This window comes from Mustela lutreola, chromosome 4, assembly GCF_030435805.1.
Source record: "Mustela lutreola isolate mMusLut2 chromosome 4, mMusLut2.pri, whole genome shotgun sequence".
NCBI lineage: Eukaryota > Metazoa > Chordata > Mammalia > Carnivora > Mustelidae > Mustela > Mustela lutreola.
Genome location: NC_081293.1, coordinates 35170765 through 35314943, shown reverse-complemented (window position 1 = coordinate 35314943; position 144179 = coordinate 35170765). Strand labels below are relative to the sequence as shown.

Sequence of the window (144179 nt, the reverse complement as noted above, 5' to 3'; positions counted from 1 at the left end):
CCAGCTCTTGCTTTTATCAGAAGTTGTCAATCATGTGCACCCAGCAAGCGCCTCCATGAAAAGCTTATTTTTCTCCTCTCTTTTGCTGGCCACATCCATCTCAATTTTGTGGGATCTCTTCAGGACCATTTTTAACTTTCAAAGCCCCATGACTACCAAAACCATATCATTCCCATAGTTCAGGAAGGTGCTCTCCTCTCCCGCAAAACAATGCCTCTGCTCAACAAGACAGCTTGAAATTTTCAGAGGGCTTCACTCTTTCAGGCCAAAGATTCTATTTCACATTGAAATGCAAATCCAGGCCCTGTCATTGACAGGTTTGGGTGAATGAATTTCTCAATTCACTTCCACTGGAAAGGTGAGCGTGGTAGAGGTGAGACAAGGTGAGCAGAAGAGTAACCTCAAGGGAGGAGCCGGGAGAGGAAGAGGCATTGGCAAAAGGAGCAAAGAATCCAGAAAGGGAAGCTGGGACCACAGATGACAAATCTTGTCAGCAACTTGGTTTCCCCAAGGGCTGGTCTTGTATTTGACCGCTAAGCCGTAGTATCTCACTAAACAGAGCCTGAGCAGCATCCTTCTGTCCAGCTATGTAAATCAGAAATGGAACCTACTGCCCAAGATGAAAGTGTGTAGAGGAGGTGCTGGGATGTGCTGCTGAGATCGCCAATTACGCCCAGCTGCTGGGACTCTGCCCTCAACCATCAGTCCCCCTCAGGGACGTTGGCTGAAGGAAACTGCCTGACCAAGATCACCTCTCCTTCCCAAGGAAGCCTACATCTAGTGGCTGATTAACATCCTACATCTGGTGACTGATTAACATGATAAAGACCCCATCCATGACATGTCTGCAGTTTCATTCCATCTTCATAACTCCCCATTTGGTAGGTTGAGGAGGCATCTGTTAAGACTACATCACAGCTCAACTTCTCCCTGTGCCCAGTCCTATTTCCTTTCCTTCTTTTTCAAAAGAATAGATTTCAGAAGTATGCCCTAAAAAATTTGCACGCCAATCTCCATCTCGGGGTCTGCTTCCTGGAAACCCCAAACTACAATAACCAGGGTGAGAAGCTTCAATTTCCCAGATAAAGATAACCACATACTACACTGTTACATAAATGAAAAGAGTAGGATGACTTAGGCTGCGGTATATAGCAGCTTACCACACTGTTTCGGCTGAAACTGGGTAATTTGGCTCAGTGACATCAACCCAAATGGGCCCAGAGAAATCTTCTTTATTCCCTGAGGGAGGTCCTGGAAGCTTAGCTTCTCAGACATTAGACAACAACAAAAAAACAGGTTATCCATTTCATTCAATGAACATTTACTGAGTATGAACTCTTCATGGAGCACAAAATTATTGCTGCCATCTTTGTCACTGTCATCACCATAGTCATTGTCGTCTGTCCTTGTTGTTGTCACTAACTGGTTACTTCGAGTGAATCTCCTGACCTGGTATTTCAGAAACTAGAAAACACATCACTCTCTACTCATGCTCCTATTAGGGCTTCACAGACAAAGATGACACACCCTTTTATTCTCTATATTTGCTGATAGACGTATGCTTTGTTTCCAAGCTGTCCACTTGTAGTCATTTCCCCTCTTCTTGATCATCCCAATTGCTTTTCTTTGGAATTGCTTCACTTCTGCTGGGAATTTTTGAGTCTTAGTGATTCCATATATTTCCTATGGCTGAACTAGAATTTTGAACCCAGGTAAGATTATATTCTTTCGGTTTGCTTCCAGTGGTCTCTCGGAAGATATCCAGCCAGCCTCCCTGGCTGTTCACTGAGTCAGAGTGACTTGAGGGCTTTTCTGAGCATATCTGATAGTTCATGGTCCATTCCCATAAGCAAAATTTGAACCATGATATTTTCTCACACACTGCTCTACATTTGTCTTCACTGATACTCAGCTGCTCGTTTTCTTGTGAGATCTCTATAATTACTTTTGCTGGCCAACACTTCACTCCCTCCAACATGTGATATCTCCTGTAAACTTTGCAACTTGACTGCAGATGGTTTTTGCTAGTAATTTTCCTTGTCATGGGAAATAACTGCTTCTTCTCTGATCCCTCGGATTCCATTACTTAGATCTCCATTATGTGCCATATTCCTACCTTTTGTTTTTGCCTTTAATTTGTGTTATTTTTCCTTCACCAAATAATCCCACAGATTTCATGATGATTCATACAGGGACTGACAGTGCAGTGGCAATCACAGGGCTACCTTAAGATAGGCATGGATTTGGACATTTCGTGGAAGTACATGCCACTCGTTGGTTGGTTGGTCCTTGGTCTAAAGAAGCTGGAAAGACCTGGGTAATAACACGGCTAAAGCAGAGTTCATGGTCTTTCTGAGTCCAGACTTAGGCTTTGTCCACATCTTCCTTTAGTCCTGAGGTGGGTTCTGAAGGCCTTCATTGGTTCTAATCCTGCTTCTAATCCTTCCTGGTTGTGGTCTGACCAATTTCAGTGTCCTGGGTATGAACTCTTTAGCCTTCCTCAGGTTGAATTCACTCCCTAGTGATTCCAAATAGACTCAGAATAACCAGACTACAAAGGTTCTTGAGAAATTACCATCTTCGGGATGTGGGTAAGTTATCTTAGGAACAATAAGATCAATAACTTCCACTGTAGACAGGAATAACACTGCAAAAGTCATCACTGCCTTAAGATGTGATGAGCTAGCAACAGTGTTACTTCTCAAACATACTTTGGACACAATCTTGGAATCTTACTACTTATTAAAGACTGTGTGTAACATTCGGTTCTTTCATACTGATCCATGGAGAACTGGGAAAGGGGGCATTTTAGAAGGTATGAATATAAAATCTCCATTCTTCCTGACTGTGAATCATATCTCTAAATATAGACTTGCATGTATGTGCATGCACACAATTACAGCATCTTCCCCGTTGACTCAAAGGATTTTATTTCCACTTCTCATTTCTGGGATGTCACTGTTCTCTCTTATTCCCACATGCCTGAGTCACACACCTCTCTATTACCCCCTATAAGGTAACAGGGACACATTTACACAACCAAAGTACAGGGTATTTTTAGGAATAAGCTACTAAAGTTAGGACTCTTGAAACAAAACCAATCATATCATATTTCAGAATGAACCTTCTCATCCAATGACTACCTATCAGGCAGCAGGCAATTCTGCATCTTGAAGCATAGGTATTGAAAACTGGGATTCAATGCTTTGTTCTTGTAAGTCTCTAGATAATACTATAAATTCTTTCAAGCCATTGGTAACTATAAGTAGAGAGGTATATAGGTAAGTAGATAGATAAATGGACAGATAGAGATAGATAAGCTCTTGTGTTTATATGTTTGGGTGCTTTCTTGTCAATCATTTGACTTGATAATCTACCTGTGATTGAAATGGACTGAGTGTTGTTTTTTTTTAGAGAAAGAGATGGAAAAAGAACATGCACAAGTGGAAGGGAGGGGTGGAGAAGGAGGGGAAAAGGGAGATGGAGAGAGAGAATCTTAAGCAGGCTCCATGCTCAGCATGGAGTCCAACTCAGGGCTCAATCTCATGACCCTGAGATCATGACCTGAGCAGAAATAAAGAGTCAGACACTTAACTGAACTGAATTTAACTGAACCACCCAGGCACCTCCATCTATTTTTATTTTTTTGTTGATACTATTCTGTAAGACATACAATGTTCCATCACTCAGCCACAAGGTTGCGTGGTGAAAAGCTGGCAGTTCAATTACTTGGCACATAGCAATATATATGGTAGTAGTATAATAGGGAAAATTTTTAACTTAACAAGTCTACAGACAAGGAGCATTTGGATCTATGAGTAAAAAGGACGTCCTGCTGGTCTATGAGATTAACTTCACTACTGAGACTAAGTAATGAACCCTTAAAAGAACCAGGCATTACCACCCTGTTATAGATGGTAGCACTAAGTCTTCTCTACTCTAGGCAAACCCCATCCTACTCCATCCCCGTTCTGGCAAAATAATAAGAAGCACAGACTCATAAGGTTACATTGGTGAGTGGTAAGATTGAAAAACAGAACCTGGGTCTGGGAATGCTTATCTTTCTATTTAAGTACAGAGGTCATAAGTTTTTCCTTTTCTTCCCCAGGAAATAGAATTTCAAAGAAATGGCAATGAACTAGGATTGAATCTATGATTATTCACTATCAGTAATATTATAATGGGATTGTGCCATTAATATTCCATTCCACTTCATGCCATTTAGAAGTTCTCAATGATCATTTCTAATATTTTCCAGTGTCTTATCCATGAAATGATGAGTTTTGTTTTGTTTTGTTTTTACCTTTTTCTTCCTCCCTTCCTTCAACTTAAGTAATTTTTATATGATTTTCATTGCTAATTCTCTATAAGTAAAGAGAGCTACAAAGAGAAAACTTTGTTCCAACATGAACATTTTTGTTACACTCAGAGCTGTTTGTTCTTTTGGCATTTTCTGAATACAGCTGAAGAGACAGTGTGTCTATCAGCATGTGGTCTGTAACCAACTGCCAGACTACAATGTTATTCCAAGCATTTGGAGATTCAAGTGAATGGAAGAGTTTTCCCTTTTTAGTTTCCTGTATTACCTTAATTATGTAGAAGGATGAAAGGAAAGGAGAACACATTTGCCATACGCCGGTCACTTTCACACGCAGTCAGACTCTCTTTATCACCTGTGTCTGCTGTTTGGCTATTTATAGGCTCTTATTTTGAGAACTAAAAACTGATTTGTGAAAGCCAAATATTATTCAATTATTTCAAACTTCCAAAGTTATCCTAACCATTGAAACAACAATACCCCTAAACATAGTCACAAGAACCTTTTCTCTCACACACAATTTTTGAGACTCATTCTATATATGCAGTTAATTTTTAAAAAGTCACTTAAGTGTCCAGCTTTAGATGGGGGCAGGGGAGGGGCTGTGGTACATGTTTCATTGTATAGGTATGTGGTACATGTTTCATTGTATAGGGACCAGAAGTTTCATTGTATAGGGACCAGAAGGGCACTGTGTACTGAGAGCATATGCCAGGGAAAGAAATCTGTTTTTTGAGGCTCAAAATACTCAGACCAGTGGTCAAGAGATTTAGGTTCGAGGCTTGACTGTGCTGTTCTCTTGAGCAAGTAAATTCCCTGACCAAGTTTCACTTGTTTCATGGTATATTAAAGATCTACAGTGGTTTTGTGAACTTCTGTTTGTATTCATTCAAATTTGTATCGTAAACATTCATTGAATGTCATTTGGTTCATAAAGACCAATGACTATATCCTCATTGAGGAAATTACATATGATCAAAATAACAGTACTCAGTGGATTTTTTTCTTACCATTCATTGCACTTTCTCTGGAATTCTACATTAATATTACAATCACTCTTTTCTTTTTCTTAACCATTTTGATTGAGGCTTATTGATGTATTGACAGTATAAACATGGAACAGCTTTATTATACAAATAACTCTTGTCAGCTAAGCTCAATAGACTCTTTCTAATATTTCAGTCTGATCTCATAACTTTCATTGTCCATTAGATTAATGAAGTTCCCTAGTCATAACATTAATCTCTTCTCCTCCTCTAGACCTGGGGTAGAGTTGTACTTGTAGTAGGTTGGTGAGAAAAGGTCCATGAAAATGGAGGAAGAAGGAGTGGAGGTCCACAAAACGAGTAATGGTCTCGTGCCCTCTTCCTCATCCCTGGGGCTGTTCTTCAGCTGATAGAAAGAAGAAAGATATTCTCTTGCGTGACTGTGCAAGAGAAAGTAGAGGCCTCTGATTTGTTGGCTGTAAACATGATTCTCTTTCCTGAGCAACCACCAACCAGTGGTGACAAGGCAGCTGACTCTTCATTGTCTGTCACCCTGGCTAAACCAGTTCATTAACTATTGACTTGGTGGGTGTGCCCACTGGTAACAGTTTGGATACCAAAGACCTCCCCTAGGCACAAGTGAACCCTTGTAGATTCAAATGCACTTTCTCCTAGCCCCCAGAAGGTACCCCACATCCTGTGACACTCTTCTGATGCATGTTTCTCTCTCTCTCTTTTTTTTTAATTTCTTTTCAGTGTAACAGTATTCATTGTTTTTGCACCACACCCAGTGCTCCATGCAATACGTGCCCTCCATAATACCCACAACCAGGCTCACCTAACTTCCCACCCCCCACCCCTTCAAAACCCTCAGGTTGTTTTTCAGAGTCCATAGTCTCTCATGTTTCTCTTTGACCCAAGCTGTGCCATCTCTAGCAAGCTGCACCTCCCACACTCATCTGCAGTCTTCACCCCCAGCTCTGGGGATAAGTGGATGTATATTCTGGATTCTTGGGATCTCAAGGGGAGGCCTCCCCGGAGAAACCTCTTGTCCCCTCTCAGTTTGGCTCTTTTACCACCCGCGGCAGGTCAGCAATCACTATAGCTTTCTGGACTTCCAACTGGAGAGCAAAATATGTCTCCCTTTCATTCAAAAAAGAGAAATCTCAAGACTTCTAAATAATTCTACCTTGGGCTTATCTTCTTTGCCTTTGGAAAGAAGAACTAGGTAAGTACGCCCTGCCTTTACAAACACCAGGCAGTCCTAAAAGTAAACCTTCTAATACCCTTCCTCCACTTCACAGTCCTCTTTGTTTGGAGTGTGTGTGGGGGGGGGGGGAAGGGGATGGGGGAGCTGGAGTGTCAGTTCTAGTGAAATGGAATTTCTCATCAAGCCTTACTGGGAGATGGTGATGCTTTACTGGTGGTGCTCTTACACTAGAATGAGGAGCTATGGGTCCTAAACCTACTTAGAAGAAAACAGGAATTGTTATTAAACCCACATGTTTCTTTTAACTTCTTTCTTAAATTTGTTTTAGAACTGCCTCTAATAAATGCACATATATATCTTAATTAATCTGAAAGTGTTTACTATTTAACAAAAGAATTTAACTCTCTTATACTTATTGTTATAATTAGCATGGTTGGTCTCACTTTTACTGTCTTTTTAGAATGGTTCCTTATGGGACACCTGCTTGGCTCAGTTGGTTAAGCATCTGCCTTCAGCTCAGGTCATGATCCCAGGGTCCTGGGATTGAGCCCTGCATGAGACTTCTTGCTCAGCAGGGAGCCTGCTTCTCTCTCTGCCTGCCACCCCCACCCCACTTATGCTCGCGCGCTCTCTCTCTCTGACAAATAAATACTTTAAAAAAATAAACTAAATAAGCCTCTTGCCAGCTTTATTAAAAAAAGAATGTTTCCTTAGCATTTCCTTTGTTTTCCATGTTTTTATGTTTTCTATGGTTTATTTTTGCTTCTTTTATGACCTGAAACACAGATATCATGTGCTTTATTTTTTAAATTTTTACTAGTAACTGTCACTATGCTTAATAACACAAATAGCTAAACCCATATAAAAGTTTTAACTAGTGGTTTGAGATATCAAAACAAAAAGCACCAATCAGTAGAAATACTTGGAAGAATCTAAGATAATTCTGATTTTTTACTCTTTCCTTAATAAACTTGCTGTTTTATCTAGAGAAGTATTAAATTCTTTCTTTTATTTAAATTTTTTAAATGTCACCAGGCTCAACAGGTAAGCAACAAACTGTGGTACATATATACCAGAGAATATTACTCAGTAACAAAAGGGAAGAAATTACTGATACAAAACAACTCTCTAAGGAATTGTGCTGAATGAATAAAGCTACTCCCAAGAGGTCACATACTATATGATTCCATTTATAAAACATTCTTGACAAATTTTTATTTTTTTAAAGATTTTATTTATTTATTTATTTATTTGAGGGAGAGAGAGAGATACTCAGAGAGAGCATGAGCAGCGGGGAGAGGGAGAAGCAGTCTCCCCACTGAGCCCCATACAGGGCTTGATGCAGGGTCTCGATACAGGACTGATATAGGGTCCTGGGATCAAGACCTAAACCAAAGTCAGATGATTAACCGACTGAGCTACCCAGGAGCCCCTTGAAAAAATTTTAGACATGGAGAAAGGATTCATGGTTTCCAGGAGTTAGAGATAGAACTAGCAGGGTGTGGGGGTGGGAAGGATGTTGGTGTGGTTATAATAGGAATAAACCCTTTATTATAAAGGGTTACTAGAGGTGATAGAAATGCTCAACATCTTTACTGTGGTGATAGATATACAAATCTTCACATGTGATAAAATTGTACAAAATAGACACACATACAAATTGAGCAAAATGCATACATTTACAAATGATTGCATGTAAAACAGAAGGAATCTGAATAAGATTGGTGGGTTGTACCAAAGTCAATACACTGGTTACGGTATTATACTACAATTCTGCACATTGTTACCATGGGAAAGCTGGGTAAAGGGTATATGGGATCTCTCTGTCTTACTTATTGCAACTGCATATGAATTTACAATTTTCTCAGTAAAAATGGCAGTTAAAAAGGATTCACTAGGATCTGTATAGGTCATGGTGACTTTACATAACACTTCCCTTACACTACTATGAATGAGTCACTTTCACTTTCAAATTCTAGTCGAGCTTGAGGTTATATATGTTTGAAATTGTTGTTTCAGTTCCACTAGTTCTTTTTTTTTCTTGTCCATTTTTTCAGATCTCTCTTCTTTACCCTCCACATGTGACATTCTTTTTTTTTTTAAATCATGCTCTTCTCTGAGTACTTTAAGTCCTCCTTATCCTGGAAGACTTTTGACAATGACCCTCTAGTGCCTACAACATGGATTTGATTTTCTGTAGTGCTAATTCTTTGGTATTGATTCTGATTATTTTGTATTTTTTATTTATATTTTTACTTCCTTTGGATTTTTTTTAAATCCAAGGCCTTTTGTTTATTATTCAATAGCTCCTTTTCCATTTTAATGTTTTAATGTCTCATCTTTGATCTTTGCTTTGTGTAACCCACAGTTTTCACATTTATAAGAGTATAATATAAATGATGTCTAAAATTAACTAGCTCCTTGAAGTAAATCTTTATCAAAAGTAAGCTCTTTTTCAGAAAGTAGAGGGTTAGGTTATCATTTTTCATACTAGAGAAACATTTCATTTTGTTTCGTGTTACTTTAACCTTACTCATCCCTAAAAAAGGAGAGTTTTTTTTGGAGTCCCAGCATTCACCCATAAACAATGTATGTAGTTTCTCCTTGTCTCTTTTTAGTAAACACCTAGCTACCATCAAAATCATTCCCTTTGTTCATAACCTAGAAGGCCATTTCTAGATAACTTTCTAGATTTCTGTACCTTTTACTTGGTATAATTTTACAGTCCTTAGGAAATGTCTTTTGATCTTTATGCTTGATTATCTTTCAATGAGGAGTAGAGCTTATTCCAGAATTCTTTGAAACCCTCTATGTTTCATTCCCTTCCAGAAACCATTCTTTCAGATTCAGTCCCTTGCCACTACCAAATTTACAACCTAAATGCAAGTGCTCTTGGCCATCTTACATTACCCAAAACTATAGCTCTGAATTGAGGAGAAAGGGGAATGTATATGAGTCTGGTAATCTTGGAAAGCAGCTCTGGTATAATAATCTCTCTCTCTCTCCACTCCTCCTCCCCAACTTCCCCCTCCTCCATTGCTGAATACTTTTGTCTGTGAGGTAAGAGTTGTAGCACGATGCTTCTGACTCAGAGCTTCTTTCCAAATAATATTAATTGATAAATGTATAGTGCTATTAATTTATCTGAATCACTATGTTTTCCAAAACAGTGGTGAATAACCCAGAAATTCCCACTAAGCATTTTAAACAAGGGAATAACATGACTAGATTCATATTTTTAAGACTTCTCAGACAACATTGTGGAAAAGAAATTTGAAATGAGTTAGAAGTGAAAGCAGGAAGTCAATTCAGGAGGATATTGTAAGAGTCCAAGAGAACAATGGTAACACTTGGACCAGGGAAGCATCAGAGACAGCGAGGAAGCAGAGATCCATGAGAGGTTTATGAGGTAGAATTGACCTGAATGACTCCTCTGTGGTAAGCAGGTTAGTTCAAGGTAAACAATGGTAACTGTGCTAAATGGAGAAATTGGGAGTTCTTATGTGACTTCTGATGAGTACATTAAAATATTAAACTGTTTAAGTTATTGGGGAAGGGATACTAATATAGTAGAATACCAACAATCCTTCCCGAAGGTGTTTACAGGGATTTTTTCCCCCGTTTGTTATCGATCCCGGAATATTCTGTTTATTTAATTCTGTCTCAGCCAGGTAACTTTTTAGGAAATTTCTGTGTGATACAAAGAGTCAAGAGCATTAATTGCCTTATGGGTAATCAAAACCGGAAAAATCACAGGATCTTTTGATGCTGTTGTGTGGGGTGCCATCTAGTGACCAAAATTCTACACAGCCGACAAGGGGCTCTGAAGAAGTCACAGCTAGGAATGACCCTGCTGTGAAATTCATGTGGATTGATATCCTCACATCACCAGTCCGCAAGGTCAATGCCTGCCAAATACAACCCAATTAACCAGCTGTGTGATTTTAGGCAAGTCACTTCACCTCAGTTGGTCTCAATTTCCAAACCTAAAATATGTAAAGCAAATGCTAGCTCATTTCTAAGGCACTAAAAAAGTTTAATAGTTCAAAGTCTTGTCTCTTTTTTTTTTTTTCCAAATAGGTCAAAACAAAAATCCAGGATGACACATGTGTCTTTTTGTTTTAATTTAGTCACCAAAATCACATATCGATGAGAGTCCTCCGAATGACTTCAAATTTCGAGAGCTCGTGTTCAGCCATTTCCTCTCATTTCAGGTCCTTCATTGCCTCAAGTATTTGCCCATATTGCTAACCCTAATGATTTTTCTAAGAGCCAAGTCAAATAATAAAATAATATATCACCATTTGAAACACTATAATCGGTCTTTATAAGTCACAGCCATCATCTCCAAGATTTTAATCATTCATCCTTATCTGAAAAAAATAAGCATGCAATTCTTATGTATCATATATATTAGTGAAATGGTACTCTTTTCATTTGAGTGAAAAAGATTATACATGCCTGCTACACTAATATAAACCCAGAGATGTTCAAAGGATAAGATAAAGGTGAAATAAAATGTTATTTATTGATTTCAGAAAAAAACTGTTCTCTCTAAAATATCCTGGCACTTTTAATAGAGATTTTTAAATAGGCAAAAAAAGCATCTTCTGTATTATTCAACATATTTCCCATTTCATTCCTCTTTGTAGATCCAGATTTCTATTTGGCTCCATTTCCTTCTACATCAAGGGCTACCTTTGATATTTCTTGTAGTACTGGTCTGCTGCCAGTGAATTTCTTTAGCTTTCATATGCCTGGAAAAAAAATCTTTGTGTTGCTTTCATTTTTGAAAGTTATTTTTGCTGGGTATAGAATTCTAAATCCACAGAGGTGTTTTTCTTTCAATAATTAAAAGATGTTGCTCCACTATGTTTTGTTTTTGTTTGCTTTATTTGGTGTGGGTTTTTGTTGTTGTTGCTTTTTTTTTTTTTTCTTTTTTGGTGTTTGGGGTTTTTTTTTGGTTGTTTTCTTATTCACATTGTTTCCAACAAGAAGTCTATTGTTGTTCTTATCTTTGTTCCTCTGTATTAAATTTGTGTTTTTACTCTAGTTCCTTTAAAATATTTTTCCCTTTATAACTTACTTTCATCAGTTTGATTAGACTGTGCCTTGGTGTAGTATTCATTTTTCATCCGCTTATAGTTCATTGAGACTCTTGAATCTGTAGATACATAGTTTTTGCCAGATTTAAAAGTTTTCCAAACATTATTTCTTCAAAATTTTTTACCCCCAGCTCTTTCACTCCTTTTGAAACTCCAATTATAGGCATATTAAGCCACTTGACATTGTTCTAAAACTCTCTGATATTCTTTAGTATTTTAATGGAATAATTGTCATATTGTTTTCAAGTTTATTAACTTTTTCTTCTGAAGTATCCAATCCACTATTAATCTCATTTAGTGTATTTTTCATCTTAGACATTGTATTCTTCATCTTCAGAAGTTCAGTATGGGTCTTTTTTATATCATCTCAATGTCTCCTAAAACTGTTCTTATTATCATGTTCATGGTTGAACATATGGAATATATTAATCATAGCTACTTTAACATTCTTCTCTCTTAATTCTATCATTTGTGCTATTTCTGAATCTGTTTCTAATTGATTGTTTTCCTCCTCATTGTGGTTTATCTTTTCTGCTTCTTTACATGTCTGGAATTTTTTTCTTGGATGCCAGACATGGTGAAATTTATATTTTGGCATGCTAGATTGTTTGTGTTTTCAGTATTCCTAAACTTTCCTCTAGAAAGCAGCAGAGTTCCTTAGAAACAATTTAATCCTTTTGCAGCTTGTTGTGAAGCTCTGTTAGGCAGAACCAGAGCCACTTTTTATCTCAGCAACTGATCTCAACCAGAGATGATTCTGATCCTAAGGGAAGGGCATATTGGCAATGCATGGAGACACTTTTCAGTTGTCACGACTAGAGGAGTAGATGTGTTACTGGTATCTAGCAGGTAGAGGCCAGGGATGCTGCTGAATATCCTATATGATATCATACCAGGATAGCCCTCCATACTAAACAATCATTTGGCCCAAAAATATCAATAATGTCAAGACTGAGAAACCATCATCTAGGCTTTTTGGGCTCCACTATTGAAAAAGTACCCTTCTGACTCTCTATGTGATGCCTCATATAAATGAATAAATAAAAAATAAGAAATTTCTCAATTCTGGCTGTTGGGAAAGTGAACTATTCCAAGTTCTTTGGGATGCCCAGAAATTGTTTTCCCTACTCCTTTCTGGTGGCTTGGTATTGTTTCTCCATACATACATGCTTATCAGTTTTTCAGCTGAGAGTCAGAGGACCCCTGCCTCTGATTGCTTCTCCTCTCTGGTACTTTGCCTGGTGGATTCTAGCCACTTTGGCTTCTCTAAATTCCCAGCACTGTGTCCTTGAACACAGGGACCTGCCAGCATCAGTTTGGGATTGCTTTCCCTGCACTTTGGCCTGGAAACTTTCTGTGAGTAGTAAAAGGCGGGTAATTGTAGGGCTCACTTCATTTCCCTTCTTTCAGGAATCACTGTTCTGTACTGCCTGTCATCCAATGCCTAAAAGCCACTTTCATATTTTCTGGCTGTTTTTTAGTCAAATGATTTTAAAAAACAGGTGAATTATGTAAAACAGTGGCTTTGAACTTTGAGTAGTGGTTAATATGCTAAGACACAATATGCAGTTAGATCAGGAGTCATCTCTAAACATATTTCAACTTACAAGATTTTTCCCAGCTTCTTGTCAACTGCAATTAGGTTATCATTGTTTTATCTCATTAGATGGTTGATAAAAGGCTCCTACTAGGAAGAATATGTCAGCTCTGTTATTTTGTTGTTGGTGTTTTCAGTATTTGTATTCTCTTCAATCTGTCTTATCTGTAAAAATCTATTTCACTCTTATGATAGAAAAATTCAATCATACACAAAGGCAGAGAGGGTGGGATAATGAATCTTGACCTGCCCTTCACTCAGCTTCAGCAATTATCAACTCACAGCCAACCTGTTTCATCTATATTCCCACCCACTTACAACATTCTCCTAACACTGGATTACTTGGAAATGAATCCCAGGTATCATATCATTTTTATCTAGAATTATTTCAGAGTATGTATCTAAAAAGTAAACCCTAGTTTCACTGCCATACCTAAAAACATAACAATAATTCTTTAATATCATGAATATATAATCCAGATCCAAACATTCCTGATAATTTCAAACTGCTTGCTTTTTTGTGTGTTTATTTGAATCAGCATACAAATAAAACTCACACACTGTGACTGGTTATATGTCTCTGAAGTTTCTTTTCATTTATAATCTCTTCTTCATCTTCTTTTTTTTTAAATATTTTATTTATTTATTTGACAGACAGAGATCACAAGTAGGCAGAGAGGCAGAAGCAGGCTCCCTGCGGAGCAGAGAGCCCAATGTGGGGCTCGATCCCAGGACTCTGGGATCATGACCTGAGCCAAAGGCAGGGGCTTTAACCCACTGAGCCACCCAGGCGCCCCTCTCTTCTTCATCTTCTTTACCCACTTCCTCAATTCATATGCTAAACCGTCATTTGTCCTGTAGAGTGTCAGGTGTCATTTAACAAGCTCCTCAGTTCCCTGTATTTCCCACAAATTGGTAATTATATAGAGAGATTTGATCCAATTCAGTTTCAATTTATTCAGCTAAACTACTTCATGGGTGGTGTGTGATTCTACCAAGAAGCATTTGGGGATGCTAGCTGCCCCGGATAATCACTGCATAAATCCATTAATTCATTAGGGATACAGTATTAGTCTAATTTTATCATTCTTCATTTATTAGCTGGAATATGTGTACATAAGCAATCTTCTCTTCATGGTTATATTTTAATTCTACCATGCCTTCTTCACTTAGTAAATTGAATACTTCTATAAAGTTAATATTTCTTAACTTCATTTCTTTTCACAAGGAATAGAAATTATATAGGAAAAGAATACATGCTAATCCTTTCCCTTTTTCACTAGTTTTTAAAATAATAATTGCTTCCCTATCATCCTCCAAAGGTAACCAAAGTTTTTTGTATCATTATGAACTCATGGATTTAAACATATTTGATGTATATCAATTCATTGCACTTATTATTCTTGGTAAAGCTTGATTCTCTCATATTTCACTAATGGGAGCTTATTCAGTTTAACTCTTGTGGTCTTTTGACATGACCCCAGTATTCTCCTGGCTTCCTTGCTACTTGGCTTCACAAGATATCTCAGGCTTATGTGATTTTGCTAAATAGTATCAAGTCCTCTCCATAGGAGTGGTAGGTACCATTTTGCATCTCCCCCACCCTCCTCATGCAATGTAATCGTGCTGGTTTCCCTACAATCTCACCAGTTGAGTATCGAGTCAAACTTGGATATTTGCAAATCTGATAGGTGACAAATTACATCCCTGTATAGTTTTAATTTCCATTTATTGCCATGAGTTAGACTGATCATCATTAACTCGGTTGAAAGCCATTTGCTCCGAATTCCAATCCATTTTGTAGAAAGCTTCTTAGTAATCTATAGTTTCTTTGTAAGACTATCTTAAGCCATACATCTGTCCATTTTGTAAACTCAGTTTAGTCAAAATGTAATATATAATTCCAGTCCATTTTGCAGAAAGCTTCTTAGTAATCTATAGTTTCTTTGTAAGACTATCTTAAGCCATACATCTGTCCATTTTGTAAACTCAGTTTAGTCAAAATGTAATATAATCTATCACTCAACTTAACCAGGCAATATAAATCAAAATATGTGATACATGCTAAAAGGAAACAAAAACTGAAGGCCCAAGTGATAGACTTTGAACTAGAGAGCTCCCATCTCACTCTGTCCTCCTGACACTTCATGTCCCATATGTGACACACTGGATAGATGGACCAAGTGAAGGGGCCACAATCATTCCATACATTACAGCTTAGAAACATTTATTTTTAAATTTTTACACTAAAAATATAACACAAGATACCTCAATAAAGTTAATTTTTTAACGAACATAAGAAGGTCTAGATTTTCTTTTCACCCTTCAGTAGCTCACTTTGTACCTCCTCAGTGAGTGGAAAGAACCCAGTTTGGAGAGCACTGACTGCAAGATAAAGTTTAAACCTTTTGGCTTGGCAGAACACAAAGACCATCAGAATGTGGCCCCTGCCTGCATTTCAGCCTGCCACATGCCTCCCTGGTCCCCTTGCTCTAGGTAGACCTATGTCCTTGTAGTTCCCTGCACTGCTCTCTGTTTCAGGCACACTGCTTCCTTCTCCCCGCTAACCACCAAGCTCCTACCACAGGCTGTCATATAACCTGCACAAATACACCAGAGGCTCTGCTCCTATTCCACTGTGGAGAGAAAGTTCCTCTGTGAGACCATCCTGACTTTCACAGGCTGATTTAGGTCCTATTGTCCTCTAGGCTCACCATGAACACTGTGACAGGACCATGGACATCTTTGTGAAGAATCTAGCAAGCAAGCACTACTGGGCCTCTTAAGAATCACCCTCCAACTCTTCTCCATTGGGAAGGCAGCTTCAAAGGAGACATAAAAAGAGGTGACTGAGAACGAGGTCCAGCCTGCACCTGACTTCCTCCACAACTCTCCTTGTTGCTAGTGATCTGCCCAGAGAATTGGCTGAGGGGTCAAAACCTGAGTATAGTGACTTGAAGACAGGCCAAAGGCAGAAATCCTCACTGAACACAAAGGGAGAAACCAAGTTGGAAGGAAAAACTAAGCCAAAAACTGGGCTTGATAACATGGAGAAGTCCCAGTGGAATCCAATTGAGAGTAGCTCAGGGAAACAGAACATCAATGTAATTCTGGAAGGGAACTCTTCTGTCAGCACCTGCCTTCTTGGGGACAGTAGAGAAGAGAGAGGGACTTGGTAGACAAGTTCACACCTGTCTACCAGGCAGAGTTACCATTTTCCAGTATAGCCCTACCTATCTCTTATCCTCAAGACCTGCCCAAAAGTACCTGACCCCTCCCCAGTCTCCATGCATAAAGTCCTCCCTGTCAGGGCCTCCCTGCCATTCTTCAATTCAGGCTTCTAAACCACCACGCCCCTACCCCTGATCTAAGATCTAATTGAGAGCTGGTAGGCCCCAGCACATTTGTCCACCTAAACCTGACCAGAGAGTGCTAAATAAAATCAACACGTAGATCCCCATTTGACTTCTTACATTGATTATTCAATGAATTAGAACCCAGAAGGGAGGTGGGATGAGCTCCTGGCTTCCTAGACATCACACAAGAAGTTCAGCTGGGCAAACCCAATCAACTGAGTGGACTTCACTTGAAGAAAGACTGGAAGGAAAGTGAGCGATCAGCCTGAAACTATGTTTAGGTTTCAGACATCCTGTGGAGTATTTATAAAATGCAGATTCCTGGGCCCGTCCCTTGAGATCTTGATTCTGAGAAGTCTCAGAGGACACCTGAGAATCTGAGTATTTAAGTTCCCCAGTGAATTTGGAGGCAGGTGTTTTCAGACCAGACCTAGAAACAGTGGTCTTGCTGACAACGGGGGGGGTGGGGGGGGGGGGGGGAGAGGGGGGCTAGGGCCATCTAAGCGCTGCGGAGGGGCTAGTCACTCCAAGTGTCAGCTGCTTCCAGGTCGTGAATGAGGTAGCAAGCTACCCTTGTTCGGGGTGTGGGCTCATCTCTAACCTTTTGGCCATAATTCATTCGACTTCCCTAGCCGCGTGCCTGCAGGGAGATCACCTACGGATCTGCGGACGTGAACTTTCTGCTCTGTCCACAGCCGTCTTTCCCGTTACAAATCAATACACTGGCATTTGCTTCTCTTTTCCTTTCCGCGGTGCTGCTTACTGCAGGTCCCTCCTGAAAAGCAGAGCTTCCCTCCGGGTGCGGACAGGAAACCACCGTCGGCCAGTCCGGAAGCCGAGGCGGACCGCGCGCGGGCTCCGCAGCCTCACACCGGACGCGTCCGGAAGGCGGCTCCGCACACTCCCTTCCCGCGGGGGCCGTCGGCTCCGCCCCCACCCCACCCCCACGACGGCCGCGCTCGGAGCGCGGCCCCCACGCGGCCTCGGTTCGCCACTCCCGGGCCACCCACACCGTCACTCCCCTCCCAGGGCCCCGGGGGAGCCCCCCTCCCCGCTTTCCCGAGGGCTTGCAGCTCCCGACCGCCTCTAGTCTTTGAAATCCCTCGGTTCCTGGCTCTCGGATCTTCTCTCTCCCGCTCCTCGGCTTTTGGTCTGTGCTGTCAGTCATTCCGTTCCCTCGGCTTTTTGTTCTCTGCTTTCCCCTAGGACGGAGCGGCGGACCTTCCAGTCCCCGCTGGCGGCGGAAGTTCTGGCGCAACAAAAGCCCCCTTTCTGTTGTCTTTGCGGGGTGCACGCACGCCTGACCCCAGAGCCCGGGGGAGGGGGGGGTGCGTGCCGCGCCCCAGGCCCAGGGGAAGAGGGGAAGGGAGGGGAAAACTCTGCCAGCAGGGTTCAACCAGACCCACGGCCGCGCTCAATTCATTAGCGCCGATGTCCCCCTGTGCTGGGTGCTGGGTGCTGGCAGCCAGCTGGCTTTCCCGGGCGGTACCCCCAGCGAGCTGCCCGAACCGCGCGCATTAGCATTCACAGTGCGTCACCGCTCAAGGAAAAGAACAGAAGACAAGCTCCGCTCCGCTAGATTCGCCCCATCTTCCTTCCCAGGCACTCCGGGGCCCCTCATAGCGGCCGTGACTGACAGGCTGCCCTCCAAGCTATTTACCTCAAAAGAGGAGGGCCAGCCTCACGCAGCTTCTTTCCTTTGCTAACCTGTTATTTAAGCCTCTCCTTGATTCCCTCGATCAAATCTGTCATCAAACCCTGCCAATTTCTATTGCCACCATCGTCGTTCTAATCCTCGTTCTCTCACATCCTGGCTGCGAAGACGGTCGGATTTCTGTGATGTCTTTCCACACCCCCACCCAAGCGATCTTCAGGACTTTCCTCATCTCACTTGGTGGCTCAGAGTCCTACTGGGATAGGTGGATCAGACTCCCCTTCGCAGATCCCTACCCCTCTTCCCAGCACACATTTTCCTCAGCACTCCAGCCACTACTGGTCCAGCATCCCAAGACTTCCCATTCCTGTCTGCCTGCAGTGCCCTCCCCTGTCTTTTCTTTGAAATTCTACCACTTTGGGGGGGGGGCACCTGGATGGCTCAGTCAGTTAAGCATCTTCCTTGGGCTGGGGTCATCATCCCAGGGTCCTGGGATAGAGCCCTGCATTGGGCTCCCTGCTCCTGGCAAGTCTGCTCCCCCACCCACCCCACCCCCTGTCCCCCGCCTGCCTCTCTGCCTGCTTGTGCTCTCTCTCTCTGACAAATAAATAAAATCAGAAGGAAGGAAAGAAAGAAAGGGCACATGGCACAGGCAGGGGAAGGATTCACCCAAGGCAGAACAAAAGAAAATTTTATTGAATACATCTCAAGGGAGGAGTGGGCAGGACAGCAAAGGAGGGACCCTCTTCAAGGAGGGTGTGGCGAGGGGCCACAGTTACAGGGCGGCAGAGTGAGGGAGTATGGGAAATGTATGGAATTTTTCCTTTTTGTTAATCTTAGGAACTGTGCCTGGTTGTAACTGCAGTGCTATTTTGGGCCTGTGGCTATTTTGAGGTGGGTCCTCCATGAGCCTGTTCGCATTCAGCTCTGTGGTAGTCGCTGTGGGCCCTTTAGCCTCCATCAAGTTTCCATGGCTCCAGCCTGTTGCCTAAACCTGGCCTCTGCAGGCAGGTCATTTAATGTCTCTGAACTGCAGCACCATCAGACAATAATCCTACTCCACAGGGGTTTTGTACCCTTTGTTAACCACCTCAACTTGATGAGGACTAAACAGGACATGGTTCTCCTCCAACTTCTTGCCTTCTGCCAGGTTATATTAGCTCTCCCTTCCCGGTCCTTGACCAACAGGTCTGGAAACTGTGGGTTATAAGAGCAAATCTCACTTCCAAATACTAAAAAGTCCAGTCCAATCCAAATACAAACCCCTCCCTACCAACTCAGCTTGACTCGTGGCTCAGGGACCTGCTGGCATCCACCCTTTTTATTCCTTCTTGCTCTTCCACTCCTCTCCTGCTTCTGGATCTTCCAAGGTCAGGACAGGAGGAGGCAGAAACCAAAGAAAGGTGGCAGGATCTCTACTTCGTTGGTGCTGTTTTAACCAAGGATGCTCTCTGTCAGGACAGAAAACTGAAGCTTGGTTCCTGTGTGTGGATTTCTTGGAGGCCCCCCAAGGACCTCTGCCTTGCATAGCTTGGTGATCTTTCAGGTGGACCGTCTAAGCATCTTTTCCATTATGGTAAGTGCAGTGTTATACATCATCTGCACAAGAAATTGAAGGGACTGGAGGAGAAAGAGGCTTCTCTTTCTACTTCCGGTATACTTCCATTTCCTTCTTTTTGATCCTACAGCAAAGCCGTAGGCGCTATGCAGCGATGAACATCTGGTGATGCTCCCCAGCACCCTAGCCAAGTGCCCAGACATGCAATGCCTTGGAAATTCACACCTCTAGCCTGGTGACAACCTCACTGTGGCCCTCCGGATGGAGTAACATAGCATATGTTTTACACACACATGCTTGTGCACAGAATGTGTGCACCTGTTAGCAACCACCATCTGTCTGCTGTGGGGGAATGGGTTGCTTTTATTTTATTGTTACATAGACATCAAGAATCAAGGCCAAAGAGAAGAGATAGGAATTCTCGAATTTTACAAGATAATCAACTTTCTCCTCTCTTTTAGAAAGAAAAATTTCTCCAAGTGAGACTGGTATTTATCAGGAGCTTAACTTTGCTCATGTAAGTGCACGGAAACTATTACCTGGAGCTCTTTTGTTGGTTTGGACTCTATAGAAATATGCAGAAACAGAGCAATCACTTCAAGCCTATTTGCCTGCTACCAAAGACAATGGCAGCCCACCTGGGAGGATATTGTACCTAGAAAAATATGTCTTGAATTTCTTTCTTGCATTTCTTGAAACTTGGGAGGTAGGAGGATAAATTAAAAAGAATAAGGACTGCAAGCAAATATGAGTAATTATATGTGCAAATGTGTGGTTACTTATTCATTTGGGGTGTTTCATTTTGCCCTTGCAAAGTGTATATTCTGAAACCACACAGGATGAGTAGTACATACCCTGAAACTCTACCTTAATTGCTTTGATTTTTGGTGTTCCATGAAGAAAAGCCCCAGGAAAGACAGGAGGGTGGTATGGGAGGGGGTTGCATTTGCAGTGGTAATTCTGCTGTAATACTTGTGAACCCCAACCTCTCTGCCCTCTTCTCTGTGGGTTAGAAAGGTTTGTCTCTACTGTCAAAGGCAATCTATTCTTTGGCATTTAGAAGAAACACTCAAGTAACATAATCTCAATGTGTTAAATCAATTTCAACTTCTGGGTTGTGTGAGTGTGTGTGTGTGTGTGTGTGTGTGTGTATAAATTCTTTTCCAAGTCTCTTGGATTGTGCTGATACCATTGTTATTTCTTGAGAATAGATCCTTCCTAAGTCACCCACTCATATTTTGAAATTTGCCAGGATTTGAAATAATTTGATGCATTTTCAGGGCTAAAATTATCCTTGGAGGAAAAGTTCTACACACCAAACATTCACCCAGAAAAAGGGCTCTAAAAATGTTAATTTGGGGTTGTTCATGCCAGGAATCAAGGCTGGAGAAGTGAATTCATCCCTGCCCAAGTTAGGGAGGGAAAAAAAATATCTGCGGTGCCTCTCGAAGTGCATCTCTTTCACCATCACGGCTTGGAAGCCTGTTCACCATGCTGCTGTGTGTGCTCCATCTCACTGTTGGCATTCTGATTTTTTAGCTCAACAAAATGAGGAGTGAATCCAAGATGTCCACATCTGGTGAGTAGCTGGGGTACCGGGATGGATGGACAAAGACAGAGTGAATAAATCATATTGTTGGCTGAGAAACTTTTCGGTCTTTTTAAAGCAGCTGTTGTAGTCTAGAAAATGCCGGAGTTTCTTTGAGGAAAAATCGATCACAGAAATATTCATGTATATGAAATAAGACTGACACCATGATTTCGTGAATAATTATAGCTACTCTGATTAGGATTAGACACGCTGTGGTTTAACTAATAACTTTAATCTGGCATTAACTAGCCTCTGGCTGAGTTATTTTAGGTACAGTTAACTGTTTTTCTAAGAAGCGTCTGTTACCTGGGCTGCAAAACCCATTCCTTTCACAACATCACATCTGCCAGGCATGTAAATAAAAGACCAAAATATGGAGATCTAGAAGATTCATTTGATCACAAATATGGATTTTGTCTTGTAGACTCAATAACCTGTGTTTCCTCTTTCTGGAAAAGTCCTCTCTCTCTATCTTCACCACTCTGCCCCCTACCTCACCTTCCTCCTCTCCCCATCTCCCCAGTCCCCATGCATACTTTCTTTCATTTCCCACAAGAGAAACACTGATCCTTCCTGATTCACTTTCTGTGCCCACTTCACTTCAAAGGCCAACTTAAATTAGGTGCCCTTCCTCCATACTCCTTTGGCATCACAGCACTTACTAAGCTGAATTGTAGCTGGTTTTCTCATCTTCCTCCTTGCACCTGACTGGAGGGCTTCTGGAGGGCAGTGATTGATGCTTTGCTCCCAGCATTTTATTTGGCACAGAGTAGACTCTCAGTAAATGATGGGCAAGAGATGTCACAATGCCATGCTTCACAGAGTTGGTTGAAGAGCCAATGAAGTGAGGCAAAGGAGACTGAGTTTCAAATGGCAAGGCCCTTTTTAGGTGTTAGTTTTGACACAATGGAGTACGCAAAAAAATGTTCTATTGTCCTCATATTTACGCAGAAGTTTAGAACAGCTGTTGCTTGTTACAATGAATAAAGGGAGTTAGGAAGCCAACGAATCTTTACTGATCATTTTCTCTGTGCCAGATTCTTTTCACATATTCTTATTAATCCCTCCCCCAATCATGGAGGTAGATATTAACATCTCCATTTTAGAGAAGAAGATAGTGGAGCTCAGAAAGGCCCTTGCCAACATCTCACAGCTAGTAAGCGGCAGAGCCAGGATTTGATCCAGATCTGTCTGCCTCAGAACCCATGTTTGCTCCCCTACCGGATTTTACTTTGGCAAAGTAAAGAATCTTGGGTCATAGATAATTACCTTGCTCATACCTATTCTGCCCATCCCCCATTCCACAGATCTGGGGGGGGGGGGGAGTGGGGGGTGCTCCAGGAGAAATTGCCTATGGCATGCAGCCCAGTGGTGGCTGAGTTGGGGATGGCCCAGGAACCTGCCCTAGTGCTGACCAGATACCCAGAAGCCAGGAAGGTGCTGCATTTTTTTTTTTTTTTTTTTTACATAACCAAAGGGAAAGATATTGACCCACAGAGGAAGTCAGCAAATCCACAAACCACTGGAGTCTGATAGTTAAATAAGTGTATTTTTCAAGCTGCTTTTATATCACAAATTAAGGAACATAGGACTTTTAGAAATGATGGTGAAACAAAGTCAGTATTATACATCCAAGAAGAGGAAGGTGAGAACCAACCATAGCATATATTATAAAGTAGCCTGGATTATTATTAAGAACAAAATCATTTACATATTATTTATATAAATTGTATTATATTATGTTATATATACTATTATAATCATAATAGATAAAATCATGTTAAAACAAAATCTTGACTATGATATGAAGGCCTATTTAATCAGTTTGTCCCAACCTTTCAAATATAAAACCTGCAGGAAGTTTGCAAAGTGTTTTGTGGGTACACCTGGGGAGGTAGGATTATAACATCAGGCTGAAGCACATTTGAATCTCACATGGAAGGCACAGAGCCATCACGAGAACACAGTATGTATTTTAACCATTAATAAAGGACTAGCTTCCTTTACTCAGGCTGCTCCTTCAGTCGTGAAGCAATAGACACATGTTCGTGCACACACACACACACACAGCTGGAAAATTCCTATGCATTTTTCAAGGTGCTGCTCAACTGTGATGTGTTTGGAAAGCCCTTCCAGATATGCTTAGGGAGAATTAATTATTTTCTCCTCTGCATGCTCATTGATCTTTGTACATACTTCCACTGTAGTTCCTTTTCACACTATGCTGTGGCTAGTGCCTCCACTGCTGGACCAAGATTTCAACAAGGGGAAGAACCATCTCTTAACATCTCACTATTCTCGGAGGCTATCTCGGTGCTAGACAATAGATGCTCAATAAACCTGAAGACTACCTGAAAGGAAATGTTTACTGCACCTTATACCCTCTCGATACCACTAGAGGGCAATATAATCAAGATTACCGAACACCACTGACGTAGTTCCAGATGAATAAATAGCTTCCAAAAAAAAATCTATCTTCTTTTTCAGATGTTCTTTGTATTTTTCTTTTCTTTTCCTTTTTTTTTGGGGGTGGGGCGCATGCCTGTTGATAAATTCTGTAGTTTGGTTTGAGCAAACATCCCACAAATATAAAAAGAACACTTCAAATAGAGGCTAAGTGCCAGAGCGCCAAGGCGTCTAGGGATTAAGTCCCTGGATTGGAGAGAAGAAACCAGCCACTACAAATGGGATTAGAGATGCTCCTTATTCCTCTCAGACATGAAGCAGGATCTGAAACATTGGTGCTCCATCTTTTCATGTTTTAAGAGGCTTGATCCTCCACATTCCTCCAACGGTGAAGTTAAACATCACCGCATTTAAGGACAAGCGGCGGGACGGGGGAGTTACATCTCAGGGGCGTGGGCTGCAGGGGCACAAAGCCGGCTCAACTTTCCTCTAGATAATTTCTGTGTATCTCTCCCTGAGGCGTAGCCTTTCCACAGCTGGTTTTCCTTCGGTTCACATTTCAGGTCCCTGGCAGGACAAGCATTCAAGGGACAAGTTTCTAATGAGACATCTCCTCTGTAAAATGTAATAAACCTCCGAGGAAACGCCCCTCGGGGACCATTGTCTCCATGCCAGGGGACACCTCCGTGAAACCCTTCCAGCCCTTCCAGGCACAAGGAAGCGCTGTGCCCGTTTAGCTTCCCTAGTTCTTTGTTCCCCCCAGTAGCCACTCCTTTTCCCCCCTTCTCCTGCCTTCCTTCCCCCTCATACTGTGTTTTTGCAGGTACTTGCCTCTGCTCCCCTCCTAGGTGGTTACTCCTGTGGGGTCGAGACAGGCATTCTTGAAGTCCGAAGAGTATCTATTAATACCTTTCGTATAGTTGGTGCTCCGTAAATTTTGTTTCATGAAACCAAATGGAAAGGAGTCCCTGTTCCACTAATTGTGAATCTAATACCTGCTTTTTAAATTTTTTTTATTTCTTTAAAGCCTGATTTAAAAAAAAAATTTTTTTTTTTGGTCTATTTCCACTTTTTCACACAGCTGATTGAGCAGCAGCACTTACCAGTTTTAAACTTGGATAGACTCTTGTTTGATTAAAAAGCTTTCTATCATAAACATTTAGAACTGTTGCCATGATTTAGCTATCAGTTATATAATTGCTTAGCCTAACTAGTTCCCTCATCTGTGTCTTTAGAATGGGGTGTGGACCAAAATAGGTTTTTTTAGATTTTTAAAATTTATTTTTGCGAGAGCGAGAAATCACGAGCATGAGTGGGAGTGAGGGGCTGAAGGAGAAGCAGACTCCCCTCTGAGCAGGAAGCCCAAGGCAAGACTTGATCCCAGGATCCTGGGATCATGACCTGAGTTACAACTGAGCCAAGCAGGTGCCCAGTAACAGGTTTTTTTTTTAAACAAATTAATAACTAATATCTTTTTTGTTACTGTCCCCTGCCCAACAAGCCTGTGTTTTGAATGATTTGGCCAATCGAATTGCATTTCTACATACAAACAAGTTTATTATCTAATGAATTCAAAACATAATTGGCAACCGTTGAACAACTGTGGTTGTAATACAGACTTAATATAATTCTAGCCCAAATCCTTTAGCATTTATCATTTATTTGTTCTACGTTCTGTTCTTAATATTGGGCATAATGGGGATAATGTCTGTTCCAGTGGAGCTGAAAACAGAGAAGCTTTGTGGTTATCAAGATCAATTAAATCCATTTAGCAGTATTTAATAATAAATGTATGACTTAATGTTGGGTTTTTAAAGTTGGAAACTGCTTGTAGTTTGTTTCCTATGTCTAAAGATCCTCTTTGTCTAGGAAACCAGTGCACTAGAAGCATTCTGAGGTCTCCCTACCTTACTCTGCTTGCATTTGTCTCGATCATCCCCATTTTCTATTACAATGTAAAAAGTTACCACAAATTTAGTTGCTTAAGATAATACCCATTTATGATCTTATAGTTCTGTAGGTCAGAAGTCCAGGCAGGCTTTGGGTGGGTTCTCGGCTTAGAGTCTCACAAGGCTGGGGTCCAAGTGCCGGCCAGCTGGCTCGTGTGGGGAGGTTCTGGGAAGAACCCATTCAGAAGCTCACTGAAGCTGTTAAAGTTACTTGAGCTGTGACTTCCCGGCTGACAGTCACTGAGGCCTCTCTCTCAGATCCTTAAGGCCACTTAACCTTCCTTCTTATGGCCTCCTCCATCATCAAAGCCATGATGGAGCATGAAGTCCTTCTCACTTTTTGAATCTTTCTGATTTTGCTGACAGCCGGAGAAAGCACAACACTTTTCAGGACCCATGTGATTAGATGAGATCCACCATCGCTCTATCTTAAGGTCAGCTGTGCCACATAACCCAATCACGACAGAGATCTCATCAGATCCGTGGTGGCTGGATATTAGGGCAGGATGTCTTTTAGGACCACTTCAGAAATTCTGCCTCTGATATTGACCAACAGAATTTCCGCCTCAAGCAGTCACTGGGAGAACTCTGTTGGCACACAGGAAGATTTCACCCAAGCCACAGATAAGGTTTTCAGAATCATATAAGGTTATCTTATTTAACTGAATGGAAGTCTTTTTTTTTTTTTTTTTTGAATGGAGGTCTTTTAAAAGTGCATGTTGCAGGGCACCTGGTTGGCTCAGTCAATTAAGCCCCAGACTCTTGATTTCAGCTCAGGTCATGATCTCAGGGTTCTGAGATGGAGCCTGGCATGGGGCTCTGCCCTCAGAGCAGAGTCTGAGATTCTCTCTCTGCCCGGACATCCCCCACCCCCACTCACGCACGCGCACTCTGCCTTTGTGAATAAATAGATAGATAGAAAAATAGATAAATAGATAGACAGATGGATAAATAGATAAAAAGATCAATCAATCAATTAAAAAAAAACCCACAGTGCATGTTGCAATTTTATAGAAAACATTCTAAGATTGTTTTGGTCCGTTTTTCTTCATATCATTTCCTCAGAAAAAGATTATCTTTTTAGGAAAGTAAAAGGTTAACTACAAATACAATGAGCACCTCCAAGTAGAAAGAATATTAATATTAATGAGGCATCATTTACGGAAAGCATTTTATGCCTAATCCTCTAAGATGTGGGTAAATAAACTACAATTTTCTTTTGGCTATTTTAATCTGCCACTTACTAAATTTTAGCATTTCACTATCTTATCAGCAGAGTATAGATATGATGAGCTAATATCTGAAAGAGGAAGATGACAATAAATGTGTATATCAGTTTTATGTAACATTTTTTACTTTTGTGAAGTTGAAGAGTAAAAGAGTTCTCAGTTTTACTTAAATTTTCTGTTCTGACTGTTGACTGTTTGAGGTGACAGTTCAATTTTCACTAAGTAATGATTACATAAAACCCATTTTCTCCACTTCACCACATAAGAAGTATAACAATTGTCATCATTGTGGTTGCAATGGAATCATTTCTTAGGATAGCAAAGCAGAAAATATATGACTTTAAGTTTCAAGAGCTGTTATCCTTGGCAGATGTATTAGGGACAGATGACTTAAACCTTCAAAATAAAATTCATTAGATATGATTTAGTTAAACTTTTAACACTTAACCTACATATTTTCCTTAGGAGTTTTTCAAACTGTTTATGAGGCAAACACCTCTACTCTCTGAAAATGAGATCTATCTAAACATATTGACTGGGTAATTTGTCACATACTTCAAAATCACCGGGAGTATCTTGTCTAACACAAAGATTCTGGGGCCCATCTCAAAGTTAGTTTTAATTTTAGAAGATCTTCCTGGACCACCTTTATCTGGTTTATAAAATCAGTAGTTCAGTCACCAATTAGCCAACATGATTGATCTGTTACTATACAGCAGGCACCATACTGCCATGGGTGTTTAGGACACAAAAATTACCAAACCATCTCCAGGAAGTTTAGAGTATAGTTAATGGTCTTCCAACCGCAACAGCTAGGACTTATATTGTTGCAAGTAACACACACACACACACGTACCAAACAAATTTTTTCTCAAAAGAAGCAGGAATTAATGAGTCAGACAAGTTGAGGGGCTCATCACTGTCATTGGACACATTAAATAACTGGTTCCTTTTATCCCTTTCCTTTCTGCCCTCCATAGTGTCAGAGTCATTCTGAAAAAAAAGGTGTTCCTAGCTCCCAGGGAGATTGCTTCCTCTATTACATCTTGGAAGAGAGAGGAGACTGTTCCTGCAAGTTCTCTGTGTAAGGAAGCATGCTCTCCTAAAAGTTCCCAGAAAACACCTTTTTACCTCTTGTTACCATGAGTTGGGTCATGTGCCCATTCCTGAGCCAAATACTGAGGTCAAGAGAAGGGATTGTGGCTGACTGATTCTGAGACATATGCCCACTCCTTCAGCCAGACATAGAGACATAGTCTCCTAAAATACAATGGGTAAAGATGGGAAGTACGTTTACCAAAAGGAAGAGAAACAGATATTGGGAAGACACTACAATGCCCACTGTATATCCCAGACTCTGCAGTCACCCCAGGGGTGTGCTCGCATACCAGAAGGTACATTCCTATAGACTCTAACATGAAGACCAAACCTTTCCTCATTCCCCTACCTGATGATTCTTGCAACTTGGCAGCTCTAATCTTGGAGGAAGGCTGAAAGTCTTCATTTTAATAAGTTTCAAGAGAGTCAGTCTACTGCATATAAAAGTTTGAAGATCATTGCACTATACTATAAACTTCTTGGGGATAGTTTCATAATTCTTGTATCCTAAACATAATTCTTGTATGTTGCCTGTTATATAGTAACTGATCAGTAATGTCAGTTAATTGGTCATTGAATTACTGACTTTATCAACCAGATAAGAATGGTCCAGGAAAGCCTCCTGAAATTAAAATTTTCAAGGGGTGCCTGGGTGGCTCAGTCAGTTAAGCATCCAACTCTTGATTTTGGCTCAGGTCCTGATCTCAGGGTTGTGGGCTCAAGTCCCCAAGTCAGGCTCTGCACTCAAGAGTCTGCTCATCCCTCTCCCTCTGCTCCTCCTCTTGCTTGCATTAGCTCTCACTCTCTGTCTCTATGTTTAAAATAAATAAATACAACCTTTAAAAAAATTAAATTAAAACTTTCAGTGGCACAACATCTATAGTGATGGATAACTGAGGACAGTGACGTTCAACCTGGCTTTTCTGGATTTGTAAGACAAATGTCTCATCAGCAACCATGGAAATTATATTAGGGGCCATCACTAAGAATCCAGATTTGTCCCTGGAAATGGTTTTCCAAAAGAGGTTTGTAATGAGCGTAATTATAAAAGCCTATAAGTATCATGGTAGTTGTAGAACTTCTTGACTTTCACCATGAACTTCTTTACCAATGTATTACAACTTCTATGTTGAAAGCATTTTTTCAAGTAGATGTTCTAGTGCCATTTAGCATTTTGTCACTAAGCCAAGCCCCTGCATGATGAAAAGAAGGACCAGATAAAAGAAACTATGGTCCTTGATCATCAGAATGCATTAACACAGACCCTGAAGCCAGGAACTTCTTGAAATTCTGGAACGCATCCTCTTGTTGGCAATCCTCATGTCACACAATACCTTTGCCTTGTGGCTGATGAAGTCACTCAGCTTCAGTTCCCTGTGAAGAAAAATATGGCAGGAACAGTGTTGACCTAGGAAAGTTTAATGTACCTGCTTTGTTTTTAGAGATTAACCGTGTGAGTGCTAATGCCTCTACCAAAACAGTGATACTGGGAACCTCAATTTCATATTTGTCTGCCTTTTCAAAATGAACCCTCATACCTCATGTGTTTAAATAACACAGTTTACTAAAAATCTTTCCAAAATGTCCTCTGCCACTTTCCTGATCAAAGCATGATTGTAACATAGTAACATTTGCAGAGCCTACAAAGGCAGAGTCTCTGTGAAGCATTTAACATTCATCTGTTCAATATTTGTTATTCCTGTGGGCCAAGAGGTTGCAAAAGGTTGGGGATTCTCTGTATCTGTCTCCAAAAAACTCCGGAGGCAATAGTAATTATTAGCCAAATGCTTAACGTGGATTGTCACCTCGTAAGGGTTGATTATTTTAGTACCTCTAAAAGAAATTGTTCCTTTAGGATGTTAGACAACAGAGAGGTGTTGGATAGGCCTTCAGTAGCAGTGTTTCACTATGGCCAAATCTGAGTTTACAACACCCTAAATGGTAAATAATTCAGGATTTCAAAAGAAATAAAATATAACTAGGGACGCCTGGGTGGCTCAGTGGGTTAAGTAAGCCTCTGCCTTCGGCTTAGGTCATGATCTCAGGGTCCTGGGATCAAGTCCCACATCGGGCTCTCTGTTCAGCAGGGAGCCTGCTTCCCCTCTCTCTCTGCCTGTCTCTCTGCCTACTTGTGATCTCTCTCTGTCAAATAAATAAATAAAATCTTAAAAAAAAAAAAGAAATAAAATATAACTCTATTCCTGGCATAAACATTTTTTGAACTTTTCTGTATTGTGGAGTATAAAGAGATGAATTTGCACACTTTACTAGATATGATTCTTTAATTCCCCCCTCTGTACAATGGGGTTGAGTTCTGTGAATCCAAATAAAGCAAACCTTACTTAAAATGCAGTTTGTGGCCACCTGGGTGGCTCACTCAATTAAGTGTCTGCTTTTGGCTTAGGTCATGATCCCAGCGTCCTGGGATGGAGGCCCATTTGTGGCTCCCTGCTCAGTGGGAAGCCTGCTTCTCCCTTTCCTTCTGCCACTCCCCCTGCTTGTGCTCTCTCACTCTGTCAAATAAATAAAATCTTTTTTAAATGGGGGGGGGGGGGGAAATCTGGAGGCCAAAAGGGGGAGCTCTCACACTCTACCATTTAGTCAAGCATTGACACAGACTAGGAAGAATCCTAGCTTACTACTCCTGCATGAGGGGGTAGGAAGAATTTCTCCTTGCCTAGCCAGCAAGCTCAGCCAGTAAGAAACCATCATCAGCCTGAACTGTCCATTTCCTCCAATGACCTTCAGTTCAAAGCAGTCGCTCCCAACTTCCTCCTTTTCTCTGTAAAATTTCCTCTCCTTTGGTCTCCAGACTTGCTTATGTTTTCCCACAGCTTGCATGTTCTGAATTGCAATTTCTCTGCTATTTCCAAATAAACCTATCTACTGTTTTACTTTTTTTTTCTAAGTAGGCTCCATACCCAGAATGAAACCCAACATGGGGCTTGAACTCATAACCTTGAGATCAACACCTGAGCTCAAATCAAAAGTCAGGTGATTAACCATCTAAGCCACCCAGGTGCCCCTGCTGTTTTTCTTTTAAGGTCAACAGTTCCTATTCCATAACAATATTAAAAGTAAGGTTCCTGAAGAGAATACTTGGAGAGCTCCTAGCACAAACTTGTTACCCAGTAAGTACTCATTAGATTTATTAAAGTGTATCACAATTCACGCACCTTGGTGGCTCAGACAGTTGAGTATCTGATTTCAGCTCAGGTAGTGATCTCAGAGTCCTGGGACCCAGCCCCACATTGAGCCGTGCCTCACGCTCTGAGCTAAGTGGAGAATCTGCCTCCTCTTCTTCCCCTCCCCTTTTTCATGCTCTTTCTCTCAAATAAATAAAAAAATATTTTTTTCTAAAATGCATCGCAATTCACAAAGCACTTTGTTTCTCATTTTGACTCACAATATCCATGCAAGGATAGAGAAACTAACCAAAGACAGAGTGGTTTTGCCAAAGCCACATAATTCGTTAAAAACTGGAAGAACCAGAACTAAAAGCCAATGTTCAAAACTCCTAATTTTAGCCTTTCCAGTACTTTGAGTTGAAATACATACAGAGTCACCTTTTCTAACTCTGATGGGAAATGCTTGTACAATAGCTTGTACAAAGGTTATTGTAATTTCCAAACTATTACTCTTAGAATTAAGATGACATGTTTTACTTGATTAAAATTGTGTTTTCATAACTGAAACAAAAGTTTAAACCAGTAGTAGAAATTTAATCAATTTACTAGTTTTGGCATCAACTAAGACCAAAAAAAAACCCCACAAAAAAATAACCCAAAACCCTGTGTGTGTGCCCATACATGTACACACACTGTGTGCAACAGGATTGTGCTTGGCTGCAGATGACAGAATTATCAATTAACACTAATTTAAGCAAGATAGGGATCTGTCTCACAAAACAAGAAATTCAGATTTGGCAGTCCAAGCTGATGTGTCAATTCCACAATTTCAGGAACATTGTAGATGTCTTCTGTCATTCCACCATATTGTCCTTAGTGTTTTGGCATTCATCCTCATACTTGCACCCTCATGGCTACAAGATTGTAGCACCATATCCACACATCATACACTAATTTCAGGCAGGAAAAAGGTAGCAAAAGTTTGCCTAAAACACCCAGCTTACCCCTCATTGGCCAGAATTCTCATATGGCCGTAAGAAACTATAACAGAAAAGAAATCACCTTTAACTGGGCTTAGTGCCATCTCATACTGAATCAGCAAAAGAAAGGGGAAGAATGAATAATAGTGTCTGCCATTTTGACTTATACTGATGCCTTTGGCAACCTTAGAACATATCATTCCTTTTATTCCTTTTTATTTTTTTTAAAGTTTCATTTATTCAAATAATCTCTACCCCCAATGTGGGACTCAAACTCATGACCCCAAGATTAAGAGTTGTACCCACTTCCGATTGAGCCAGCCAGGTGCCCCCATAGAGCTTCTTTTAACTGAGATTCATGAAAATTTTCAAATGGGTGCATCATGAAGGGGACGTTTTTGTTGTTTTGTAAAAACAAATATAAAATTGGGGTTAAGATTTAAGGCAACATTTATCTACCTATATTGAGGTATCTAGGCACATGCACGTGTGTGTGTGTGTGTGTGTGTGTGTGTGTGTGTGTGTTGATACATTGATATTCCTTCGGAAATATCTAAAGAAGCCATCCCAAGCCAACTTAAAAACACATACATAATTTTACTGCCAGTCATATTTCCTTCTACATCACACTGGGCTAAGACAAGATGTTTGTTTCATCCACAAGTGCAAAGTCCTGTGAAAACAGAATAAGAAAAAAAAAATAATTTAAAAAAGGAAGATATTGGGGCGCCTGGGTGGCTCAGTGGGTTAAAGCCTCTGCTTTCGGCTCTGGTCATGATCCCAGGTCCTGCTCTCTGTTCAGCAGGGAGCCTGCTTCCTCCCTCCTTCTCTTTGCCTCTATGCCTATTTGTGATCTCTGTCAAATAAATAAAATCTTAAAAAAAAAAAAAAAAAGGAAGATATCATTGAGGTTTTTAGGCTTGTTATCAGAACTCTTTTAAATCTGCCCTCATTCTTTGGGGGAAGGTTTGCTTGCATATGTTCTAAAGAAAGAAATTAAGATACAATAAAGCTCTTTAATGAAGATGACACTAAGTTTGGGTACCTCAAAAAGACTTTTAAAAAGTTGAGATGGGACTCTAGAGCCCTGCTGTGTTCTAGGACAGCACGTGTTACATTTGGCTACTCAAATAGAAATTAACTAAAAGGAACAATTCAGTTCCTCAGACACAAGAGCCACATTTCAAGTGCTCAGTGGCCACATGTGGCTAGTGGCTATTGTATAGGATAGAACAGATAGAGAACACTTTCACCACTGCAGGGAGTTCTGACAGACAGCACTGCCCTAGAAGATCCAGGCTTTGAAGAAGCAATACCAGACCAAATTATCTGAATGAGGGCAGTCCAACACTTGGAGCATTTTTGTAGTTCCTCATTGGAAATTGTCCTCAGAGCCCTGAGAAGCCATGCCAAGAAAACATCTTATTTCATTTATTCTGAGCATATCAAGTGCCTCCTTAATAGTACACCCCAGGGATTCAAGGAGAAATTAGACATGCCCTTTCCTCTCTATGCCATGACCTACTGGGAGAATAAAATACTAAGATGTAAGGTAATAGGTACATAAATGGAAGTGTGTACGTTATGCTCTTGGAGCAGAGAGAAAGAAAAATAGATTCTAATTAAGAAAATGCCTGCTTTGTAAAGAATTCAGATAGATGCTAAATGAGGGGTTTCAAAGCTTTGCCTTGAAAGATCACTGACGCATTTTTTAAACAAAGGACTGACACGAAGTTATATATTTTGAAAAAGATCATTCCTGTAGGACTTGGAGCAGGTAAAACACTGAAGGTGAGATCAAGTGGCAAGCTAAGGAAATAATTTGGGTTGGAGATCCTGAGGGCCTTGACTAGGTCAATGGCCTTGGGAATCCAGAGTGAAAGAACAGAGGTCTGATTCAGAATTCAAAGCTTGATGATCATCCACTCTATTCTTCAGTTTTGCCTCTACATAACATTGCACAAATTAAAAAAAAAAAAAAAAGTCAAACTGAGGGTATTCTGAAGAATAAGTTGCACAGATTCAAACAGCGTTTCAGTATGTTCTGTTTTTTTTTTTTAAGGTTTTATTTATTTATTTGACAGAGAGAGATCACAAGTAGGCATAGAGGCAGGCAGAGAGAGAGAGAGGAGGAAGCAGGGTCCCCGCTGAGCAGAGTGCCCAACGCAGGACTTGACCCCAGGACCCTGAGATCATGACCTGAGCCGAAGGCAGCGGCTTAACCCACTGAGCCACCCAGGTGCCCAGTATGTTCTGTTTTTATAAAAACAAATCAAGAAACAGTATGTGTGTGTGTAGAGAGATAGATCGATTTTGTAAAGAAACAGACCAAGGTCTTGACAATGATCTGAAGTTGAGTAGGACCCAGAATTTAATATTTTCTTCATTTTGCTAATTTGTATTTTCTGTCTTTTTCTGTAATGACAATGTATTGTTTATTAATAAAGAAAAGCTGTTTTTAAATAATAATTTTTAAAAGCCACAGTCATTAAACCTAAGGAAGAGTTCTAACAACGTTTTTAACAATGCCAACGTGGCTAAAATAGTTTCCTTCGCCAAATTTACTACTACTTTAGGACAACACTCAGTTGAAATGTGAAAAGGATGTTTCCTTTAAAAAAAGTTTACTATTTCACAGCCATACTTGCTATACTTAAGATATTAGTTATAAAACACTCTTAAATGACCTGCCAGAACTTACTTTGCTATTGTTCACTGGATTAGTATTATTTTATGTAATTATAATAGAATGTTATCTATAATTAGAAATTCCATTACCTTGTAATTTGCTCCTTCCCCTTGTTCCATGGAAACCACCAGCTCTCTAACCTCCCCACCCCTCAAACTCCTATTCCCCATAGGTATAATTAATGAGCTTGGTTTTCCATCTGGATTTGGGAAGGTGAAATGTTCTTCCACCTCACTCCCAGTTTTTCCCAGGCTAATGAGTTTATATTTGGATGCCATCACTGTTGCACTTTAGGCTGACACTTACATAGCTGAAAAGCAGCTTCACCACACCTTTGTGCAGGCCAGCCGGAGCTCTCAGCATATCCAGCTTCACAACCCTCTCTCCGCCACCTGAGCTCCAGAGGCATGTTTGTGGCGGTTGGGAATGTGCCTCTCAAGGCCACTAGTTCCCAGGGGCCAACACCCTGCAGTTTTCTAGCACCCCCATCTGGACTCCAACCCCCGCCCCGGAGTTCATGTGCATGAAGGAGGGATGGAGGGTGCCTGAAAAGCAATGTATTTAATAGGAAGTAAAAGAAAACATCAGTGGATTATAATTAGGGGTATGTAACTCACAGGTGAATTAATCAGTAGACTTGTTTAGAAATGGGTTATCTATACTGTGCAGTAGCAGAAATTAAAATTTTTGACTTGCCTTGTTTTGCCAATATTTAGCCATCTTGTTCTATTGAATGTGACTACATGTACAGACACACTTTTATTTAGTCTCACACATGAAAAGAGAAAGCAGAAGGCATGTAATTCAAGTAGTTTCTCATCCAAGCATTTTTATCACAAATTACTAAATCTAGTTGAAAACAGTCAGAAAAAGGATACTTCCCCCCCCACCCCCAGCCGGTACTCCCCACAGTATTTGTTCCACCAACCTAGCTTGGCAGCACAGAATATTTTGAATTACAGTTAAAATAAAGGTTTCCCTTTCTAAAACAACATTTGAGTTGTTGCCATATTAAAAGATCAGCAAGCTGACCTGCTAAAAATAGGATGTGATTGTAGATTCCTCTCTATAGGATGAATATTTCAGAGGTTTAAGAAGGAAAGTAAATCCTGAAAAAGAATTCAAGAAAAAAAGAAAGGAGAATGCTTTAAAGTAATGTCTGTATACATCATTTCCCTCCAAGGCTGTTTAGCACAGAAATACTTTTTCCTGACTGTATGGGCACTTCCTCCATACCTTTTACTAATTAGCATTTAAATAGGTGATGACAGCAACTGTATTAAAACTAGAAAGCCTGTCTATAAATGAAAGTCAGAATTTATAACTTAGAAATTAACTGAACACTAATTGTTATATTCATTACATTGGTTGCTTCAGATCTGCTTGCAACAGATTCTGGGTTTGAAAAACAGGCAACCTCATCTCAGGGTGCACTTTAACTAGTACTTAGTTGTGCTAATAATTCTGAATTATGTAAAACAGATAACCCAAACATCATCTTCGGCTTTGTTTCAGATATATTTTTGGTTCTTACATTTGGATCTGGGTATGCTCGATCTGAAAATTCACTCAACCTCAAACAAAACAAAGCCACAGCCTAAAACTTTGAACACTTGAAATGTCGAGAAGGTCCCTATTTTTAATAAGCGATACAGCGCATTCTTACTCTTTCCCTTCTCTTCTGCAGGTGTCTCCGCTGCTCCAGCAGACTGAGAAAAGGAAAAGGAGGGGGCGACAAGAAAGGAAAGGAAATTGTCTGTGTGGCTTGTCGGGGTGGGATGGGGGGGTGGTGTTAATATTATGATTAAGAGCTTTCCTCTTCAGTTTGAAAGTTCTTACCCATATTAATGATCTGACATTAAGGGATATGAGTCTGAGCAACAGCGGAGTTTGAGCCCGTCCATCTGTAACTTATAAAAGGAAAGGAACAAAGCAAGGATAGGAGGCAGGAAAGAGATGCAGGGAGAGCGCGAGCTGTAGGCGCGCGGGGACGGGAAGGGAAAGGCGGATTTGGCAGTCAAAGCGGGGGGGGGGGGGGGCGAAAGGAACAGGAATGGAAAGTGTGGCCTGGCCGTGCAGCCCTGTGGTGGAGAAGGTGGAGCCCACGACGTCTCACTTCCCCCCCACCCCCAGTTTTTTCCTTTGTAGGTGGGGGCTCCCGGCATCTGGAAAGAATTGGTCTAAGAAAGGAAAGGCTGTCGCCTGAGGATGCGCAGGCTCGAGACCGCCTCTCTTGGAGCAGGCGGGCGGGCAGGGATAGCAGGGACAATCAGTGACCCTAAGGCAGACGGTTTTGTGGGCGCTGGGGGGAAAAGGCCACCAGCCCAGTCCCACGGGTCTGAAAGCCCCAGACCAGGGCCGTCCGCGCAGGCGACGTTGCCGCGCCCACCCCGTGCCGACCAGCGCCACTCGGGCCCTCTCACTCCCGGCCCGACCCTCTGCGGGCCTCGCCTTGTCCCCTCAGTCCAGATCCTCTAGTGCAGACCCCTCCTCGCCGGGTCTGGCGACCGTCGGCAAACATGGCCGCCAGACGTCTGCCGCGGCGCCTCCTCTTCCAGACCTCGGGGGCCGAGGCTGGCAGCGGAGGGTAGCCCGACCCGCCGCCCGAGAGCGCGCGGCGGGGCGGGGGCGGCCGAGGCGAGAGGAGGGCGGGGGCCACGGGGAGCGGCGGTCGCGGGCCTGGCGCGCGCGGGGGCGACGGCAGGGCGGGGCTTTCGGGCTCGCGCGCGGGGCCGAGCGCGGGCGCGAGCGCGGGCGGGGGCGGTGCGGCGGCGGCGGTTGGAAGCGGCGGCCCAGAGCCCTCTCGCGGCCGCGGCGGCAGCAGCGCCAGCCCCAGCAGCCTCCCGGCCGCCGCCGCCGCCGCCGCCGCCGCCGCCGCCGCCACCGCCGCCGCCGCCGCCGCCGCCGCCGCCGCCGCCGCCGCCTAGCGCTCCCGCCGCCCGGCCCGACATGAGTGAAGCGGGTCGGGTGCCCTCGCCCGCCGCGCCGCCGGAGGTGGCCGCGGCAGCTCCGGACGAGAGGAAAGGGAAGGAGCCTGAGCGCGACAAGCTGCCGCCCATCGTATCGGCGGGCGCCGGAGCTGCTGCGGTAGGTGCCGGGCGGGGGCAGCGGGGCGCCCCGACGGCGGGCGTCGGGAGGGAAGGCAGGGGGCGCCCGGCGACCCCCGAGGCCGCCCGCCGAGATGCGCCGGTCCATCCTTCCCCGAGCCGCAGTGGAGTGTGTGGACAGCCGCGAACACTTCTCGAGAATCGGAAAATGTTGGGGTGGCCGCGTCCGCTGCCTGTTCTCGGTTATTGTCTGGCTTGGAGGGGGCCCACTTTCTCTAAGGAAATGACCGGCTTTTTGGAGTCCACGTTATCATCTGTTGGTCAGGGCAAGGTAGCAGGCAGGGGGGAGTGGGTTTTCCACCGAGGTGCCTGCCTGCTTTGGGGGCGCAGAGATTCCCCCCTTGTCTTCGATTTTCTTTCCCTTCCCCCCTCGGATTGAACAGACTGTGCGGCGAGTTCCCCTTAATTGTGACCTTTCCGTTGCTGTCAGGATAGTGGGAGGTAGATGCCTCAGTGATGGTTTTATTTTTCATATGGTACAGACATGTGACGTAAGGTGGGGAGGATTTTTTAACCTTTTATTTAAACTCAAGTTATCTGAGCTTGACAGGGATGATTTCCCAGCTGGATTTTCTTAAGGATTAATTGGAGAGCGCTCTAAGGCTTCAAACTACATATTGCCAGATGATGTAATGGGACAGCCCCCCTTCCCTGTTTTTACTGGTGGTTATGATTCTGGTTACTTTGGCGCGCGCGCGCGCACACACACACACACACACACACAAATTAATCTGATTTTTGAGATTTTTATTTGGTATAACATTTAAATACTTTTTGAAAGTTTGCTTGGGTACATTTAAAGGCCATGACTTGTCATGCATCTGTGCTTGACAAAATAGTAAAAGTTTAAAGAACATGATACATTTGCTTTATTCCTACTTGCAAACTCATTTCTTAAAACCTCCCTCTTAAATGACTAAGAAGTTACTAAAATAGCTCACTCTTTAAAGTGTTAGGAATAATGTTTTGATTCTGTAGGTTTTAAAAAAATATCTAGGGACTGTGATAACTGGAAATTGTTAGAACAAGCTCTGATCATTAAATCACTGCAGCAAAGTGTGGACAGTAATAAAATGACACACATACTAAAATATAGCTAGAACTGAGTGGTAAATTAAAGTTGTGTGTGGTTAGAAAACACTTTGGGAGATTCTTTAAAGGAATTTGTCACAGACCCAGTTCTTATGTTGGTAACCTAGGCTTTCAGAGTTTATCCAAGACATCCTTAACTTGCAAAAAGACAGTGTTTTAAAAGTTCTTTAAATCAGTTTAAAACAATTAATTAATATGTTTATAAGAAACAGTTATATGAATGAGTTTTGGTCCTCTACTGAGCACCCTTCCCAAAACATATTTATCTCAGTTTAACTGAAAAATTGAAGGTTTGGAATAAAAACTTGGAGAAACTGATATACTGTGGACCCAGGTCTGCAGACTGTTTCCTGAAAAACTTGGAGTTTGAAGTTTGGAAATTTAGAGTTTTTCAGATTTTAGAAAGGCAATTCAGTACATATGTCATATATAATATCTTCAGTGAGGTCCTGGCCAGTTCTTCATAATTAAGCATTTCAGTAGTTCTGCAGTCAAATGTATGTGTATTCACACTATGAGAGGTAAAGTCAGTCTTAAGTATAAATAGCTTCATATCCTTTCAGGTCAGGTTGGATTGTCAGAGTTCAGGTCAGGTACATGTTTTGTCACGATATGAGGTACAAAAACCTTTCAGTTTTAAAAGCTTACAGGATTTCAAAAGTGTGAATAAAAGATTATGGACTTTTACTACTAGTCAAACAAGAATAGAGTTCAATAAGTTTTTTAAAACCTTGAATTAAAGAAAATTGAATAAAATATGTGTTTGGTCCTCCAGAGGGCAGGAGAGCTGGGATGATGTCTGAGATCACCAGCAGGTGGGGAAAGCCTTGGTGTGGAGGGACACAGAAAAACGGTTTGTGGCCTGTTGGTTGTTTTTCAGCCTCCACTGTGGACTAGATGAAGTTTCTGGAGGCTTGCTTAGGAACCTGATTGCTGAAAAAACAATTTTTTCTTTGGGACACTTTAGTGATTCTTTTTGCCCTAGGTGAACAGTTCTATGTGCACTGAGTTTATGACTCAATTAATGTAACCCTATATTACTGGCTTTTTCTGAAAACCATTCTATTTCATTTTTACAGGAGTTTGGAAGTAATTTAGAGTGACAGCTCCCTAGAATAAATAGAAAGCCAGTTTATGATGCCCTAAGAAAGCTTGAAGGGTTGGGACTATATCCTGAAAGTGTAAAAAATATATACAGGGATGGGATTGAGGGTGCTGGAAAAAGCAGCCCTGAAGTGATTGATCCTAAGACCACCTAAGTGTGAAGGAAGGCCCTTCTAGCCACAAAGTCCCTAGCACAGTGGTGTCAAACCTGACTAACCAGAGTTTCCCTGGTAGCATGTTAAAATCCTGATTCCCAGATCTCACCTCAGAGCTCCGGTTTTCAAACTCTGAAGCAAAGTAAAATCACCTGGGAACTTTTAGAGCCATCATTGTCCAGTTTCAATTGCATACCAGTTAAATCCATTTCTGTGGATGGCTCTCAGTCTTCTTTTAAACTCTCAGATGTAGCTAAGATTGAAAATGCATGCTTTATGTACTAAATTAAGAGCTCTGTGAAATCTGTGTTTTAACTACCTTTCTTCAAGTCTACTTAGTTTATGGAGCAGCATTTGAAATGGACTGGTGAAAGGTATGGATTGAGTCAGTGGGGCACAGCAGAAATCAAGGGTGGTGGGGTAACTGAGAGAAATGTTGGTTAAAGTGGTTCTAGTTGGAGATGCTCAAGAGGCTCAAGATAAGAGACCTCAGGAAACCATCAGGGTGCATAGTTTGGCCTTGCTGTTGTGGAGAGGTGATGCAAGTCCACAGAGTTGAGGAGACTAATGGAAGCAGGACATAGATGCAAAGGGGTGGTGGTATCAACATTGAATTTACTGAGTTTGACAAATTGGAGTGGAGGAGAATATTGTAAATTAGTTGTTGATACAATACAGAAGTTAGAAAAAAATGGTAAATAGGGAAGAAGAAAATGGCCAAAGTCAGAGCAGAAATAATAGTGGCAGAGCATATGGGTGGCTCAGTTGGTTAAGTGACTCTTGGTTTCGGCTCAGGTCATGATCTCAAGATTGTGAGATCAAGCCCTGCATGGGGCTCTATGTTCAGCGTGGAGTCTACTTGAGAGTCTCTGTCTCCCTCTCTCTCCCCCAGCTCACGCAAGCACTCATGCTGTCTCTCTCTCAAATAAAATAAATAAATGAAATCTTAAAAAAAAAAATAATAGTGGCAAGTGAGGCTGAGTTTGACTGTCTACTTCAACATTTAAATTCGGTGAGCGGGAAAAGAGAGGAAGTTCTCCACCGGGTAGGATAGCAAGGAACGAAATGGCTTCTAGCAAAGAATGAAATGTCTTCAAGCAAGAGCTAGATTTAATTAAGTCAGAGAGGAGAAGGGAAATGGAGGAAACCAGTTTAGGATTTCAAAGGGAAGTTTGCCCACAATGAAGGCCAGAAGACTTGTCAAGTAGGTGGAAGGTGAGGGGAAGGTTTTGAGGGAAATTTCAAAGTTATAGAGAGGATTTGATAGGAAGTCAGTATCAAGAATAAGTTCATATACATTGTGTCAGGTGTGTATAAATGGGCTTGGTGAAGCCACTAGCTAAAATGTAACTACCAATTATGGAACATCTATTATGTTTAGCTTTGGACTAGATGCTACAGAAAACACAAAAACATGGTTTAAAAAAAAAAAAAATGCCTGCCTCAGAGGAGGCAAGGCTTACACATGGAAACATAACAAAGCAAAGCAATGTGTATAAGTCACAATGAACCATAGAAACAATTTGCGCTATAGGAGACCAGAGAAAGGAAATCAATGTGTGCAGAACTGTGAAAAACGGCCTTGAAGTAAAGGTAATTATTTAAGCCAGCTGGCCATTGAAGGATGATGGGATTTGGATGGGCAAAAGAAAGTGGGTAAGTAATCCAGTGGAGAAAACAACATGAGCAAGACTTAAGGAAAAGCATTAGGGAGTAATACAGTGAGCCCAATGGAAGCGTGCTGGGAACTTGTGGGAGGTAAGTAAGATTGCTTGGGGGCTGGAGCCAGATCACCAGGCACAAAAGTATGGACTTTCTCCCCCGCTGTGGTTAGTGGGAAGCCACTGGAGTTGCTTAAATAGAGGAACCGATGAAGTTTTAGAATATAAGTGAGGTTCAGTGGGGTGGAGTCCAGAGTCAACAACCAAGGAAGGATTCTTGAGACGTCTTTGGTACAAATGGTGGTTTATTAAAGCACAGGAACAGGACCCGTGGGGAGAAAGAGCTGCTGCTGCCCTGGAGCTGTGAGGAATGGTCCATTATATACTTGTAAGTTAGAAGGGGTCAGGGATGGCTTAAGTCTCTAAGGGATTTTGGTGGCAAGGTTTCTAGGACCCTGAGGGGCTAGCTGTTGTTGGGAAAAGGTCACTTATTATCGTCTAATAAAACTTTAATCATGAGACCCTTCACATATATATTGGTGGGCCCTATGTTTGGGGATGATTGCCAGCATGTTTCTTGGAGGGTTTAGAGATAAAGGAATTTCTATATGTTAATATAGACTTACAGGATCCTGGTTGGGATGGGGGCTGCTGTCTGACTGTGATTGCCTTTTTCTCTTAGCACAGTATTAAGGTGGAAGTAGTTGAGTCCCTAGAGGAATGTCACTCTGCCTGTTTCAAGGATTTGTCAGTGGGCTCTGGATAGTAAGGAAATTTAATAACTTTTCTTCTGCCTCTGTTTTCCACATCAGAATGACATAATGAAATCCATGGTAGTGATTAGTGGTTAGCCTGGAGGGGGATAAGGAAGAGTACAAAGAAGGAGCTTTGAAGTTGGTACCCAAGGTAAACCGGTGCATCCGCTCAGGTGGTGGCCATGTGATAGCAGGAAGGGATGGAAGAACCCACATGATGTGGAACCTTATTAGGCAACAGAATGGAAAAGAGGGAAGATTGATATAAAAAAAGGATTCTGCAGTTTCCAGATAAGTTATCTCAGAGAAAAATGTTTACATCGAAAGGCAGTCCAGCCAGTAACATTCCAAATAAACATATGTGTGTGAACTCACATAAACTCTGCCCATCTAGGTATTTGGAACAATCTCGTACATGGAGACTCTTATGCCTTTTGTCCATTGTGTCCTAAACAAGAGGTGAGACAGGAAAGAGTGAAGGCTATGGTGCCAGAGGTTTTAAGCAATTTAATAAACCATAGATATTATAAAAAATATATATGTATATGTTTTATATATATATATATATGTAATATAAGTAATAGCTAGTATTTGAGTACCTACTCTATGCTAAGCATCTTCCCTGTATTTCTTATTTAGTCAGATTGCAACCAAAACCAATCACAACAACCACTATGATGGTGAGGAAGGTAGTCTCATTTCATAGAACAGGAATCTGAAAGTCAGAGAGGTTTGCTGTTCTTGCCAAAGAGTAAAATAGCAACAAGCAGAGCTTTGTTTAAAATTGAGACATTTCTCGCTCAGAAACCCATGCACTTTCCATATACTGTATCTATGGTCTGGACAGTGTGTTTCAAAGAACCTGCACCTGTAGCAATATTTGTTCTTTTTAAAAAGAGATGTGGTCTAGTGACAAGTTCAAAATTTTGTTAATCAGAGATAGAATTGTTATGGAGGAGAAAATGTGTTCTAGGATAGCTGATAGTGTCAGTTTTAATGATGGCATGAATGAATGATTTTTCTATATAAAATAAAGCAATTTCATTAAAGAAAAACAATCTGAAAGTCTTGAGACATAAAAAGCAGGGTGATAGCTAAATAAATACATATCCAGGGTGTCTCTAATTTTGAGTGGGTTGTAAAGTCTGTTTGTCAATTTTTTTTTTAACTGCACAGCCATTATATCATTGCCTGCTTATTCTCTCATTCATAACTAATTCAGAATGTTAGGACACAAGTGCTTTGACTAAATGTAACAATTGGAGAAAAGCGGTCATTGTAAGTTGTGAGCAGGACACCTCCAAAAGTGCCCTGTAGGATAAGTGAGAAGACTAAATTGATACACATAGAGCATTTAGGAAGGAGCCTTGACAAAGTGAGCACTCAATAAATGTTGGATGATGATATTTTTATTATGTTGTTATTGTTATTTACAAACCAACTACTGCAGCTGGGGAGCTGTTTTTAAACCAGCTCACCCTTTCTAAGTCTGTTCTATGGCTTTGGTACTTTCCTTCATAACGTTTTATATCAAGCCTCCCAACCTGGACCACCCCAACTTCCTTCTCCTTTCCTTCGGTGTGCATGCACACTGGCGCATTTATGCGCGCGCACACACACATGCACACTGAATTCAAGGACATTATGCATTCTCTGAACTTTTTAGGACTGGTGTATGCCAAGGTTCATATAAAAAAATTTTTTTAAAGATTTATTTATTTATTTATTTGGCAGAGAGAGAGATCACAAGTAGGCAGAGAGGCAGGTAGAGATTGGGGGGGGGGGAGCAGGCTCCCCACCGAGCAGAGAGCCTGATGTGGGGGCTCGATCCCAGGACCCTGGGATCATGACCCAAGCCGAAGGCAGAGGCTTTAACCTACTGAGCCACCCAGGAGCCCCAAAAAAATTTTTAAGAGGAAAAGAAATCGAAGTAAAGGGGTACAGCCAGTGTTACCAGAGTGGCGGTGATTTAGGCATAGTGTTTGGAACTTAACTTGCTTATTTTTAGTGTGAGTTGAGGAAGAGAGAAAGATTAACAGAGGACAAGTGAGGAAGTGGGTGGAGCTGAGAAAGCTCTGGGAAGCTTTGGTTTCCCTACTTTTTTCTCCTGTTGTTGTTTTGTTTTGTTTTTCTGGTATGAGTTTACTCTGTGGGTGAAGGATTCCTTTTTGCATTGCAAAAATGTTAGGCTGCTAAGCCTTACATGAAGGATTAGTTGTTCCTAAGTTGATATTTGTAACTTAGTGACATTTTGGTAAGCAGACAAAAAACATGTTTTGGGGAATGATTGTAGTAGACAAATATGCCTTTGAAAAATAGAAATTATTGAAATTTTATTAATTCAACTGAATTGAAGTCTATCTGAAGTCTGAGCCTAGTTATTAAAGAAAGCTCTATTCCAAATTAACTTGTTTTTTATCCACATGTTCTTATTAAAGAAGAGTAAATTGGTTGAGGAATTGTGATTGCATTAATCATACAATTTAAATGTGGTATTTTACGGTATAACAGTAATTTATTGATGCCATTATTTTTTTCTTTTTCTATGTTGTAAGATAAGTGAATAAAATTTCCTATGCCACCTTGCCTTCCTGTTGAGTGAACACCGAATTTTCTGTTTCAGGACTAACATTTTTTTTTATGTTAAGTAGGGTTAGTTTCAGTAATTTATAAGATCAATTGCATTGTGACTTTTTTGGTGTTAGAATTTTGTTTCAGAATCCCAATCCTTATTTCCTATTCTCCTTTGAAACAGGTGGTTTATATCACTTAAAGAAAGCAATTCCACTTGGACTGGTGCTACTTTGTTTGGGAGGGAAGTTCACACCTTGCAAGTAGCTAACTTTTCACATCTTCCTAGATGTCTGTCCAGCAGAGTTAGCACTTCTGATTTTGTAACCCAGCATCCTAATAGGAACAGTGAAAAAAGCATACAAAAAAGAAAAACAAAGTATCTTTACCCAGTAACAGGGCCTAAAAATAGTCTCCTTTGTAGACTAAACTCAGTTGAAGCCTCTCAGCTGATATGGCCCTCCCTGGTAATTTAGGTCAGTTTCTATAAAAAGTTGGTATAGGAGGCTATCTTAGATGTTTTTTATTTTAACTTAAAACACATAAATGTACATTTGTTCATCTGTCTTTTGACACAGTAGCCTTTGCTTGATACCAGAGGAAGCCACTCAATCTTTGTAGTTTTCTGTGCATTATAAGTAGTTCCTTGACTCATTGATACTGAATGATACATACATTATGCATTATATTAGGAGCACTTAACCTATTGCTGAAATATTTATCTTTGGATTTGAAAAATGCATTTCAGTGAGGTATGGCCCAAAGTATAGATTGCTGTGAGATATTGATCTGTATCTATATAGACCTATATGTTTATCAGAAATTACCAAATCAAGACCCTCAGTCTTTATTCATTCAGGTAGCTTTTATTCTTTGTCTATAGAGTATTTTATACCATATTTAAATTCACTACCTTTCCAGCAAATCCCTTCTTCCAAAAATGATGTAAGGATACTCTCAATCTGAGTAATAATTCTGTTATTTTTCCTAAGATTGTATGCTGTATTGGATCTAGTTTAGGAAAATATGTTTTCATCTGTCTAGATCAGCTCTGCCAGGAGAAACATAATGTAAATAATATGTAATTTAAAATTTTCTAATAGCTACATCAAAAAGAATAAAAATAAAGAGGTAAAGTTACTTTGAATAATATATTTTATTTAGCCCAATATATCCAGAAATTTACCATTTCAGTATTTAATCAGTGTAGCCACTGGCTGAACTACTCTACCTCTTTTTCATAGTATGTCTTTGAAAATTGTGTATTTTACATTTACTAGGTATCTGTTTGGATTAGCACATTTCAAGTGCTCCATGGCCCCCTTAGCAAATGGCCATATTAGTGTAGATCTGGATGGTATTTTCTTGTCCTCCCCAAATTTCTTAAATCCATTCTTAGTTTTAATTATTATTTATTCCTATTGTAGCAGTCCTCAAAGTGTTATCTTCCACATCCTTATAAAAGTCCATGAGGTTGAAACTACTTTTAGGGTACTAAGATGTTATTTGTCTTGTCTTATTTCCACTCATTCTCCTGAGTATAGAGTATAGTTTTCTAAAGCATACATGACTTGCTAGTCCAACAAATTGAATGCAGAAGCAGAAGAATCCAGCTGTCTTCTGGGAAACCAGATGTTAAAATAGATTTGCAAAATGTAATGCCCTTCTTCTCACTAAGATTTTTGTTGTTGTTTGAGAAAATATATTTTCCATTATGGGTTTATTGTTATCTTAAAAGAAATTGATACATGCAATAATTTTTAAGAGTGTATAGGGATCCTGAGTCCAGAAAGTTTGAGAACCACTACTATATGTTGAATTTTGTTTGTTTGCTTTATTTTTGACATTATTGATGACAAGTATTCTACACGTGTGTATTTTCTAAGTAACCAAGTATTATCGAACATCTTAGAATGCCGAATCATTATTTATTGTATGGAGCATTTTCTAAAATACATTACATACCCCTCAAAAAGAAGATTCTGAACACAATTTAGCATGTCCTGTTGACTGGATCCCTGTGACACCTTTGCATTTAGAACTGACCTCACTACAGAGCTCTATGCAGAGTCAATTTCTAGTGTTTGTCTCTTCAGTAAGTAAAACTTCTGCCTGTTGGCCTAAATAGCTAGACTGTAATATTAATTTTCACTTGATATAGTTTAAAATGCAAGCATTTCCCAACCTGTTCACAAAACTAGTTAAATATGTTTAAAATATATTATGAATAATGAATTTTATAGATATAAGAATTCAATTTAAAATATTTTTATTTTAAGACCCTAAGGTAGTGAGATATTATGGCTTTAAAAGGTGTTTCATGATGGAACAGAGCCAGCATATTATTCCTTTATCAGTGATTAGTTTAGAATGTGAACAAAAATGCTTTATCTTATACAGCAACTTTTGGGGAATAGAGGATTAGCAAGGTAATTTTATCAGAATTTTGAATATGATAGAACTTGGTATTAAGTACAAAGGATATCATAGATATCCTTCTTATTAGCACCTGATGAAAAATATGATAAAGAAATCAGAAATTTAACTCAGGTGTAGTTTGTTCCTCAGGAATTTAAAAATTTAAAATAAGATCAACAATATCATATGTTACCAATAGCAGAGCAGATAACCTAAGTATTTATTTACATTTTTAAAAATTATTTGTGATTATATATAGTCAAAGAGACCATTGAGGTCCATGGTAGGTATTTGTGAAATATGATTTTTGATTAGTTATGTAATTACTACATTAAATTTTTTGCTACTTACTGAATCTATGGTAGCCTCTGCCTAGAGTTAAGTCTACTATTTATTATGCCAGCTTTAAATATTTTGAGTTTTTTTCCTCAATGGATTCCTGGTGTTTTTTTCCCTGTGTTCCCTATTTGTGCTGATCTTCAATCTGTAACAGCTGGTTGGGTATCCTGTTACTCTCTATTCTTCAACACATCCAGCCCACTGCTTGTGGGCTGGCCACATTCCAGGGCTTCATCCTTAGTGTTCTCCTTCTGTAGGACTCCTAGATTGCATTTCCAAAACTCCTCAGGAAACCAGATGTAATAATTGTGGTAGATCCAATTCTTAGAAGACTTATAAAGAAATGTTCTCTAACCTTTAATTTAGTCTGATGTCTGATGTCAATACCCAATAGCTTCTTGAGTTGATTCTCTAATTTTTAGTTTACCATGGCAAAACATGCTGCCCTATTTTTTCTTGTGAAAGTATTAGGTTTTGTGGAAGATTTCTATTGTACAAGCTAGTGTAGGGCAATGGCTATTTTGTGAGTTTCCTTTTATTGATCTGTGGTGTACTGTCAGCCTCTGAAATTGCCGATGATTTGTATCAGGTCATTTCAAGTATTAATTATCAAGAACATAGCCATCTTAAAACAAGAGACTTGGTAGACCAAGGATTTTTTTCCATGTCATTAAATTTTTTTTTTTTTTTTTAATTACAAGCAACAGAAAGCTGGGCCATGTATGCTTCCCTTAGGAAAAAGGGGGATTTATTGGAATGATACATATACATAGATCAGAACCAAAAAGCAAACTGGAACAGAGATTGGCTGCTCTCTGTGCCCCTGCTATTCTTCCACTCTTGGCTGGCACTCCTTTCCGTATTCCTTCATCTAAAATCTGGAAAGACCTCCTTCTGATTACATACTAGGAAGCATCAATGCCCTTTATGCAAGACCACCCTAATGGGTAGCCACTCAGGCTACAGATGGCTGCCCTTTTGTTGAGTTCCTATCTCTACTTCCACCCATGGCCATTCCTGCACAAAAAATAGGAACAATGCTCTAGGGACTACAGAAGCAAACACTGGATACAGCAACCATGAAACAGGCTCAGTGTATCTTCCCTCAAACCTTTACACCCTTCCAGCCACTTGCCTTTCTTCCCTTCTGTAAAGCTTCTCGACAGAGCAATCCCTGCTCATTGCCTCCATTTCCTAACTTCCCACTCATTCACTAGTCCGGTTCATACAGTTTCTGCCACCACCATTCCCCTGAATCTGTTGTCTGCAGTGTCCCCAAGATTTCACAGTTATTCATTCTAGTAGGCATACTTTTGATCTAACCATTTTCCATTGTTTAACATCATTGACCACATTTTTTTCTTGAAACTTGATCCTCCCTTCATTTTTAACACATCACCTTTTCTTGGATTTCATATCTCCTTGGCTATTGATCCTTTATCTTCTTTGTCAGCTCATATCATGCAGGCCTCAGAGATACTGCAGATTTAGTTCAGACCCCTGCAATAAAGCAAAGATTACAATAAAGCAAGTCAAATCAAATTTTTTATATCCCACTGCATATAAAATTATGCTGACACTATACAGTAGCTTATTAAGTGTATAAAAGCATAATATCTAAAAAACAATGTACATGCCTTAACTTAAAAATACTTCATTGCTAAGAAATGCTGACCACCATCAGAGCATTTAGTGAGTCATAAATTTTTGCTGGTGGAGGATCTGGCCTTGATGTTGGTAACTACTGACTGGTGAACGAGGTTGGTGGCTGATGAAGGTTGGGGTGGCTATGGCAGTTTCTTCAAATAAGACAATACAGTGTTCTTCATCAGTTGACTCTCCCTTTCACAGATGATTTCTCTGCAGCATGTGATGTTGTTTGATAGCATTTAACCCACAATGGAACTTCTTTCCAAATTGAAGTCAATTGTCTAAAACCCTGCCTCTGTTTTCTCAACTATGTTTATGTACTAATCTACATCCTCTCTTGACATTTCCACAGTCTTCACCAGGACTAGATTCCATCTCAAGACATGATCCCAGGACCCTGGGATCAAGCCCCGCATCTGGCTCTCTGCTCAGCAGGGAGCATGCTTCCTCCTCACTCTCTGCCTGCTTGTGATCTCCGTCTGTGAAATAAAAAGAAAGAAAGAAAGAAAGAAAGAAAGAAAGAAAGAAACCACTTTCTTTGCTCATCCATAAGAAGTAACGCCTCATCTGTTAAAGTTTTATCATGTGATTGCAGTTCAGGCACATCTTAGGCTCCACTTCTAATTTTAGTTCTCTTGCTATTTCTACCACATTAGCAGTTACTTCCTCCACAGTCATGAAACCTTAAAGACATCCATGAGGGTTGGAATCCACTTCTTCCAAACTCCTGTGAATATTGCTATTTTGACCTCTTTCCATGAGTCACAGATGTTCTGAATGGCATGTAGAATGGTGAATCCTTTCCAGAAGTTTTCATTTGACTCTGCCCAGATCCATGAGAAGAATTCCTATCTAGGGCAGCTACGGCCTCATGAAACATATTTTTAAAATATGACTGAGAATTCAAAATGACTCCTTGATCCATGAGCTGTGGGCATGAAGATAGCGCTCAATTCATTCTCCGTCAGAGTTCCCGAGTGACCAGGTGCATTGTCAATGAGCAGTAATATTTTGAAAGATATCTTTTTTCTGAGCAGTAGCTCTCCACATTGGGCTTAAAATACTCAGTAAACCATGTTGTAAACTGATGTGCTGTCACCCAGGCTTTATTATTCCATTTATAGAAGACAGGCAGAGTAGATCTAGCATAATTTTTAAGGGCCCTAGAATTTTCAGAATGGTCAACAAGCATTGGCCTCAACTTAAAATCACCCTAGAAAGGGAATCAGCCTATCTTTTGAAACCAGATATTTACTTCTCCTTTCTACGAAAGTTTTAGATGACTATTCCTCCAGTAGAAGGCTATTTCATCTGAAATAACACTGAAAAACCTGTTGCTTAGTGCAGCCACCTTCTTGAATTAATGTACCTAAATCTTCTGGATAACTTGCTACAGCTTCTACATTAACATTCGCTGCTTCCCTTGCACTTTTAGGTTATGGAGATGGCTTCTTTCTTTAAACCTCATGATGCAACCTCTACTGGCTTCCTACATTTCTGTAGCTTCCTCACTTCTCCCAGCCTTTATAGAATTGCAGAGAGGTAGGGTCTCGCTCTGGAGTAGGTTTTGGCTTAAGGAAATGTTGTGGCTGGTTTGATCCTCTATCCAGATCTCTAAAACTTTCTCTAATATCAGCAGTAAGGCTGTTTTGTTTTCTTATCATTTGTGTGTTCACTGGAATAGCACTTTTAATTTCCTTCAAGAACTTTTCCTTTGTATTCACAACTTGGCTCTCTGGTGCAAGAGGCCTAGTTTTCAGCTTATTTCATACATCAGTATATCTCCTTCCCTAAGCTGAATCACTTCTAATTTTTGATATAAAGTGAGAGGTGTAAGTCTTGCTTTCACTTGAATACTTAGAAGCCATTATAGGGTTTTTAGATGGCCTAATTTCAATATTGTTGTGTCTCAGGGAATAGAGACTCCCATGGAGAAGGAGTGAGATGGGAGAACAGTAGGTCGGTGAAGCAGTCAGAACACACACATTTATCAATTAAGTTTGCCATTATTTATGGGTGTGGTTCTTGGTGTCCCAAAACAATTATAGTTGTAACTTCAAAGATCATCGATTATAGATCACCATAGTAATAATGATGAAAAAGTTTGAAATATTGCATGAATTATCAAAATGTGACACAGAGACACATAGTAAGCAAATGCTTTGGAAAAGTAGTGTTGATAGACTTTTTGATCCAGGTTTTCCCAAACCTTCAATTTGTAAAAATGCAGTATCTGCAAAATGCGATAAAGAGTGATAAAAGGAGGTATGCCTCTTTTCCCCACAGATCTGTCCTTCTATTAGTTTTGCACAACAGTTACTACATAACTGTGACATAATGATAACCCTGTAAGTTAGGGGAGATCCTTTATTTTGGCATTAGAAACATGCTTTTGCCTAGTGAGTGTTGATTCCTTTTCTGGTCACTCACAGATCATATTCTTACAAAACCCAGTCTAGAATTTTCAAGTTTTTACATATTCTTAAGTCATATAACCTCTGTTTATGGTGAGATGTCAAAGTTTGCCTGTTCTCCTGAACTTGGAAATAAAACATTTTACGTTGTTTATTTTGTAGTCTATGGGAGGGTTCCGTGATTCCCATTATGCTTCACATTTAGAGCAGAAGTAGCTGTTAGATTTTGCCATTGTTTTGGCCCAGACTTCCATGAATCTTCGTTCCCTATTCCTGTTGTTGTCTTGGTTCAGACTTTGTTTCCTCTGATATAAAGGTCCTCCAAGGCCTGGTTTGACTTCTAGTTTTCCTCCCTCTAGCCTCTTCTCTACACTGCTGACAGAGTAATCTTCTAAACATCCAGATGTGATCATGTCGCTCCCTGCTTAGAAGTCCTCAGTGATTTTTCCCTTTTCCTTCCACCCAGCACATCAGCTCTGCTCCATAGCTTGAGGGCTTCGTGATATGGCTCCTGCCTCTCTTTCCAGTCTCATCTAAACTGGGCCATTCTCCATTTCTGATTTTGGTTCAACCACACTGCTTCCTAAATCCTATATTGCTCAGCCTGAGGTAACAGTTAGCTGTCTTTGACAGTTACCAGTGAAAAAAAAAAACTGCCCTTGGTAGGTTAAATTATTGAAGATATTTAAAGCTAAGTCAACATAACTTCATTCCTGGGAGGCCATTCATTGATCTCATTTTATAAATTTGTTATTTTTATTAATTACTGTGTATATATGAAATATATATATATACACGAAATATATATATAAACAAAATATATAGTGATCAAATTTGACATTCGTTCCCACTAGTATTTAAGATGTTCTATAGCACAAAACAGCCAAGCAGCAAACTTGGCCCGAGTATTTAATAAAATTCTTATTTAACTATCCTAATATTTATAGTAAGGAATGATTTACTTTTACAAATATATAGTTTATTTTGATTTTATTTTCCTAAATCAACATACTAGTTCTGTGAATTTGAGTGTATTGCTACAATTTACCAAGATTTTGTAACTATTAGAGATTTGAATTGATAGCTGCAAAATGGACTTGTTTTTTTTTTTTTAAAGATTTTATTTATTTATTTGACAGAGAGAAATCACAAGTAGTCGGAGAGGCAGACAGAGAGAGAGAGAGAGGGAAGCAGGCTCCCTGCTGAGCAGAGAGCCCAATGCGGGACTCGATCCCAGGACCCTGAGATCATGACCTGAGCCGAAGGCAGCGGCTTAACCCACTGAGCCACCCAGGCGCCCCTGGACTTGTTGATCGAATCAGTTATTCACTATTTTTTATTATTCAGCGATTCCACAAGTGAGCTAAACAATGTTCTTTGGGACCCTCTTTTATTGAGAAGGAGTAGAGGAAGAAGTAGGAAAATAAACTATTGAGTCTTTCCTAGATTGCTAGGACACCATTTCCTTAGTATACACTTAGTTTTTCTCCTTATGTTGATTTCCTCTACTTACATGAGTTGTTCCTAAAGCTATCAAATTTCATTCAGCATATATTTGTAAAAGATGAGAAGGTAATAGTCACAAAGGGTTGTTGTGGAAACAAGCTGATATGTGTAACACACCTACTGTCACAGGATAAATTCTTAATAAGTGATAGCTACTATCTTAGAGACGTTGATATATGGTGGTTTAAGGATACAGACTTCAGGGTCATTCAGAGTTTGAATTCCTACTTACCATCTCTGTGAACTTGGGCTTGGTACTTCAGTTTCCTTATTCATAAAGTGGGGTGTAAATACATATCTCATAGGAATGGTATATGAAGGTACTTAATATAGCACCAGACCTGTAGCAAGTACGCAGTAAGTGACTTGTTTTACTATGCCGCTGTCATAGGAATAGCCATTTGTTGAGCCACTCATCACATTGTAGGTTTCGTATAAGACCCTAGATGATATGGTTTGATTCTAAAACCGGATTCATATCCTACACATATAAGATGATTTTAGTTAGGCAATATATATAATAGGCTGGATCACGTAGACTAATCCTAGCAGAAATATTAACCAGTCTTCAGTGAGCCTAAATCTAGTCAGTACACAAGCAAAATTTCTACTTGTGGCCCTATGAGAATGAATCGGTTGGCCCCATTTATCTCTAGGAGAGGAGGAAATGTGGGAGAGTCAGTTCTTGGTAATCATGAATGTTTTTGCTACATAGTGTATGAGCTGATTCTGAAAAGGCAAATGGAAATCAATTCAGTGGATTAAGAAGAAGGAGAGGAAAAGGAAACTATTGTGAAAGCAAAGAAATTACATTTAGAGTAAAGGAGTGAATATTAAGGAAGAAAGTTGTATTTTTTTTAAGATTTTATTTATTTATTTGACAGAGAGAGAGAGATCACAAGTAGACAGAGAGTCAGGCAGAGAGAGAAGGGGAAGCAGGCTCCCTGCTGAGCAGAGAGCCCTCATGACCTGAGCTGAAGGCAGCGGCTTAATCCACTGAGCCACCCAAGTGCCCCAAGAAGTTGTATTTTATTAAGCATCAGTAAGCTGGTAAGAGAGCTGAGAATAAACCCTGAGGTAGTTCTATAACTGAATATTGGCCTGGTAATATTTTATTTATAATTATAAAATATAGATAAATTACATATTATGGACCTTATGGTTATTATTTTGTGAAAAGTGTGTTAATGGATAGATTCTGTGCTATAGGAAGATTGCACTGTTAGATGCACCTGTGGATTCCTAAGGACTTAGTGTTATCTTTTTCTCCCCCATCACCTTTTTAACTCAAACTCATCACCTCACCCATCTCCCTTCTGCTAACCATCAGTTTGTTCTCTATAGTTAAAAGAGTATTTCTTGGTTTGCTTCTCTCTCCTTTTTCCCTTTGCTCATTTGTTTTGCTTCTAAAATTCCACATATGAGTGAAATCAAATGATGTTTGTCTTTCTCTGACTTATTTCACTTAGGATAATGCTCTTGAGCTCTATCCACATGGTTGAAAATGGCAAGATTTCATACTTTTTGTGGCTGAGTAATATTCCAACGTGTATTTATGCCACATCTTATTTATCCATTCACCAGTCAGTGGGCATTTGAGCTCTTTCCATAATTTGAATGTAGTAGATAATGCTGCTGTAAACATAAGGGTGTATGTATCCCTTTGAATTAGTATTTTTGTCTTCTTTGGGTAAATACCTAGTAATGTGATTGATGGGTGGAGTAGCTCTAGTCTGAACTTTCTGAGGAGCCTCCATACTGTTTTCCAGAGCGGCTCTGAGGAGCCTCCATACTGTTTTCCACATCCTCTCCAACACCTATTGTTTCTTGTGTTGTTATTAGCCATTCTGACAGGTACAAGGGGATACCTCATTGTAGTTTTGCTTTGCATTTCATTCATAAGTGATGTTGAGTATCTTTTCATATGTCCGCTGCCATCTGTATGTCTTCTTTGGAAAAATGTCTGTTCATGTCTTCTGCCCATTTTTAATTGGATTGTTCATTTTTGGGTGTTGAGTTTTTTAAGTTCTTTATAGATTGGGGTACTCACCCTTTATCAGATATGTCATTTGCAGATTTCTTCTCCTATTCCATAGGTTACCTTTTAGTTTTGTTGATTGTTTCCTTTGCTGTGCAGAAGCTTTTAATGTTATTGAAGTCCCATTAGTTTACTTTTGCTTCTGTTTCCCTTGCCTCCTGAGATGTGTTTATTAAGAAGTTGCTGCCGAGGCCAGAGGTTCCTGCCTGTGTTTTCAAGGATCTTTCATCCATTTTGAGTTTATTTTTGTGTGTGGTGTAAGAAAGTGGTCCAGTTTCATTCTTCTGCATGTGGCTGTCCAAATTTCCCAACACCATTTGTTGAAGAAACTGTCTTTTTTCCATTGGATATTCTTTCCTGCTTTGTCGCAAGTTAGTTAACCATACAGTTGTGGGTTTATTTCTCGGTTCTTGATTCTGTTCCATTGATCACATTATGTGTCTGTTTTCATGCCAGCCCCATACTGTCTTGATCACTACAGGTTTGTAATATAACTTGAAGTCTGTAATTTTGATGCCTCCAGGTTTGCTTTGCTTTTTCAAGATTGCTTTAGGTATTCAAGGTCTTTGGTATTTCCATACAAATTTTAGGATTGTTCTAGCTCTTTAGGGAAAAAAATGCTGTTAATATTTTGGTAGGGATTGCATTAAATATGTAGGTAAGTTGCTTTGGGTTGTGTAGATATTTTAACAGCATTTGTTGTTCCAGTCCATGTGCATAGAATATCTTTCTATTTCTTTGTGTCACCTTCAATTTCTTTCATTGGTGTTTTATAATTTTCAGAGTACAGGCTTTCACCTCTTTGGTTAGGTTTATGCCTAGATAGCTCATTATTTTTGGTGCAATTCTATATGGAATTGATTCCTGAATTTCTCTTTCTGCTGCTTCGTTAGTGGTATATGGAAATGCAACAGATTGCTGTACATTGATTTTGTGTCCTGTGACTTTACTGAATCGTTTTTCAGTTCTAGCAGTTTTTTGGTGGAGTCTTTCAGGTTTTTTATGTTTACTATCATGTCATGTCCAAAGAGTGAAAGTGTTACTTCTTTACTGATTTGGATGCCTTTTATTTCTTTGTGTTGTCTGACTGCTGTGGCTAGGGCTTCCATTACTATGTTAAATTAACAGTGGTGAGAGTGGACATTCCTGTCTTCTTCCTGACCATAGAGGAAAAACTCTCAATTTCTCCCCATTTAGGATGATATTAGCTGTGGGTTTTTCACCTATCACCTTTTATTATATTAGCATTATCTGTTTTAATCCTGGTACACCCAAAGTGTAGTCACGGTGCATAGAAAGAAATGAGCTCTAAAGGTTTTATCTTTTTACCTGAACTGCTAAAGTTGCATCAAAAGAAAAGAAAACCTTCAATGAATCAACATATGAAATTTCACATGCATGTTAACTATTGAAAATAATATTTGTGGAGCTCATAAAAATAGTGTTACCTAAACACAAATGTAAAAGAGCCATTAACATGAGTGGAGCATGTACAGTGTACGAGGGGCCATGCCAGTTACTTGATACCCATTATCTCAGAGAGACCTCATAGTAACCCCATAAGGAAGATACTATTTATATCCCTGTTTCCAAACTTTATCAATTTATAGGCATGATACAACTATTTTCATTTTATATTTAAAACAATTTGGTCCTAAAAAAGGTAAGTCAGTGTTATATATTTTATCTGTATATCATGTATCTATCATCAAATTAAAATCTCTGTTTAAGTGTTTATGATTTCTGCAATAAAATAGTTTAAATATAGCTAGTGGGAATTATACTGCAATGTTAACTTCTCTGTTTTTAGGGTTTGGACAGAGGATCCAAAGGCCAAATTTCCACTTTTAGCAGTTTTATTTCAACTGTTAACCAGAAGAAAGAAGCCGCTGAAAACAGAAGTTCACCTACACATCTTGTTTTCCCTAACATCAAGAATGGTAAAATAATAATGACTATTGAAAGTACACATAGTCTTTATATTTTGGCTGAAAAAGTATTATCAAACTATTAAAAAGTAGTTTTTTGGTAGATTAAATTAATTAATACAATATGAAAAAGAAATAAGCTGTATAAATATTTACACAAAGGAGCAAAATTGTTATTTTTAGGTGACTGTTACCTAGGGTAAGGTATGAATGACATACAAAGCTTGTGAATAATAGAATTTGATTAGGCAGCCAGACACCTTACAAATATATGAAAATTCAGTAGATTTCCTTTATTTGAAGAATAATCAATTAGAAGACTTGATGGAAAATAATGAAATACTTAGAAATAAACCTAAAAGAAAGTGAGCTAAACCTGTATGAAAAACTTTATCAAAAGACTAAAAGGTCATGGGATGGAAAAACATGAAGGTGTCAGGTATACTCAGTTTACTCTCTACATTTAATACATTTTTCAGCAGTTTTGTGTGGGGGGCAGGTAGGATCTTAAGACAATGATGGCCTATGTGATCTATAAGAATCAGTGTCCAAGAAGATGCAATGTAATGAGGAAGCCCATTTCTCTGTAGTACATATATTATAAAGCTATTATATTTGCAGTGCTGCCACAAAGACAGCCAAATAGATCAGTAAAAAATGTAGTATATAAGTGGTATTCAATTATTCAAAAATGGAATTAGGATGACTAGTTAACCTATTAAAAATAATAACTTGGGATTTTTTTTTTTTTAACTACAGAAGTACTAGAAGAAAACACAAGAGGTTGTTTATATATATAAAAAAAAATCTCTTGGCATGATAATGCCAAAAGCCATAAAACAAAAAATTGACAAGTTTGAGTATATAAGAAAATTTAAAACTTCCATGGGAACTTTTTAAAATCCTAAAGTATAAACATCTACAAATGTCATAGTCTGTGAAAAACATATCCTTGATCATAAAGACTATTAATAAAACAATAAAAGGAACATCCCAATGAAGAAAAGGCAAGGGATCTGAGCAGACTAATCAAGAGGAAATGTGAGCAATAACTACACATGTGAAAGGTTGCTCGATCTCACTTGTATTTATAAAGAAGTACAAGCTACAATAAGAAGTTAACATTTTCCTCTGCAGTTGCAGAGAATGAAAGGATTTATATCTGTGATGTTGTCTAAGGAATGTGAAAATTGGCACTTTTATGAATGGGTGGCTTGGAGTACTACACCTCTATTAAGAAAAATATGGTATTTGTATAAAGTGTCTAGAAGTGCCCACAATACACTGTAAAATGAAAAACACAAGTTACATATAATAGGTCGACGATGACTCCAGGTTTTTAAGAGTAGGGAAACATTTATACTTCTTCAAGCATATAAAGAGGTATGGAAGCATGCCCACCAGTCAGTTTAATGGTTTCCTCAGGAAAGTAGAACTGGCTGTATATTATAAATATGCTTTATTTCTTTATACAACTCTGTATTGTTTTGTCACAGGAAATTTCCATTACTTGCCTAATTTTAAGTTCTCTTGACCTGTAACAAAAAAAATCTGTGAAGGTTTAAATGTCCCTGTACCCAAACAACACAAAATAAACCTAGAAATGTTTAAGGACATAGTTTTTGGTAAATTCCTTGTGTCCGTAGCTGTGTGTGGCATAAATTATTCTCACACAGATTTTCATTTGACAGTCGATGCTCGTGCTAGACCCATATTCTGCACTTTTGCAGGTCAGTATTTACCTTATTTCATTTATCAACCTTTGCCTTTGATGACTTCTTTCTTCTCTTATTTATGCACTCATGGTGCGCGCATGCTCGCGCGCGCGAGCGCGCACACACACACATATTCTTTCACCTCAGGCTCACTCCAAGGAGCCACTAGTCAGTCCCCCAGCCCACAGCAAAACAAAGCAAAGCTGTAATTACGGTACCATTAAAGAAAGAAAGAAAGAAAGTAAGCCTATTTGATGGGGAGAGGAGTTGAGAGAAATGATACATATTTTAGACTTGTTAACTGGATAACAACTATAAGTTATATTTGTGTATTATTTGTGTATACGTTACCTTATTTGAGCCTTGCAACAATCACATAAAATAGAATAGATACTAGAATTCCTGTTCCATTCGTTTTCTATTTATATATAACAAATTACCACAAACCTAATGGTTTAAAAGCAACACCCATTTATTAGCTGATGGCTCTTTAAGTCAGAGGTCCTGGTGAGTGTGACTGGGTTTTCTGCTCAGGGTTTAACAGGGTGTTGGCTGGGCTGGACTCTGTGGGAAGAATCCTCCTCCAAGCCTCTTCAGGTTGCAGGCAATCCCTGCCGGCTGCAGCCGGGGCTGCTCTCAGCTCCTAAACAGACCATTTACACAGTCTGCCACCTCCTCCCACAGACCTTGCTGAGTGCTGTAGCTTCCTGTTGGAAGGCCAGCAGCAGGAGCCCTCGTGTTGAATCCCTTTCATGTTTCCAATCTCTCTGACTTTGTCTTTTGCAGCCAGTGGGAGAAAATTCTGTGCTTCTAAAGGTCTCATGTTGTTAGGTTTTGCCTACCTTGATAATCTCCCTATTTTAACCTCAGCCAGTTATTTATATCTACACAGTCTCTTTTGTCATGCAATATAATGTAATCCTGACAGAACACCAGAAAGCTGAGACTCATGGGGGCCATCTTAGTTTCTATTTATCACACCATGTTATAAGTATGGAAACAGGCTGAGAGAGGGTAAATTAGTTGGCTGGGGTCACTGTTAAGTGTTAGAACCAAAATCCAGTCCACATTTTGTGACAACAAAACTCTTGTTCCTCTATCTGACAGATAGAGGAAATTCCTGATTGACTTGTTTCTCTTTCCTGATTAATCATATCACATTAATCATACAACTCTAATTACATCATCTTCATACTCCCTAATGCTTCCAAAATTAAATAAAAAATTTTTACCTTGACACTCAAGGACGTTCAAAATATGACAGCTTTTCAATGTTAGCTCCCACTTTTCTCCTACATATAACTACATTTTTGCTATTCTTTTGGATGCCTCATACCTTACCTCAGAGATTTTGCCAGCTTGTTCCCACTGCCTGGAATGCACTCTTCCCTCTTTTCTACCTGACACATCCTTATCTATCCTTCAAAGCTACTTCTTTATTAAACCTTTGCTGATTCTCTCCAACCAGATATAGTTCTTCCCTTCTTTGACTTTCCAATTAGGTTTTCTTTTGTTATTACCTTTTATCAAGTCACCCAGTCTTATGTATTATCATTTGAATACTATAATCTCAGTTTGTTCCGTGAAGGAATAAAACCTTTGTAATCCCCTCAGGCTCTAGGCAGTTCCCTTGTCCAGCAGTGATTCTTAGAAGTATAGTTGACCAGTTAGCTGACTCTTGAATGACATAGGTTTGAACTGCATAGGTCCACTTATATGCAGATTTTTTTCAGTAAATACTGTACAGTACAGTGAATGTATTTTCCTTGTGATTTTCTTAACATTTTATTTTCTCTAGCTTATTATTTTAAGACTTTGTTACATACAACATACAAAATATGTGTTAACCAATAGTTTATGTCATCAGGAAGGCTTCTAGTTAATAGTAGGCTATTAGTAATTAAGTTTTTGGGGAGTCAAAAGTTATATATGGATTTTCAACTGCATGAGGGGTTGGTGCCCCTGACCCCCCACATTGTTAAAGGGTCAACTCTATTGCATAGAGCCAAACAAGAGACAACCCAGGACAGAGGAAATAGCTCTCAGAGTGAATGTGCCAAAGCAGTGACAGCAGCCACAGCAGCAGCTTCATTCAATGCTTACTCTGCCACTCATGGTTCTGAATGTGGTACATATAGGAAGGGAATTCATTTAGTCCTTACAGCCACTGAAGGATGGAATCCTTCTCCTATTTCAAAGGTAAGGAAACTTAAGCCACAGAGAGTTTTAAGTGGCTTGCCCAGAGTGAACTTACCTAGCTAATGAAATGGCAGACATAGAAAAAGGAAGAGAACCAAGGATAGTTTTGGATAATACCTTCATTAAAAGAAGAGTTGGTGAAAGAAAAGAAAGTGAGTCCTGAAGGAGGGAAATGAACAACGTTGGGCTGTAACTTAGAAATCCAGGAAAAAGCAGGGCACCTGGGTGTCTCAGTCAGTTAAGCATCCAACTCTTGGTTTCCGCTCAGGTCATGATCTCATGGGTTGTGAGATCAAGCCCCACGTGGAGCCCTGTGTCAGGCTCCAGGTTCAGTGGAAGGTCTACTTGAGCTTCTCTCCCTCTGTCTATCCCACAACGTGCACGCATGCATTCTCTCTTTTTCTCTAAAATAAATAAATCTTTAAAAAAAAAAAAAAAGGGTGGGGAGAGAGAGAGACAAATCAAGGGAAAAGAAAATTTAAAGAAGATGATATAGTGTCATTGCTAAGTGAGAACAAGAAGAGTAAGCACTGAGACAACAAAGCAAAGGATTTGTTGTTAATGTGTTTATTGATGACTTTTAAGAGAATGGTTTCAGTAGGATGGTATGAGGAGAATTTAAACTGTAGACGGTTAAGAGGCAGATTAATAGCAAGGCTATGGGGGCAATGTAGACTGCCCAGATTCAACTGAAGCTTAGCTGTACTGAAAGAAAAGCAGGGTCTTGCAGAGCAGTGTGGTCAAGGAAAGAATCTCATAAAGAGAGAGACTAAAACTGCAGTAGGAAAATAGAATAATAAAATGAACTAGTAGAATAGAGAAGTGGTATGAGGATAGAACCAAAGAAAAATGCAAAGCGTAGGGGTTGGGATGTCAGCACCAGCAAGGTTACAAGAGCTCTCATGACTCACTACAGAATTGAGGGAAGAGAGGAAGTAGGAAGAGGAAATGGAAGTAGAAAACTCAGTTCTTCTTGCATTGAATTCACTAATCTCCTTGGAGGGTGTATCAGTTTCTTCCTGCTGCTGTAACATAGAACACAAACTTGATAGCTTAAAACAACAGAATTTTTTCTCTTATGGTTCTGGAGGCTAGAGATCTGAAATCCAGGCATTGGTAGAATTGGTTCCTTTTGAAGGTTCTCAGAATCTGTTCCATGCCTCTGTCCTCTGGTAATTACCAGCAATCCTTGCTGTCTCTTGCCTTGTAGATGCGTCTCTCCAATCTTTGCCTCTCCCTTCACGTGGCATTTTCTCCTGTATTCTTTCTGTGTTTCCCTTTTTTTGTAAGGATACCAGTCATTGAATTAGGACCTACCCTAATCCAGTATGTCTTCGTCTTAATTTGTTTGCATCTACAAATTGTCAAATAAGGTCACATTCACAGGTCATAGGAGTTAGGACTTCAAAATATCTTCAAACATATCTATTTCACAGACACAGTTCAGCCCACAACAGTTTTAAGAATCTTAAGAACATTGAAATGACTCCTATGGAGAATGATAGTCAAAAAGAAAGTCATGACTATCTCTAACTTTTTTTGTTTGGACTCTGTTCAGATTCAATAGCTTTTGCTTCCACACTGATTCCTTTATTCCATTTTGTCTATACTGAAATCCTGATATCTGAACCAACTTGTTTGCTCACAACTTACCTGCCTCCTATTAGGTAGATGTGTGACTCTGAATGAGTCCCCACCACTTGTCTGTTTCCCTCTCATCTGTGCCGGTCTTATGGAATCTAGACTCAGCCCCAACCTGAACTTGGAGTATTTGTATATACCACTCTAGAGGAATAGCCCTCTTCGCAGACTTCTTTTCCTTTATTGGAACTCCTAGTGCTGACTTCTCCTAGCTGTTCTGTCTGGATGTCCCCTGGATTCAGGTACGACTTGGAGTTCCTATCTCAGGGCTGCTGCATAAAGAATTCCTTTACTGAATGGGAAGTTAGACTAAGTCTTTCCAATGTAAGCATGTTTATAATTCTTTGATCTTTCAGGAAGCCTCTTTTACTTGCCAGTAAGATTATTTCCTCAAAGATGCATCATTCTTGGCAGTTATTACAGTTTCCTCCCTCTTCTCTGGTAGCAGGACCTATGCTGGGTATTCTCTAACAGCTTGTCTTCCCATCTGATCTTCAAGTGGTATTAGAGAAGCTGCAAAAGCCCAGCGTGGGTTTACCTAACAGCTGAGGGATGCCTTTCCTCCCTGTAGATCACATGACTAGGTCTGCCTGTCGAGTTGGCTGTCCTTTTGGAGATCAGAGAAGTGTAGGAGTTTTACCTACTACAACAGCTGTTAGGGATGATACATCTTCAGAGAAACAATATAAATGGTAAGTAATGATGGAGGGGGGATTAGCACTATGTTCTCTCTTACTCTTTTGTATCTTCTTTCTAAAGTGATTATGCCCCTGTCAGACTTCTTTAAAACATCTTTAAACAGCCCAGAACAGCTTTAAAAGCGATGAAACAGTTTCTCCCCATCTCTTGTATAATGTCTTTGCACTCTTGGTAATTCAGAAAAGCGTAGACAGGAACTCTAAGTTTATCTCGAGGGCACTGTTTCTCTTCCAGCTCAGTGCCTTTCATGAGTTTACTCTAAAAGAGCCCTGATAGGACATCGTGAGCCCTGCAGTTTTCTGCCTAATTCTGGAGAAATACATCCCATGATCTTTGCCACTCTGAAATAGCTCATGGAAAAACAAAGTGGTCTTTAGCTCAAATGGGTGATTGGATCGGTGTGTGGTGGTGTCCTATGATTTCTACACAGGTAAAGTACCACAGAGTTTTCACAGTTCCTCCAAGAGCAACTTTAGAGGCAGACAGAGAAACAAGCTGTTAGAAGAAACCCAGCGCAGGACTTGCCATCTGGGGAGAGAAAAAGACTTGAAATAGCTGCTTTAAGAATCTTACCCTAGAAGAATTATCTCCAAAGCCTCAAATGACCCCATCTCCAGGTTTCTGTGGAGAATGAACTGATTTTAGACTAAATCTCCAAAATCCTTCTCTGAGTCAGAGTGAGTACCTTAGACTTGACTTTCCTAACTGTGCCAGCAGGAGAAGAATATCTACTGAGAACTTAGAGTACCCTGCTGCATTTATCTGTTCACTTATCTGTCTCTTTACTAGTCTGGAGTAAATTCTTAAGCTTCTGTTTTAAAGAGGGCAAGCGCTCTTCTTTTTATTTTTTTATATTGAAGTTAATTTTTTGAATAGGTAACATTTGTGTGTCTCAAAGAATCAAAACTATAAATAGTATGTTTCAGATGTCTCATTTTTATTTCTTCCCTGCTGTCTTACTATATTCTTTCTTGTGTTTCTTTATCCAGAGGAAAGCAAAAATAAATGTACATACATTCTCATTTCCTGTCTCTTCTTAAAGAAAAGGTAACTGCATATACATTGCCCTGCACCTTGTTTTTAGTGTACCCTGGATATTTTTCTATATCAGTACATAAAGAGCTCCCTTATTCTTTTTTATAATTATACATCACTCATAGGATATATTATAAATTATTTAATAAAGATCCTATTAAAAGAAATGAATTGTGTCCATTCTTTTACTAAACAATGCCACAGTGAATGAATCTGTACATACGTCTTTTTGTGTTTTCTGAGATATTCCTGGAAGTAGGATTGTTGGGTCTCAGAGTAAATGCATCTACATTCTCCTTGAATTTTTAATTCATTTGTGTATCTCCAGGATCCAGCCTCTATGGTAGGTACATAGAGTCTTTACTCAGAAAATAGTTTGCTGAATGAGGAAATGTATGGGAGACAGTTTTTCTAGATTTCTGGTCAGTTTTCTCTCCTGGAATGTCAGACCTGTCTCTGTAATAAATTCTCCAGTATAAGGCATCTGTTCCACTAGAGGTAACCTTCTGGAAAAAGGACTTTTGAATATTTTTATAACTAGACCCATAAAAGAACATTTCACCTATGTTTTTGTTGTAGTTTTACAAACATAAACATGACTGAACTTAGTAAAAAGTACATCTCCCAAAACTAATGAATCTATTACAATATATTTAGCTCTGGTGGCTAAAGTCCTGTGAGTCAGATTTTTTCCCCCTCTTTCTTCCTTTCTCTCTCCCACCTTCTATTTTATTTTTTGCCAAATGTTCAGAAAAGTCGCCCTATAGACAATGATGTAAACATCACCTGTTATGACTAATCCACTCTGGTCTTCTTGTTTCAGTTGCTGCCACTACCGACGTAGTGAGGCATCCTTCAGTTTGTAGCTCATTTATTTCCTGCCTGGCACCCACACACTCTAAATTATGATATTAAATAAGAACTGAACATTTGAGTTAATTACCACCAGTAAGTGTCATTGTGACCTTAGACATTACACTTAGCCTTCATGAGCCTTCATTTGCTCATTTATAGAATGAGGAATTGGGGCATTATGTGTTGTAAAATATCCTCTACACCAAAGTTTTATGATTTAAAGTGTTTATTTTGTTTGATCCTTGTTGAGTTGTTGTTTTTTTTTTTTTGACATTTCATAATTTCCCAGGTCCTACTTCCATGTAAATTTAGGATTCAGTTTTGCTACTTGTTTTTATACATGGTAGAAGGTTTGGCATTATTCGATAGTGGAAAAAACATGGGTGTTGTAACTTATCCGGATGGGTTTGAATCCTGGCTCCATAACTTATGATCCTGGAAAATTTATTTAACCTCTCTGTGCTCGTTTTTTCCATCTGTAAAATAGCATAATAAAGAAGCTGCCTCATGGGGTTGTAAGGATAAATGAAAAAAAAAGCATTTAAAAGCATTCAGTTCCATGCCTTATGAAATTCAGTAAATGTGAGTGATAATATTATAGGCAGCTAAGTTGTAGGGAAGGGATTGTGATGAACAGGAGTTTCTATTACTCTTATTTCATGGGTAACTGCACAAATTTTTAAAAATTTGGCACCACATATATGGAATGTAATCAACAGTAATATATGGTTTTAGTAATAATAAATGGAAAGCAGAAGAAGTTGGTGCTAAAATTAAGAAAAAGAACATTATAAGCTCCTATGAACCCACCCAGTTGCATTGCCCTTTCTGTCCAGAGGTAACTCCTATTCCTTTGATTTTTAAAAAATAATAATTTTGTTATCTTTATATCCTATCTTTATATCCTATGAACAATATACCGCTTAAATTATATGTGTAATTATATACACACACATACTGCCTGGTTTTGAAAAACAGAATGGCAAGCACAAACCTTGGATGTGTAAGGGTCAGTGCCACAATTAGGTGAAAAGATGGTCTGAACAGAGTCTCTGAATCGGATCTGCCTTCAGCTTTCGCAGGAATGTGAGTTCTTTCTGGGGAAGTCAGTGAGCCAAGGTCATGAGTGAGTCCTGGGAAACAAAGGACAACTATTGGCATATCTGACAGAGCTGTGATTTGTTGGACTATGTATGCTTTAGATGTCTGGCAGAAATATGACTCTGCAGCTGTCAGGAGTAGCCCAGGTTAAAGCAGTGAGGTGAACTAAGCACCCTCAGCTGATTCAGATAGCACAGCAAGAAATGGAGAGCATTCATCACCCCACCGGCTAGACAAGCTGAAGTATGGAGAACAGTCTGGGCTGGGCTCACCTGTTCCTTCTAACTTCAGTTAAAAAAGAAGAGTAGAAAGGTAGTCAGGATCTTGGTGATGGCAGGCATCAAAATTACTCACTCTTAGGCCATTCTGTTCTAGTGTGTGCAGAGTAATGCCCTCACCTTCCCGTCCTTTGTATAAGGTATCTGTCTCTCTGGAAGCTTGTAGAACCATCTCTTTGACTCAGACCTTCTGAAATTGTACAGAGCGGTACTTGGTGTGGGTCTAGTTTCAGCCCTTTTGCTACATGTTTCATAGGCCCTTTTCATCTAGGAATTCATGTCCTTGAATTTCAAGGAATTTCCTAGAAACTTTTTATTGATGGTTTCCTCCCATCTGTTTCTTTTATCCTTTCTTTCTGAATCTCCTATTATTCAAAAGCCAGACCTTCTGAATGTCTAGTTTTCTTCTTTTTTTAATTAATTAATTTATTTGACAGAGATCTCAAGTAGGCAGACAGGCAGGCAGAGAGGGAAGAGGGAAGGAGGCTCCCCGCTGAGCAAAGAGCCTGATGCGGGGCTCGATCCCAGGACCCTGAGATCATGATCTGAGCTGAAGGCAGAGGCTTTAACCCACTGAGCCACCCAAGCACCCCTGAATGTCTGGTTTTCTTATTTTTTTTTCACTTTTGCTTTCCCTTTCTTTGTTCTTTTGCTATATATTTTTGGGCATTTCCTCAAAACCCTTCTGCTAAGTATTTTGTTTCTGCTAGTATGGTTTTAATGAACAAGAATTCTTTTTTCCCCTCTCTGAATATCTCTTTATTGATAGAACCTTCTTATTTCCTGGCTGTACTATCTTTTATCCCTCTAACTAAATTAGTGATGGGTTTTATTTTTATTTATGTATGCATGTATTTTAATCTTGAGGGTTTTGGGAGTATTGTTGTTGTTGTTTTATGCTTATCATGCCGTAAATTCATAGGAAATGGGTTCCAGCAGCCCAGGCTCCTTTCCACTGGTTCTTACAAAATGTGCTTTGCTGAGTGGGACAGGCTGGCACTTCAGTTGGACCCAAGTACCTTTCTTTTGGCGTCCTTCTCTCTCTGATCATTTTCCTTCATGAGCTTCAAGAAGCTATCTCAGCTCTTTGAGTGCTTAATATGCTCAATATATACATTAATTCTCTTGGCAAGAATCTTGCCTTTAACTTGGTTCTTTACAACAATGCCAACAGCAAGCTGGGTAACACTGTAGACTCTCCCAGTTTTGCCATCATAACATCTGTGGGGCATTCCTTTTTGAACAGTGCCTGTTTCCTTGATGGTAACAATACCATCTTTTTTGTAGATTGGCATTTATGTGGCCAAAGGAGCACCTGCCTGTTTTCTAAAAGGCCTAGAGAACATACAGTGGGTGCCTTTCCCCTTCCCCTATGAGTTGATGATTTTGGCAAATTACTGGAAAATGGTATTTTCAGTGAAATGCTAGTGATAGGTTTTTACATTTTTCCCCCCTTCCCTGCATGATTTCTGACTCTTCCAGGCTGCTCTTGTTTATTTGCTTTGGTTTCTACAAAATTGGAATCCCTTGAAGTCTTGTTCATTCATACGCTGGTGATTAATGCTGGCTTGAGGCTTGGACTTTAAATAGGTTCTAGCTGGAACACCTGCTCCTGGCCTTTTCATGGACTGCTTGGCTTCCTCAGAGCATGATGACTGGATTCCAAGGCCGAGCACCCCAAAAAGAGACACCCAAGCAAAAGTTGTATTGACTTTTGTGACCTAGTCCTATAACATCACTCTGTCACAATTTTTCATTAGTGGGGATCCACCAGGGCTGGCCCATATTCCAAAGGAAAATAATTAGACTCCATCTTTTCATGGAGGAATATGAAAGAATTTATGGGCTTATTTTAAAACAACCGCATCATGTGAATGTAAAATTCTGAAAGAGAATCCAGATCTTTTCACTCTTATTTTAGAACTTTCTCTTCTATCCTGTCGTAGGACAGGAAGTCATAACTAAAATCAGGTGTTTCGATGACATATGCATGGTGAGCTTCCATGCTGCTTCAATTTCTTGATTAGACCTCCCCATATAGTTCACTCTTGGAATTTTTTTTTTAACTTTTTGTTTGGTTTTTAAATCCTATCCATTTTGTTCTTAAATAGTTGTAGAGATGGAAGTTAGAAATTATTAAACTAGTGATTTTCAAGCCTATTTTTATTTTTTATTTTCATAGCAAAATACTTTTTTGAATAGTAAATTTTTTCTTAGAGTGTCATTATATTAAGCAGAGAAAACTGAGCTGCTCTGAGTAAACCCGTCCACCAGCACCAGTCCCATGAGGCGGCCCTTGAAATTCTTTGGAACTTTGGGAACAACTGACTCTTTTATTTTATAATGTCAAAATTGAGGTTTAAGGAGTTTCAGTGATATGTCTAAAGTTATGAATGTTAGTAACTGAGCCAACAACAGGAACCAACAATAATATTGACCAAGCCCCCTATTTCCAAGGCTGGTGCTTTTTGTTGTTGTTGTTGTTACCTATCTGTTATTTACTTAATTACAAATTACTCATGATGAAGCTTAGAGTAGAGCATTTGGCAACAGTGTATCGCCAGCAGCAAACCTTTTAAAACAGTAATTCCTTTCCAGCAGTAGAGGGACAAGGAATAGGCCCAGGGTCCTCCCACTGAACATCCAACCTCCACAGAGACTCCTGTTTACCTTTGATGCTGTCACTGCCATCTGTGCTAGATGGCCAGGAACAACCTTCAGTGTCCTAATCATGTGGCCTATTTAAAATGTCAGTCTTAATTTTGGTGGCTACAGTTGTGGAAAACCACATATTACTAGTTTCCAACCAGAGTCAGCTTATGATAGCTTCTTGAAAACAATGAGTAAGCTGGCAAATTTGGCTGATAATCTCACACCATTCTACATAGTTGTATTATGATCTTCACAGTTTTTTTCAATGTACTTCCAGCCCCCACCAGAACCCTTATTCTTCTTGCACTAGATTCAAGTGCAAGTTTTACTTAATGTTTCTAAGCAACCAACTAAAATTGGCAACACTGTATTAAAAGCAATGGAAAATGATTACTGCTCATCAGTTTAGCACAGTGTTCCCAAGTATTGGCTGAATGAAACCAAAATGACAGGTTTTCACTGATAAATATATTTTGGCTTTTTTCAATATATTTACGGTATTCTATATTGCAGAAAAACCTGCATGTGATAGAACAAAGAATTGACTATTTATAATATCCATTTGAGATTTAATTAATCTCTCATCACCACATTTATTGATTTTCTCTTTTGAATTAGATTTTAATAACCATCTGTGAGAACAGACTGAAAGTCTGTCTCTGGAAACAATGCCTTGATATTTAGGGACATGAGAGCAGCTGTGAGCTGTTGTTCTTCCTTTCTTAATAGCTGAATGTCACATCCTGTAGTTTGGCTTTCATCCACTAATGTAAGCAAAGGATCTGCCTTTCTTTCTGACTCAAGTTCCATTTACATAGTATGTTAACATTCTGTGTTACTTTTCAGTCCCAAGTTACCTTGTGATCTAAAAAATCCTTTCTGGGCCTCTGGTTCTAATCTCACCCTATAATCCTCTTGGCCTTAGCATTACTATTTCTCTTACATAAGATCTTCCCACTCTCAGGCTTTGCCAAAATCCAGTTCTCCTACTAACTAAAATTCACTCTTCTTCCACCTCAGCATGGTATTAATAAAAATGAGTGGGTATAAAAATGTGTATATATGCTCTGTGAGTGAATAAGTTAATTTATATTTGAATGAGTCTGTGTGTATCTAATAGTGGGTGTTTATAGCCAGGTTGGGAAAGGTGTGTGGGAAGGGATAGGAAAGGGTAAGCCTGGTGAAGAGGAAGAGAGACTCTAGAGGAGCCTCAAGACAATAGTAACAGGACTACTGTTGGAGAGAGGAGACTATCATCTGTTTCTTTGCTGCTGAGATGCCCATTTCTTTAAAGATTTCCAAATATAATAAGAAACCATATGTAGAGACATCTAATTTTACTTGCTAATGAATGGAACCTCTGTCCAATAGGTAACTAAAGTAAAAATGACTAGAAATGGGATATTTCCATCTTTAATTAAAGGGTGTAAAAATCCGTTATAGCAGTGAATTAAAGAAATTTAATGTTTTATACTTTCAGCACCATTGTTCTCTCCTAATACTAAACAGTGTTTCTCAGTGTGACCCTCAGACTGGCAACATCAACATCATCTGGTAACATGTTAGATATACAGATTGTTGGGTCCCACCACAGACCTACTGAATCACAAACTTTGGGGATAGGCCTAGTAATCTGTGTTTTAACAAGCTCTACAGGTGCTTCTGATATACAGTAAAGTTCAAAAATTATAAGAAATTGGCATCTCTGTAGGATCTTCTAATATGAAAGATAATTTACTGTAAAATATACCCTAACACTAATGAAATTTATCTTAGTTTATTGAAGTTAGTGATAGATCCAAGGATAGATACTTGATGGGGAGAGTGGATAAGGAAGGAAAGACCTTATAGCTATGTTCCTACTTTGATGATTGATATAGTTATGTTTGCTTAGTTGAAAATGTATCCTGATTACATAAGAGTAGAATTAAATTCTATGTATGTACATTTGACATTGTAGAATTTAGAATATATAGAATATTCACCTATTCTATTGGTTTGGAAGTATTAATAATTGAGAAAATACAATGGCCAAATAAAATGCCTAGTGGATAGGCTCAACAGCAGAATGAGGAGACAGAAATAAATGAGCTGAAATATGGAGCACCTGGGTGGCTCAGTTGTTACGCGGCTGCCTTCGGCTCTGTTCATGATCCCAGGGTCCTGGGAGGGAGCCCCACATTGGGCTCCCTGCTCAGCAGGAACCCTGCTACTCCCTCTCGCACTCCCCCTGCTTGTGTTCCCTCTCTCGATGTGTCTCTCTCTGTCAAATAAATTAATAAAATCTTCGAATTTTTTTTTAATGAGCTGGAATGTAGTACAATAGAAATTACACAGTTTGAGCAATAGACAGAAAATAGACTCAAAAGAAAACTTGAATTATCTCAGAGACCCGTGGGACTGTAACAAAAGAGGTTACCTTGTCATTGTGTCTTGGAAAGACAGGAGAAAGAGGGTAGGCTGAAAAAATACTCAGAAATGACTGAAAGCTTCCTGTATTTAGCAAGAGACATAAACCTACAGGTTCAAGAAACTGAGCAAACCACATACAGGATAAACCCAGAGAAATATATGTCAAGACATATGATAATTAAACCTCTGAAAACCAGCTAGAGAAATACAATACCTTACCTTATAGAATAAGATAATCATAAACCGAGAACAGTGAAGAGATACAAAAGGTACAACTTCTATACTTCACTCCAACTGATAAAATGATAACACCAGTAGACTATGATAAGTTATGTGTATATAATATATTTCGAGCAACTTTTCAGAAACACCACAGATGAATCAAAATGGAATTCTAAAAATGTTCAAGTAACTCACAAGAAGATAGGAAAAATTAAAAAATAGAAAACAAAAAATAAAATGACAATCTTAAGCCCTAATGGATCAATAATTACATTAAATGTAAATGGTCTGAAATATATCAATTAAAAAAGATTGGCAGGGTAGATTAAAAATATGACCTAACTATATACTATCTACAAGAAACTCAAATGTAACAGTATAGGTAGATTGAAAGTAAAACAATGGGAAAAGATATATAGTAGTGGCTATTATTAATATTAGATAAAGTAGACTTAAAGAAATTACTGGAGAGAGAAACAGGGACATTATATAGTGAAAAAATTGGAGTTGCAAGGGAATAATTAGAAATATCTTTTTAAATTTTAGAAATAAAACAGAAGGAGCACAAAAGCAAACGTACATACTGAATAATGACTCAAAAGAACTAGAAGATGAAAAGAAGGAGATGTTTAACATTTTAAAAGAAATGAAAAAAGAGCTAAAAAATTGAGAGAAATTGAAATTGAAATAGGCAGGGTCTAACATCTGGGTAACTGGAGCAAGGAAGGACTTGGTAAGAGTCTATTCCTCAACTGGTTAATGGTTTCAGAGTTCTTTATCTTATAATAACTCATTAAGCCATATATTCCTTTTATAAGATTTTTCTGTATTTGTTTTGTTTTATAGTTAAAAGATTATGAAATGCAACAAAAAGGCAAACAGTGAACTGGCAAATATTTGCAAAAAAGGAAAAAATAGAAAAATTTCATGAAAATTGATTTTTAAAAACTAAAACTATAATAAATTACAGAGGATGTAAATAAACGGTTTGCATATATTCAGAAAGGTAATAAACACTAAAAGCTTTGAGTCTCTCTGAAATACTTCCTGGAAGACAACTGTCAGGAAAGAAAGAAAAGAAAGAAACTTTATATTACATCTGTGGATAACATAATTTAAGATACAGCCCAATATATGTTGTGGGTGAAGTTGGGGTTAGAAGGGGCTGGTGGCAATAGAGCCTTCAGTACGTACCATTTACTGTGGTAGGTTTTCTGTTGTATGATCTCAAGGTGAATGCAATGCAAAATAACTCCCTTGTTTTCTCTTCATGTTGAGTAAGGCTGACATTTTAAAATTTTTACTATTAATTATATTGAATGCTTTTTTATACTTCACAGTGAGAGACCTACCACCGATTTGCCTTGATGTTAGACAAAAACAGCGTGTTTCTATAGATGCATTACCATCTGAAATGAAGGCCCCAGTTCTTCCAGAATCTGTCCTTCCTAACCAGCCCAAAACTATGAAAGACTTCCAGTAAGTTTCAGCTCGTTATGGGAAGACATACAGTTATCTGCATGCCAGTACTCTATAATATTTTTGTGTGAGAAATTGATTGAACTTGTGGCTCTTTATAAGGCATTGGTCAAGAGTGAAGACCTAAGACTAGATGTCTCAAGTTCAAGGTGAAAACAAATGTATCAATAACAGGTAAGGGGTGGATAATGTTGCAGCAAAAGAAACACTAAATAAGAGAATATGAATTAAAACAGACAAAAGGAGATAAAGATGGTGATAAAATAATAAAATGTTTCCTTTTTTAAAAATATGATTTCCTCTACTATGTGACACATAAATCATTAAAGATATGTTACTACTGAAAATGAATACTTGAAGGACTAAGTGTTAATGAGAAAGTAGAGACAGAGAATGTAAAAATCTCTCAAATTTGGCTAGTAAGGGGAAAGAAAGTGTTAATTGTAAGGAGCATGTCAAGAATGACTTTTTTAAAAAGCAGGCAAATGGAAAGATGGAATTAATATCGTGATCCATTTAAGAATTATAGGTTCATAAACTATATTTATATTAACTGGAACATATTGTATTCAGCTTCAGTATTTCAAATTACATGTTTTGTGACATTTATTTTTAAAGAAGTAATGCTATTTTATCTGAATAATATTTCTACTTGCTACAATTAACATTTGTTTTCATTTTAGGGAAGATATAGAAAAAGTTAAGTCATCGGGAGATTGGAAAGCAGTACATGATTTTTATCTAGCAACATTTGATTCTTTCCCAGAACTAAATGCTGCATTTAAGGTAATAACACATAAAACACATTTTTCACTATTAGTTTTAAATTTTCCTAAAAGAATACAATAACTTAGCTTTTTTTCTACATTTATTGACTTAAGCAGCTGTTTAAACATGTATATATTAATTTCAGAAAGTATACATATCACAAATAAGTGTTACTTAAGTAACACTTAAAGTGTTTGCATTTGAAGATTGTTTGCATTTGTACTAATGATGATATTTGACTCCTTTCTTTCAGTTTTAAAAACAAAGTGATTATTCTGGCTAGTTGAACATGATAATAAAAATAAATAAATACAAAAAACAAAGTGATTAAAATAATTCTTATACATTCATTTTTATTTCTACCAACTTTGCCTGAAAGTTCTTTTTCATCACCCTACTAAAAATATTAGAAATTATGAAAGAATAGTTATGGTTCAAAATTACTAAGAACAGTCTTTTAATGTTATATACACTTAAATCATTAACTGAATTTGCAGAAAGATGCCACCGCCTCCTTTAATACCATTGAAGATTCTGGGATTAATGCTAAATTTGTGAATGCTGTATATGATGCCTTACTTAATACTGTAAGTATTAATAATGAACAGATGGAAACAGTATAATTCTTTGTTTCTTTTGTATTTCAAAAGCAGCCACACAAATATTGTAATAATCAGCTTATAATTACATAATTGTATAGTAAATTTAATTGGAATTCTCAGAAAGTTAGATATTTTTTATTTTTTTAATTAAATGAGAATTAAGCATAAAATACTTTTTTGTCCAGTCCTTTAGGATGGCTCACTGAAATAAAATCATGCTTCACTTAGGCAGCAAAGGGAGAGAAATTATTTGATTGTTTTGGCATTGTGCTGAATCTATAGTGGTTCTCAAATTTTTACTATGTATCAGAATCACAGGAAGGGCTTCTTAGAATACAGAGTTTCAGATTCAGTAGGTCTGGGGTAGAGCCCAAGCATTTGTGTTTTTAACAAGTGTCCAGGGACCACATTTTGAGAACCACTAGTGCTATAGATGAATTTGTGAGGAGTTGACTTTTTTTTTTTTAATTCATAAGCATGGTATATCCCTCCAATTACTTAGATCTTCTTTAGTTTTTCTTGGTGATACTTAGTAGTTTTCTGGATATATGTCTTATACATATCTTGTTACATTTCGTACTAGTACTTGATTTTTTGATGCTATTGTGGTTTTCATTTTCTAATTACTAGTATATAGAAATACTCTCATATATTTATCTTTATTTACCCTGCCAAATTCACCCATTAATTCTAATAGTGCATCAATAGATTTATTTGGATTTTCTATATAGACAGTCCTGTCGTTTGTGAAAAATGAGACTTTTCACCTCTTCAGTCCTTTTATCTTGCATGTATGGATGGATAGATGTAAGTATTTGCCTTATTGCTCAGGCTAGGACCTCTGTAAAATTCTAAATAAAAGGAGAAATAGCAAATATCTTTGTCTTTTTCCTAATCTCAGTACTTTACTCTTAAATACATGAAAAGGTACCTAATAATTTTCATGAGAGAAATGTAAATAACATTACACATCTGTTCAAAAGGAGTAAAAAGTTTTTAAGTACTGAATTGGCAATATTGTGGAGCAACTGGAACTTTCATACCCTAATGAGGTAAGTATAAACTAGTACAACTGCTTTGGAAAATTGCTGGCATTATTTACTAATACTAAGCATATACATATACTGTGACCCAAAATGTTCCACTCCTAGGACATTTGTCTGACCTCTTTTGACTTGGAATGATGTCAGTGTTTTATAGACACTAAAAAATTAAATCTACAACATAAGGGGAAAACTCCCTAAAATGGAAATAAGATTTTTTTTAAGTAATTGAATTGTTAAACTGTATAGGAATGTTACTTTATATCCTTTCTAAATCCAGTAATGAATTTCATTGTACTTAATGTACTTAATAATGAATTATGGATCTACCTGCTAATTATAACTTGTTAAAGTAGTAATAAGTATATTTAATATATGCAGTCATTTTATATTGTTAAACATGCTACTCTCTGACTCATGTTCATGATTTTATCCTGCCAATCCAGGGAAAGGAAATTTTTTTCAGTTATATAAAACTGATGGTGGTCATCAAAGGGCCACCATATACATTTGTGTGGTTTGTATGCATGGAACATTCCGGGGGCATTCTAATTGTAATCTTTGTCATTGGTGCTCTAGCCCTCTCAGATGTGAAAATGATACCACCATAAGTGGCAGTCCTCAGTCAGCAAGTCTGATTTCTCTATTGAAACACATCTATAAATATAATTAACATATAAAAGTGACCTAAGCACCTAATCCTAATTATTTTATGGTTTTCTTTTCCCTATAGCCTCAAGACATTCAGAAGACAGTATTGAAGGGAATCATTAACAGCCTACTCCAAGAATGGAAAGGGTAATTTTAACTAATATTTAGCTAATCAATATAGATATTAATTTCCACATCCCATACATCTTTAATATATATGCGTGCATTTTACTCTCAGAAAAGATCTTAGTTGTTTTAAAAACAGAGATCTGAAATTATAAAATAGTCATGGCAAAAAAAAAAAAGCACTTATGACAAAGCTTTTTAATGAGATTTCTGACTTCTCAGGAGGGTCTATATGTAGGCCTCACAGGATCTGTGAATCCTTTAAAATTATATATAAGTTGTTATGTACAGATATATGTATGTTATAAAAATGGGATGGGTAGTTACATTAGTAACCTAGAATTAAAGCTATGGACATTAAATTTAGCTTTGGATTTCTTGGTAGCTAGAGCAAAATCTTTCTTCTTTCTAATATAAGGAAATGTAAGTTTGGCTATTGAAATATTTTTTTCCTGGAACTAAATCTTGAATCATTATATAAGGAATGATGGCAATGTAACTGATAATATTAGAATATCCCTGGATATGCAGAATACACAACAATATACTTTGAAAAGTCCATATTATCTAAATTGGTATTATTTAAGTAGCATATAACTTAAATAATAGCTTCTACTAAAGACAAAGGAATAACATTAAATTATAATTCAAGTGTTTATATTAAGCCCCATTTAAAAATAATATCAAAATTATTAAATGTTAGGGGATACCTGGGTGGCTCTGGCAGTTGAGCATCTGACTCTTGGTTTCGGCACAGGTCATGGGATCCAGCCCCACATTGGGCTCCATACCAGTGAGGATCTGCTTGAGATTCTCTCCCTCTGCCCACCTCCCATTCATGCGTACACTCTCTCAAATAAATAAATAAATCTTTTGAAAAATTATTAAATGTTAAACATACCCCATATTCTTAAATAACATTGCTCTGATTTTTAAAGAAATTCATGGTTATTACAGAAAACCTAGAAAAGTCACCACTAGTATTATAAAAAAAGTAAACATGTTAACATTTTGCCATCTTTATTTTTCTGGTCATCTTTTTGAAACAACTGAAATCATACTGTATAGTTTGATATGATTTTTTTTTTTTAGATTTTATTTATTTATTTGACAGAGAGAGAGATCACAAATAGGCAGAGAGACAGACAGAGAGAGAGATGAGGAGAAGCAGGCTCCCTGCTGAGCAGAGAGCCCCATGCGGGACTCGATCCCAGGCCCCTGGGATCATGACCTGAGCCGAAGGTAGAGGCTTAACCCACTGAGCCACCCAGGCGCCCCTGATATGATTTTTAACAGTATTTTTCCTAATTTGTCATTACAGTAATAAATTCGCATTTTCCTTAAATTGTGTGATTTTGGTTGAACCCGTAGTGCTTCCCTGAAAATGAAGAGAGATTTAGAGTGTGGGAGAGCTCCTGAGAGGACGAAGCCCAATGGCCTAACCCCACCTGGGTCTGAGTCCACTCCCATAAGCACACTCTCACCGCTTTTCAACCGTGCTCCTCAGAAGTGTGCCTGAGACAGATTAAATGATAGTTCAGTGTGATTTATCTATCAAAGGAGCATGTGGTCTTTACCCAAAAAACTTGTTTTATTTTCGATTTTTTTATAACAACAAGATCTAAAGTTTACTGTTTATTATTAAGTGCTAGGCTCCTGTCTAACAATCTTCTGTGTATTTCTCATTGAATCTTCACTGCAATTTTATGAAATACGTAATATGATTATTTTCATTTCACAATGAAGGAAACAATTTACAGAATAGTTAAAGAAATTGCCCCAATTAACACAGTAAGTGCCTGAGTCAGGATTAGAACCTAAGCAGTCTGTCGAACAGCCTGTGATCTCAACCACAACTTCAATACCCAGAGCTATGTGCTACATTAAAACAGTAGTGCATGGGACAGGAACTTGGAAATTGTTATGGTATTGCTATAAAATGGAAAAAATAGGGCTCGTCTATCACCAGGAATTTTAATATTTATGAATTGCCTTGAGTTTTACAGTATTTTCAAATTGGGGCACCTGGATGGCTCAGATGGTTAGTGTCTGCCTTTGGCTCAGATCATAATCTCTGGGTCCTGGGACAGAGCCTCATGTTAGGTTCTCTGCTCAGTAGGGAGTCTTCTTCTCCCTCTCCCTCTGCTTGTTCTCTCTCTCTATGTCCCTATCTCTCTCTCATAAATAAAATCTTGAAAATAAATAAATAAAAGTATTTTCAAATATAATTTCTAAAACGTAACGGTAGTCCCATTTAGAAAATGGTCTGACAATTATGTAGAAATTATAGACAGAAATAATTTAGATTTGATTTAAACCTGAACAGTTTAAATCATTATTTGATCAAGATAATTCTTCCACAAAGAAATGTTACTAAATATTTTTATATATGTGTGTGTATACAAATGTCAAATTTTAACACATGTTATCTATTTATATTTCAGACTATGTAGCTTTGCATTTTGTAAAGGTCATTTTGTACATTTGGGGCAGTGGTTTATGTTTTCAGATTTATTTTGTAACTATAACAGAAAAATAAGTAATCATTTGGTCATTTTATTTTCTTAAAGGAAGTAAGGAGATACTGGGAGGTGAGCCTTTTTTCCCCCAGCATTTAATTTTGAAAAATTTCAAGCCATAGAAAAGTTAATGAGAACTCATATACCTTTCACCGAGATTCACCAGTTGTTAATTTTATGCCACATTTGCTTTTTGCTTTTTCTCCCTGTGGGTGTGGGTGTGTGCATAATTATTTCTTTTAGTAAATGGAAGACATCATGACACTTAACCTCGAATTGCTTCAGCATGTATTTCTCAATAATCTATTCCTACATAACCATAACACGGTATCACACCAGACAAATTTAATGTTTTTTCTTATAGTACTCTCTAAAATGCAGTCCACATTTAAATTACCCCAGTTGTCTCAAACGTGTTCTTTAGGGGGCACCTGGGTGGCTCAGTGGGTTAAAGCCTCTGCCTTTGGCTCAGATCATGATCCCAGGGTCCTGGGATCCAGCCCCGCGTGGGCTCTCTGCTCCGCAGGGAGCCTGCTTCCTCCCCTCTCTCTCTGCCTGCCTCTCTGCCTACTTGTGATCTCTCTCTGTCTGTCAAATAAATAAAATCTTTAAAATAAAAAAGTGTTCTTTAATATCTGGGTTTTGGACACATCAAGGATCATGAATTGAATCTGGTAGTCATATAGGTGAACCACTATTAATTCAAGAAGTTACTTCAGTGTATTTGTGAGAGTCCATTCAATAGATCCTGAGAGGGCAAGAAAGAAACACTCATTGGCTTCGGGAATAACAAAATCTCTTGGCCAAATCTGACAATATAAAGATCCAGATTTATATGGGGAAAAAATTACAAATCAGTTACTTCTCAAAGGTATTCAAATACGAATCTAATTTCAAATTTAGACACATACTAGATGCATTTACCTTGTGATTTGATTTGCAAACATTTCTGTATCATTTCAGAAATAGATAAATACAAGCATATTTTCTTTCTTTAGTGCATCAGTATTTTTAAGTGAGAAACAGCTATCCTTTATTAAAACAAAAATGTAAGTACTCTAAAATTCTTGTTTTTTTTAAAGATTTTATTTATTTATTTGATTAACAGAGATTATAAGTAAACAGGCAGGCAAAGAGAGAGGATGAAGCAGGTTCCCCGCTGAGCAGAGAGAGCCCAATGTGGGGCTCGATCCCAGGACCCTGAGATCATGAGCTGAGCCGAAGGCAGAGGCTTTAACCCACTAAGCCATCCAGGCACCCCAAAATTGTTGATTACTTATCAGGCTCTTAACTCCTTCCTGAGTTAGTCATGATATTTACCTCATAAAACATTATAGCCTATTTAATTTACCTTTCTTTTTTAAGATTTTATTTGTTTATTTGAGAGAGAGAAATCATGTGAGAGCATGAGTTGGGGGGAGGGGCAGAGAGAGAATCTCAAGCAGACCCCATGCTGATTTCGGAGCCTGACACAGGGCTCCATCTCACAACCTGAGACTGTGACCCGCGCTGAAATCAAGAGTCCTGCTTAACCGAGTGAGCCCCCCATGCGCCCCTACTTAACTCATCTTTTAGGTGTCTTCAGAACCAGCCAAGAGTAAGCACAGAAGAACCTATATTCCCAGCATACTATGAATATGTTACTGTCTAAGTAATCATACATATGAAGTCTCATTTTTGGCTTTTACCAGCTCAGTTCTCACAAAAACATGTATCATTTTTTGTTAGCTGCTATAAGATTAAATACTAATCTGTAATCAATTATGCATATTTCTTTTACAGTCCACGAACAAAAGATGATCTTAGAGCATATTTTATACTTTTACAGGTAAGAAAGCAAAAATTGAAGTTGTCTAATTCAGATCTCCATCTATGCGTGTGTTAAGGGAAATGATATCAAGTACTAAGTATTGTTTTGTGCAACGTTATTGATAGTTTTTAGATTATAGTGTAACCAGAGCATTAAGGTTATAACAAATAAACAATGGGAAGCTAAATTATCTTTTGGATTAAAATTTTAATGTAGTTCTTGCCTTTCTGCTGCAGTATTCAGGATCAAGCAGAATGGAAGCATCTCTGCTTCATCCAGTCAACCTCTTATAACTAGCTTAAATGGGCTTCAGAACTTTCTTTTATTTCCCAACTAGTAGGTTTCTAACTTCTCTAGGTATTTGAAATAAATGCTTCCATTAGAATTCTAATGGAGAAATAAAGGTGGTTGCTTATGTTTGCTAAGGCAAACGTGATGAACTTTTTCCTCTTGAGAGATATAGATTCGTAGATACAAAAAAATAAGGTCTAGACAAATAATAACCAATTTTTAGTTTGTATTATTTTCTGAGAAAGAAGTATGTTATTACATAGCCAGCATACTGCTTTTGTATTAGTCTTTACAATTTACAAAAGCTGTTTGTGTATATTATTATCTCATTTAAAGGTAAAACATTATGTTAAGTAAGATGAAGTGTTTAGTTAAATATTATGTCCAATAAAAGGAAATATGCACATTAGGAATAAAAAGGGAAGAAAGGAAAAAAGTAAAAGTGGGAAAAACGCAAGTAGACACACGAGGTAGTGGAAAGATACAAGAACGGAAAGTAGAGAAGTAGGAAAGACAAAAGCAAAACGAGAAGGGAGGAAGTGTATGTAGATAGTAAAAGCTAGAGAAATGACAAGTGAAGTTCAGATTTTTTGAGTGAGTCTGTGTGTTCGCCAAAAGCTCTGCCCTTGACACTGTCTCAGGAGCACCACCAGGTGAGGCTGTCTGCCAGAGGCACTCTCTGGGTTTGAATTTGCCCTTGCCAGTAAGTCAGTTTCAAAGAATACATGGTGCTCTCTTAGCTGCCACAATTTCAGGTTATTTTTCAGTAATACTCATTTTTTCTGTGAAGCTCTGAAATGCACATAGTGATAAGAGTTTAGGTTGTAGAGATGTAACTAGAGGCTTTAAGCACTCCTTCAGTATCCCTTTGACATTTGAAAGTTGTCAGGCGCAGTGTTGTGGCTCTCTCCTTGTTCTTTGTGAGATGTGCCACTAATTCATTTCACAGTGGCAGAGGTTTCACAACCACTTCTTAATTACTTTTTCTAGCATTCTTTTTTTCTTTAATCAAGGAAGAATAGGTTTTTTTGTTTAATTGGATAATAGTGATTACCATGGAGCTAGGAGCCTTACATACATTTTCTTTTTTACTACTTAAGTAAGATAGATACTATCATTCCTATTTTAGAGATGGGGAAATTGAGACTCAAAGTTTAAGGAACATGCCTAAGTGGTAGAATCAGCCCTCAGGCCCAGATCTGTCTAAAAGCCCATGCTCTTTCTGCTATACCACAGCCAAAAATCAAAGTTTCTGTTAATTAAACAATTAAACAAATAGACTATTGTTTTACAGGTTTTCACCCAGTATTTCATAATCTCAAATTTAGTTTCCTAATTTACCACTTAGCTCATTAAGCTTAGTGTCTTTCCTTTCATGTTAACAAAATTTTAACACAATTATCTTTAATATCTTTTTCAGAATCCTCAATTTAATAATACATCTACGTATGTCATCTATGCTCACTTGCTACGACAGATAGCTACCTTAGTGGAAGCTGATCATCATTTCCTAGTTCACTGGTTTAAAAAGTAAATCATTCTATCATATTAATAAGAACTCGTATAATCGTACAGTTTCAAGTTTGATATTAGTGATTTTATAATAAACTATATTTAAATGTTTTCAGGTCTCTAGAAATGATCTTCTAATTAACAGTACTTCAAAGCCAATTATAAATATATCCTTTAGTACCACTGAGAGAATAATTAAAAATCTATGTTTAAAGCAAGTAACCATTTTGCTGGTGCAAACTGTTGTTGAGGTTTCTATCCACTGCTTTCTCTTATTACACAGCACCTGCCTGTCAGTGATTTTCTTATATCTGAAAGTGGTAACTGGATTTTCTCAGATACTGTTTCAATTTGTGTCTTTTTATATCCCATTTTTGTCAGTCAGTCTCACCATTACTTACATAGTGCCTTTTCCTTACCTAATAATGTCATCATAAACTATAGCTTAGCCATCAGTATCAATTTATAAAACAATACAGTCTGGTTTTTTCATAGAGCTGTACTCACATAAACAATGACTTTTCTCCATAATTGAGAAAATGTTAGAGGCAAAATATTTTCAGAATTAATTTTAAATACAGTCAGTTCTCATTATTCATGATATTTATGTTCTATAAAGTTACTGCTAACACTGAATTAACACATACTGAATCATTGATCCTTTAGGACATAACAGGGTTAGGCTCCTATGAGCTGCTGGTCATAGTATTCCCATCAACTGATGAATACATGATCTTATTTTTAAAGCATTGTATGTAAAGACATCTTATTTGATAGAAGTTGTGGATTCATGAGCCTTGAACTTGCGACCAACAGCACTATGACTAATGTTTGAACCAATTTTATCTGCCACAAGTTTATTCTCCATAAGGCACCTCACATTCCTCTTGTATTTGAGAACAATAGACAGAACTTTAGCACTACATTTTGGGAGCCATTTTAAAACACCAGAATTACTAACAGAAAAGCACAAAAATGTGGAAAACATGACACTAAGTAAACTGTGTAAAGAATACTCATTTATGGTATGGGAGCTAAAATAAGAAGGCAGAGTGTTTCTTTGTTTGACCTCAGCTGGGAATTATGCCCATCTGCAAATGACCATGACTGAAAGCTCCACTAATACTGATTTTGGGGTTGCAATGAAATTTTAGCAAGTAGGCAAATTTGCAAATACTGAGTCTAAATATAACAAGGGTTGACTGAATATTGAAAGCCTTAAGAATGAAATGCTTAATGCTAATGTTACAGTAATTTTGGTGTTTATTTCTTATTTAAGAAACAATACTCCAGGTAAGATTTTGCATCTTTTCAAATATTTGGCAACTTAAGAAGTAGAGTTTGGGGGGGGATATACTAAAATTTTATATGCACAGGATACACTTTGATGTCTAACATATTGCCAAAATAGAAAATGTGATTTGATTGGAATTGTTTCAAAATCTTTACCAGATTATCCCAGAAGAGGTTCAAACAATTGGTAGAGAGATTGCTGCAATTTATTTCTTTGCGCCTGTTTCCTGCAAAGCCTGAAGAATTTCCACCTATAACAAAGTGTTCCTGGTGGATCCCATCAGCATCCAAAGTGTTGGCTTTACTTAGTAGGTTTTATTACTCTATCTTCTCTTTTGTTAGATATTAGGGACATTTCTATAGGGATCTCAGAGTACTGTAGAGGCTTTCTTAAATTTTAAAACCTTCCTTTGAAGTGAAGAGTTGTAATTTCCTGTTTTGATAATGAATTTCACATTTACTGTATAAGCATGAAAAAGCTTTATGCATTTTATTGGGCAGTATTCTGTATTCTGGCGGTTTTCTGCATGTGACTTACTAAGTAGAGACCCCTAAGAAAGCAGGAACTTGTGTTGATTCCCAAGAACTTCTAGGAGAAAACACACTGATGGGCAAGTATGTGAGGCAGTGCTCACCTGTGTACTCCCTTTACTATACTCTTCTAATCCCTACCACAAGTTTTTTTAATAAAAGTAAGAAATGATTGGCTGTTTCTGAACCACCATTTTTTTTAAACATTTTATTTATTTGAGAGAGAGAGAAAGAACATGAGCGGGGGAAGGGGCAGAGGGAGAAGTAGGCTCCCCGCTATGCAGAGAGTCCAGGTTGCAGGCTAGATCCCAGGACTCTGCTATCATAACCTGAGCTGAAGGCAGGCACTTAACCTACTGAGCCACCCAGGCATTCCCCTGAACCACAATTTAAAACTACTTCTTAAATTTGGAGCTATTGGGGTGCCTGGGTGGCTCAGTGGGTTAAATCTTCTGCCTTCGGCTCAGGTTGTGATCCTGGGGTCCTGGGATTGAGCCTCGCATCGGGCTCTCTGCTCGGTGGGGAGCCTGCTTCTCCCTCTCTCTCTGCCTGCCTCTCTGCCTACTTGTGATCTCTGTCAAATAAATAAATAAAATCTTTAAAAATATTTTTTTGGAGCTATAGTCACTTAAAATGGGAATTTCTAGATAAAGGCTATCTGGTGAGCATTAAAATGTTCTTGTTAGAATGAATCATGCACATTTTAGAAAAGATCATTGTTAGAATTTATCTTTACAGATACTGCAAACAGTTTGGTCCATCCTCCCCTTATTCCTTATACTGATTTCTATAATTCAACATTGGATCACATTGATCTCATGGAAGAATACCACACCTGGCAGAGCTTTGGAAACTCTCACAGGTACAATCAGAAGCTCATTTTGATTACTTACCTAAATGAAATACTATTCAAAATAATGAGTGGATGTTTGTATAAATAAATTTAAGTATGCACATAACTTTGTATATAAACTTATAGTTTAGATAGCCTGCCTTGAAACATCATTATATTTCTTAAAGCATTTTCTTTTTCTTACATTTTGAATTTGTGTACATGTTAATTTGGTTTTAGTTTAACATCTTTAGAAGGGAAAAGTTCTATCTTAGTGTACAAATTTCTTATATATTCTTCTTCTATATGCTACCATCCAGTACAGGGATCACAAACTTTCTCTGTAAAGTACTAGATGGTAAATATTTTTGGCTCTTTGGACTATACGAACTCTGGTATACCACTGTAACACAGAAACAACGTTAGACAATATGTAAATAAACAAGTATGTCTGTCTCAGAAAACCATCTGTACACAGGTGGTAGATCATATTTATCCCATGGGCCATAGTTCGCCAATGCCTGTTCTAAAACAGTAATTATACACACGTACATTTCTCTCCTTTTCTGCTTCATTCTGACCCTTATACACAATATAAAAAGAATGGGAGTTATAGCAAAAGGGCTTTGCCTCAAATTATTTATTATAGTAGTGTAATAGGTTTTCAAAAAGCTTGACCAAATTCTTTAATATACTGCACCCATATCCACACTCACAGTTTGGATTAAACCAGCATGACTAACCCAAACATAATTTATTCCCAGACCATGTGATACCTTGGAGAGTGTGTCTGTTCTAAAGGAGACTTAAGAGCTATGGTAGGGATATAAGTAATCTCAAAACCCCAAATTAGTTTATAAATTGGTTCAATCTGCCAGGGACTCTTTTTATCAGAATTGGCCAAAACCATAGACTGGCCTTCTAGACATATCTCCATCCATAACTGAATACTCAGAACTAAACAAGAATTGTTTCTTGGACTTTGTTCTGTCCAATGGATATTTTCTTGAGAAAGTATTTATTTTACAAGCAGACTTTTTTCTCCAACTTTAATATAATTGTAATGTTGTAGGCAAAACCACAAAACAACTCTTAAGAGTTACTGTGCATATTTTAGTGACACCTTTTAATGCAGAGCTCTTCTAACCACTGTGCCACAGGACTGGGTACCAAGAAGGGCTTTCAGAGGACTGTTGATCCTATGATCCTTTCAGTTTAGGGGAAGCCAGCCTGGACTTAGAGGGGGCCCTGGAGCCCAAGGGCAAGTCTCCTCTGGCAATGAGCAGCCACAACTGTTTATTTCAGTGTGTCACACACATAGTATTATGTGCATGTCAAGGGAAGGGTTAAGCCACACCGTTTGAAAATATGGAATATTTTCAAAATTTTTTCAAAATATGTAATAGGACCAAGATATATATAGATATAGATAGATGTATAGATAGATGATAGATAGATAGATCTCATTTCCAAGCTTTTAGTTAGCACTTAGTGATATCAAAACTGTTACACATTAGTACTGAACAACTTTTTTAACAGTTGCATTCAGGAGAAAGTGGTTTTATTTGTGGTTCACACTAGGGCAATCTCCTTTTTCCTCATCACGCCTTCTTTGCACCCAATACTTGACTATACTTGGATGGATTCCAGCTGTAACTCATGGATTCACTGCAGCCACTTCTGATGGAGTCTGTCTCCTGAAGTGTCACTGCAACCTACTAGTTCCCCCTAAATGCATTTCTCTCTGGGTAGTTTGTGGCTTTTTTATATACCACAGGATCAGCTCTGAAGGGAGAAAGTTAGTTATTTTCTTGACCTTTGATCATAATGTCCTGTCTTTACAAATACATACCATTTCATACTACTAACCATTAAATACAATGCCAGCAGCAACATACTTTTATTTTATTGATCTTAAATTTATTACTTTGCTTTTTACTACCATAGTTATTGCTAGATTTCCTATTTCTGAATCTTGCACATGAGAAATACCAGGTAATAATGGATTTTTATAGTAATTTCTGTGCATGAACTTTCTGTCCTAATCCTCCTTCATGAGCACTTCTGCCTCTGGGTTCTGGTGTCGGCCATATTCTCTCAGGTAATGATCTATAGGTGACTGTACATAAACTGAAATGATTTGTGTGAACCATATAAGTGGTTAGTGCATTTCCAAATGTTAGATGTAGATTCCTCTAGAGAGTGAACACACAGCACGTCTAGTAATGATATGGACTTCACAAGGCTGTGGGGATTAAAAGAAATGATGCACATAAAATCATTTTGTAAATGGTAAAACACAATACAAAAGTGATGTTTTATATTGTTAGGAGGGGTACCTTAGATATTCCCTTAGTATAATTTTGCTAAAAATACACCATTTTGCTTTTTCTGTTTTCACTTGTTGAGCAGGTTTTCCTTCTGTCAGTACCCATTCGTTATTTCTATAGCTGCAAAAAAAATCATTATTCAAAGAGACTCAGAACAACAGATGATAAGCATCGCAAGGGTAAGCCAGCTACAAAAACATTTATGCTGACTATAATCAATACAGTAAATAATTTAATAAATAAATCAAATGTCTTGTGAATTGTTCTAGCATAATCAGGAAATGTTAAAAGTAAAATTCATTTTATAACTCCCTCCAAAAGTGCTTAAACCTGTTCACGATATAGGAAAGAGATAACCCCTCATCAGGTTCTCATTATATTATAAATAGAGCAGGAAGATGAAATCCCTCTCACAGACCAAAGTACTGGGAACCTGTTGGACGTCATTCTCTGGATCCCATATTCGAACTTGATGGTAGCCAGTAGAGCACTGGGGAAGACTGCAGTGAGGGCAAGTGGTGTCCATAGAGTATACCACTCAAACCACAGCAGCGTGTTCTAGGTTTTAAGAAAATCAAATAGAAAAAAAAAAAAAAATAGAGGATATGTACAACCTTGGGAAACAGAAATATGTCCCAAAGAAGTAAAAGATGTTTTATGGATTCTTAGGAAACCAAAAGGCATGGAGACCTACAGAAACTGGGGTAGGAGTCTGACTGGCTGTAGGCAGACCATGCAGCAGGAGGAAGTTTATCTCTGGACCTGTCTTTATCCCCCTTCTCTGCCCACCAGCCCTTGTGTCTCAGCACAACTCAGGAAGTTAGGTTTGTTTTCTAAGAGATACAGACTGAGTCAGCAGTTTTTCTTTTATTAGAGGGATAGACTATACATTTCAATGCTCATATGTTTTGAGTACCTGCTTTCAGGACACTCACTATTTTAAATAGGGAAGGTTGTTAGTAATCTTAAAGAGATCCTCAGAGTAAAAAGAAATGATTTTCATGTCTTGTCCAAGAATATAAAAACATTCCTAAAGTATAAATTATAATACTTTAAAATGCTTTAAAAAATAAGAAAAGTTTATTCTTCAGTAATTCAGTTCCCAGAAGGTGAGTATTTTTTTCTATCACAGAGCAGGACAAAAGATTTGAGTGACTGGAGACATCCCAGAGTCAGCTTACACTGACTATGAGAATATTAGAAGAAACATTATTGCCTGTGTGTACCAAGGGAGTCCCAAAGCCACTCTACCTCCCTGAAAAGTAAATTTAAACAGGTATATTTGGCATCAGAATTACTACTTAATCTCAGGTAGATATTGGCTCAAAGATTAGTCTATATTGGCATTTTGGCAATTTCTGTTAGCTGCATTTGTATAATTTCATGTGCCTTTATAGAACTTTTTTACTTTGGGCTATAACTTTTTTATATTTGTAAAAAAAAAAAGTCTGAAAAGCTAGAATTTTATCTCAGTTCCCCTGAGCAGTTTTCTGCCATGTCACTTACACTTAAAACAGCAAATATCTTCTTTAATGAAATTTTCTTCTAATTAAAAGGAGAGTGGCAGCTGTAGACTCTGTCACAGGCTGTCTTCCACAGAGCATGGACACAAATGAGTAGAGACTGAAGAGTTAAGTGCCATTATCTGTTCTTCTGCTTGTTGCCCAACATTTTAAGTTGTAAACTGCCACATCACTTGGAATTAATGGCTGGTGATTATTTTGACAAAGGGACAGACATCCTTATAGGTAGTTAATGTAAACAAGAGTTTATATGGTATCTGAAGCTGCCAAAGAGATTCCCCAACCTAAAAATAACCTCCTCATCAGACTGTATCTAAATTCTACCTTTTAGCGATTATTTCATTCATTCCAAACATTTTCTATTAAATATTGCTGATGGAAGGAGTAGCCACTAAGCCTTGGCTACCATTAGCATCTTAGTATAAATTTGTTTGCTGGATATTTCCAGTGTGGTGGCTTTCCAGGAGTTAGAATATGAGTACAACATAGGAAATAAGGTTAGGACAGTAAGTCCATGCAATAGGACTATGGAGCAGTCCGAGCATCAGAGGGAGGACCCAGAGAAGGGGAAAAAATACAAAACTATTAAAAGCCTTTAGAACTGGAAATTAGAGAAATGAAGTGCTCTGAATTAGTGTTTTATTGTAGTAATCTACAAAATCATGGACATAGCCTTATACAGATTTGTAGTATTAATTTATTTAGTTAAGTCTTTTGCTGCATTATTTAAAATATCTTGAAATGTCATCTTTAGTCTACAGTAATTTTTCTTTGCTACCAAAGAAGATGAAGTAGTGTGATAGAAATTATTTAATTAAATTATATAAGTTGGAATAAATTATATAAGCATGTAGACTTCCTATGATACTTATATATTTCTAATAGGTGTTTTTAATGTGTTTTTTACATACTCATTACTTATATTTTGAAAAACCATAGATTTTTAAAATTACCCACATTTCCATTACCCGGACATTTCCATTACCCAAACATAACATATCCAAACTGTTAATATTTTAGTAAATTTTCTTTTGATATTTCTTCTCTATAATATCTTTAAAAGGCAACAGAATGAAACAGTTTTATATATATACTTTTGTTCCCTGCTTTTTTCACTTGTACCTTTCTTAAATACTTTCCATATTATTTACATAATTACAACCATCCATTTTAATAGTTGTATTATATTCCATTAGATACGTATATTATATATTTCTAAAGTGTTGCTTTTATAGCTAGTGCTGTGATGAACATCTCACTGTATATTTTTTGTGTTTAGAATTCCCAGAAGTGGAATTATTGAAACAAAGGGTATGAACATTGTTAATATTTCTAAATGTTGACAAATTACTTTCTAAAAGTAGACTGACTGTGCTTTTCCAGTAAATGCAATATCTAAAAAGCTTAAGCCAGGTTTATCATAAGTAGTATATACCTCATTTCAAGTGTTCCCACTTTATGTTTATACTTATTAAACAAAAAAGCCTTGCTATTTGAGCAATGAGTCATCTGGAAACTTGTAATGCAACTTTCTTTACTATAGAAGGTGAATTATTTTTGGTCCTCCATTTTGGACCCCCTTTCGTTACCATTGCTTCAAAATGAAAAGATACATATAATACGTATATAATAGTAATTTGTATAATTGAGTATATGAAAATATTTATATGAGAGATGGTATAGAGAAGGATATAAATGATTTTTATTATAGTGCTTAAATGTTTTAATTGAAATTAAAATAAAAGCAAAAGTGAGTATAAATACAAGTAAAAGTAAAAATGTTTGCTTTCTTTTTTAAATAGCAAAGTCTGGTGGATAAAGTATCTCGAAGACAGAGACCTGATATGAACATGTTATTTCTAAATATGAAAGTAAGACGGACACATCTGGTTAGTGATTCGCTTGATGAGGTATAGATCATTTATTCCAAAGTGGGACTAATTGATTAAAATTTTAAATAAATTCTACAATGTGGTATATTACTAAAGTCTTGGTAATCTGTTTTTCATTTTTGTATGTCAGTAAGTGTACTTCCTTATACTCTGGTGCCATTGTTAAAATCAGTTGTGTATTCACAATTAAGCCTTATGTTCATTATTTACATTTATTAATGGTTTGTTGTTAACTCCGCAGAAAAAGATTTTATATAGAACACTTAAGTGAGCATTTTTGTGTTTTTGAATGTGTAACTTAGATTCTGGACCCACCTTTGTCACTTGTTGAGTGTGTAATGAGTCATTTTAACTTCTCCAGGCCGGAGATTACTCCTCCTTAAACTTAGAGGTCTGACCTCCAGGGGATGTTGAGTGTACTTAGGCCCAAACATACTTTGGTTGTACGGAGCTTCATGTAGGTGTAGTGCTTCAGCCAGATCTTCTTGTGGCTATTATAAGATAATGGCTAATTTCATTATGTGATTTTTTAAATCAGGAATGAAAATTAAAGAAAAGGAAATTAAGTATTTTATGATATAAACTGCTAAATTAAAATCTTGGAGGCAACATGATACCAGGAGACAGTAACTTTGGGCAAGGTTTTTGACCCTCTAATTCTTTCTCTTGATCTCTACAACAAACATAATAATGTTTAATTCACATAGTAACTGACAAATTATTGGATGAACAGATGGAAGTGAGTTTTGTGACATTGTAAATAAAAATAAAGATTGCTTAATGCATTTCCCAGAATTGAAAAAGTTAATTTCCTTTTTACTGCCCTTTGTTCATCTCTACCATATAAATTTTTCAAATAGTTAACCCGGAAAAGAGCAGACTTAAAAAAGAAGCTGAAAGTTACATTTGTAGGAGAAGCTGGTTTGGACATGGGTGGCTTGACTAAAGAATGGTTCCTTCTTCTAATTCGCCAAATTTTTCATCCAGATTATGGTGAGTATTCAATTTTTATGAACAGTGTTTCTTCATAATTGTTAGATTAAGTAGGCACTGTTATTTTTAACCAGCCGTATGAGTTTATAGATTTTTTTTTTGTCAACCATAAATGTTGAATAATTTAAGGATGGTTATTTACATTTTTAAAAGTGAGCAAACTAATGATTGAAATGTTCATTATCTTACTGGGAATCCTACACAATAAAGACTGAAAGTATATATTTGCAAGACTGCATCCCTGTCTTTCCTGAATAAACCAAACGCATGAAAATTTGTCATTGAAATAAAGAACATGTAGAATTTAAAAACAAGATTTTATCTTGCTCCCCACGAATATTGGAGCCTCTTTCATTAGATTTTGAGCCATTTTGATAAATAAGAATTTTTATTTCAAAGTAAGCTTTGAAATTTTATCTTATTAGAGAAAATACCTATATAATCCTTAGTATCTAATCCTTAGTGTCTATAAAAGATTTTTCTTCAAAGTGAGTTTTAAGTATTTTTCTTACTCTTTATTTTGTATATGTGTATATATAACCTCTTTCTGGCAATGGAAAATAGAGATGACATGGATAAACTAAAATTAATTTTCATCATAATTTATAAAACTATCGTTTTTATAAAAGAAAATCAACTGATTTAGTTTTCTGTTTTTAACCCATTTATACCATTGGTTCAGAATGCCAGTAAATAATAAAATGCTCTTACACATCATTGTGCATATATTTTATATATTTTAACATGAAAGATGGTTTGTAATGGAACTATTGCTAAAATGTCTTATTTCTAATAGAGGAGGTGGTATCTACATTTTTAGTACTTTGATTTTCTTAATCAGTCATGTTAATAAAATTGTTTCTTTTTTTTAGGCATGTTTACATATCACAAGGATTCACACTGCCATTGGTTTAGCAGTTTTAAATGTGATAACTATTCTGAATTCCGATTGGTTGGAATTGTATCCTTTAACCGTTCCACTAGGAGGTGCTAGTACACTAGAGATTTTGAATTTTATCTGAATTTTGGAAAGCTTTTCACATTAAGCCTTTTATTTGGATTTAACACTTTTGTCAAATTTACTAATAGATTTTTAGTTATTTGCAGTATCACAGCTATATGATATCACCAGACTCAATTAAAAGGAAATATAAATTTTTTATATTTTTCTCTAAAAATATCTAAATATAAAGTTATTTCTTATTTCACATGTTATCTGAATTCTCAGAAAATTAGGACATTTTTAAAATTAAAAGTATCTTTTCCATTTGTAATGAATTATTTTTCTGTTCTTTTACTTTGTGCTTGTTTTGCTTAGTTTAATAAATTGAAATTGTGGAAATTAAATCTAGGCCTTTAAAATGCCCTTGAATCCGGAAACTTCCATAAAACTTAAAACTGAATGGAATGGGGATATTTAAAGTTTATGGCATTATTGTATAGTATTTTTAAAATTATACAAATCCTTGTGCCATCCTCTGATTCCTATCAGGTTGTAGTAGAGAGTTCATTCCTGCATTGGGTAGGAGATTGGAAAAGATAACTGCCACATTAACTTTTTTAATTCTAAGAAATACAATTGTGGAAGAAAGGAGAGAATAGTAAATAAGTGAGCATGCACTGGAGATACCTAACTTAAAGGAGGGGAAAATATCCAGCTTTAAGAAGTTTACCATCTAGGGGGCACTTGGGTGGCTCAGTGGGTTAATAAGCCTCTGCCTTCAGCTCAGATCATGATCCCAGAGTCCTGGGATTGAGCCCCGCATCAGAGCTCTCTGCTCGGTGGGGAGCCTGCTTCCCTCTCTCTACTCTCTGCCTACTTGTAATTTCTCTCTCTGTGTCAAATAAATAAATAAAATCTTTGGAAAAAAAAAAATTTACCATCTAGCTGGGCAGATGACCACCAATTCAAGGTCCCCAGTTCCCAAAGACTCATAACTCTGACATTAAATGCTAAGGAGTTCTGAGAAAGAAAACAGTCAGTGTATTCTTCCCAGAAAAGGTAGAGGTTTAAAAATGGAACCATTCTATCTGATTAGCACAAGGCTAGAGAGAGTAGGACACAGACTGGGAGAATGGTTAGAAACCAGGCTGCAGGGACGCCTGGGTGGCTCAGTTGGTTAGACGACTGCCTTCGGCTCAGGTCATGATCCTGGAGTCCCGGGATTGAGTCCCGCATCGGACTCCCAGCTCCATGGGGAGTCTGCTTCTCTCTCTGACCTTCTCCTCATTCTTGCTCTCTCTCACTATCTCTCTCTCAGTAAATAAATAAAATCTTTAAAAAAAAAAAAGAAAGAAAGAAACCAGGCTGCATTGTCCTGGACGTGGTACAAAGGAGTGTGCAGGCCCCTTGATTGAAACAGAGGGCATCCTGGGAGTTACAGAGGACATCTTCAGCAGAGGAATCAGGAGTGATCTTAGAGAGGGCTTGGAATGTTCAGCTGCATTTGTTGGAATAAATCCTGAGGAAGATATAGTAAAATTGAGAAAGTGGATAGAAGAAAGGTTAGCAGGGAGAAAACAGCACTTTAAGATGGTAAACCTAATTTGAAATTATACATATGTCGTCATGTCCAAAGGTCCAAAGCACCAAGTTCCATAATATGGAACTTTTAAACGTCTTTTAAACGTCTTTTAAACGTCTGTTTTTACAGTGTTATCTACAGGAATCATTTGTTGAATGTTTCAGTTTCATTGAAGGCCTGAGTCACCAATACTTCTCACTACCCTTTAAGCTTTTTGAATTCCCTGATACATGTTTGTCATACTTTACATTCTTATCACAGCTTAGATTTGGATGATTATTTTGACTTTTTAATATTTATAATGCAGTATTAAATCTTACTTAGCTTAAATCGCATTTTTAGAATATTGTTATCCATAAAATCATAAGTTTACTAATTAGCCTCCTTTGTGGTAGTCATTAGTTCCTATTCAAGGATTACCCAAAAAAGCGAGCACATTCAGCATATTTACACATGCTGCATATTTCAAGTTAATTAATTAAATTTAAAATTAACTGATTATAACTACTATCTCATTATTATATGTATTTATCTCACATGCACACTCACAAAAAAAACTATAGAAAGTGAGATTGATACTGAAAAATCATGATAATTCACAGGAAAAATAGGATTTGGTAATGGATTATGATCATGTAAGTAGGTGATAGATCTGTCAAAAGTGAGAAATAAAAATTGAGAATGTGCATTCTCTATTGAGAAAATATAGTTAGTTCTGTATATATATTCACTTTTAGTTTCAGGACCAAAGATTTGTTGGTCTAATAGTTCTGCCAACATTGCATTCCTAATACTTCAGTTTTAAATATAGTAAGACTTTGGAGTTTACAGGAAATGTTATGGTGAAACCTGTAATAATAATTATAAAATGTTTTAAAGATTGCATGAAGAGCCATAATATAACTTTTTTTTTTTTTTAAACTAGAAGAGCTTTTACCAAAAGGGGGATTGAAAGAAGGTTTTCAAAATCTACCCTGTTTGTACCACCCGATGCCTCAGTGGTCCAGCAGGATTGCCCCATCCTCCATCTCGTCCTTGCTTCAGCCAGCACGGACTGACTTAGTGTGAAATGAAACCTTGTAGTCTGCATATAAAGCTACCCTGTGGCAAATCATCCGCAAAAGACCTGCCTTCAGAGTTATAATTTTTTAAAAATTTTTAATGAAAAATGCTTAGAACTTGTCACTGTGGTAGATAATCATAAATGGTAACCATCATAGTATTATGGTCACTGTCATTATAGCTATTATCACAAGTATGGAAGCATATTAGATCTCCTTTTCAGTATCTTTCCCTTGAATACACTACTCAGTTTCTGTTGATATAGTTACCTATAAAATAATATATCTGTTTATTCCTTAAGTTATTATTAACTTTCATTCTGCCTTGGCAAATTGAAATACTCATTATCTTCCAATTTTTTAAAATAATTTTCAGTAATTTATCCAGCCCATATGTTTAGATTTCCTTTTGAGCCTATAAACTTAATGACTTTCTTAGTAATTTGATATAATAATCTTTATTTCACAGCTGAAATAAAACATTTAAAACCCCTCTTTCAGCAAATGGATGACTTACATTCTACCATAAAACTAATAAATAAAATATAACTGGGCAGGGTTTATATAGACAACATCTGTAGCTTTTAACCTGAACACTTTGTGTACACTCCAAGTAATAAAGGCCTTCCAAGTATTTCCGTAAGAGAGCAATTGTCATGTTAGCCTATCAATAGCATGTGTGTGTGTGTGTGTGTGTGTGTGTGTGTGTCCGTGTCCGTATGTTTATTCAATTCAGCTCTCTTTATATAGTCTGTATTTAGTTTTAAAATAGTTAAAATGATCACCGAAATTAGAAGTGTGTTCTGCATTGAGTTCTGAATAAATTGCTTCTACTACTTACAAAATCACCATCATCATTTAAACTTAGAATAAATTTAGAAGATGTTTTCTTGTATGTCACATAATTTATGAAATGTTTGAAATTGCTGTCTGCTGTGATCTTAGATAAATTTTTCTGGAGAAATCATCAAATACTATCAACCCCCCCCTCCCTTTTCACATGACTTGGTAATCAAGGAATTACATTGTGTAAAATAAAGGGAAGATAAAAGGAAGTATGTGGGATTAATTCAAGTCTCTGTTAGATCTGAAAGAAGTATGCAAGAAATAGACTGATGCATAATTCAAAACTCATTTGTTGTCATGGATTTTATGTTAATGCTTAACATTCAGTATGCATAGCTTATGGGACTAGCTGTTTATAACAGCATTACCTTGGATATTCGTTTCCCCCCCTGCTGTTACAAGAAATTATTGAGCCCTCCCATCATTCCTAGTGATCAAAATATACCAGTAGGCATCTGCAGTGTGACCACTGACGACTTGTGTCAAATTATGCCTGTAAGTATAACGTTATTAGCTTATTCCTTAATGCTTACTCCTTAATGATAAATCATCTCTCTTCCACCTGAAGTCTTTCTCCATCTAATGCTGTTCTTATTTTTAAGTAGAGTTTCTCTCTATCTATGTAACCCATCACCTTTTTCATCTAGTTTTCTTCTTCCTCACAGAGAGATATCACCCACTTTGCTGCCCTCCTAAGCTCTTACAGCACAGCAGAACAGACTTTGAAGGAGAGAGAAACAGATTAGAATCCAGGCTGCCACTTACTAGCTCTGTGAACTTGGCTAAGTTATTTAATCTTTTTGAGCTCAAGTTTCCTTATGTGATCAATGGGATAGCAAAACTTATATATGGGGCAATTAAATGAGATAATAAAGCCCTTAGTAATTGATTACATCTGTGGATTCTTATTAAGATGATACTATGCAGTATCAGTAACAGTATCTGCAAAAAAATCTCTAAAATAAATGCAACAAATGAATTTCGTGGTACTGTCTCTTATAACATTCTTCTCCTCAGAAATTAGATTTCTCATCATCAAATATAATCAAAGATTAAAATTTAGTAGAGGAGTGGATTCTATACATATTCTCCTGACAGTCCCCTAAAATAATGTTTTTTACAGCTCAGTTTGGTACTGTTGGTCAGCAGAAATTCTCGTTGATATCTTTAGCAAATAGCCTAGATGGGGAGAATCTCTTTTGCTAAGTATTCCTACCTAAATATCCCTGTGTTTTAATGATCCAGTGAGTTTGGTGTAGGGTTGGTGACTTCCTGTTGAGTTGAGAAATCTCTCCAGAAAATATTTGGTTAGGAAACTCTTCTTCATACTCCCCAGAGGTTTGATATCAGACACATTTTGGAAGTTGGTTTAGGATATCTTCAATTAAGGGCATAAATCTACATTTTTTAAGACTTAATAGTGGGGTGCCTGGGTGGCTCAGTCAGTTGGGCATCTGGCCCTTAATTTTGGCTCAGGTGATCTCAGGGTGATGAGATTAAGCCCCAAGTGGCTCTGTGCTGGGTGTGGAACCAGCTTAAGATTCTCTCTCTCCCTCTGCCTGCACCACCACCCCTACCCCACTCCCCCTACTCCCACCCCCTGCTGCTGGAGCATACACACTCTCAAAAAAACAAAACAAATCAAAAATGACTTAATAGTTTAAAAAAATAGTATGATATGAGAGTGCACAAGTTAACAGAGCAGGCTCTGATTAAGAAACTGAAAGTTCAGGGCGCCGGGGTGGCTCAGTCTGTTAAGCATCGATCAGGTCACAATCCCAGGATCCTGGAATTGCCCTGCAGTCAGGCTCCCTTCTCAGTGGGGAAACTGCTTCTCCCTTTCTCACTGCCCCCAGCTCATGCTCTCACTCTCTATCTCAAATGAATAAATAAATAAATAAATAAAATCTTTTTAAAAACCACAAAAAACAAAGTTCTCTTTTCTGTAGTCTTATATCTGCAACATCCTAGCTATGACTCTGGATTATTCACTTACTTTTCTTACATGTAAAATGTAAGGAATACACTAGTATCTGAGTTACCATCTCATTTTAGATTTTTGTAATTTTTTAATTGCATATATTAAATTTCTGTCAAAATTTTTACCAATTTTCTAATTTTATTACCGGTTTTTGCCAATAAAATGCCTAATTTTATGATTAAAACTATTCAAATTTGGCTCATTTAGAGCCAGCTTTTTTTTTTTTTTTTTTTTTTTTTTTTTTTTTTTTTTTTTTTAGTTAATAATGGGTATTTTATGAATGACTACACTGAAATATTGTTTTATATTATGGAGCTGAAGATTTCACTGTGTTAATTTCATTTTCTTATGTTGGCCCTTTAGTAATAAATCAAGATTCCTATATTGTGATGCTAATAAATGCAGTAATATTCCACTGTTTCCTTAGACAAACCAGTGGGATTGTTCTGTGGCAACAATAAGAAATCTTCCCAACCACAGCTTTGTGAAAATTACACTTCAGGGTTTTAGATGAGAACAGAGGAGCCTCGAGCATATCCTTGAAGCAGCGACTATCACTCCCAGATATATTGTATTAAATAAGACCAGGCAGAGAACTCAAATGCTGTGCAAAAACTGTATTCATATATTCACACACTCTTTATTCAGTTACAGGTTTACAAAATGATAAAAAGTTTATACGGATGATTAATAGTATTTTAGAACTAACATATTATAGTTAAGAGTCTAAGATTGACAGTATAGGTAAACAAACAAACAAAAAAAAAACTCAACAAAAATAGGGGCTTGAAAATACAAAGTCTGGAAATAAAGGGCCTATAGTCCCAAATAAAAACAGATCTAAATATATAACTTCATAACCTATTGACTTTGTATTTTGTCTTTAAAAATTTCATCTGTGAAAGATGATGGTAAATCTGTTCCCCTGGGTTCACCTGCTAGTCTGTGGCATTCTTAAAAACTGCAAACTCCCAATTATAATTTTCAGCACTCATGATTTTTATTAATAATTGAAGCATTATGCCAACTGTGCCAGCCTAGATTTATATAAAGATTTCTGGTTTTAACAGAATGAAAAATGTATTATGTTTTTAAGTATATAAGTATATAACATTTTATGCTGTTTACCTTTTCCTCTACTAATTTAAAATAACTAAAAACTTTAATTTTTTTCATAAAACCTGAAAAATATTTTTAAATATTGGGTCAATTTTTCTGTTTGTAAATCTTTGTTCATAGATAACATGAGTTATAGGAAAATACTTCTTCCACTGTTCCCAACTTTTGGGGGAGAGAGATGGGCACTGTAACTTAAATGTAGAAACCACTTAACATGTATGAACTGTGTGTTTTTATACTTAAAAGATGAATCCTAAGACAACAGATTTTTGAAGAATGTACGTTGATAAATACTACGAATTCATAAATAATAATGTTGCTGATGGCAGTGAATTATGATGGAGACTGTGCTCTTCTCTTGCTGCATCAGAACAGATCCCAGAGTTATGCCTCTCTCATTTGAACTGGATGTTTTCCTCTTACATGACTTTTCCCAGTGAGTTTTTCAAGCCTTTCACATGGTAGAAATCATTAACAAACATTTTGTGCCCTGGAAAAATATATCCCAAATATTATCTTTAGTTCAAAATCTGAAAGAGCGTATCTACTCTATTTCACATGTGAGTTCACTATGGTAGATCTGCTCAACTATTTTAGGTAGTAATATTGGATTAAAAACACAGGTAATGTATATCTTTTCACAGGAGTTGGCCCATGGGTTAAGTGAACTCCTATCCTATGAAGGCAATGTTGAAGAAGATTTCTTCTCAACGTTCCAGGTACTGTTCAGGGCAAATAACTTTCTGTTAACCATGTATTTCATATGTGAAAATGCCATTTGTTATTCAACACCTATCATTAGAACAGATGAACAAGGATTAATCTGTGGTTTGTGATTAACACACACCATCCCTTATCATAAGGGCTCTTAACCTGATAAAGCACAGAGAGTACAGCAGACCCATGTAGATGACCAGTGAAGGAAAATGCCTAAAGAAGCTCCCCAGGGTGCAGGTACTCTGCTAGGCACCTGTCATATGCCCTTGGCTCAGCTACTTCCTCGGAGCTTTTCAGCTTCTAAAAATAAGCCTCTCTTGTAGCTTCAGCGCAAGTTAGGAGCAGAAACTAGTGGATCAGACCAAAATGGTCTCATTTCCTCTCCCCTAACAGTAATTGGGAAATGGAAGTCAGAGTAATCCACACAGCTCCTAAGTCCTGAGTATTACCTAAATGGCCATACAAGTTGACGAACAGAAGTAAGGTATTCAACTGTGCTCAACAGAGAGGGTTAAGTCCCCGTAGTTTGTAGATTGGTGGGGGGGACCTGTTCTTAAATTTATACAAACCTGTTCGTTGAAGCCTATTATTATATTAACCATACCAATAAATATGTTGTGTTGGAATATCCCAACAGGTTTTTCAAGAAGAATTTGGAATCATTAAATCCTACAATTTAAAGCCAGGTGGTGATAAAATTCCAGTTACCAATCAAAATAGGAAAGGTAAGGAGACAGCATTTCTTTTTTAATTTATTTATTTAAATTTTTTATTTGTTATAAACATATATTTTTATCCCCAGGGGTACAGGTCTGTGAATCGCCAGGTTTACACACTTCACAGCACTCACCAAAGCACATACCCTCCTCAATGAGGAGACAGCATTTCTTAGTTGAAATGCCTGAATGTTTACCATTTACTTTTACTATCTAATGGATGTAAAATTGCCTTCCAGAATATGTGCAGCTTTATATTGACTTTCTTCTCAACAAATCCATCTATAAGCAGTTTGCTGCCTTTTATTATGGATTTCATAGTGTGTGTGCTTCAAATGCCCTGATGGTGAGTTTAAAACTAAATTGTGCTTTTGGTTAGATTTTGTAATACTGTAATATTGACAAATAAGTCCTGAAATAGATAAGCTTCTAAAATAGAAGTTTTTTTACTTTTTGAAGGTAGAGCTAGAAATAAAAAATAGTTTTCTCCTTCGGCCTTAATTCTCTAATGGGAGAAAAGACCAGTCAACTCCTTTTTCCCTTCTTTGGGCTCTGTCTTATACTATGTCTTTTGGGGTTTTAAGAATTTTCCTTAAGGTTAGATGACGAGATCCCCATAGGCTCAAGGAACAAAGCACAGAAAACAGAGTTATACTTAAACTGCCTGGCCGAAGCCACAACTTCTGACTAAGGAACGTATCTATAACTGCTTCCTGCTGCAACTCTGAGTTACCTTTTGCCCGTAGGAAGTAGTTTGTCCTCAGAGTCATGATGCACGCTGGTTGGTTGGACATGCCTTAGCCATGTGAAGGTGGGTCATCTGCCATTCAGAACACTGTGTCAGAGAAAACTCAGGCAAAGTCTTCTAATGAAGCCCTGCTCTCTGCACCAGTTCTGCAGGGGGCGCTCTGTCAGGCCACGTGTATCTCCCCCTCAGTTTTAGTATGAGCGTTTGGAGTAAGGTCTTCCATTTGAGATACTATTACAGGAGAGAGCTGGTTTTAAGGTAACCTTTGTCCCTTATTTGTTGTTAAAAGCATTGCTGAAAAAGGAGCACTTTATTGAGCTCTAATTAGGTTTTTTAGTTATGGGGGTGGAGGAGGGAAAATAAAAATGAAATGGCACAGCGTGGTCTCTGCTCTTAAGTTTTAATCTCTTTAGGTGAGAGACAACTTACGTAGGTGAAAAACCCAGTGAACTACACCAGGAGGACTATAACCAAGTACCCAGACTTTGCAGTGCACCTAGGAGGCGTGTGGGATACTGGAAGGAGGCTGGAATAGCTGAGAGTTTCAAGCAGGCTTGGGGGGGGGGGGGGAGGGACAAGGGCGGGGGGTGGGGCAGGGGCAGGGAAGAGTTCTCATTTGAATTCATGCTTAGTCATCTGCTTATTTTTCTGGCAAACTGCTAATTACTGTTTGCAAAAGGGAGAGCCTAATAGTTTGACAAGATTTATAAACTTTCAGAAGCAAAAATATCTTAACCTCAGTAGAAAACTAAAATGGAGATTTTTTTTTCCTTAATAAAAATGACGATTTACTATAAAGAAGTCATGTGTCTTATCATTCGATTCAGTGAAGACAGTTCACTTTCATTTATTTAATCACTTTATATTATTATTTTTGGAAAATAATTCTTGACAGCTGCTTCGCCCAGAAGAAGTTGAAATTCTGGTCTGTGGAAGTCCGGAACTGGACATGCACGCTCTGCAGAGAAGTACTCAGTACGATGGCTACGCAAAAACAGACCTAACGATAAGGTCAGCACATCCCGCTGCTGAGACCGAGATTGCCGGAGGGGGAATGAGAGAGTGGGGCCTGTTTGTATAAGTTAGCTGAAATATCGTAGTCCCACCCTGTCTTATTTTATCTTTAGAAAGTAACATGAGAATATTAAATATGAGAAAGCACTTGGCAATCCCCTTGGGAGAAAGTGATATAAATAAGTCTCTACAAAAGTATAGAGATTTTTTTTTTAATCTATTTTTAGAAAGAGATGGCGGGAGCTGGGGTGGGGCAGGGACGGAGAGAGGGAGAGAGAGAATCTTAAGCAGGCTCCACACCCAGTGCAGAGCCCAACATGAGGCTTGATCTCATAACCCTGAGATCATGACCTGCACTGAATTTAAGAGTCAGACTTACCCTACTGAGCTACCCAGGTGCCCCAAGATTTTGCTTTTTTAAAAAATGACTTCGGTTCTAGAATTTGGGGATGCTCTACTTACAAATAGCATTTTACTGGCACTGTGCTGAAAAAAATAAAAATAAAACTTGTAAATTATATAGGAGAAAAATGGCTTTTGTATCATCTACTGTTTAACTACTTTTATAATTCTATAAAGATGTTACCTTTGGAGTGCCTAGGTGGCTCAGTTGGTTAATTCTATAAAGATGTTACCTTTGGAGTGCCTAGGTGGCTCAGTTGGTTAAGCATCTGACTCTTCCTCTCAGCTCAGGTCCTGATCTCAGGGTGGTGAGCTCAAGCATGGCACTGGGCTCCACACTGGGCACTGAGCCTACTTTAAAAAAAATAGGTCACTGACTATGGACTCTGAGAAACAAACTGAGGGTTTGGGAAGGGAGGGTTGTGGGGTGGTGGGTGAGCCTGGTGGTGGGTATTAAGGAGGGCATGGATTGCATGGAGCACTGGGTGTGGTGCATAAACAATGAACCTTGGAATACTAAAAAAAATAAAATTAAGATGTTAAAAAAAATAGGTTGCTTTCATAATAATGTTAGTCAAGAATCTGATTCATATATAGAAGCTTGCCGTTCCTTAACTTCACATTAAGGGCTATTGCGTATGTTTAAGGGAGTTTTATTCCTTAGAGCTTACTTTATGTTACTTTATTATGATCTGCAGAATTTTTGACAAGACATTTTATATAAATTTCCTTTGGTGTTCTCTAGATATTTCTGGGATGTTGTGCTTGGATTTCCTCTTGATCTTCAAAAGAAGTTGCTACATTTTACTACAGGAAGTGACAGAGTACCTGTAGGAGGAATGGCTGACTTGAACTTTAAAATCTCAAAGAATGAAACTTCCACTAACTGGTAAATTTCCAGATTGTAATTTTATTTTTTTAATCTGCAAGCTTTGCTAATAATAATAACAACAACAACATTATTTGTTTGGGATTAGAGGATTCTTTAGATCAGAAGTCATTTTTGTAGCAAAAATATCTTGGGAGTAAATACAACCTTGAAATGAGAGAGTAGAAAGTATATGTATTAAAGTTCTCTGTTCATTTTTGAGACTTACCAATAGTAATAATTCTATCAACTTTTTACTTTGCTAAATCGACTGCTTTTGTAGTCTCTTTTAGAATCTAGCTGGCTTTTAGTAGTACATTGTATAATGTCATTTTTATTTAAAGGTATTTTTTATTAAAAATATTAAGGTGAGTTTTTTGGCTTGAATTACGATTAGTACAAGAAATCCTCTAATAGTAGTCCTTCTTTTGTAAATCTAGTACACTTTGCATATGAAAGTAATAATGATGGCTTTGCTTTCTAATATTATTGATGGGTTAACACTGATCTACTTGTTTTCCCAAACATCTTATAATTTTTAAAGCTGATTTGAGTAGACGCTGCTTTTATTCGAATCATTTTTTTCTCCCACCCAATTCACTCCCTGAGCTTTATCAGCTCTTCCTTTCATTTTAGACCTGGACTCAGCCCTTTCCTTTTCCATGGCCACCACCCTGCTGGAGTTGTTTTTTGTCTCCTTCCTCGCTTTTTGAAATAGCCTTCTTCCTGGTCTACTTGCTCAGATTCTTCCTTTTTAAATTCTTTTATCTATTAAATTCATTTTCCTTAACACTGCTTTGTTCATGGTATTTCCTTGGGCCATAATGGCTTTACTGTTCTCCTTCAGTGGAGGCTCTAGAATCTAGAGCCTGTCTGATAAAGCTTTATAGTTTTCTCCCCAAGATTACATAGCAGTTTCCCTTTCTTGTCCCAGGCTTTAGTTAGCAGGCTATTTTTCTACTCCTTCAACACATTTGTCCTTTCCTTCTTTCATACTTTAAAGTGGTTCTCTTAATATATGATATTCAGTTGGGGTCTCTCTACCCAAGAAAGTTATACCCCTCCTTAAAGATCCATTTTCACATCAACTTCCTCGGTAAAGTAAAAAATCATTGTTCCTTTGATGTACTCCTCAAATATTTTATAGAAATCATATGTCACTTAGCATCTTGTACCTTTATCTTAGTCATTTAGCCCCTCAAGGCAGAGGTCATGCCTAATACATCTTTATATTTTTCAAATAGCCACACACATATTAGGTGTTCAATTAATGTTTCTTGAATGAATATTTCAACATCAACATTATATTAAAATACAAAACAAATATTTATATACATACATATATATTATATATATATTCACACACACACATACATTAAGAAATGTCTAAATAAGATTTATAATTAAAGACCAAAAATGAAAAAAATTCAAAAGAAGCTTTTTTGGGGGGTGCCTGGGTGGCTCAGTCAGTTAAGCGGCTGCCTTCAGCTCAGGTAATGATCCCAGGGTCCTGGAATCGAGCCCCGCATCAGGCTCCCTGCTCAGCGGGGAGTCTGCTTCTTCCTCTGCCTCTGCTGCTCCTTCTGCTTGTGTTCTCTCACTTGCACTTTCTCTCTCAAATAGATAGATAAAATATTTTTTAAAAAAGTTTTTTAAGGGTTATAGACTTATTTATATAACAGAAATTAATTTTTCAGGATATTGAGTAACAAAAATTTTGTCAATTTAAGAAGAGTAACCTGGGGGAATGCCTGAGTGCCTCAGTCAGTTAAATGCTCCTTGATTTTGGCTCAGGTCTTGATCTCAGTGTCATGATTTCAACCCCCACATTGGGCTGTGGAGCTTACCTCACCCAACAAGGAGCCTACCTTAAAAATAAGTAAATAGAGTAATGTGAGTAATGTAGTTTAATATAAAAGTGATATCACATCTAAACTTTTCCTATTGTTATTTCAGAGAGTATTTTTGTAAGCATCCATGGTTTAGTCATGAATCTTCCACAACTCTAGGATTTGCAGTAGGACATTCACATAGATGAAATATAGTTGTCCATCAAAGATATGTACATCACCATTGTAGATCCACTAGATTTTTGTTAAATAAGAATGTTAAATTTTTACATGGTAACAGTATTGATGTGAGGTCTGACTGATCTGGGTTTGATTATCAAAGGTCTACAACTTTACCAGCTCCGTAGTGTTGAACAGATTACTTAACCTGTATGTTCCCATGTTTAGTTTCCCTTATCAGTAAAATGAGGATAACAAAAAGTACTTTTTAGGTTGCTTTGAGGCTTACATGAAACACTGCATATAAAAACACTTGTTGTAGACCAAACAATAAATGCAAACTGATTATGACAGTTTTAAGTCTTTTAATCCTACAAACTTCTTTTTTCTTTTAAAAATGTTCTCCTTTTCCCTGGCACATTTCCTGTTTTCTTTTTCACTAACTTCTCTGATGGCCCTTCTGATGCTGTGAAGTTCATAAAGTCTGAAGGAGGGGCCTAGGGAAAGGGTAGTGGTCTAGAGTGAAGATAAACAGTGTCATCAGGGCCAAGACCAGGGCTGGTCCAGAAGATCTGGAGGACGAAGGCCGCATTTGCCTGAGGGTGGCGGCCCTGAAAGCATGGGCGTCAGGTATCCAGTAATGTCCTTTTTTATTATTTTTGGACAGTCAAGACTGAAATAATTATAGCAGTTGTATTATCCACCATTCTGCTGGCCATTTTATGCACATAGCTCTTTAAATCTTCTACTGAACAACCCACTTGGATAGTTGAGCCTGCCGTGGTAACAAGGACTGAGATACGGAGTCATGAAGCCACTCGGACAAGATCCCATGGCCAGTAAGTCAGGGACAGCATTCAAATTCAGATCTGCCTCCAACAGTAACGCCTCTAGGATGCAAGGTTCGCATGAGCACAGGGTAAACCCACCCCTGTGTCTAGAACAACGGTGCCGAAACATAGCAAGAACTCTGTAAGTATCTGTTCAGTGAGAATTCATGAATTCATGAGCCACCTCTTGGCAATAGCAAGCTAGGTTTGACTTGACCGTGTTTGACAGTAGCTTAGCGCTTAAACTGTATGCATTTTGAGACTTAGTATCTCTAAAAAAAAATTTTTTCCCTAGGTTGCCTGTGGCCCACACCTGCTTCAATCAACTTTGCCTTCCTCCCTACAAGAGCAAAAAGGACCTAAAACAGAAATTGATCATTGGAATTTCAAATTCAGAAGGTTTTGGACTTGAGTAACCTAGAAGACTTGAAATATATTTTATATGTAGCATTCACTTCCCTCTTATTGTGCCTTTAACCTTTTCATGTCTCTGTCTCACAACACCTTGACAAAGCTCACCAACTTAAAGATACTGATTTTTTAAAAATCAAATATAAAATATGTTTAGTGGGGGAGGCATGATTTTCTAAAAACACAGAAATTGCTTGAGTGAATAAAAGACCAGATGGCAGAGACAGGTGTGGGTCTAGGCCCTCTTTTTTATAGCACTTTATGATTCTCCATAGGTCGTTCTGCACAGGTGTTCCACTGGGAAAGCAAAGCCCAGTGAGGAATGCCCTACCGTGTAGTGGAGCCCAGCGGGGCCCCATGGCAGACTGTGCTGCTGGCTCACAGTGGCAAAGCACACAGCTCTGTTCTCGTTCACGTGAGGCATGTAGCCATATTTTCATATAGAGGTAAACGACAACAGTATAAATGCAGTTTACAGGGTTTTTGTTTTTGTTTTTGTTTTTGTTTTGATATACTGGCTTTGGTCCTATAAGATTCTTTTCAACTGTTGCTGAAAAGCATGTAAATAACTACATAATAGCTTGAGAATAATGGGATTTTGATAGTGCCATTTATTGCTAAAAGATTTATTTTTACAAAATAAATTCAGGGTTTTAGATGTGTATACAGCTTTTACAAATCAATAAAGATGAATGTACAAGAGTGTTAACTATTTTCAGACTAATTGGATTCGAGGTTCCGTTCTTTTAAGTAATGTTAGTCTGCATGCACATTGGCAGTAAACTAGTTACTTTGAGTATTCTGTAATATTTGTATAATGATCATTTCTTCTTAAGGGTCAGGACATTAGAGGGGATATCAGATCTAACTAACTGTTGATAAATTAAGTCAATTACAAGCACAAAAGAAAAGAACTGTTTTTATATATACTTTGATTGATGTACAAGGCTTACTTCTAATATTTTTTGAACACCAGTTGTACTGAAACACAAATTTTGGGGAAAGGCTAGGATAAGATATTTGACAAAAGTGAATACAATAATAACATCTGTGTCAAAATGATGTAGCCTGGTATCAAAATAAAGTTCAGCATTTTGGCCAAAATGTTTGTATTTCACTGGATTCTGAATGTAGTAAATTCAAAAGTATTCTTTTTGGAGTTTCTCAACAAGTAGCACGTAAAAAGAAACCACATTTTAAGTCAGACTGTAAATGGTTTTCTTTTTATTTACAGCAAATGAAGCAGTTTTATTGGCATGGTACAAATATTTCCAAATCAAGACTTCTCTATTATATTCTGATAGCTTTCCTTCAAGAAACTCTGGAGGTACATTTGCAATAATAACGAAGCCAGCATTTAGTACCAGCATATGGTTCACAGGCAAATAATACTGTCCCCCAGTTTTTTCTTAGTTACGCTGTTTTCTTATTGCTATGCTTCCTACACCCAACCAGCAGAATTCTTTAGGGTGGAGGAATGGATCAGCTGGTACTCCTGTAATGCTTGAGCCAATTCCGAATCCTCGAGGAACAGGAATTACTGAGCTTACTGTTCTCTTTGTGATGACAGTGACTCTGGTTTTCCACTAGGTATACCATGGAAAGGATTTTTCTTCTTAAAAATCTTGGAAAAGCCTAAGAGAGTTAAAGGCCTGTTGGTTTTGTTTGCTCTGTTTTTAATCCATATGCAAGTAAAACTGCTTCTCTGTTACACTGCTAGAACTAGAGCGTAAGATGTTTAATGTAGGTTACTACTTACTAATAAGCACAAATGAATCATGTATAAGAAATCAGATTTAAGTGTTTTAAATAAAATGTAAACAGAGTTTTTATTTGGTAGAGACGGAAAAATTGTGTTGGCTTGGTCTGCATGTTTAATGATGTGCTTGTATATCGGTAGCTCTGTCACTTTTAAATAAGTACACAAGCAAGCCAAATTTTTAAATGACAAAGTCCATAAGTAACTAGAAAATTATTGTTGTCTGTTGTTATTAAGTTGAAATTTGTAACCATTTATCACTTAATTACAAATTGCCTTTATTTATTTATGTTGTTTTTGGTTTACAGTGTAATAATACCTCATTTTCTTAAAAAAAAAACCACTACTGTTCTATTTCTTTAATTTAAATAGCTAGAAAATTCATGTAGTTGCTTTTTTTAATATAATCTTTAAGGAATTCTTGATTTTTATATCTGCAACAGTAAATTAAAGCATTGTGCTGTATTTATCAGTATTTACAAAATGTCCTGTCCCTTTTAAATCTTTGCTTAATCATATTTTTGTCTGTATGATCAAAAGTTTTTAACAGTCTGTCTTTTTTGTACAAATCTGTATTGTATTAAGTTCATTTCTGGATAAAATTTTTCAAATATTAAAGTTATACAATCAGTCAGGCTTCAGCTCAATTTTTTAACCTGAGGCAATTAATTAAAACCATAAGTTTAAAATATTTTATAAAAGTACACTGTTCTCATTACACTGTCTCTTACACTAGTGCTTAGGAAAATATAGAGCTTCAAAAGATATGTGTTGATATTGACACCAAATAAAACCAATTTCTTTCACATTATTTTTAGTGTGAAATAATGTCTATCCAGTGTCTGGATGGTTACAGACCATTCTGTCAAATGAACATTATAACACCATGGAGGCCACCCAGAAAGGAACCAAGTATGACATTTCCTTGGCCAACTTCAGATCTTAAGTATTCCCCCCCAAAACCATTAGTTGAGTCTTCTTCCCCTAGCCCACATCTCCCATGCTTAAGGAAAAGAGCGAAGAGCTTATGAGAATGTAGGGGAGAATGGAAGAGAGCTGACTGATTCATGGATGATAGGCAGCTGGGTGGGAGGAAGGAAGACCAGGGTGGCAAATACACAATCAATTCTCAGTGGTAACTACACAACCAATTCACCCCGAAGGCCACACAGCCTCTGGTCCAGTGTGGTGGTTATGAACCATGCCTTGGCACCAGACTGCCTGGGTTTGGGTTTGCTATTCACTAGCTGTGTTTCCTTGGGCCAGTAACTTACTCTCCCCCACTCCCCTGCCTCAATTACCACGTGAAAATAATTTGTAAATGGAAATAAAAACCCTCCCTATCTTGCAGGTAGGCTTGTAGGAGGATTAAGTGACTCAACGTGTGTAAAGTAGTCACAGCACGTGGCATATGGTAAACAATATGATGGGATGCAAAAGGGAGCCTGGTGCTAAGGTGACGACTTGTAAAACCACAGCTTCTGCAGCCTTCTGAAGGTCTTTGACTATCAGACACTGGGGTCAACCACAGATAAAAGACCACAAAGTGCTTCTGAGGCATTAAAATTGCGCTAGGAGAATATTTCTTATTCTAGAAACAGTGCGTTGGAATTTATCCTTGTAGGTGTTTCACTAGGCAAGGGTTTCTTTTTTCTTTCTTTCTGTTTTTTTTGGGGGGGCATCAATTTCTCTGTATTTTATTTTTTATTTAAATTCAATTAATAAACATATAGTGTATCATTAGTTTCAGAGGTTGAAGTCAGTGACTCATCAGTCTTATGTAACACCCAGTGCTCATTACATCCCCTGCCGTCTTTAATGTCCATCACCCAGTTATCCCATCCCCCAACCCTAGCCCTCTCCAGCAACCCTCGGTTTGTTTCCTATGATTAAGAGTCTCTTATGGCTTGTTTCCCTCTCAATTTTGTCTTGTTTTATTTTTCCCTCTCTTCCCCTATGGTCCTCTGTTTTGTTTCTTAAATTCCACATGAGTGAGATCATATGATAATTGTCTTCCTGCGACTTATTTTATTTAGCATAATACCCTCTAGTTCTATCCAATGATAAGATTTCGTCCTTTCTGATGGCTGTGTAATATTCCATTGTGTATACACACACACACACTACATATTCTTTATCATTCATCTGTCAATGGACATCTGGGCTCTTTCCATAGTTTTAGTGGACATTGCTGCTATAAATACTGGGGTGCAGGTGCCCCTTCAGGTTACTGCATTTGTATCTTTAGGGTAAATATGCAATAGTGCAATTGCTGGGTCATAGGGTAGCTCTATTTTCAACTTTTTGAGGAACCTCCATGCTGTTTTCCAGAGTGACCACACCAGCTTGCATTTCCACCAACAGTGTAAGAGGGTTCCCCTTTCTCCACATCCTCTGGACAAGGGTTTCTAATACTATTTTACAGATGTGTAAACGGCATAATTTAAAAACTCCTAAGTGAAGAGTTTATTTTTAATGAAACATTTCAAATACGGAGAAAATTTTCAGAGATTAATACAGTAAAAGCATTTCCCCACACTCAGATCTAATATGTTAACATTTTGCCTGACTTTATTTAAAAATAAAAAATTACAGATGGAGTTGAAGTCCCTTTTTGTGTCCTTCTGCAATCCCAAAGTACTCCGTCCTTTCTCCATTAACCCGCGGTGGTCATGAACCCTTCCAGCACAGTCTTACATCCCTCTCACCCACGCACCCGTCTGTAGACACCAGACAGCGCTGCCACGGTCACATACCCTAATAGACTCTACTATGGGTACACGAGTGTCTACACCCAATATTGTCTTTCCAGGCTTAGCCCTGATTCTACATTTAGATATAACCCCCAGTTTAGTTGCAGAATGGAATCCTATTAACTGTATAAACACCACAGTTTGCTGACCCATCCTCCACAGATTAACATTTAGATGTTTTCACCAGTGTGAACCAGGCCATGATAGGAGCCCTCGCCCAGACTGAGTGAACTTGTATAGTCTCCCTAGATTGTAAACCCAGATGTGGAATGGCCAGAATCACAGGCTGAAATGCAGAGATTACTGTCCAGTTAGTCTCAGTATTAATCAGTATTAATTTCCACCACATTCTAAGAGTTGTCATTTCTCCACTTTCTCCTTAACACTTGATTTTACCTTACCATTGTGTTTTTTACATTTCCACAATTACTAATACAATTACTATTACCCATTTTTGTATGTTGATAGACCATTCCTATTTCTTCTCAGCATGGTTTGTTCAATATGCTGGCCTATTTTTTTTCCCTCGTTGGTTTTTAGGAGTTACTTCTTTACTCTTGATTCTGATCCTTTGTTAATCTTTCAGTGACCACGTGACTTTGGACGAATACCATCTCTTCACCTCAGTTTACTCTCAGTTCACCTCTGTAAAATAAAGAAAATAATAATACATAGCTGATAGAACTGTTAGATAAGCCTGTGTATAAGCATGTATAAGTGTGTGTGTGTCTGTATATACTTGTGTATATATGTATATATCTTAAATATATGTAATATGAAGTTAAATATGCTTATAAGTATATGTATATATGTTATATATATATTAACTAGACACATATATCTAGTTAATATATACACAAAACATGTACTTATATATAAACCTATTTAACATATATATGTGTGTAAATAAATAAGTTCTTATATTTATGCCTGAGCCATAATCATATTTGGTATTATCATTATAACTTATGCATTGCCGAGATCTTCTAGGATAAGACTTGACTTTCATAAAATGAATTTTTAAAGTTTAATGTAGTCCATACAATAAAACATTATACAGTGTTTGTTTAGATTTAACCACGTATTTACAATTGCCCTGCACACCATTCCCTCATCTGTTGTTGCTCACACTTACCTCTTGGATCAGTTTTCTATCTCCCAAATTAAAATTATTAGAAGCTCCTTGAATGTTTGTTGGTAGTAAACTCTTTTGTCACTCATCTGAGAATGACTTTCTTTCACTTTTATTCATGAAAGATAGCTTTATTGGGGTGCCTGGGTGGCTCAGTTTGTTAAGTGTCTGCTTCGGGCTCAGGTCATGGTCCCCGGGGTCCTGGGATCAAGCCCCACATGGGGCTCCCTACTCAGCGGGGAGTCTGCTTCTCCCTCTGCCTCTGTTTCTCATTCTGCTTGTGCAGTCTCTTTCTCTCTCAAATAAATAAAATCTTTTTTTAAAAAAGAGAAAGCTTTATTAAGCATGCATTTTTATGTTGATGGTTATTTTTTTCTTAGGACTTTTAATACATTAATCCACTATCTTCAAGTTTCATTATTGATATGAAGTTAGCTATCAGTATAAACACCATTTGGTAGATAATCTCTTTTTCTCTACTTTTAATATTTTCTCATGATGCTACTGAACATCAAAGATGATATATGTTGTGTATTTTTTATCCCACTTAGAATTCATTATGGTTCTTGATTCTATGGATTTGTATCTTTCAATTTTAGAAAATGCATCAGCCATTTCCTCTTTGAATAATGCTCCCTGTTCTCTCTAATCTCTTCTGTTAAACATATATTGGAACATCTCATTCAAACATTCCATCTCTCTGTATGCCTAATCTGTTGTTTAACCAACCCACTAATTTTTTTTTTTTTAATTTTCAATGGCTCTATTTTTTTTTATTTCTAGAAATTCTTTTGTTTCCTTTTCAAGCCCACCTGTCCTTTTTTTACACTGTTCTTTCCTTCATATGGTTTTATTTCTTTAATAATTTTCAGCATACTTGGGGCACTTGGGTGGCTGAGTGGGTTAAGCTTCTGCCTTCAGCTCAGGTCATGATCTCAGGGTCCTGGGATCAAGCCCTGTATCAGGCTCTCTGCTCAGTGGGGAGCCTGCTTCCCACCCCCCACCTCCGGCTTGCCTACTTGTGACCTCTCTCTCTCTCTGTGTCAAATGAATAAATAAAATCTTTAAAAAAATTTTTTTCAGCATATTTGTTTGGTACTCTCTTTTAGATGGTTCTACTCTTCAGTTCTTTTTTTTTTTTTAATTTTATTTATTTATTTGACAGAGAGAGATCACAAGTAGACAGAGAGGCAGGCAGAGAAAGAGAGAGGAGGAAGCAGGCTCCCTGCTGAGCAAAGAGCCCGATGCGGGACTCGATCCCAGGACCCTGAGATCATGACCTGAGCCAAAGGCAGCGGCTTAACCCACTGAGCCACCCAGGCACCCTCTACTCTTCAGTTCTTGAAGTACTAATTCTTGTATATCTTTTTTATAAAGAGTTGATTTTTTTAAAAAAAAGTTTATTATTTATTCATGAGAAACAGAAGAAGAGAGCGAGAGGCAGAGGGGGAGGAAGAAACGGGCTTCCTGCCTAGCAGGGAGCCCCATGAGGGACTTAATCTCAGAACCCCAGGATCATGACCTGAGCTGAAGGCAGACTTTTAACTGACTGAACCACCCAGGAGCTCTATAAAGATTTAATTTTTTTTATAAAGATTTAATTTTTAAGTAATCTCTATACCTGATGTGGGCCTCAAACCCCACAATCCCAAGACCAAGAGTTGTATGCTCTGTCAACCAAGCCAGTCAGGTCCCCTAATTCTTGTATTTCTTCATCTGCTGGATCTCACAGTGATTTGTTTCCTTGTATGATTTGTGATTTTGTATTTTTGCATTTTCAGTTTACCTTAGGGTTCTGAGTTGGGCAAGTGTCCTAGTAGCATAGTTCCATGTTGTTCTCAGCCCAAGCCCTCCAGGTTTCCCACACCAACTTTTATATTAACTTCTTGGACTAGACTTCCTTTCCCACTTGTGTAAATGTATAAATAAACTTGTGTAAATAAACCCACCTGTAGTGGGTTTATGAGTAGAATTTTTCTATCCCCTTTTCATAGACATAGCAACCCCTTTATTTATTTATTTATTTTTGAGATTTTTGTTTATTTTGACCCAGAGAGAGAGCATAAGCTGGGGTAGTGGCAGGCAGAGGGAGAAGCAGACTGCTCAGCCGGGAGTCAGATGCAGGACTTGATCCCAGTACCCTGGGATCATGAACTGAGCAGAAGGCAGATACTTAACTGACTGAGCCATTCAGGCATCCCCACAGCAACCCTTTCAACTCTAGGCTTTATGAAGTGGGATCAGTTTTGCTGCTCACCTTGAATAGGCCTAAGGCATGTCTGCTGAATTCACGGGCACTTACAGAACTCATCACCCCCATGAGTCACCTAATCCTGCTTACTGCTTTCAACTTTTCATTTCTACCTCATTTCCTATAAGTGATCATTTCCCTTGCTCTCAATCTTGGACATTTATATTTTAAGATTTTTGTAGGTATGTTCCAAAAATTCATAAAATTGTATTATATTCTATGACCCTTTTCTGTTTCAGCTCAGCTTATACAAGCATGCCCCTTGGTCCTTTTTACCCCATTCTATTTGTGAAACTTTTAAATATACTGTTTCCTATAGATTATTTGCACCAAGGCTTATTAATTTTTAACTTATTACTTTCTTTCTTTTTTTTTTAAGTAGGCTCCGTGCTCAGTGTGGAGCCCAACACAGGACTTAATCTCACTACCCCAAGATCAAGACCTGAGCTGAGATCAAGGGTCGGACACTTAACCAACTGAGCCACTCAGGTGTCCTGTTAATTTAACACTTTTATTGAGTGACTGTTATATCAGCTAGAGGCCAATGTTTAGCTCTATACACCGTTTGTTTATTCTTTACAAACATAAGAAGCAAATGTGATTCTGAATACTTATGAAGCATTAAAATGTGTATTATAGCAGGAAAACTCCTCCAGGATTTTCATAGCAATTATACAACTCAATGTTTTCACACCATTTAGGTATTATAACTGAACCCATGAGTAGACAGACAATAGGAGCATGAATCCCCATTGAGTTTAGCTGCTGGGTTTTCCAGCAACACAACTTGGCTTTTTCCATGTGCACACATACCCACAATACACCCACACAAACATACAAATCACAATAGGACAAATCTAGGATTATTTAGTAGGATTTCTCAAGGAATGCAATCTTGTGCTGTGTTTCCACTTGTATATAATATAGGCCGCCTCTCAATCTGCCTTCCTTCCTGGTCTCTGTCACAGGCAAACTCACTCTCCTGATGGACTTGGTGTATAAATAGTGACCTCATTTCAACTTCTCTTCAAGCTCCTATCAGCAAGCTTCACCTTTATGATGTTTGTCTGATGTGACCCTTCTTTCTACTTCATTCCTACAGCCTCCTCCTTGGTTTAAGACACTCAACACTTGATACTTAACCAACTCCCTGACTGTAGACTCACGCTTCCCCTGTTTATCCTAAGGCTCCTCGAATAATCTTTATAAACTTGTATTCTTCTCATGTGTCTTGCTATCAAGTATCTAAGATACAGCTGATGTTGACCTGACCACCTGCCAACTCCAGAGCCTCACATGGGTTCCGCTCTATTTTGCATTTTCCCCAACACCAAATTCCGAGAGGATAGCTCCTTTACTGAATGCCCCATCCTTGCTCAGCTTTGCACTTCCCGCTCCTCCCCCGCCAACCAACTCCTCCCTCAGCTCTGCCCCAAATCAGCCCACGTCTCCTGCCCTCCATTGCCTTCCAGACCAGAATTTTCTCTCTCCTGCCAAACTTTGCTCTGAACCATTCCTACCCCTCAAACAAACAAACAAATAAACAAAAGTAGCTGGAAGGCAAATCACACTGTTTTTCACACCATCCTACCTATCTTTATTTCTCAGGTGGTGCTCAGTGTTTTCAAACTGGTATGGGATTCGATATACACATATCAGCAGCTTGAGAACGGAGGTTAATTCCCGTGTCCCCACCTAGCACCTAGCACAGTGCTGGGTCAGTAAACTCAGATAAAATCCTATCTGACTTGTTGACTTTACTGGGCAGGGGAACAGGCATCCGGTCAGTGGAGTGAACCTAGAGAACTTAGCCCTGCTTAGGTAACATTGTTAGTCATAGCCTATTGTCCTGACTCACACAAACCAGTTCCCACCCTGGCTGTCAGGACTCCAGTGTGTCAGCCTTCTGAACCCCACCTACCGCCATATTCGCATCAGCCTGAGCCTGCCTTTCCACTCCCAGCTCCATGGAGCCTGAGCTTGCCTGCCTCCAATGACCAAGTAGCTCATTCACCAAACGAAACAAAATCAATGAGCAGTGATGGTCACCGTACATTAATGGTTGCAGGATAGTTCTGGGGTACAATCCAAATTTTGGTTATGTGTGTATGTATATTTGTGAGTGGGTGTGTGTACATAAATGTCTATATATGTGTGTGTATGTTTTGAAAGATTTATTGCCCTTTGCTAATAGTAGTTATCACTGGGATCATGCATGATTTTACATTGGTCTTTCTGCTTGTATGTTTTTAATCTCTTCGCAATGAGCACTTTGTAATAAGGAAAAATTCTTTATTTTTTAAACCTGCTATCTCACACTCTAAGCACTTCCAGGAAAAGATGCATATTTATTGATCACCTATGGTGTATGAGACATTTTTATGTACAACATCTCACATTTCACTTAGTCTTTACAACAGTATAAAATTGGTAAGAAAACTGAAGCTCAGAAAAGTCTAGACTTTTGCCCAAGGCCCACGTAGGAACTGAGGCAGAATTTGAACTCCTATCTGTCTGACTCTAAACGTCATGATTTCTCATTTCAAATGCTTCCCCAAACTAGGGAGGCTTTCCAGAAATGCCTAAGCTTAAACTATGCTGCTAGAGATGGACAAAATGTTTTCTCATTGATTGCCCCAGGAGTCAGGTAATCTGTATTCTCATCCTAAACTTGACACTTAATGGCTGTGTATGTAACCTTAGATGATTTCTTTATTTGCCTCCCTTTTGTCTTAAAAAAAAAAAAAAGACAAATATTCTTGGAACTTTAAAATATAGTAGAGAATAATAATTTCCTCTGGGTCAAGAAAGATATTTTGTCTATAATAATGCCTCGGGAAACCACGATAGTGAAACCTATACATCTGATCGCCTGAAATATAGGCAAAGAGTATTTGCGGGGAAACTTACAATTCTAAATATTTTTATTGTCAAAAGATAAAATCATTAATTCAACAAATAAAATTTCTGTGATGGGGCAGGGAACAGAGAAAAAGATAAAAAACCTCAATAAATAACTAAATTAAAAAACATAAAAACATCTTAATTGAGACATTAACCCAAAAGCAGTTCCCTTAAAGAGGCTGATCAATAAATCAATAAACTTCTAGCAATATTAATCAGGAAAGGGTGGAAACCACACCAGATTAGAAAGGAGAAGCAGTCACAAGCAGCAGGGGGTGCCACGGAGCCCAGGTTTATCCTGCTCAGCAGAGGCTGCAAGTCTGTTACTGTCACCATCACCATCTGGAAGAAACCAGTGTTGATGGGACAGATGTCAGAGGCTGTTCTCACAGTGCCCTCCAGAAACATGCTGAGGAGAAAGAAACTGTACTGGACATATTCATCACAGCTGGGGAGTCCTTCCTGTTCTGCTCTGTCCTTCACCCTACCTTCTCCTCTGAACTCTGCTCCCAGATCTCAGCAGCAGCCCAACTGCTCCCCTCAGGGTCCTGACAGCTCCCCCAAAACATGGCCACTTAGATCAGATCTCAGATCCTCTCCTTCTCTTCTCATCCTCCCATTGTCCTTCATCTCCCTTCCTCCTCCACCTTTTTTCTCTGGTTCTAAAAATGACACCACCTACCTGGTCACCCCAGGTCTCCCTTGTCCGAGTTTTTGCCAAGCCCTGTCAGTTCTGTCTCCACAGTGTGTGCTTACTGGTCCAGGCCTTGACTACCTACTCAATGTTGTGCGTTCCAATCTGAACTCTCTATGGCCTCTTTCTTCCCAAATCCATCTACACCCAAGCCATCACCACCACATCACTCAGAAACCCTCAATGGCTCTCTGTTGCCCACAACACGAGGTCAAAACATGGCAGTGGATTGGAGGCTTTTCATGGTTCAACCCAATCTAATCATTCTTTTTTTTTTTTTTAAAGATTTTATTTATTTATTTGACAGATTGAGATCACAGTAGGCAGAGAGGCAGGCAGAGAGAGGGGAAGGGAAGGAAGCAGGCCCCTGCTGAGCAGAGAGCCCGACACGGGACTCGATCCCAGGACCCTGAGATCATGACCTGAGCCGAAGGCAACGGCTTAACCCACTGAGCCACCCAGGCGCCCCCCAATCTAATCATTCTTAGCACCTATGCCTCTCCTTCAGACATGCCATAATCCTCCCAAACAGCACGTGGACTTGTCAGAAAGCCTTAACAAGAGTTCTGAGGGGCGCCTGGATGCCTCAGTCAGTTAAGTGTCTGACTTCTGCTCAGGTCATGATCCCAGGATCCTGGAATCAAGCCCCACATCAGGCTCCCCACTCAGTGGGGGAGTCCGGTTCTCCCTCTCCCATTGCCCCTCCCCCTGCTTGTGCCCTCCCTGTCTCTCTCAAATAAAATGTTCCTTAAAGACTATTAGAAGTTCAGAGAGAAAGTTACTAAGAAACTGTGTAGACATCCAAGTTGTTCTTTGAACAAAAAAGCAAGAAACATTTTTTTTTTTTTTTAACTAGGCTCCATGCCCAGCGTGGAGCCCAACACAGAGCTTGAACTCACCGCCCTGAGATCAAGACCTGAGCTGAGACCAATTGTCAGATGCTTAACTGACAGAGCCACCCAGGTGCCCCACAATAAACATTTTTGAGCATGCAAGAATTTAGGGAAATACCCATCTTAAACAACCAAACAAACAAAAAACTACAAAATGACAAAACAGAAGCTACAAGTAGATAAATCCTAAAAACAAGGAAAAAAAGCAAACATTTTATGGGCAAGTGAAACCCTGTGTATGGGGCAAATGAGACATGTTATTTGCCATTTTCAGCAGAGAAAGGGTAAGGAACCAGGTTTTAAGTCCTTCCTCTGAGTTCGGACTAGACCTGGATTTGAATCCTCCTCAATTCCATACTAGTTACAGGACTATGGGGACATGCCTCAACGTCTCTAGGCCTCAATTTCCTACCTATCTACCTACTTACCTGTCTATCACCATCTATCTACTGTATCTATTCATTATCTATCTCTGTACCATCACCTACCTCTCCACCTATCCTCTGTCACCTAGACTCTATCTGTCACCTATCCCCTAGCTATCTATGAATAACAGAAACAGTTAAATTATTCCCGCTTCTTTTTCTATATACCAACCCTGCCACACACACCAAAGGTCTTTGATTCTCTTGTCAGCTCAGGGAGTATTATAATGAGAACTTGCTTTCTCTCCATTCCCTGACTGCTTCCCCCAGGGGAGGGCAGCTGCTTTTTGATTGATGAGAGCCTAGTCTCACTGGGCCATGTCTCCATGCAGTGTGGCCCTATACACAGAAAAGCTGCCCTGGGCCTTGTTCTTCTCTCCAGTGCTCTGGGAATCTCTGGCCTAGCCGCAGTGGACACCTGAGCTTCCAGTCTCCTCAGTCAATGGCCACGCCAATGAGACACCCTCCCTCCATTCTCTAGCTCCTCCATTAGTATCTGGGGAAGTAAGAGCAGTGGAGAGAGAAGTCAGCAAAGATCAGCTAGGGTAACAAACCGATGCCCCAGACTCATGGCTTTGTAGACTAGAAGTTATTTTCTAACTCACTTAACAGTTCTGGGAGGACATTCAGTTCAGCAGGGCAACTGCTCCTGTCATCATGCCCAGGCCATTTCCATCCCCTAGGGCATCACTGATGACTGTACCCAGTGGGCTGAAGGAGAGAGCATGGCAGATCCACCCAGAAGACGTTCGTGGGCCAGGCCACACACTGCGTCTGCTACGCTGCTTTGGAGAGAACTCAGGGACAGAGAGTCACAGGCTGGATTCTCAAGAATCACTGAAGTTTAGGGGCATGCTGAAGTCATTTCGAAAACAGTGCCTGTGAAAGGAAAAGGAAAGAAGCAGAACTGGGCAGAGGGAGAAGCCAGACTATAACAACGCAATCAGACAACACAATGGCCAAGCCAGTGGGGAGCTCTGGAGCGAATATTGTCTGTCAGGATTATCCTCTCTGGGTCAAAATGGCCAGGTGTCTCTCTCATGCCTCAGGCAGTCAAGTGGGCCCTGGGAAGGATGTGACACGGGCTGAGGTGGCTCTCCGTAGCTTAAGTGGACCCTGAAGGAGCAGACAGCTGAAGACTACCCAGTGACTACATTTCCTGTCCTTCCTGGAAGGAGTGTCTGGAGGCACACCTCCATGTCGACCATATGTGGGCCACACCTAACTGCAACGGAGTCTGAAAACTATGAGCCAGCTCTAGACCCAGGAAGAGGGGAAAGCAGGGTGTGGTGACATCTAGCAGGTCGGCATGATTGCTATGTGTTCTCCACACCCAAGAGAGGCCTGAACTTGGGAGCTGATGGCACAACAGACAAAGAGTCTGATCTCCATTTGGCCACGTGTGCTTACTCCCCCTGCTACAACTCAGAGGAGCTGGGTGGTGGGCGCAGAAACCTAACCCGGACGACAATGGCTAGAAAGGACCTGAACAGGAAGTACCTAATCAGTGTGGCCTCCGTCTCCAGCTTTTCATGCTGAATTGGATTTTGAGAATATGAACAACCCCATCAGGAGCCCAGCTTATCCAGTGTTAGGGGTGATTTATTAAGTAAAAGAGGGGAGATGAAAATGGCCTCTGAATTACACAATTGCCCTAGTTTATGTGTGGGCTGATCAGCCTTGACCTCCAAGCTGCTGAGGGCCTATAATCACTTTCTAGGTCCAAGAGAGAAATCTGGAAACGTAGAAATAAATCCCCCCACTTTATACCAAATGACCTACTTTTCTCTTTTGCTGGTATTTCTGAGGTTCCAATGGTCAAAGGAAAAGTTGGGAAGTTGTCTGTGCTGGTCGCAGCTGAGGACACAGCTGCCAAGCTCTCCTCTTTGATCCATCACATGAGAACATTGGGAAATTCAAGCTAAACACAAGTTCTGGCTAGCCAGGGAGGTTGCCTGGGTTAACTCCTAGTCATCTGGAACCACATCAGGAAAGCAGCATCAGATCCCCACCTCCCTGGGCAGAGACTCTGGCAGACTTCCAGCCGAGGGGGTGAGAGTGGTAAGGTTGAAAAAGAGGGCCTGGTGGGATGGGAAAATCTGGGCCCATCCTTCCTCCTCCTGTCCCCCCCTCAGTGGTACCCTAAGCCTGGTAAAGAGAAGAGACATGATCTGAGAACAGAGAGGAGACCATCTCAGCCCTGTTCAGGCCCTCACCTGCTCTGTGAACCCGATAGCATGAACCAGAACTTCAGGATTCTGCCTAGTCAATGAGAAACTTAGACCCTACCTCGGGGTGCCTCCTATTTTATCTCCTTCCCAATTCCTCCTTAGAAATTAGAGCTCTGTCCCCCACCATTGCAATCACCAGGAATGTAGGTCAGGTAATTAGTAACTGGGGTTGGTTTACTTTGGAAAACACTCAGTACACTCAGACAAAATAGGCCATTTCCCATTCCTCAGAAGAGACTCCTAGGGCTTTTGAGAGAAGAGAGACCCTAAAGTCACTGAAGGCCAGCCCCTCATACCCTGAGGCCCTGAACTAGGTCACCAGCTAGTAAGCAGTCGTGCTAGGGTTCAAGCTGGATCTGTGGGTTTCTGGAAGTCTTGCTCTTGCCACTTGACTGCCCCCTGGTCAACTACCAAACATGGGCCTTCCTGGGATTCCAACTTGTGCTTCAGAGAGCTGGCAGGGCCCAAATGTGCAGTAATGGTTTCTCTCTTGCCTGCCTTCACCTTGGGCTGGGACCCTGGGGAATGACCGGGACCACTGGTTACCCAAATGGCACAGAAATGCACATGTCGCAAATGGGTCAATGTTGGTTGGGGGCCAGGAGGGGCTGGGCTGCTCCTACCAGCACCATCTGTGGTAACGCAGCAGCCTTGCTTGACACTTTCCTAGGTAGCCTTTGGCTCCTTAAATGTAGAGTTTTTTAAGGCCATTTTCTTGAGTGAACTGAATATGTTATGACTCATGGACCCCAGATATGGCTCTGGCCAGTGAGAATATCAGTGCAGACAAAGGGGAACAGCTTTTAAAAATCACAGAGATATTCACATCACCCACCAAGTGTCAGGTGAGCTGGAAGATTCACATGCAGAAAAGCCTGAGATCCACCCAGAGGGTCGGGCCAGGAGGTCCCAGGATACAGCAGCCTTTGTCCCAAGGCTCAGCAGTAGGCAGGAGTCTATGAAGAAAGGAGGCACTGCTGGTAGCCAGCCTGGAAATGCTGGTGGTATTTTCTTACCAGACTCTTTGCTGATGTTTTTTTTTTTTTGGTTTTTGGTTTTGGGTTTTTTTTTTTTTTTTAAGGATTTATGTATTTATTTATTTAACAGGCAGAGATCACAAGTAGGCAGAGAGGAGAGGTGGAAGCAGGCTCCCTGCTGAGCAGAGAGCCCAACGTGGGGCTCGATCCCAGTACCCTGGGATCATGACCTGAGCTGAAGGCAGAGGCTTTAACCCACTGAGCCACCCAGGCGCCCCTCTTTGCTGGTGTTTGTGTGGCCACCATATTCTCCCCCAATCAAGACAAGGCATACAGTGGAAGATGCTGGGGACACATTGCACTGGTGAACAGGGCAGAGCTGCTTCTGTTTGATCCTCCAGTGTGTCACCAACCGTGAGCAAAGCCTGACCCCAGAAAGTTACTAAGCTTCTAAGGAAATGGGATCCTGGCACCGCACCCCATAGATCCAGCTACTACCTAGTTACTGTCCCTTGAAAGCTGGAAACATGAGCTTTGTTCTCAGGGTGTGAGATGAATAAGGACAGGAGCTTATACTCCAACTCAGAATTCTGAAGCATCTCCTCTGGAGCCTTCTAGAGTCATTCTCATCAGTCCCAATCATCAAGGATTCACCAATGAGGAAAGACCACCAGCTGTTCTCTGTGCCAGCAGGGTGGCCCTTCTATCCAACCAAGAGGGCCTTGGGCAAGGAGCCCCCTTTTGCCTCCCCTCTGCTGCTAATAAGCCTGGTCTTCCACCTAGAATTCTATCCAGGATGGCAGGTTTGGGAGTGTAGGGCGGATGGGAGACCAGATCTCAGACATCAGGAAGCTCTATCTTCCGATGGAGGTATCCTGTTCCTTCTGAGTTCCTACGTCCAAATGCCTGGGGACTAGGAGGAAATCACTGTGTACACTAAAGAATGATTTGTTGAAGGCCTGCTTCTGTCTTGCTGCCTCATTGTGGACAGTATCATAGCCTGACAACAAGGGAAGACAAGGCCACAGGACCAGAAACCTTCTAAGCTGGGTCAGAACTCAGAGGCCACCTAGGGAGGAACACAGCCGTCCCATCAGGAGCTTTGAATGCAAGATTGCAAAGGAAATGAAGGGTCAGAGCTCTGGGGGCCGGTCAGGAGAGGGACCACTTTTGCACATCAGATTTCAGCTTTACTATCCAGCATGTGCTGGATAGCAAGACAAGGCAGATGGTCCCGTGGGGCCCTGACCACATTAGCAGTCTTCCCTCCTTCTTCTACTCTGAGGAGTGAAGTGACTCATCACAACACCCTCTTTCCCTTCCCAAGGCCTGATGATTTCCTGTCTAGGGGAAGGCTGTGAAAGGATTTGAAACAGGTCAGGGCTCAGGGTAGGAGCAGAAAAACATGGTAAGGAGAAGAGAAAAGGGAGCCCAGAGAATCAAGCACAGAAATCAGCTAAGAGAGGAGCTACTTTGTTTGACAGTGGCCCCAAGGGCCTCAGGGTTCAGGCCACCAGGCTTCTGTCATGCAATCCCTCCCCAGGCCTCTGCAAGAACCCCTCAGGCCTTCCAAAACCCTGGGGAGGAAAAGTCATCCATCCAATCTGGCCTCCTTGGGGCATGGCTGTGGGAAGAGTCCAGGGGGAGGGAAGGACAACCTGTCCCACACCAAACACATTCCTGACTGAGCCCTCCAGGCTCCACCTTGGCTCCCCTGGCTCTCTTTTCAGGGTTTCTTGGAGCTCTGACAGCCCTGTCAACTTGCAACAAAGCCTGTGGTTGCATCATTGCTGACTCTAGACAGTTTACATTAAAGCTCCTCCTCGCGGTGTGGCCCAGCACTGAGGCACGAGGTGGGGTTGGAGGCTGCCCTTCACTGTCTCCCAGTCACCTTGCCTGTTGCCTGTCACCAAGCCACGGCAGGGCACTGATGAAACACTGTGTGGACAGGGGGGTCCTGGGATGGTCTTTCTGGCATCTCTGAAAGAGCAGTCCAAACAGCAACATGGGAATGATGAGTGTCTCTGAATTCCTCCCAGAAGCTTTGTCCAGACGTTTAACCCCCAAAGCGTTAGGATCCCCATCCCCTATCCCCCACAAAAAGACCTTTGTCTCAATTTACTAGCCTTTGCCCACTAAGATCCCAGGATCCTTCCAGCAAGTCTTAGCCCCCAAAATTCTACCCATGTCCTCTACAGCTAAGGTTCTCTATAATCCAGCTCTGGACTGCCTTCTCTGTTTTGGGGACACAGAAAACACAGAGACGAAATATGACCCCAGCCCCACCCTTGCTAAGCGCTCCACCTGGTCGAGAGATGGGATCTATGTGCCCTAGTCCCATAAAGGTCACCATGAGATGGTGTGTGCTGTAGGAGAGAATCCTCAAAGAGCCATGAAATCCCAGGAAGGGAGCCATCAATTCTAAGTGTAGATCTGGGATGGCTTGGGGGAGGGTCAGGAGAGTAGGATGAAGAACAAGGACTCGGGCTGGGCAGACCAGATGTAATTCCTCCACTTCCTGCTGTGGGACTTTGTGGATGCTAACCTCTCTGAGACCAGTGTCACCCATAAAGTGGGGATAATAATACTCATCTCACCAGGTTTTTGAAGGCTACTGAAGATTGTGGACTTGGTGCTTGCCCCCTTGTGCATGCTCAGAACACATTATTTCCAAGGAGGAGGAAATTCTCTGAGGCCAAAGGCTATAGCAGTGTAGATCATGGACTGCTCAATCAGAAGACCTGGGTTGAAAACCTTCGAAAGTATGTGGTCTATCTGAATTTCAGTTTCCTCATCTATAAAATGGGAACAATAATAGGACCCAACTCAGAGGATCTTTGGGGAATCAAATAGAACAAGCTTGTAAGACAATTAGTGCACTTAATAAATGCTGGCTGCTTTCACAGCTTCCAGACTCATGCAGCCTGGGCTGACTGGTACACATCAATCATTGGCACAGATCATCAGTGGTCTATAGTGGGGACAAGGGTGAGGGTCTCTCAGAGGCTACAGAGAGAGCAGCCACAACCACAAGCTTCTGATGAGGAGTCCTTTCGCCGAAAGACTGCAGGGTCACCAAGGCTTTGTGGAAACACCTGCTTGCTCAGTTGGTTTCAACACCCTGCCTGTCGGTTCTTCCTCCATCCATGAAATCTAACCTGTTTGTCTGAAACTTTCTTCCTGACAGATGTTCAATTTGAAGTAGTCGATGGTATTGTCAATAGTCCACCCACCCCTCAGTTTAGTTACTCTGAACATGAGGCAGGTTGGACTTTGATCTTTCCTCTGAACTGTTTTGCTGACACAATAGTAAATAATGTCAATCTGGATCATGCAACATCTCTGCTACACACACACACTCACTCCTCATGACCATCTGTGAGTCTGATGGAGCAAGGGTGTCTCAGCAGGTTAGGAGGAAATGGACCTCCAGTGACTGTTCCAGGCTTTCTAAACTGTCAGTGATTTGGGGGGGATTCTCTTCAAATTTGAGGTGCATGGAAGCACCCTGCTGTGGGTTGATATGTTGGTGGCTTGGGGGATTGACAGCTACCTGTGGGGACCACCAGACCTTCAGTACAATCCAATTCAACTTTCTTATTTTACAAATGGAGAAAGTTGAGGCCCAAACAAGGAAAGCAACTTACCCAAGGTCATGAGATGGGAATCCTGGGAATAGGATTCCCATCTCCCAATTCCCACTTTCGTGATTTTTCTAGTAAACCACCACATTTTTGTTTGGTAGATTTTTTGGTTAGAAAAAAATCACTTTTACTTTTAAAAGAGTAGAGTGGGAAAATAAGCTTTTTAATTTTTTTACTCAACTTATTTAAACTAAAAAAAATGTTTACCCTTTTTGTTTACTGCCCCTGCCCCCACCTATTACAGCCACCAATCTGTTTTTTATATCTATGAACTTATTTTTGCCTTTTAATTTGATTCCAAGTATAAATAAAATCATATGGCATGTCTTTTCTCTGTCGGACTTATTTCACCTAGCATAATGCCCGCAAGGTCCATCCATGTTGTCACAAGTGACAAGATTTCCTTCTTATTCATAGCTGAATAATATTCCATTATGGAATATACCAGTTTCTTTGTTCTGTCATCCAGAAATGGGCACTTAGATTGTTTCCATAAGTGACAAGATTTCCTTCTTATTCATAGCTGAATAATATTCCATTATGGGTGTATACACCACAGTTTCTTTGTTCTGTCATCCAGAAATGGGCACTTAGATTGTTTCCCTATCTTGGCTATTGTAAATAATGTCAAAACAAACATGGCACAGACACCTTTTCAAATTAGTGTTTTTGTTTTCCTCAGATAAATACCCAGAAGTGAGTTGCTAGATTATACATCAGATTTTTAATTTTTTGAGGAATCTCCATGCTGTTTTCTACAGTGGCTGCAGCAACTTACATTCCCACCAGTAGTGCTGGAGGGTTCTATTTTCTCTACATCCTCACCAACTCTTACTATCTCTTGTCTTTTTGATACTTGCCATTCTAACAGGTGTGAGGTGGTATCTCATTGTAGTTTTGATTTATATTTCCCTGATGATTAATGATGTTGAGACTCTTTTTATATATCTGTTGGCCATTTGTATATCTTCTTTGGGAAAATGTCTGTTTAAATCTTCTGCTTATTTTTAAAGTGGATTGGTTTTTTGCTAGTGAGTTGTATTATGAATTGTATTATGTATTTTTTGTTTTTTAGTTGTGTGAGTTCTTTATATATTTTGGATATTAACCCTTATCAGATATAGGATTTGCAAATTTTTTCTCCCATTCAGTAGGTTGCCTTTCATTTTATCATTGGTTTCCTTTGTTGTGCAGAAGCTTTTTAGTTCGATGTAGTCCCGCTTGTTTATTTTTTTCTTTTGTTCCTTTTGCTTTTTGTTGCCAAATTTTAAACAATCCTCACCAAAGTCTATGTCAAGGAGATTACTGCCTATGTTTTCTTCTAGGAGTTTTATGGTTTCAGGTCTTATGTTCAAGTCTTCAATTCACATTGAATAAAGACACCATCTGTGTATCAGAATTCTACCCCACCACTATTTTAAGCTGAGGAAAACGGGCCCCAAAAGGACAAGTGACTTGCCCCAGGTTACAAAGCCAGGAAGTGGCAGAGTTGAACGGGTTTTCTTGCTCTTTCCCCTGCCCCACCTGTTCCACCCCTCAAACATAGATGTGCATGTCCCCCTCTGAGGCTCCAAGCTCAGCTCCTCTAGTGCCTGACTGACATTCTTCTCACCCGCTAGCTTCTGGCACATTTGCCTCTGTTCCTGATTGTTGAAGCACAAAACTGAAGCCTATATGGTTTGGGGAATGGACATATTTTTGTTTCCTGGGAAAGCCAATATTCCCAGATGGGGCTGAATATGATGGAATGTGATAGAACATTAGGGTTTCCCTGAAAAGCAAGGGAAAAGGAAAATATTTCACTGGCTAGAGGATGAGGGGTGGAGATGGTGAAGCACATGGAATCAGTTATCTTCCACTCCACAATTTCTTATCACTAATATGCCTTCTACACAATGACCAGTTTCTTGGTAGGACTTCCCAAAGGTCATTTTTTTCTAAGAAGAGTGGTATTTGGCGGATCTTGCCTCAGTCCTGGCAAATGGTTCCATAGAAGGGATGGGCTAGGTTTCTTATGTCTGGGTCAAAGGGCACAGGAGGAGAGTTAGCAGGGAGGCAGGGGGAGGGGAAGATACTGAGGTGGAAATGGCCATTTTCTGTTCATGTCTTCACAGATATAGAAAAGAATAAGGGGACAAGTGATTTGCTGAAAAAGGAGGCTAGAGAAGCTTAATAATAATATTAAATAATAGTTGCAATTATTGGACATCTTTTACATGCTGGCATTATTGTAAAAGGGATATGCAAATTACCACCTTATACATGAAGAAATCAAGGCCTGCAAAGCTTCAGTTCATCAATGATCACACGAGATAGAAATTAACATTTTGCTAACCACCTAATAGGTGCCCAAATTAAATAAAATTTAAAAGGTGTTTGTTGTTGTCACAAAACTTCTCAATCTTTATTATAATAATGTGGATTGATTTATTTTTTTAGTAGTTTCAGAGGTAGAATTTAGTGATTCATCAGTTGCATGCAATACCCAGTGCTCATTATATCATGTGCCCTCCTTAAAGTTCATGACCCAGTTACTTCATCCCCTCACCCACCTTTTCTCCAGCAACCCTTGGTTTGTTTCCTAGTGTTCAGTGTCTTTTATGGTTTGCCTCCCTTTCAATTTTCTTTTTTTTTCCCTTTGAGACTTTATTTATTTGACAGACAGAGATCACAAGTAGGCAGAGAGGCAGGCAGAGAGGGAGGAGGAAGCAGGCTCCCTGCCGATCAGGAAGCCCAATGCAGGGCTCAATCCCAGGACCCTGGGATCATGACCTGAGCCAAAGGCAGAGGCTTTAACTTACTGAGACACCCAGGCGCCCCCTCCCTCTCAATTTTCATCTTATTTTAATTTTTCCTTCCCTTCCCCTATATTCATCTGTTCTGTTTCTTAAATTCCACATATGAGTGAAATCATATGGTATTTATCTCTCTGATTGACTTATTGCATTTAGCATAATACCCTCTAGTTCCATTCACATCATTGCAAATGACAAGACTTTATTCTTTCTGATGGCTGGTTAATATTCCATTGTGTATATATAGATATATGTATGGATGTATGGATGGATATATATGTATGTATAAATGGATAAAGAAGAGGTAGTACATATATATGTACACATATATACACATATAATGTATACATACATGTATATATGTACATATATACATGTATATATATATATACACCTATATGCGTATATATACATATATGTACATATACGCATATAGGTGTATATATATCTACTACCTCTTCTTTATCCATTCATCTGTCGATGGACCTCTGAGCTCTTTCCATATTTTGTCTACTGTGGACATTGCTGCTATAAACATTGGGGTTCATGTACCCCTTCAGATCACTGTTCGTATCCTTTGGATAAATACCCAGTAGTGCAACTGCTGGGTCAGAGGGTAGCTCTACTTTTAACTTTTTGAGGAACCTGCATACTGTTTTCCAGACTGGCTGCCCCAGTTTGCATTCCCACCAACAGTGTAATAGATTTCCCCTTTCTCCACAATGAAGATTAATTTCTAAGAGAAAAATCATTTATGAAACTTTCTCCAAAACTGAAGTCCTTTTTTCCCCAACAAACACTTATTAATATCTTCATAACTAACATAGGTGGGAAATGTTGGTCTTATCTTGTCTATTTCCATCTTAAAAAGAAAATCATTTCCTAAGCCAAAAATCAATCATGATTCAGAAGATACAGAGAAGGGCCTATTCTTGAAATGAAAAAAATAAAGCCCAACAAAGATTCAGTATGAGCATGGGATTATCTTCCTTTTTAAAGACTTTATTTATTTGACAGAGAGAGAGAGATCACAAGTAGGCAGAGGCAGGCAGAGAGAGAGGGGGAAGCAGGCTCCCCGCTGAGCAGAGAGTCAGATACGGGGCTGGATCCCAGGACCCTGAGATCATGAGCTGAGCTAAAGGCAGAGGCTTAACCCATTGAGCCATGCAGACGCCCCGGATTATCCTGACTGCCAGTCCTTCCTGCAACAACCAGTGTCTAGAAGTTTGTTACCTGCCTACCAGCCAGTGAAGCTGGAAGGAGTATGCCAGATTGTATTTTCCAAAGATGGCTGCAAAAACATTCCAGTTCTGCTTTCTTTTCTACAATGCAACCTTGCCATGCTGCCATTAAGAGGCAGAGCAAATTTCCCCTGAAATCTCAATCACAAAGCCTTGTGACTGCTTTGGCCATTGGAACAGGGTAGGAAATAACACACTGCTTGACTTCTGGGGCTGAGTCATACAAAGTGATGCAGCTCCTACTTTTGCCCACTGGAATACACCCAGCCATGCAAGATTTCCAGCTGCTCCGAAGCTGCCATGTTGTGATGGAGCCCAAGTCACATGGAGAGGCCACATGTAGGTGCTCTGGTCAGCAGTCCTGGTCTTCAAGTCGGAGCAGCCAAGGCACCAGAAATGGCAGGAAAGGAAACTCCAGGCAACCGTGCCCCCCACCTTTGGGGTCACCCCTAGCCTTCTAGTCTTCTCAGCTAAGGTCCCAGATGTCACAGAACAGAGATAAACCATCCCCTTTGTGCCCTGTCTAAATTCTTGACCCAAAGAATCTGTGAGGATTAAAAAAAAATGGTCATTGTTTGAAAGCCACTAAGTTTGGGGGTAGTGTGTTGTGCAGGGAGCATGTGTAATATCGGCACGGGTAAACACATTTAATTGAGAACTTAGCTTGGCATCAATAACCTCTTTTATATTGATTAGTGATTCTCGACTGTTTGTCTTTTTAATTGGCATTCAAACTTTAGATTAGAGGCTTATTTATTCAACAATACATATTAAGATACAGCTATTTGCAGGATTAAAGGGACAAAGCCTAGCTGAGATACCATCTCCATGGAGCTTATATTTTATGTGGACACTTAGTCAAATGCTAGCGTCACATAACTGGAAATCCTCAACAGGAAGGAGGGACTGGGGGAGGAAAAAGGAAAGAGAAACTCCTTGGTAACCGAGATAAATAAAGCTCTGGGTGCTTGGAGCCAAGGAGACAGTAAGTCAAATGGCTTGAAGCCGGAAATGGTTTTCCACCCAGCTGTGAATTTGAAAATCCCATATGTGGTACAACATTAAGCTGCTATTTTGGAAATTCTTTCATCTTTTTCAGAAGCATCTCAGGAGCTCTTCCTTCCTCTTGGAAGACAGCCAGTCCTCTGTAGAAATCACTTCATCAGCAGGAGCTGAGGCATTTTGCATGCAACCGTATAATTCTGGAATCGTAGCTTTTAAAAATATTCTCTCCTGGGTGAAGAAAGAAACATCGTGGAGCAGTGTTTCTGTAAGCACCAGCTGGGCAGCTCCGGATGCACTTTTATTTTTCCTTTTTCCCTTTGAAATGGCAAAACCTGGCATCTGCATAGGAGTGCAATGCAGCATTGTTGATTTTCTTAAGAGAACGATGTTTCCACTTCGGAGTTCCTGGGAATTTTCCATTATCACCAATGCCCATTTCACCAGAAACATCCTCTTAAATGTTCAACTGAATTTGTCATTATTCATTGAGTAATTGGGCCAGACGCCTTCAGGAGCTGGAGATGGAGCGACAAACAGGAGAGCTTCCCTCTCCACCAGGCTGCGGGAGGAAAAGTGAGAAAGGGGTTCCCTGGAACAGAAGCAGCACTAAAAGCACCCCACATCAGGATGAGTGGGGACCCATCCTAATGAATGCCTTTTGGATACAAGAAGGAAAAAGTCATTGAGACAGAGCAATGTTCATGTGAACTGATATTGGGAATTATTAATATGGTATGAGAATGGCACCATATATGGTGGGTTGTTCTTGCCTCACTTTTGTCTGAGTCCTTTTCTGTTCCAGGCACATCCAATATTTATGGGTGAAGTAATATGCTCTCTGGGATTTGCCTTCTAAATGTCCAGGAACACACACACACATACAGGCCCCACATCCAGACAATTTCCCAAGAATATTTTACCAACCCTTTAGAAACACATTATTGCCATGCTATTTCACCTGTTCTGGGGACTGAAGATAAATTCACTCGTTTAATCCCCGTTCTCTCATTTAATGACCCTGAGAGAAAGAAAGCATCCTCACCTCATCTTTACATATACAGTCACTACATCAGACATGTGAAGAATCCAGGAGGTGGTGGAGACAGATCTGAGACAAGGCTGCACAATCCCAGTGTGAGTGCCCCTACCTAGGGCTGCCACCATATATGGTCCCTAGGAAGAGCCCCCCCCGGAGTTGAGCAGACAATAGCAGAACCTTTAGAATGTTGACTTTTTTTTTTTTTTTTTTTTTTTTAGAAATGCCTACTTCTATCACTATGTTATTCAGCCTTTCATAAATGAGTAAATGAGAGAATAAATACATGATGAATGAATGAGTTCTCTTTGTTTCTTCTTACTAGTTTCACCCTCAGTAGATGGGCCGCCTAAATCTTTCTTTGTTCTCATGAAGGCTAAATGCAGAGGTATCCATGCCAAGACTAACTGGTTGGATTCCAGCAACGTCCTTGCTAACTGTGCTTTACTGCTTAGGAAGAAATCAATTGTCAAAATTGCCTTTGAGAAATGAAGTGATGTTGACCTGGCTCCTTTTGGCTGCCCTGGCTTCCATGAACTGACAGGAATAGCAGCCAGCCCCCTGTCAGAAATCCTGGCCTGAGATGAAGGATAAAGCCACCAACACAGTGGAGTGCAAAAGAAACCAGAGGCCCACTCGCCCAAAAGTACTTCTCCCCTTAGACTGACTTCTGTGCTTGAAGTTCCTGTCCCTGGCATCTCTTGCCTGGATTAAGGCCCATCAAAAGGTGAACCTATAAGCAGAGGGTAAGAGCACACAGATAACCCTTGGTCACATATTGACATAAACACAGGTTCCTTCATCCACAGACAAAGAGAAAGTAGAGATCCAAAGGGGTATCACAAGAGGAGAGAGAAATCCCCAAAAGTCCCAAGCATGGAGCCATTTGTTGAGATGTATCTGCCTCTGGTGCCATTTTGGAGGGAAGGATGGGCTGGGAAGATGGGTCAGGGAGTATGTGGACATTGGGAGAACAACAGAGGATCTGGGAGCCCAGAACCCGGAGAGAGGGTTGGGAAGGAGGTATAGGTTTTATTTCTGTGTGTTCAGCACAGTCTTCCATATTTTTTCCTTTCCTTTGAGGAATCTCTCCCCATTTCATAAGGTCCCCAGTGAGGCTATCAGAATGTCTGACCCTCATCTCAATGAAATGAGCATGTGATCCAGGCTAATCGGTTAGACCCCTCCATGAGATTGACACAGGGACTTTGGGAGATAGAAGTCTGCCATCAACACCATTTAAAATTTTTCTTTAGTTTATATTTTTAAAAAAATTTACAGAAAAATAGCAAGAATAGTATAACGAACTTAGTATGCCCTTCACCAAGATTAATACTTTGCTATATTTGCTTTATCTTTCTTTTCCTCTTTTCCCTTCTGTACATGTTCTTTTCTGTTCTTTTCTTTTGTTCTATTCTACTTTATTCTGTGATATTATAGGGGTTTTTGGTTGTTGTTATAATTGTTACTGAACTATCTGAGGGAAAGTGACAGACATCATGATCCTCTATCCCTGAGTACTTTACATTTATCTCTTAAGAACAAGAATATTCTTCTATATAACCATAATACAATGATCAAACTCGGGAAATTTAACATTGAATCAATACTATTATCTAATACACAGCAAATTCCTTAATAACAACTTTTTTCCCACCCAAGACCTAATCAAGGATCCAGGATGGCACATGGCATTTAGTTTTCATGAATGAAAATGAGACTCTACAGACTCATTTAGTTTGAAGAACTCCTTAGCCTCTCTTTGTTTTTCATGACATTGGCATTTTTAAAAATATATAGGCCAATTGTTTTGTAGAATATTCCTGAATTTGGGTTTGTCTGACTGTTTCCTCATGAGTGAATTCACTTTTGGCAGGAGTACCAGTGACTTTCTTAACAGTGATGTAGGGAGAGCCAGTCAGAGGAATGAAGCCTTATAGAGAGGAGATGAACAGAGAGATAGAGAAAGATAAACCAACCCTGATTAGCCCCTTAATCCAGTGAACCTAACATTACTTGCAGCTCTGAACCTTCCAGTTGCATGAGCCAATAAATTCCTCTTTTTTACTTAAATTAATCTGAGTGGGGTTGTGGCTACTTTGACTTATTCACAGCTCAGCCTATAATCTTGGGCTATGCGGTATCCTCAAAGGACCTCAGAGGAGGAGGGCCAAATGATGTCTGACCAGAAAGACATATCCCAGGCATCCCACATGAAACTGACCACCTTCCCTAGTAATAAGTGAGAGGTCACCAGGCTGTAACTCCTTTCACTTCTAAGCGCCCTTGTCTCTGGAGAAAGCCCATAACTTGCTATGATCTGAGACCGAGTGACACAGAAAAGAACCTGGTCTCTCCATAGTCCAGGGATATGGTCTTTCTCTTCTCTCTGCCTCTCCTCCTTCCCTGGGACCTTCCCATGGGGGCCTCCATTCTCTTTTCCTGTGTCCATCAACTTGTAGTCACCAGATGTCCTACCTTCATTAATGCCTCATTACCACCTCATTATATGGCATGTGCTCTTAGGGAGTGGTGTGGCAACAATCCAGCGGAGGTATGCAGGGGGAACTGGAGACAAGGAGGATCACTAGGAGACCCCCCCCCCCCAGTTCCCCAGAAACAGAGGCCCAAGTCTTGGAATCTCAAGAGGGCACAGGCAGCCAGAACTCAGGAGATGGGCAGATTGGAGAAGCACAAACGAAGGCCGAAATGGCAGGAGTAAGCACAGAGAAGAGACGCAGAGACTGGAGACAAAAATTTCCCTTTGCACAAGCTTGAGGACACAGTCAGCTGCTGCCCATCTGCTTTAAGCCTCACTGACACCCCATGTTGGTTAGGAAATGTCTTGGCAAGGTCCCTCCCAGGTTTTTGGAAATCCCTCTGAGGGACTCTTCCCCCTGCCTTCCTTCCCTTTTTCCTTCTCTCTTCCTCTTTCCTTCCTCCCTAACCCCCTCCTCTTTCTCTCTCTGCTCTTCCAACTTTCTGGCTTCTGTGGGGAACGTTGCCCCCAGCTATGCCCCCATTTTTTGGAACAAAGACGCCTCATTTGCGGGACCCAGAAGATCAGGAAGATGCCAGAACGCCTCTGCACATTGCTCCCACCCCGGGGCTCCACCTGCCTCATCCCCAGAAACCTGTCCAAAGGAGAAGGTCCAATGGCACAGGAAGCCCCTTCTTCCCTCAAAACTGCCCAAGCTGCTGCTAATCAGCTTGTAGGGAAAGGGGATATAGTGACATTGGAGCAGGAAGGACCTCAGCTCCCTACAAAGGCTGGCTTCTATTGCAAAGGGACTGCGTGTGCTCAGAGGGCTGTGGCCAGGTTCAGCCACACACCCCAGTCTTACCAAGTGTCCTCCAGGGGGCAGGGCTGCCTCTTCTTAAGTGTGTGCATGCGCACAAGCACACGCGAATGCGCGCGCACCTCCACGCAGGCACAGTATCGCTCCCAACATTAGGAAAAAGGCGTTCTGGCCCCTAGTCAGTAAAAGTGGACTCTTGCTGGTCCGGACGGGAATTTGAAAGCCAAGGTCAGCAGGCAATCGGCTTTAACTGCTTCATTGAGCCTAGTCAACTCAACTACTAAATCCTGGTGCCTGGGAAGTCCTGCTGACCTCCCTTGACTGAGCCTTATAAACGCCCCCTCTCCTTTGGGCAGCCATCCTCCCAAGGAAACCATTTCCTATGACTTGAAGCACTCTGCGCCCTCGAGGCGTCCCACAAACACTGTGCAAGAGGATGTGGATTTTCCCGGGAAGGCTTGAAACCCCAGTGGTCTTGGTTGCAAGGCTGGAGTCTCTCCTCCAGCCTCTCCCATTTGTGATTTATCCTGGGCCCTTCAGGTAAGCAAGGACCTCTGGAACAGCCCATGCCTGCAATGCAGGTAAGATTTATATTAAAAGTTTCAAGTAAGGTGCATACCCTTAGGTTCTTTCCAAAGTGCAAGGGTTGAAGGATGTGACCTGTGTCTGGGATTTGTACTGAAAGCAGTCACTGTCCCCTGAGACTTCTCCCATATAGATGCGGGTAGACCCACATTCATGTAGACACGTAGACATATATGGACACATTTACACGCATTAATATATTCATGTGCATGCATAATTACACACTTTTTAATTTTTTAAAAAGATTTATTTATTATTTTAGGGAGAGAGAAAGCAGAGAGGAGGGGCTGAGTGCGGAGTCCCTCTGGGGGCTCTATCTCACATCCTGAGATCACCACCTGAGCCAAAACCAAGAGTTAGACACTTAACCAACTGTGCCACCCAGATGCCTCTCTTTTTATTTTATTCAAGGGGTTATGGGGCACCTGGATGGTTCAGCTGGTTAAGCATCTACCTACCCAGGTCATGATCTCAAGGGGGTCCTGGGATTGAGCCCCCACCTCGGGCTCCCTGCTCAGCAGGAGTTTAGCTTAGCCCTCTCACTCTCCCCCTCTCCCTCATGCACTCTCCCTCTCTCAAATAAATAAAATCTTTTCAAAAAAGATTTTATAATTACAAAGCTTTTATTTATTTTTTAAAAATATTTTATTCATTTAAGAGAGAGAGAGAGAGCCCAAAGAGGAAGAGTGGCAGAGGGAGAGGGAGAAGCAGGCTCTCCACTGAGCAAGGAGCCCCACATGGGGCTGGATCCCAGGACCCCAGGATCATGACCTGAGCTGAACACATGCTTAACTGACTGAGCCACCCAGGTGCCCCTAATTACAAGGATTTTATAATTACAATAGGCCAGATATTGCAGAGATAATACTTTAATAATCTCAACCCTTTGGTATTAGCAGTGTTAGCAGTGTGGGCTATGTGCTCCTGTATCTTTCTCTGACGTGATGCAAACACACATAAGCACTCATCAGGGACTTCTAGATCTAAAAACAGGATCATTACTAAACCTGTTTTTCAGCAACTTATATCTTTAACATTGTGTTTTGGACATTCCTTCAACTCAATCTGGATCTAACTCTTTGTAATAATTGCACACACACGCACTTAATCCACATCTACTTATGTTTGCACACAAGTGTATAATTACCCACACACATGCACATCCATCCCCAAGGCCCTTCATGCTGGTACTGAACCAAACATGAGGTCACTGCTGTGTGGTTTCCCCTCACAACTGCCTTCCAGACTTCACTGGCTTGACTCTAGTTCCAGGGAGCCCAGTCTGAGCATCAGAAAGCAGGTTTCTCTTGCATACCCCTAACCCCCACAAGGACTTACAGAGGTTAAAATTTTAAAAAAAAAACAGTACTTTATCCTGGGAACATGAGCCATGCTCAGGGCCAGGCAAACACAACCAGGGGCTGCTATGGTGATGGGCAGAGAGAGAAGAAACTGGTAGGCCCAGTAAGAAGCTAAGTGTGTCCTTAAGCAGCAACAGACCCCCAGCCCTATGGATCAGAAACTGTGTTCTCACCCCAGCCCTGCCATTAACCCCACTGTGTGACCTCAGGCAAGCCTTGACCCTCTCTGGGCCTCTGTTTCCTCTTCCATACAATGAGGTATTAGCACTGATGTTTCTAAGGCCCTTCCAGCACAAATAATTGGGTTTGGCCAGTCAGTCGAGCTTCTCCTTCTGTTCTAGGAGCTGCCTCTTTCATGGTCGTCCCCTAGGACTCTGCTTCCTACACCTTCAGGACTGGGAGTCCCTGGGGATGTTGCTGAGGAGGCCAGGGCAGAGGTTGTACCTGCTGAGAAAAGCTGCCCTGGAGGCCAGAAGAGACGGAATTTCCTAGGCCTGGGCAAAGCCCCACCACCTCCTCCCTTGGCAGGAAGTGTCCGTCTCTGCCCAACTGGCTTCAGCCTTAACTATGTATCTGGGCTGGGCTCCGAGCAGAATCTGTGGCCACCCGCAAATCAGCCTCTGGCTGTTGACTGATTCAAAGATTATAGTTGAGCAAATGGGAGCATGTTAATTTTTAATTTCACTCGGTTGATTGACAATCAGGCTTCCTCTTCGTCCAGTAACCAAGAATGACCCCATCAGAAGAAACACACGATCCTTACCCTGCAATGAAAGTCCACTTGTCTATCTTCCTGACCCTCGCTGGGCTTTTTAAAGCAATTCCCATATTGATTCGGTCTCAGTCAACAGAGAAGTAAGGGACTTTTGAGTTGGGCAACCCAGGATCAATGAGAGGCCCAGGCTGAGCAGCATGGTCGAACAAGAATGAAAAAGGAATTCCTAGTGGAGGTCTTTGAGGTTTGAGCTTGGGGTAGGGATGGGCCTTTCTTCTAACAAAGGAGAGAATGTGACAGAAGGAATATCTCTTCCCATGGCCCCCAGCTCATAAGTCACCACCTACCACGTGTTTTCCACCTACCACCTACCCCTGTGTTTTCTGCCCAAAAGGGGGACTTTCACCTTACCCTCATGGGGACTCTGCTGTTGGCCACATCCCATAGTTCACACTGACAGTGCTCCACGGCACAGAGAAGGAAACTGAGGACAAATGACTGGCCAAAAGTTACATGGTTCTTCAATACCATACGGCGTCCAGTCACTTCATGTAGAGCTCTGCCACATAGTTTTCCTCTTCCTCTTTCTGCTCTTTCTGCTTTTTAGGGTCAAAGTGGTTTCAGTTTGAAAACTGTGTTTAATTTAACACAGATCAAGAAAAGCCACAGAAGCAATTTTTCCCATCTGCGATGCTGTAGATTCTTCTATTTGATGCCCTTGTATCTACCCTGTCGCTAATGGATAACATTCTAACATTTCCCTAAGGCCCATGGACCAAAACAGCAACAACAAAAACCAGAGAAATAGCATCTATAGTCAGAATCTGAGTAAAACTTGAATGTTAGAGACCCACTGAGCAAGGATTCATTCAACTGGCTTTTTAAAATAACTAACTCCAGAAAAAGATGGGTCAAAGACGTGTGTGTGTGTGTGTGTGTATGTGTATATCTCGCCAACTTCAATTTCATTCACAGATGTTGGCAAGTGACTAAAATAAGGGAAATTTTGTTCAAAGCTCAGAGATGAATATACCAAATCCTACAAGCCCCACAGAATTTGAGGAGACTAAGAGATGAGTTAGCAGAGTCAGTCAGGGCTTGTAACCTTTTCTTGAAGAGCTACTTCTGAGTTTCCTTAAATTTTGTGAGCATAAGAGACATAATCATTAGCTTGGTTGGAGAGTGAAAGGTGGGGTTTACTGAGCACACAACTCTATCATCTGCCTGCATGAAGTCCCACAAGTCTCCCCAGGGCCTATGCTAGTGTTTCTGTAGAAGATCAGGCTCGCAGATTCCTTCTCTCCTCAGGTTTGCACAGACATGCTTGTTTGGGAAATGCTGCCCATCTCAGGCTACTCTTGGATATTTGTGATACCTGCCTACATAATAAAAGCTGTTGCATTGAGAAGTTTCAGAATAAAGAAAACCTCATATACTTTAAATCAAGCCCCCAGTCTCATCTCGTGACTCTAACAGGTAGGATATAGCTGCAAGTGACAGAAATTCTGACTCAAAACTAGGATGAACAAGAAGAAAGTTGATACTTCACAAAACAGACATTCAGCAAGGTAAATGGGCTTTGGAGATTTTTCTTCACGTCGTTCTATTCTGGCACTCCAGTTACAGCTTCCTTGTCAGACCCATCTGAGATGGCGGTTCTAGGTGTCATGCTCAGGCCTGGGACATGGGAGAGGAAGGGGAAAGATCATTTCTTCATGAGAAGAACTTCCTGCAAGAACCCTGGCTGGAATCAGGTCACACAGCAACTCCTGAATCAATCACTGACAGAAGACATGGCATTTCCTTCTGAGCAATCCTTCTCGAACTGGGTCAGCTTCCCTAAAGTACGTGGCTGTGTGGAGCAGAAATCTATTCCTGAACAAAACTGGAGCTGTAGCGGGAAGGCAGAGGAGAATGGGTAGGCAGCTGACAGTGTTCCCTACAACCACAGACCCTTTTGCACCTAACCCTCAGTGATGGTTAATTAGATGTGTCAACTTAACTGGTCCACACAGCCCCCAATGGTTAAACAACCCCCAATGGTTAAGCACTATTCTGGGTGTTTCTGTGAAGGTGTTTCTAGATGAGATTAACATCTGAATTGGTAGACTGAGTAAGGCAGATTGCCCCACCTGACATGGGTAAACTCATCCAATTCATCGAAGACCTGAGTAGCATGAGAAGCTGGGTAAAAGTGAACTGACACCTGACAGAGGGCCTGAGCTGTGACACTGGTCTTTCCTAGCCTTTGGACCCTGACTAAAATATCAACTCTTCTCCAGCCTTCAGCCTGCTGGCTTTCAGCCTGGAAGTTACACCACTGACTCTCCTGGTTCTTCAGCTTGCTGACCACACATCTCGGGACTCCTCCAATTACTTATAATGAATGTCTTTTTATAGATACATACACATATGCATCTCCTATTGGTTCTCTTTCTCTGGAGAATCTTAACTAATAAGCACTGTTTTTTTAAAAAATAGTATTTATTTAATTATTTATTTGAGAGAGCAAGAGAGAGAGAGAGAGCAGAAGCAGGGTGCAGAGGGAGAGGGAAAAGCAGGCACCCCACTGAGCAGGGAGCTCCATACAGGGCTTGACACAGGGCTGGATGTGGGGCTAGATGCAGGGCTGAATCCCATAGACCCAGGATCATAACCTGAGCCAAAGGCAGACGCTTAACTGACTGAGCCACCCAGGTGCCCCTATTAATATACACCTGTAATGTCCTCAGAACTTGGCTCCTCCATGCTTTGGGAAATGCTAGAAAGCTTTCCTGGAGAGAGTTCAAATTCTCTCATATAGCATTCCGAGCCCAGTATTCTCCTCTTCCAGCAAGCAAGGTGCTCTTTTGGACCCTTGAGCATTTGCAGGTTCTAGTCCCACTGCTAGTTTCCCCTTTCCCATCCATCAAGTGCCCACTTAGTTCTCAACCACGGTCCAAACATCACATCCTAAAATGAATCTCAACTTCCATCTTCACAATCCACCCTCAGTCTGGTTTAAGAGCAATCAGACAGAGTCCTGGCTCTGCTTCTTTCTAACTATTGGAAACTTGGGCAAGTTGCTTAAACTCTGTGCCTCAATTCCCTTTCCAGAAAATAGGGATCATATAAGTATCTATCTCACAGGGTTGTTTTTAGAATAAGATAAGCCAATGCCTGAAAGCATTCTGAACAGTGCCTGGCATGCAGTAAATGCTCTTTAAATGTTAGGGTTCATTCTGGAATCCCTAATGATCATTCTGGAACCACACTTTGTTCATGCCTCAATGAAAGCCCACTCCACACAGTAATAAGTTATTTGCCTCCACATCTGTCTTCCCAATTAAATCATGAACTCCTCAAGGACAGGAGCTCCTGAGACTCAGCATGATATGTAGTGCTTGGCTGGTTCTCAATGAATGATTTTCATACCTAAGGAAACTAAAATTCCAACAAGATGAAGTGATTGGCCCAGAAGTACCAGAACTTGGAATCTGGGTCTCCCAACTTCTGAAGTCAGGAACTTTGCATGACACCTAGAGATTGCTTCTTCCCACCATGTGACAACATTCCTGTGCTTCAGTTCATTAAACCGTTACTGAACATCTATTATGGGCCAAACACTCTGCCAGGGATCCATGATGAAGAAGCCACAGTCTGTCCACAGGCATCAGATAGCCTTCTCCTAGAAGCAAGCCTCCAGCTAGGAGGAAGGCTCCAACTAAGGCTTCCCTCCATCCAGCCTTCCGCCCCTCCCACCTATCCCCCCTGGCATCATCACAATGACTTCCTGGGTCAACACGCCATGGCCTCCTAGGAATAATGTGCACATTCGGGGCCTTGTTTCCATTTCCACACTTGTGCTCATTTGATGCCTCCCACCTAACACACATCCTCTGCTTCTCAACCTGTAACTGGTGTGACCTAGTTTATTAGCTTGGAACACAAACCTAGTCATTTTTTTCCCCCAGTTAATCCCCTGAAGGTCTTATTAGACCTCCTATTAGAATTGCATTTCCCTCTTTATGTTCTCCTAAAATTTGTACAAGCATACCAGTGGCTTTTTAAGTACAAATAAAACACCAGCTAGAAAATCTAATCTGGGGGCTCTGGGGAGTGCATAGTGGGTTAGCCCTCCAACTTTTGGTTTTGGTTTCGGTTCAGGTGATGATCTCAGGGTTGTGAGATTGTGCCCTGCATTGGGCTCTGGGCTCAGCATAGAGTCTGCTCAAGAGTCTCTCTCTCCCTCCTTCTGCTCTCTCCCCACCTCTCAAATAAATAAGTCTTTTTAAAAAGAAAAGAAAAGGTGGGGAGAGGAAGAGATGGGAAGGGACAGGAGCTAAGAGGAGGGGAGGGGAGAGGGAATAGAGAAAGGAAAAAGAAAAGGGGAAAGGGAAAGCAAAAGAGAAAAGAAAAACAAGAAAATGAAACCTGCTCACTGCCTCACACAGACTCTTGCTTGCTTGCTGTCAGCCCCATGGTTAGGGCCTGGTCCAACTCCTAATTCAGGTTGTTAGCTACAGCTCTTACAATCGCAGCTCTCTGCTGAGACCTGCCCTCAGAACTTTAATCTAGCAACTTCCATAGCCATCATTAAGACAAATAAAGTCCCAGTCATAAAGACAGACTCCTCTATTCCTCAGGGTAAGTCCCT

At 39.4% G+C, this 144179-nt stretch overlaps 1 protein-coding gene across 5 annotated transcripts; it reads left to right on the top strand.

Annotated features, from left to right (window-relative positions):
- The first annotated feature begins 37757 nt into the window (after positions 1 to 37757).
- On the top strand, positions 37758 to 110232 carry HECTD2 (HECT domain E3 ubiquitin protein ligase 2). Of its 5 annotated transcripts, none has more exons than XM_059169473.1 (21): positions 37758 to 37941; positions 57475 to 57604; positions 73742 to 73880; positions 74564 to 74666; positions 75146 to 75235; positions 77027 to 77091; positions 81372 to 81417; positions 83111 to 83220; positions 84655 to 84803; positions 85765 to 85888; positions 88271 to 88367; positions 91514 to 91600; positions 92464 to 92596; positions 93469 to 93557; positions 97365 to 97523; positions 100773 to 100847; positions 101483 to 101570; positions 101801 to 101907; positions 103205 to 103320; positions 104471 to 104614; positions 107728 to 110232. In XM_059169473.1, the coding sequence occupies exons 1-21, from the start codon at positions 37804 to 37806 to the stop codon at positions 107846 to 107848; spliced, it is 2310 nt and encodes a 769-aa protein (XP_059025456.1). In that variant the 5' UTR covers positions 37758 to 37803; the 3' UTR covers positions 107849 to 110232. The 5 variants fall into 5 exon arrangements, 4 of the variants coding, with proteins under 4 accessions (XP_059025456.1, XP_059025455.1, XP_059025457.1 ...); XM_059169472.1 differs by having other exon boundaries at positions 91514 to 91621; XM_059169474.1 differs by lacking the exons at positions 100773 to 100847; positions 101483 to 101570; positions 101801 to 101907; ... (1 more) ...; positions 104471 to 104614; positions 107728 to 110232 and having other exon boundaries at positions 91514 to 91621; positions 97356 to 97493.
- The last annotated feature ends 33947 nt before the right edge of the window (positions 110233 to 144179 follow it).

Coding starts and splice junctions, on each gene's coding strand:
- HECTD2 (XM_059169472.1), top strand. CDS start 37,804: ATGAGTGAAGCGGGTCGGGTGCCCTCGCCCGCCGCGCCGCCGGAGGTG. Junction 57,605..73,741: donor TTTCCCTAACATCAAGAATG/GTAAAATAATAA, acceptor TATACTTCACAG/TGAGAGACCTACCACCGATT. Junction 84,804..85,764: donor CAAAGTGTTGGCTTTACTTA/GTAGGTTTTATT, acceptor TTATCTTTACAG/ATACTGCAAACAGTTTGGTC.